Raw genomic sequence first — 144,179 nt, forward strand, 5'->3', positions numbered from 1 at the left:
TATGTATTTTTTTATCATGTGTAACGAGTAATAAATGTGAACGTCTAAAAAACAATATGGGCGAGAATCCGACTAGGTGTTTTTACGGGGGAGGTCAGTTTCGTCGTGACCTCATCGATCTTCTAGAGAACTGGTGCTCTTACTTAGATGTCTTCTCATGGGTGTGTTTTGAGCTGTGACCAGAACAAAATTTCCCCTTAAGTTTTTTTCCGATGGGTTGGTGATCTAGACAATGACACACACCCCACCTCCCCAACAGTCAAACTGATTCATGTTTAGAATTTAGTTAAATGGACATCGCCAAAACATCAGATACAGGTCCAGCTATATTTATGGCCATTACTACCAAAATTCATCAAAATTCACTTTAATTCCTAAAACTTAAGAAAATTTGTATACTTTACTCGAAACTTAAGGATAAACAGCCTCAAACATATCGGTGATTCATGCACAAAACTGTTATGTGTGGTTACATATCCTTTAAGAATATTTCTGCTAAGTTTTAAAGGTTCTGCTTGAGTGCAACCACTATTTCTAAAAATGCCGTTTTAGTAAACGAGTCAAAATCTAGTACTGGAATGAACTTTAGATCATACCTTCTTGTACGAGTTACAATTCACCTCATTTTGAATTGTCTTTTTTATTTTCCCCAATGTGTTCCATTAACATGAATGTATAATATTAACAATTACAAGATATTTACCTAATCATGCGTTAGACAGGCAATGAGTTATTGATTGACTTTATTATTATTATTATTATTGTTATTATTAATATTATTATTATTATTGTTATAGACGATTTGAAAGCAAGAGAAAGTTCACGGTATTCTTGCGATAGAAGCAGGTGTGTCAACTGGGCAGGAGTATAAGCAGTTCCTGTTGTTTGAAAACTCGCTTTAATTAATGCTTCATAATGCTTACGAAATGTGCGACTTGTGAAAGGTTCTCCGACTGTAATGTCCAATGGTACGTAATTATTTTTGTTGGTTCAAAATATTTGAATACTGTGAGCAAATCACGATAATGACAAGTATTTTCTCCCAAGCACATATATGTCAAATTGGTACACAACTCATTCTTGTCATGTCTAAAACTTGGAATGGAATTATAAGATTAGTTTTGGGGTATCAGCAATTTGTTCGGTTAGGTATGTTTGCTTTACTAAAAAAATTATAACCTTGCGTTTTCCTAAGTTTTGCGTAACAAGCTCCAACTGAAATTAAAATCCCCAGAATCTAATATACTTGGAAATTAAACAAGTCGGTGGAGCTAGCGGTGTAAATCTTTAAATGTCTGTTATAACTGAATTAAACTTGCAAACTATCAGACTATATTGACTAATGGCTTTAGATTGAGTTTCGTGCTTAGAACGTCTAAAGAATATGGGACATGGCCTCGTAGTCCCGAAAGAAGCACAAAGATCGAACTCGTGCTCAAATTTCAAACATTGTGATATTTTCGAACGTTAATGGTAGTAAAGTTGCAATTATAAATAATTCAGAGTAATCTTCCAGTCTGAAACTTGAAATACCCGCTTAACATTTAGACTGTAAGAGGTCATTCTAATATGATCGTTAATTTGGAGTGTCAAGTCTGGCGTTTTGTGCTCTGTCAATTTCATGCTTACGGAGCATGGTGTAACCATCACATCCTCGAAATCCGGTAATATGTAACAACATGTTTGACACCGGGAAGCAATTGGGTCTTTTTGGTTAGCAATTGCAGGAGGTGGTATGGAAATCAATGATGGAGGATGGAACACAATATGTTGATGAACTTGTATTTTGCATTGTTTTAGTCAAAAAGATTAATTATACGGGAGTTCACTCTATTTTTGTTGTCAATGACTACCAAGCTCATTACGTAGTGGTGATGTTAGACGCATGCATAGATTATCATGGTCTCGATACTAAGTGTGGTCACAGCCTGCTTGGCCCTCTTTCACGTAACAACACATTTTTGCCAAATCTACACAAAATTCAAGGTGAATTGTCAATACTTCAGATGTCATTTACTAGTTTTATCCCTATTAGTATATATATCTTCTTATGGATCTGTACTTAAGCATTTTCACCGTAAAGTAACTCTAATCAATTATACTAGGTTCAAAGCTTAAAAAGATAGATTTTAAAACACTTCTGATTCACTGTGAGAGCAAAACATTTTAGCGAGAAAAATGATTTAAAAATGAACATAGCAACTAGTTTTCACTGAATCGAAGCAGTCTTTTGTCAAAATCGGTCTTAAAATGTTGCTTGTCTTGCATATGAATGAATCAATGAGTTCAATCAATGAAAGTATTCGAATCTGAGCTAAAATGAAGAACTATCCCAAAGGTAAAACATGGATTACAAATTTATTAGGTTGAGAAAAAAAAAGTGACTTGAGATCTGAAAACCGAACTCAAATCACAGCCATTATATAAAAACAATAATAATAATGCAGATTAAAAAAAAACCACTGCTTAGAATAAAATACTGTCGTACAATTGGTTACGATTTCTCGCTCAAATCAGCAATTTGTTATTTAGCTCAAATAAATCAGAATTTCGCTCATACATTTGGCATGGTTAGCAACAGCCTTGATGATTTATTTAGGCTAATGCGTCGGGTGTTGATGGTAATGATTGTCATTAATATTTCGTGTTTCATTCTAAATGTTCTGGAGAATGAAGTCTTCAAGTTGTCTTGCTGAAATATGTAGAGGGCGCTAAATAAAAACTTAGGTTTGTACTTTTTATGTTGCAAGTTCGGTTTTCCCCAGTCAGATGGAACTGTAAGGACTTTTGTGCAAGATCCTGACCATTGTTAAACTAACTTTTTTTTTTCAATTTAGAGTGACCATTTAATTAGACTGGTGGAGATAGGACGTGGCCTTTTCTTAACTTTTTCAAACTTATTTAATTGATTCATGCTGCATACTAATTGGTATAACATTAGAAAAGTTTTAAAAAGCAAGCAGAACATTGTAATAAATAGAATCTTCTCCCCACCTCCCTCTAAATTAGTCTATTCCTTTAACAGGAGCTCATTATTCATAAGAATATTTAAAGCGGTGTTGCCTGTTATAGAGTGAGTTATAAAACTGTCATATGTACAAGACTGATGGACTAAACTAAAATAAACCTCATTTTAAAATTTAAAAAATGGCTCTCGTCGTTTTTTCTTTATAAAATCAAAGGTTTTACAATAAGATCAACATTAAAATATAGGCAGGACTTTCTCTGATAATAACATTATGGTTTCTCAATTTCAAATGTCCATCTATGCACAAATTGCAGATAGTAAGTGTGTGTGTGTGTGTGTGTGTGGAGGAGTTAGTGAGATGGAGGGCCAGTAAAATATATAGCCCACCGATATCTGCAGATTTTTGGAGGGAAAATACACTGGCATGTCTTTTTCAGGTGACGTGACATCCCTCTAGACTTGCTTATTAAATATCAATATGATTTCTTAATGCTGAGATTGTAAAAAAAATCCTAATAGAGATTGTATTCACAACTAATGCTGACATTATTAATGAATATAACTTTGGAATGTAAAGATCTGTGATACGTCAATACAATTTTGAAAATTTTCTATATATAAAAATAAAAATGGAGCAATATTTATCAACGATCTATTATTCCCAATGTCAACAGCTAAATGGGAGACAATCTTTTTTAAAAACTTTTTCAAGCTTAGAGCTAGTAAACTGTACATTTTCGTCTCTAATAAATTGTCTGAAACCTCTCAAAAGCAATTCACATGAATGTATTATAATGAAAAATCCCAAAATAATAACCTCAAGTCATCATGGTAACCATTTACACCTTTTTTTAAGTAAGAAATGATGTATCTATGAAATATGTTTTTGTCTGTGTGTGGTCAACATGTTATTCTGTCAGAATCATTGAACTTGGCATGTGGAAGCTAAACTGCTTTGCTTTAGAATAGTACAGCATAAAAACTTATCGCCTGTACTCACTTAAAAAAGTCGATTCCAACTGCAAACTGCACAGACTCAGATCTGCTGTCACAAAAGGTGCTGGCAGATCTGCATCCATGAAGTTTGTTATAAGTAATCAGCAGAACAAACAACACAGACCCAGATTTGCTGGCATATTATGCAACAGCAGATCAGAGTCTATGTTGTTTGCAACTGGACTCGTCTTATAAGCAATTACTACTCAGTAACTTTTTTTAAGGAGGAGCTTCTGGAATGTGAGCAAAATTAGCCTATTAAAACAGGTAGCTATTTAATATATGTTAATTTCTTTACTAACCATGTGGTAGACAAATAAAATAATGAATGATAAAGTTTTGACGACCTTTCAGGCAGGTTTGACCTTTATAGCTGTAGTTGAATACAAAGCTGTAGTATCAGCAGTATGTAAATCAAATGAAAACAAACCCTTTTCCAGGAAATATCTAATTACACAAGGCACTCACCATTATGAATTACCTTCTTGATATTTCCTGGATACATCAACCAACTAGGTATGAAAATAGCAAAATGATTCAAACAATTGGTAGATTGTGGAAAACACCTGAAATACTCCTGGCATGTTGTTAATAAACATTTTCCTTTTATAAGAAATATGGCGTGCTGGTCATGTGCACTCATTTTAATGTCTTGCAATGGAAATGCTTTTGTTGGAAGGTGAGTATAAAGGTTGGGTGGGTGGGAGCTGTGGGGATTATTTTGAATCAGATGGTCATAGATCAAAGTCATTGGGACTGTTGGAAAGTTCAATTGTACCCTTCTTAAGAATTTCCATCTAGGTAAGAATAATATATTGCTGCATGCTATGAAAGGGGTTAAGAAGGTGCAGATTTGATCAAAGTCATAAAAAAGCAAGATTTCCTAAAATTGACTGGTGCTCTACTGGATGAAAAGAATTTCCTGGAATTCAAATTAAGACCATTTCTTCATTTTAACTGCTTACTGCTCAAACCATCTTTGATATTCTTTAGCTGACTGTCAGCTTGGCACCAATTTCATTTAGGACCAACAAAGATTCATAAGAAGCATTCTGGTGAAAATGCTAAATGTCAGCTTGGCACCAATTTCATTTAGGACCAACAAAGCTTTATAAGAAGCATTCTGGTGGAAATGCTAAATGTCAGCTTGGCACCAATTTCATTTAGGACCAACAAAGCTTCATAAGAAGTATTCTGGTGGAAATCACATGATGATACGACTTTCCATTTGGGAGAAGTAATGATAATAAGATTTTCAAGATGGATGCCACTGCGAAAATTTTCCATATCAGATCAGCACTATTTCTACTAAGTACCTACTAGACATTGTACAAAGCCTTTGCTGAAAGCACAATGTCGATATGATCAGCCAGTTAAGTGAAGCAGTGTGGCAGTCATATTAGAAGTCGGATCTGCACCCTTTTCATTTATGACTAATTAGACTAACTAGACATCATAAGACTATACATCATCAAAATAATCTTTCAGTGAAAACCCTATGTTGATATGACCCTGCATTCATATGGAATAGTGATGACAAGATTTTCAAGATGGCCATATTAGATGTCTAAGTGGCAAAATTTTCATTTAGGACCAATTAAACCATGGGATGAATGTAAGCTTCCAGTTTCAAGGCAATCCTCCAAGTGTTTTAGAAAGAGTAGTGATAACAAACTTGTGCTAATGGCCAGATGGATCATGGAGTACAGATGTCAGACAGTGGACATCACCTTACCATAAGCTATTTCAGTCTATCACCAGTAGAGCTAAAAATAGACTTATATGGCCTCGAAGGAACCCGATGCTTTCTGCATGAATTATTTGTCACATGCAACCAAGCAGCAAAATGACAAAGGTTTGTTCTCCCTATTATTGATGTGGTCTTTGCAACTCAGTTTTTCACTAAGACTTTAAAAGCAAACCAATGATGTTACACTGTATGGGGATGTAATTTTGTTCTATCATATATATATATATATATATATATATATATATATATATATATATATATATATATATATATATATATATATATATATATATAATGTGTTTGCAGGTGCTGCAATGTACTTGCTTTATACCCGATACACAGTACAACTTCGTAATACTTAAACTGGTGCATCATATGTGGGACAAAAAATCTATCAATTTCTTTTCATACACATACTTTTTCAGCAGGGTAAAATTAAAATCCTCATTTACATCCCTCAGTCCTTTCATCCGTCACACAATCTTGTGAACACAACCAGTCCCATAGGTTTTCATGGTCTGCAGTTAAATTTGGTACAGATTATCGTTATATCCTGGAATATGCACATGTCGACAAATCACATTTCTCTTGCAATTTTATTAAGAGTTATTGCCCTTCTTGACTTGCACCTGAATGCAGCGTATGACAAAATCTTGTGAAAGCAACTAGTTTCAGGTTTCAATGGATTATATGACAATGTGCACAGCCACACAATAATTTCCACATTGCTCTATTTGTCTTGCAGCTAAATGCAGTGCATGATAAAAATTCTGTGAATACAACCAGTCCTAGAGTTTTTGATGGAATGCTGTGAAGCTTGGTACACATTATGATCAGCATCTGAAAATGTGCATTCCACCACATCACTATTCTCCTGCAATTTTTGTTGGAGTAATTGCTCATTCTGACTTGAAACTGGATTTATTGCATGACAGATTAAGAATACAACAAGGCTCAAAGTTTTCAACTGACTGCCACAAAATGTTGTAGATGCTATGGTCATCTGAAGATGCCTACAGAACAAATCACTGAGATCTCCCAATTTTGTTGGAGTTATTGCCCTTTGTGCCCTGCAGCCGATTGCAATGCAATATACAATCTTGTAAATGTGTTGCATTTTCTTTTTACATATAACTGTAGATCTTCATACATATTATGATTATCATCTAAAGATACATACTGACAAATCTTACTGCAAGTTGCAACTACTCTCAATGGATTCTTGTGAAATCTGGTACAAAATCAACAAGGCTCATCCATACCTAAAGTGCAAGCCCTCCATAAACTTTGGTCAAATTAAGTGGCCTAAAACTTAAGTTATTCTACTAAACAATTTCTCATGTTCAGTCAGTGACCCAGACTTTTGATCATTTGACATCAAAATCAATATGCTTCTTCCTTATCCTATGTGTCAAGTCATACACAAACTCTGGTGAAGGTACATGCTCAATAACTGAACTTCTTCTGCAGAAACTATTTTTCATTCAGTAACAATGACCTTGACCTATGAATGTTTGGTCCCAAAATCAATAGGCTTCTTTCTTAGTCCAAGTGCAAACCTGCAAAAACCTGCAAAAAATGTTGGTCCAAGTAAGTGACAAAGAACTAATCAAATTGTGCTAAAACCATTGTTATTCTTTCAGTCATTGATTTTGCCCTTACACCTTTTGACCCCAAGAGCCATAGGCTCCCCCCTTACCCCTACTGCAAGTCATCCACAAAGTTTGGTAACTGTAGATGATGGATAACAAAAGTCATTATGCAGAAACTATTTTTCTTCTTCAGCCACAGTGACCATGACCTGTCACTTTTTAACCTAGAATTTAATTGGGTTCTTTCTTACCACCACCCCCCCAGTGCAAATCATGCAAAATGTTTGGTAACTGTAGATGGTGAATAATTTGAGTTACAGCACAGGAATACATTTTTTTCTTTCAACCAGTGACCTTGATCTTTAACCCTGAGCAAGCCATCCATAAAATATGGAAACTGTTGATGTAGGAGAAGTTGAGTGATTGTGCATAAACTATATTTGTTCTTTCTGCAAAAGTGACCACGAACATTGATCTTTTGACCCTTAAATCAACAGGGTTATTCACTGTCCTATGTTCAAGCCATTGAAAGTTTGGAAGCCACAAATGATGAAAAACTTGTTATTATGCTAAAACATAATAGGTAACAGCCAGATAGATGGACAACCTTATATAATCTGCTCTGTCTTATAGTAGGCACATCTAAAAAACATCTATTCATCTGTTTGATGACATAATCAGATCCTCAACAAACAATCCTAGCAAATTTGATTGATATAGGTCAAGAGGTTTCCACATTATCCCCCAAACAAGCTAGTCCCCAATGGACATAGAGACATATTGATAAGATGCACTTGCTACACTTGCATTGATGTGAGAGTGCAACAAACAAAAAAATGAACAACTAGCACATCTCGATTCTTAACTGAGTAGAAGACCAAATCAATCCTTATTGCAGTAACATGGTTGCCATGCCAATGACTATAGCCATACATTTTTATTTGATAACACTAAATTCAACCTTCAAAATTCTAAAATTTAAACAGTAATTTTGAGTTAAATGGGATGAAGGTGGCAGAAGGGAAGTTGGTATTTAATTTTTACAAGGAGACTTAACACAGTCCTGAATTTCATACACACTTCCCGATTTTACTCGTCTGGCAAACAATAATAATCTCCTTTACTTAGTGCATCTTTTCAATTTAAACAAAGAATTATGGTTTATACCAGACATTTTTACCACAAATTAAAGATGCAATATGCTGAGCAGAGGAAAGGTACATTGCTTAATGGTACTCAAAACAGGTGATTTCATATGAGGATCCAACTTCTGATTTACCATCTATGGGTTCCATATGTGACAATGTCACCCCATTTTAATAATTCTGAAAAAAGAATATTGAAGCTCGACACATTTAAAACTGGATTACAAAACTTCCTACAGCTTGCCCAACTAATTAATTGATTTTGTAATATTGAGATAACTGGTAGTTATAGATTTTTTCGTTTCTTATGAATAACAAACAGAAAAGGTGAGGTCACCTAAAATGTGAAAGGCAAAGTTGTGTGGGTTTATATTCTGCATCTGATATCTTTGATAAATCATAATTTTTTAACTGTATTACTTTCTTTAAGTATTATCAATTATATTGAAAATAATACCTACACATTACACAATAAGCACACCCCTTTTACTAGGCAAAAGTCACCAAAAATAATCAGTGCTGTGTGAATATATCAATCCCAACATGTCTAGCTTGCCCAGAATTTTCATCGAACTATTCATGACCATCTTGTTTATATTAGAGAGCGTTAATAATTTTAAGCAATGTTCAACGAGTCCTGAAAAGACGTTCACAGTAAAACTATTTTGGTACGAAACATTTGTTTATTCAAAGATCAACCAAACTAAAAACTTTGGTTGGCAGTGTGTGAAACATCTTGGAATTAGTACCTGGTTCCAACATCCCAATCTTAGTATACAACACATCTTTCTTTCAAGATGCTATCACATTGCTAATAAAATTACAGTCCACAGGGGAGGATGCATAGATGGCTGGAGAGACAGATGGATGCATAATGGAAGAAGTAAATTCTACATATTGGCTGTTTTCTTTGCAAGGATATGATATTAAATTCATGTATAGTCAGTTCACAGAAAATCAATTTAGTATGTTCAGCATTTAATTGAAAGGATAATAAATGCACATTGCATTTAAGAATAAATGAGAAATGAAATAAATCACACAGATGACAGTCTTCACGACAATTTCTTGGTTTTGTGGTACAGGGCATCCACCACCTTCCCCATACTGTCAATGGTATCCAGTGCTGTCTCATAGGTTTTATCTGCCTCCGTCTCATCAAACACTATCAAAACACCCACACCTTGGTCCAAGATTCCTGTGAGAAATACATTTTTGAGTAAATTATGTTTCTCCAATTATACTTACCAAATCACATAAATATCGTGAAATAAGGTCTACTATCAATCAAATCCAGCAGTTCCAAATAAAACAAAAATTGTCTTTCCCATCTATACATCATATTAACAAAGGGAAGAAACTCTTACCCATTACCTCCCCATCCCTATGCTGGCAGGTTATCAGCCAGTTCTTTATAAGATTAAGCTTTGTGATACTTTAACACATTAACCCCTGAAGGTTTTTGTCATTTTCGCCTGAAATTCAAGTAGGAAACTCATTCTGAAAGCTATTTCTCAATGCATCCAAAAACACCAAATCCCAGGTGATCTTTCAATAACATACTGCCTAGCTGTGTTAGAAACATCGTTTTTCATTGGCTATTTGGCTCGTGCATGAGCAGAAGGGTAAAATGTTAAGGGTTTTTTGTGTGGTTTTTTGTGTTTTTTTGCTAAACGGACCCATTATTTTTGTATCAAGACCACTCTTTATTCCAAATGCCCATCTTATCCTATTTTTTGCAAAGGTTCATCTGTCTGTCTGCAGTTCATACCGATTTGCCTTAGATCTGAGACCAAAATGCCTAAAATCCGGACACAAAATCGGATTCTGACCATGGGCCACTTTTGGAGAGAAAATAATTGATTCCAAAAATTGAGGTTTTTCCTTTGTATTTTGTAGTGCAACTAGAAATTCCAGATTATTTGGTATCATTGTAGAGCTACATCTGTCTACCTTTCTATAATACCACCCTCTTTAGTGTATCATGCATGACCATGATGCTACAGAGCTCAGCAGTAGGCTACTACCTCCTGCCACATTAACTCGTCGCTAGGTGTTAATGTGTTAACAAGGATGTTCACATTTGCAGGTTTGTGTGGAGGAGTTTAAGAGTAATGTGTTAGAGTAAGTTTGCCAGAGAAATATAATTTATTAAACAAATTCACTTTTTCTATGGAATACATTCCCTGATCACATTAACATTAGCAGAATAGGTATGAAGATGAGAAAGTGCATGAGCATCCAACTTCTACCATTGGCAGTGACTGAAAGAAGACTGGCTGAATTCCCTACAAGAAGGATAACTGCTATCCTAATACAAATGCAGCACAACCAATGGTCATGTAACATGTGACAACACTGAGAAGAGGAGAAACAAGTGACATTTCCTTACTGAGTGAAATAATTTGGGTAAATGCAACAAAAGTGCTAACCACATGATAATGAGGTTGTGTTGACATCAACCGTGTCTGGTATTCGTCTGGGTCACAGCTACCAGACTAGTCAGATTCAGTCAGACCAGACACAGCCATCAGACTAATCAGATTCAGTCAGACCAGACACAACCACCAGACCAGTCAGATTGTCAGACCAGACACAGCCACCAGACCAGTCAGATTCAGTCAGACCAGACACTGCCACCAGACTAATCAGATTCAGTCAGACCAGACACAACCACCAGACCAGTCAGATTGTCAGACCAGACACAGCCACCAGACCAGTCAGATTCAGTCAGACCAGACACAACCACCAGACCAGTCAGATTGTCAGACCAGACACAGCCACCAGACCAGTCAGATTCAATTCCTATCTCTACATCGCAAGTTTCTCAGATAAAAGCAGGCTGACAGCATAACAGCAAATGGCATCTAATATATCATGGATTGAAATGTTGTGTTCCAATGTGCAAGTTACCAAAAAAGTGAAATATGACCGTTCATTTCCTGCAGTAAAACAGTTTACCATATGCTTCTTAATGATGTCATCATGGTACACTGAAGTCACTATCAACAAGAAAGCCCTGAACAATGAGACAATGCAGTTGAGTCTTTATAAATACCATGTGTCAAAATTATGTAAAGGCACAAAATTAGTCAAATTGTTCCTTGGATGGCAAACTGAAGGAACTTGCAAGAAGTTGGATGGATAGGGGCATGAAAGCATGTGTTAAATTGAACTGATCGCCAACTCCTTCCTTTTGGTGGAAAAGTGAACTGATTGCAATGTCTCCATCTTGAACATTGGTGCTAATATGTATATGCATCTACTGAGGTGGTTGAGAGCTGTCATGGGTTTGAGTTTATCAAAGGCTTTTAATACCTGAAAAAGCCTTGAATAAAAAATAATGGAGAGTTCAGTTTGTGAACTCTCTGCACCACCCACTTTGAGTATAACAGTGACCTATCCATTAAAATCTCCACCATTACAGAATTTGTTATGATCTCTGTCATTGAAGGAGAACATGAAGAGGGAGGTGCTAGATAACCATCAAAAGACCTCCAAGTCTACTTTGATCATACACTGTTGTGGTAACAGGTTGATTCAAGCATAACAAAAATTGAGACATCTGGCACCAACTGAAAGAGGATATATGGGTGACTTGGTTAGTAAGTCATTTGCAGTTGTTGGGAGGCCTGGGGAAACAGAAACTTTATCTTTCCCTGTAATTAAATAGCTTCCAAGACTTATTAGTCTGCTGCCGACATCAGAAACAATGGGTTTGTATCTAAGCCTTCTGCTGTTCAGTTCAATGTGGTTGCCTATCCTTTTGCTTACACCATTTTAAATGACTGCTTCCACACTTCCTTTATACAGTCAGGATAATGTGACTGGGTGGGACATGATGCTACATGTCTGCGGTATGATGCCCTTGGCTAGACACCACTATAAACTGCTACACTGAAGAAAACATAGCGATATGAATGGAAAATTGTTAAAAGCTGCATTTTAAAAAAATCCAAATCATCAAATTATAGTCACTGAACAATGTAGTAAATCAAATGGCACAGAAAATAAAGTCAAAGAGTGATCAGGCTTAAGAGATGATGAACACAGAAACATGTCATATGTTATAAACTGTGATTAAAAGAAATCACAAAACACTGACCATAGAATGATGCACTGCCATATTTATGCCTCTGGCTATGATGGACTTCAATTCCAATGCATCCTGCTTTTTGGCCAGATCAAAATGAAGAAAATTCTGAAGAATTTATATGGGTGATACTGGCAACAAAAGCAGTTAATGGGTAGCCATCTGGTAAGCGCAGGTAATGGATAGAGCTTCTTCCTTCATCAATATGATATATAGATGGGAATGACAAATTTTTTGTCTTTCTGCGAGGACTGGACTTGAAGATTGACAAGCTTATTAATAATGATAATGTAATTAGGGAATCTATTCTATGGAGAATGAGACAGACAAATATATTCTTTTTCATCAGTATAGATATTTTGCAGGTGAAATCCTTATCCTAACTCTCACATGACACTATCCCACCCCATATGATATCACATTAGCATTATGACTGGTGCACTGCCATTCTGACCTATATATTACATGATCACCTACATAACTTCAAGTCTTCTGCTACTTTTATAATGGTTTCATTCCTGACCTTGTCTGTATTTTTACAATAGTTTTGAGTTTACTTTTAAATCTTAATTGTAAACAAAATCTTAATAGCTCTTCCTGAAGATTCAAATATTTTAAATGGATACCATGTACTTTAATTGTTTTCACTGTACTGAATGGACATAATTTCATTAGAAACCCACAATTTTTTACACTGGGATGGGAAAAATTGCTCAACTTGGCATACTGATGTGGGACATAAATCCAGCCATGCTCATAACTTGACTGCAGGTATCTGGAGAAACCTGATATCTGCTAATAAATTACATCCCCTCTGGAAGGATTTCTCTATCCCACCTCAGTAAATATAACAGGTTCAGCTGCTACATGTCTCTGATCTATATCTTGAGCATGGTCAATGGATCCCTTGCAATATCCCAGCCCTCTGTTGTATGGGATCACTTGTGTGTGTACAGGAATAATTTTTTATTCCTGATAAATTTTTCTATCCTATCTGCAGAGACTCCTTAACAAATTCATGCATTATTGTTTGGCACACCAATTTTGAGAAATAAAGTGTCTGAACAATTTGCATTGAGCAACATGTGGATCAATAACACTAGGTCAATGATATAAGTTTCCCCTGAACTTATCTACGCCCTAGCAAGATAAATTTATCTATATATAAGACAACAGAGCCCAATGGGTAAGAGAATCTGATTTATGTCAAAGTCTAAAAATTACCCACTGTTACGCATAGTACATGAACTCATTTTGAAACATTCTCATTACAACTTACGTCTAAATAGACCAATCATTACTCTTGTGGGAGATCAAATCTTGAAAAAATTTTTTATCTTGGTCATACGTCTTTTAAGCAGTCAAATCTATTTACGAGGCCAACAATATAATAATCACATGCTCAAAAATGTATTGTGATAAAAATGACCATTCACATATCAGCCACAGACATGTCTTTTGAACAGAAGTCAGAATTAAAAGACTTTCCTGGAAATTAAGCAAAACTGTACAAGAATAAACATACATAGCTGACACTTCTTACCATGAAATTTCTTATCTAAAATCATCTGTGATAGCTTCTTTTCCACAGATGCCTGAAAAAGAGAGGTTTGCTATGAAATATGTTTATTTTGATGCAATAACAATAAACACGAACACTTTGGTCAGGACAAAATGTTGCTCAAATGGCATTACACTGAAAGGAATATCTGTAAAGGGCATGACCTTTAAGGTATACCCAACAATATGTTCGGCTTTAATTTAAAAGAAACACAACAAGCTGAAAGTTTGTTTTATCTTAAAAGTAAAACATTGTTGGGATAAAGGATTTGACAAAGGACATATCTGTAAAAGCTGTGCATATCAAAGAAACTGAATCCAGAAATAAACTTTTTCTCTATGACTGCTTTTGTCACCAACATACAACACAATGAAACTTGCTCTTATTGTGACACAGGCAAACAGTCAAAACCCATTAATCAAGAAAATTTTGCTCCATTTACTTTTAAATAGGCAAATAAATAATTTGGAAACTATTTAAAATATACTAGAGGAAATCTCTGCCTAAACATTTCCTTCCAACAGTGAGATAACACAGCTGCATTAGTCAATGCTACTGCTCTGTAATAGTATGCATGGTATCACGCAAAATGAGATATGCAATTTTCATGATGTGACATGATGCATTAACAGGACTGCAATCTGTGATATGCAATTGTCATGATGTGACATGATGCATTAACAGGACTACAATCTGTGATATGCAATTTTCATGATGTGACATAATGCATTAACAAGATTACAATCTGTGATATGCAATTTTCATGATGTGACATGATGCATTAACAGGATTACAATCTGTGATATGCAATTTTCATGATGTGACATAATGCATTATCAAGATTACATTCTGTGATATGCAATTTTCATGATGTGACATGATGCATTATCAAGATTACATTCTGTGATATGCAATTTTCATGATGTGACATAATGCATTATCAAGATTACAATCTGTGATATGCAATTTTCATGATGTGACATAATGCATTATCAAGATTACAATCTGTGATATGCAATTTTCATAATGTGACATGATGCATTAACAAGATTACAATCTGTGATATGCAATTTTCATGATGTGACATAATGCATTAACAAGATTACAATCTGTGATATGCAATTTTCATGATGTGGCATAATGCATTAACAAGATTACAATCTGTGATATGCAATTTTCATGATGTGACATAATGCATTAACAAAATTACATTCTGTGATTATTTCTACTCACCATGGGGAGTTTGATGAGATTAGCCACATGCAGCACCTGTGAAAAAGGGAAAACATTACTTTAATATAAACACAGTGTATCGGCATTGTATAGATAGACTAATGAACAAATATAATTAAGATCAATTAAAAGTTGCATATATACTGAATGGGAAAAGCATCTATTTGACATTCTACTTAATTACATCTTGGATCACTTAATAAAAAAAGAAAGCCATTATGAATATATATATAAATATATAAATAAACACAACCTATCAAAAGCCAACAGAAATTGATCACTATTTTTCTATAGCAGTATGCATTTCAACTGATTTAAATGTTGTGTGCTTTGTTTTTTGGTTTTTTCCCCACTATGATTCTAAAAGAATATTTGAAACAACTGCATGTCAGAACTGAAATATAAACTGTATGAAAATATAAATTTTAGTTTCATAAGCCTAAGCAAGTAAACTTATATTTTTTCAGACGGTTTTATAAGTTTTCTATATGCATACAAATTAATCACATATCTGCTATGTTCATATAAGACTGCTCCGGTGGCCTGGTGGTTAGAGGGTACAACCCGGATGCAGGAGGTTGTGAGTTCGATCCCCAGCAGTCATACCAAAAACTTATAAAAATGGTACTATCAGCTGCCTCGCTTGGCACTCAGCATTAAGAGGTTAATGTTAGGACTGGTCGGCCTGGTGTCAGGATAATGTGACCGGGTGGGACATACTGCTATATGTCTGCGACATGATGCCCCAGTGCTAGACATCAGTATAAACTGCCACACTGCAGACATCGTAGTGATATGACTGAAAACTTGTTAATGCTATGTTACACACACACACACACTGCTTTTACAGGCAATCTGATTAAAATCAGATCTCTACTGTCCTACATGAAGATCTGACATTGACTGCTTCTGGTGTGCATGCATTCATGATATGATACTTCACATTCCTACCTGGTGTGCATGCATTCATGATATGATACTTCACACTCCTACCTGGTGTGCATGCATTCATGATATGATACTTCACACTCCTACCTGGTGTGCATGCATTCATGATATGATACTTCACATTCCTACCTGGTGTGCATGCATTCATGATATGATACTTCACACTCCTACCTGGTGTGCATGCATTCATGATATGATACTTCACACTCCTACCTGGTGTGCATGCATTCATGATACGATACTTCACACTCCTACCTGGTGTGCATGCATTCATGATACGATACTTCACACTCCTACCTGGTGTGCATGCATTCATGATAGGATACTTCACATTCCTACCTGGTGTGCATACATTCATGATATGATACTTCACACTCCTACCTGGTGTGCATGCATTCATGATATGATACTTCACATTCCTACCTGGTGTGCATGCATTCAAGATATGATACTTCACACTCCTACCTGGTGTGCATGCATTCATGATATGATACTTCACACTCCTACCTGGTGTGCATGCATTCATGATATGATACTTCACACTCCTACCTGGTGTGCATGCATTCATGATATGATACTTCACACTCCTACCTGGTGTGCATGCATTCATGATATGATACTTCACACTCCTACCTGGTGTGCATGCATTCATGATATGATACTTCACACTCCTACTTGTAGTGTTGTGGTCATGACACGATACTTTACATAAGTAATATGATATTTCACACTGTTGTGATGCTATGGTTATAAACTAAGTAAAAGAAAGAAACAAAACCAACAAGTTTATAAAACATAACAAAAAATAAGTTATAAAATCAAAATTTAAGAGGAACTTAAAGTATTAAGAATTAAGTAAAAAAAAATAATCCTAAAAAACTTCTACACAAGGCCAAAAGAAATGAATGTTCCAGATGAATTCCAGATCCCTGAATGCACTGGTCTGTTAATAGTATTGATGTATCATGAAGGCATTGTACAGAACTCCTTTCAATAAACTCGTCCCAGAATAATATTTTAGTCCAATGAGCACTATCTAGTTCCCATGAATATTTTTTAAAAATGTCTCTTCAATTATATCTAAACACAATATTAAACACATCTGCAGACTGATATTAACACAAGAACACATGAAATAAGAATCCTAATTAGGAATGAATTCAATGCTCAGTTCTCTCCCTATATACATTTCCAAGAGTCTATTATCACTATATGTCTCAATATACCCCATATAACTAACCTTACTACTCAATCTAATATCTGACTTTACCTACTCACACAATCTATGTCACAACACTCAACAACATGACTTTAACAAGCCAACCATAAATAGCTCTAAACTTGTCACTTTAACAAGCCAACCATAAATAGTTTTAAATTTGTAAATAGGTTTATTATTTGAAACTTGACAATGCCTATTTATAGATCCTACAAAATCGATGTGAAAAAATAAAACATAAAATATATAGTCATGTATCAAAAGTTACACAAAGGAAAGACATACATAACAACATGTGCATTATTTACATTTGTATTGGTATGATATAAGGCATCACATATGCATTATCAAAAACATGAAAAGCTTTATGTCATAACAACAATGTCAAGTAATAACTTAGATCAAAGAAGCCTTTCCAAAGCAGAGATTGTATTGCTGAGTAGTTAAAATATCTAGGATATCTGGTGGAAAATATAAATAATCAATATCTCCTCAACTACAAATTTATCCAGGCAACCCCACCCCCTTAATGTAGTCCCATGATGATCTAAATACATTTATTATGCAAACAGAAACTCTGACGGCTAGCTATCACATTTCCATTCAGTTTGCATATACTACTCAAAACACATAACTCCCAACCTCCTGTTCCGAGTCCTTCCCATTTTTATTCAACAGCATGCATCTTCTTGCTTTAACTTCACATATAATGTTTGGTCTCGAACAAATAATATACAAACACAACAAAATCTAAGTATCTCTAACCTGCTGACATACTGCCTAATAACAACAAGGGAAAGGAGTCCAAAATTCTAGCATTCTTAAACATGAACGATATTTGGAAAAGAGGCAAGTTCAGGAATTTCCAGTGTTTTAGGAGGTGATAGGGTCATGAACAAAATGATGGCTGGACACACAGGTTATTGCAATATCTCATACTGCTTCCTACAAAAGTATGGAGACAATATACATCCAAAGGACCTACCTGCACCCTAGAAAATGGTTCAATTATTCTACAGAGGTTCTGCTCCATCAAGTTGTCATATAGGGTCTTAAGATGAGCTGACACAATGAGGTCATCTTCAAGCTGGGCTTTGTATGTCACCAGAGTCTGTAAATTTGTGAGATAATGTAGAGTACACCTTATGTTACATTAAAAGATCCAAGATTTGTAAAGTACAAATTCGACTAATCAAGTTTTTAAATCAGTAAATCTTAACCTGAACCTGTCTGGAGGATAAGCTGTGTATTCTTGTTGCACCAAACATGTATCACTTTGGACACAGAAACAGTAACCATAACTGAGGTGGCCAAAGCATCAACAATATTACATACTCTATCATGGTTTTTGAGAGAAATATCTCTGCAAAATCAGTTGCTGTATTAAAATAAAACATGTCTAAAATATAAATAATTTTGTTTCCAGTTTGACAAGTGACCATACTTTTTTCACCTGACCCAAGAAATTTTTCCACCCACCCCCAAATTCCAGATTTACTGAATGTTGTGACCTGTCTGGATTTCATTTTTTTTCAAAGGTAACAATATTAGACATCATGCTCATTAAGATGCTTACTATTTCTCCAAATATTTGTGTGCTGTTTGTCATGGTCAACTTCACATTTACAGCACGTTATCTCTATCACAAAATGCATAATATTTAAGTAACTACACAGATTACCTTACCTTAACATCTGAAGCAAAATTATTCTTACTGTCGTGTTCAGTTTTATTTACTTAAATTATTCACTGTAAATACAAAGTGCTCAATGATATTCCTGACTGGAATGCTACTTTGTAATTACAGTTAATTCAGACAAGAACATTTTGGATTATATTACTGTGATTCATCAAGAGACTTAGTACATCATCACACTCCAGACCACTGGCACATTAGCATGTTCAAGAGTACAGGCACATCAACAAATTCAATATCAGAATTTATTTGGAATACCACTGGAAAATAAATTGGAACCTCATACATTTGGTCTTGTGATGGAACTTTTTTATTACTGTTTGGGATTTAATTCAAAATACTGTAAGTTTTAAAATTTTCACTTTGTTTTCTAGCTAAATAGATTATTTGTTGAATTAATTATTTAAGACCAAAGAGTCATAACATCTGTTTAAGCAGAGAGCATGGTAAGACACCTGGGTACACATATTTTACCTAATTTTACTTTCTTCTAATAGTCGAGTCATACCAAAGACTTATGAAATGGTACTAACAGCTGCCTCACTAGGTGAGCTTAGTGTTGGACTGATCAGCCTGGCGTCAGGGTAATGGGACTGAGTGGGACATCATGCTACATGTCTACAGCATGATGACCCAGTGCTATAAATCACTATAAAATGCCACACTGCAGATATTGTAGCGATATGACTGAAAAATTGTTAAATCTACATTAAAAATCCAAATCACACACACATTCTTCTAATATAACAACAGATGAATACACACACACATACCCTTCTCTCTTCCACATGCAACCTTCTGTGTACTCCCTTTGAATCTAAATATATGTAATAAAGAGCTGTCATTAGTGCACTATATTCACTTGCCACTGTTGGTGAGACCATGTCATTTGACCATTTGATCTCAAAATCAAGAGATTCTTTCTGGACATCATAATCAAACCATCCAAAAGAAGTTGCCAAATATGCAAGCTTCTAATGAACTTTGGATGTGACACTTTTTGCAGTCATTGTGACATTTATCTTTGAAATTCTGAATCAAAATCAATATGTGTCTTCTGTTGCTTTAATGCAATCCATCCACAAAATGTGATTAAGGCAAAAGACACAGACTTTCAGTTATTTTTCAGAAACCATTTTCATCCTTCTGGCTCTCTGATCTTGATCTTTGACTTATGTATCTATAATCAATATGTGTCTCACTTGTCTCAAATGCAAGTCTTGGACAAACTTTGGTCCTAGTTTGTTACATAGACATGGAGGTTTGGAAGGATTTTACAGTAATTTGATCATGTATGCATTATCAGAAAAACATAATTTGCTATATAAAAAAATACTTTTACCATTGAATAAGTTCCACGATTACATTAGTACTGGAAGAACAGGAGGACTAAAAACAAAGCATCCAATCTCTACCATGGTTACATTTTAAATGAGATGTGACTGGAGTCCCTATATGAAGGGTAAACTATTCCTCAGGCAACACAGCATGAGGTCAATATAATAGTAATGAGAAAAAAATGATAATTTCTTACCCCCCAAAACTCTGGCCAAATCCAGCTCAAATGATAATTTCTTAAGCGCCCCCCTCCCCCATCAGGCCAAATCCAGCTCAATCCATAAACCCACATCTGTGAGGAAGCTGTGCTGTTAATAACTTGATGTGGTGCTTGTCAGTACCTCTCAGGCTCAATTCCGTTCTGCCATACTAACTTTCTGACATAAAAGCTTTAAAAGGTTGACCGTGCACACCAGCCAATAGTTTCAATTATGTCTCAGACTGAAATATTGTAATTTAATCTTGAGGCTCTCATATAGTGCTTGGATCTCATGTGATGTAATTTTCATGAAATTTATCTGGACCTGAGAGACTCTAAAGATCATTGATGGATTATATCATGTTTTAGAGCCTTAACCAAAAGAAAAAGACGTTTTTGGGCCCCATAACTGTTTTCCACGTGTTTCAGGTAGTGCCTGTACTTGACCTTAATATTCTCTCTCTCTTGACTGACTGATTGTGGACATTGAATAACCACCTTCTAATGGTAACCATACAGAAACCATATTTCTTCTTAAAGTCACAGTGATCTTGATTTCAGACCTTTTGATCTCAAAATCAAAAGATGTCTTGCTTTTCTCAAATGCAGGCAATTTACAAAGTTTACTTAAGATATCTGGTATAAAATTCAAATTACTGCGTTGAAACAGTTTACCTTCTTCCAGTCCCTGTGACTAGTACCTTTGACATGTTGAGCCTGAAATCAACAGGTTTCTTCCTTGTCCCAAATGCAAGCTACTTACAAAGTCTGGTAACAGTAAATAATGAAGAACTCAGTGAAAATGAACTAGGGAACAGATGGCTGGATGGAAAGATGGATAGATAATATTACACCATAATATACTTCACCTTAAATACCTTATAATAAACCTCCAAGCTCCATTCATATGGTCATATGGTCAAACAACTTTTGAGGTTATCTATGTATGCATGTAATTATGCCAAGCAAAGTTCATTGTCTATGTTGAGTGTTTATGCATAATCAGGCAAATCAGCCAGCACTGGGTAGATGGATTGAACAGAGCAAATCAGCTAGCACAGGGAAGATGGACTAACTGGTGCAAATCAGCTAACACAGGGTAGAGGGATTGACTGGTGAAAATCAACTAGTGCATATAGATAGATTGACTGGTGCAGATCAGCTAGCACAGGATAGATGAATTGACCATTGCAAATCATCCCAGGATAGATGGATTGATTGGATAAAATCAGTTAGCACTGGGAACATGGATTGACCACTGCAAATCAGCTAACACAGCGTAGATTGATTAGCTGGTGAAAATCAAGATGCTGCTGCTACACTTGCATTTGTGCAATATAAATTTTTGAAAGGAAAATACATACATTACTTTTGTCCAAATATATGTTAAGTTTTACCTTCTGAAAATCAGCCAGGGATCTCTTGTGACTGGCCTGAGCTATGCTTTTCATGGCATCAATATCTGGACCAGATAACTTCAGTGCTAACTTGCCACTCACTATTGCCTGAACCTCATCAGCTCTGGAACAGAGAACAGTTCATACATATCTCAAATTATATCACTCATTCCAAACACATCAAATAAAATCATGTTTAACCTATAGCTTCTTGGTGCAATAAGGAGTTCTTTTAAATCACTGATTTATGCTTTGCTGTCGACACCTGTTCTAAACTTACATGTAGATGCATTCCCTGTGGCTGACTTAATGTATATATGACGACTGTAAATCTGTAACATGGGATTAATCTCGATATATTGGCATCATCTAGTTTCAGCTAATCTTGAATTTCAGCATACATAATCCAGATGGAGATCAGCATTTGTAACTATACATTATTTTCTTTCTGGCGGGAATAAAACTTTAACAAAAATTAGTTAGCTTCCTAAATTTACTAACATTTTGTGCTCCCTATAAACATCTCATAAGTTGCAATTTTTTTTCTTCAAATGAAAGGAAGATATTCATAATTTAGTGCCAAGAGAATACTATCATTTGAAATCAAAAAGTTTAATAAAATTGTATATATCCTAAAAATAGTTTGGTTGAAATTAATTAGAGGGTCTATACATGTTCACAACCTGTTTTTATTCCTGTAGGTTTAAAGGAAAAACGTGATCCCACTCATGCATAAGAAACAATTAATGGACACAACCCAGTTGCCTTGAGAACAGTTTGGTGATAATGTTCCAACTGAGAAGATAACGTTTTGTAAAAGAGTACAGTTTACATAGAAAAATTATGAGCTTGTTATTTAAGGATTTTACCCTCTTATGCCTATATCTTTCTTTATATGCCTTTATGTTGTTGAGTTTTCACAACAGATTTACCATTTGTCTTTTATTTTATGGTATATATTAACTTTTGGTTGTTGGGGATTGTCTTGCAAGAACTTTATCAAGGATTTTATATTTACCACTTTGTTTTCTGCATTTTGTTTGGCATTATAAAGAAAAGATTGTGCTGGTGTGCTGTTAAACCCCATACACACATGCTGATATATACACACAACCTATTTTGAAATTTTACCTTATATACTTATGCATCCAAATAAGGTCACAGAAACCCAGTTGTGGTGCTTGAATTACTCAATAGCCCATCAACCTTTCGTGTTGGCTGTTATAAAACCTCAAAATCTGAGTCTCATGAAGATATATGATATTACAATATTTGGAGTTGTTTCACAAGCCGGATAGTATGGAAGTCAACAACCAACTGTTTAATGGAGTCATATATTCTTAGTAGATCTGAAACATGGAATCAGGGATTACCATGTCTGTGTCAGCAATTAGTGACAGGACTTTCTGTATTACTCTGGTTTCATTTTAAAAAAGGTAACATTAATAAAATTAAATGATCTGGAAAAATTAAAAGTTATTCTGAAATATTACCAAGTGTGTGAAGAAATGCTATGAATTTGCCATGACAGAATATGCCTGGCTATTAATCCAAGCATTTAATATATGATGAACCCCTTTGGTATCTAAATTGACACTTACGTATTGAGCATGATTTTGCAAAGCAACATGTATTTAAGGGCTATCACAGCCTTGGGATTATCAATAGAATCATATCCCTCAAAAGCTTCATAAAAATAGGAGTATGCAGTCTTGAAATCCCTCTCATCTGCAGCATGTAGAATACCTGTAATGAAATGTTTAAGCTTTATGAAAAGAAGTTACACATATCCCTTTTTCAAAGTACCACAGTTCTTATCATCAACTGAGAAACTTTTAGGTGAAATATTTACCTAGTATTTTGCAAGTAAAACCAAAATCATAAAACTGAATCAATGAACATGTCTTGACTAGGTCATAAGCCCTTAATCTGTAAATTTGAATAATGTAATGTTGTGAAGGGAATAAATTTATGCAACTGTTATAACGTCTAGTTTACCTTATGTCAGGGTAATTTAAATTTGTTTAATAGGAACCCATTTCATGGGATTGACACTACAACCAGTAAGCTCTGGCTTACTGACTGAACTGTAAACATATCTGACCTCTAGAGCATGTATATGCCCATAAGTATCTCTTTCAAGAGCATGTCTAAGCCATACTTATCCTTCTCTAGAGCATGTCTATACTACATGTATCCTCTTCAAGAGCATGTCTAAGCCATAATTATCCCTTTCAAGAGCAAGTCTATGTCACAAGTATCCCCTTCAGGGGCAAGTATCCTTTTCTAGAGCAAGTCTATGTCACAAGTATCCCCTTCAGGGGTGAGTATCCTTTTCTAGAGCAAGTCTATGTCACAAGTATCCCCTTCAGGGGCAAGTATCCTTTTCTAGAGCAAGTCTATGTCACAAGTATCCCCTTCAGGGGCGAGTATCCTTTCTAGAGCAAGTCTATGCCACAAGTATCCCTTTCAAGAGCATGCCTATGTCACAAGTATCCACTTCAGGGGCAAGTATCCTTTTCTAGAGCAAGTCTATGCCACAAGTATCCCTTTCAAGAGCATGTCTGTCACAAGTATCCCGTTTCAAGAGCAAGTCTATGCCACAAGTAACCCTTTCAAGCACATGTCTATGCAACAAATATCCCTCTCATCATGATGTCTGTGACACAAATATCACTTTCAAGAGCATATCTATTCTACAAGCATTCCTTTAGTTAACATACACATGTCTATTCAGCAAACAAGCATTCTGAGGACATATCTACTACCCTGCCTGATACAGATATGGCTTCTTTTTCACAGTAATGACAGGGCTGAGAGGATATGAAAGAGCTTATCTCCCTGACTCTTCAGGCTAAGTATGTCATCCATACTCTCAAAGTTTTAGACTCTTGACCATAAAAAAAAACTTTACTGAAAACTCTTAATCACGATTCTCAGATCACGCCTGAGGTCAGAGTAGGGTAGGGATGTTTGGATATAAAAGGGAAGAGCTTATTGATTCTACAGTTTAACTATAATCAGTTATTCTTCTTGTGGGTTGGGATTTTTTACTATATGGACAAACTCAACTCAAATTGTAACTAAGAATTTTAAATGACTTTGACTTTGTTTGAGGGTTGATGGTAGGGTATGGATGGATATGAAATGGAATTGCTAAATGATTCTATATTTTGGGTATGATAATTATTCCTCATGGGGTCTGGGGTTAGTGAGCATGTGGGAAAAAAATTAAACTTTAACCAAGAATTTAAAATGACCGACCTAGTGTCAGTGACGGAGCTAGGGCAAGAGTATGTAAATATGAAAGAAAAGTATTTAATGATTCTATAGTTTAAGTATAATATAAGGAAACAGAAAAATTCAAACTGAAAACTCCAGAAGGAAGTTCAAATAACAATGAACCTACCAGACAGTGAGAGAAAGGGTATGGGTGCATATTATACCTTTTCCCCTCCGGGTTTGTGACTTGTGACCATAAAGAAAAACTTCAAGTGAGAGGATTTTTAAATCACCTTAACCTTGCCAGAAGGTGTCTTGTGATGAGATTTGGATTTTAACATAGCTTTAACAATTTTTCAGTCATATCACTATGATGTCTACAATGTGGCAGTTTATAGTGACGTCTAGCACTGGAGCATCATGAAACAGACGCTCAGCATGATGTCCCACCCAGTCACATTATCATGACACCAGGCCGACTAGTCATAATACTAACATCTTAATGCTGAATGCCAAGCGAGGCAGCCGTTAGTACCATTTTTATAAGTCTTTGGTACAAGTGTGCCGGGGATCGAACTCACAACCTCGTGCATCCGAGGGTGACACTCTAACCACATGGCCACTGGAACAGTCTGCCGGAAGGTAGGGCGGTGGTAAGGAGGTGCATGAATATGAAAGAGCAGAACTTCATGATTCTATTATTTTTCACTTTCTGTGAATGGAACCAATGAACATAGAGATAAAGTTGAACCAATGAACACAGAGATAAAGTTGAACCAATGAACACAGAGATAAAGCTGAACCAAAACCATAACAATTGCTAACATCTCTGCCTGGTTGTTATACTCATTTCAAACCCTTGTAAAAGCACCTGAGATAACAAACCAGAATCCTAAAGATGCTGACTGCAAAAACAATTTAATTCAAATTTTACAAATCCCAAGCAGAACAAGTTGCATCCATTTTAATAGTGGGAAGTATGTTTCCCTAAGCTTTATCTTCAGTCCCACCAATAAACACATGAGTAAGTAAAATAAACTTTTTCCATAACAGTGTACTGGACATTATCTCCAAAAATGTCCAAACTCTTCTCACATTCTGGCATCAAGGTTTATAAGATTGTTCCACAAAATCATATTTGCTCTTTTGTTCAAGCTTTATTCCATGTAAAACTGCAGAATATCAGGACTAGGAGCTTCAGTTTGAGATATTTCATTAAATCATTTTTTTAGAATTCATGGCCTTAGATTTGGCCTATCACCATTATCAACCATTTATTTTTTACATTCCCTGCTGCAAAGTGATTTACTGAGACTAAATCACTGTGACTTAGGCACTATGAAGTGATTTTGAATGCTGGACATGACATCAAACTTCTGTCATAAAAAGACTAGGTTCCAATTTCACTAAATTTCTAAAATCAAATTGACATGTTGCATTAACTTGCTGATGATCTTGTAGAAATTAAATTTTGGCAATAATGGGATTTCTGTGAAAAGTATATAAAATACAAGAAAAAAATTGGACATTTGGGAAGCTAATTGTTCTTGACAAGCAAGTTAAGGAATTTCCCAAATTTGAGGAAAACCTCACTTTTTCCTTCTAGATAAAACTAATAAGACTAATTTTGGGAAAATACATGATACTATGACTGTATTTTCATCCCTAATGCCTGCCTAATGTTCCACAAAATACTCAAAATTCTAAACCAAGCAATAAATATGATATTCAAAAATAACACTCTGAGAAAGAAGAGATGTTTTAATAGTGAAACTGCAGCAAAACCAAAATGATGTTTGCAGCGGAAGATGAGCATTTAAATGATTCAGAGCAGACTGAAGGCTTAACTAAACAAAAGTTTTCAGGAAAGAAGTTTTCGTGTTTTTTGAACAGCAATGTGTCTGAAAAGCTGTCTTAGAAAATGTAAATGCAAAAGAATGTATTTGTAAATGACTGTGTTTACCCGACTGCAAATCCAGTGCTGCCTGAAGTTTTGGAGGGCAGTAGATTCCATTGGCTGTTGTTCTACCTGATGTCAGTGCAGCTCTATGCACCAACAAATAAAAAAAGTAAATGAATTTGAAAGATAGATTTGATGTCTTAACGACAGATTTTACAAATACAGAATTTTATCTAACTTCAATTTGCAAGTAAATAGATTTTGTTTGTGATTGGTGAAAATAATATTGTGCTTAGAGCTGTTTTAGTGACTGGTTAAAATATTAATGTCCTGAGAGATTTTGTTGGTGATTAGTTGAAATAATGTCCTGAACAATTTTGTTGGTGATTAGGTGAAATAATGTCCTGAACAATTTTGTTGGTGATTAGGTGAAATAATGTCCTGAACAATTTTGTTGGTGATTAGTTTAAATAATGTCCTGAACAATTTTGTTGGTGATTAGGTGAAATAATGTCCTGAACAATTTTGTTGGTGATTAGTTGAAATAATGTCCTGAGAGATTTTGTTGGTGATTAGTTGAAATAATGTCCTGAGAGATTTTGTTGGTGATTAGTTGAAATAATGTCCTGACAGATTTTGTTGGTGATTAGTTGAAATGTCCTGACAGATTTTGTTGGTGATTAGTTGAAATAATGTCCTGACAGATTTTGTTGGTGATTAGGTGAAATAATGTCCTGACAGATTTTGTTGGTGATTAGTTGAAATAATGTCCTGAGAGATTTTGTTGGTGATTAGATGAAATAATGTCCTGACAGATTTTGTCAGCAATTAGTTGAAATAATGTCCTGAGAGACTGTGTTGATGATTAGTTGAAATAATGTCCTGGGAGATTGTGTTGGTGATTAGTTGAAATAATGTCATGAGAGATTTTGTTGGTGATTAGTTGAAATAATGTCCTGAGAGATTTTGTTGGTGATAGTTGAAATAATGTCCTGACAGATTTTGTTGGTGATTAGTTGAAATAATATCCTGACAGATTTTGTTGGTGAATATAACAGAAATTAAATAAAACATATATTTATGTGCAAGCAAGTATAAAATTTGGATCAGTAACCCACCTAGCTTTTGGTAAGTTACTGAGAGCATGGTACACTTTACTCTCCAACAGCTGAACCTCCACTAGCAGAGCTTTGTCATCAAGTTTCTTCAACTCTCTTAACAGGGAGGAGCCTGTTGATAGATTGAAATATAAACAATGAAATAATATTCACATTGTAACGTGCTTGGCTGCTAAAATATTACAAAAGTAAAACCATCATTGTCATCCTAAAACCCTCATATCATAAACTCTTATTCACATTTTAAGAAACCTTGTAATATTTTGTCAAATTGGGGTGGGTGGGTGGGTGTAAATTATGAATCACTGTGAATAGTTAATCATAATAATATTAGGGAAATTAACTATTGCTACCTGCCTAATTCAGTCCATCATGTAGACTATAATGGTACTATCAACAGGAAAAAAACTCCTCTGAAATAAAAGTATAATTATCTTCCCAGGCTTTCACTAGGTGACTACCCATATCCCCAACTGTTTATCTGTTTAAATGTGAGTGATACAACAACAAGAATGCTCACAATAGCCAGGAGGTATAAGAGGGTTTGTTTGCAATGTTACTTGATATGAATTGGAGAAACACCACTTATAAAAATGTTCTTTCCCTGTCAAATATATTACCCAATCACAGTAACATTCGGAGAATAGATAAGACTAGAGAAAATGTAACAGTTCCAACCGCAACCCTGGTAACAAACAGGAAGACATGATCCTTATAATCATCATATGAAAGGTAAGACAACACTCCTAAGTGAGAGGCAGCAGAAATGAGGGACAATTATATATCAAACAACACATAACTGCCATGAAGCTTGAATCAGAGGGCAAGGAAGAATGTAGTTTCCCTATTTAAAAAAAATCTGCAGTGAAAGTGTTAAACCAATTATTATGAACTGGCATTAACAAGGTCTGGTAGGCATCTGGGCAACAGCCACCAATAGCATTAGATTCTCTTTTCTGCACAGTAAAAGCTTAAGAAAGCTGACTGTGCATGACAGCCGCAATAAATATCAAAGATAGCTATAATCTCATGCTAATGTATCTAGCAGGTTATCTAGCATTGTGAGATCTCTGACACTGGCAAAGAATCCCCCATTTCAGCCAAAAGATAGAAGCTAGGAGGTGACGTCCTGCTTTCCCTCCTTAACAAAGGAGAAAACGTCTCCTTTAAATCTAACAAATGCTTTCAATGCATTTATGATAGCACTTCACAGCACAAACTGAGTCTTGCAGAATCATCTCTCTAAAAAGATCAGTTACAAAGAAAGTCAATGACAACCTTCAGATTGTCCACAGACAGCAACTGACTAACATCAACACAAACGACCAAAATGGCATCCAATTCATCCTGCAAGCCATTTCTTTGGAGGCTTGGAGACAAGATATTGGGCTTCCTCTCCCCTTAACAGACAGCTTCCTGTGCTGTAATAACTACTGCCATTAATATTACTGCTGTTGTCTTATGAAAGAAGGATTGTTGTTGTAGGGTTTAATGCCATTTCTCAGCACAAGATAGACTATACATGGCGGCCAGTATAACTGGTGGAGGAAGAACCCTGGAAAACCCAGGGAAGAACCACCGACCCACGAGAAGCTACTGGCAGGCTTTCCCACTAACCCACGCTAGCCGAGCCTTGGACTTGAACCCACGCAGACAGAGGTGAGATGGCAGTGACCCGGAACGGTGAACGCTTTAGACCACTCGGCCACTCGGGGCCCCATGAAAGAAGGAAGGACAAGGTAAGATGAGTCAGACAGGCAATTTCTGTATTGTGTACTTCTTAACATTTTAAATATTGCCTCTGAATATTAGTGTAGTTTCAAAAGGCAATGTGTGTGTGCAAAGTGTGGTGAGATGCACAATTAACAATTTTGGCAATGATGCAAGAAGATGCCCATCCATATTCATTACCTGCTTTCTCTTCAAATCTGAAGACAGCATTTCTAATTAACTTTTGAGGTTGCCTGAACACTCTATGCACTCTGAGGTTGCCTTAACACTTGGTGATCTGTCTTGTAGGACAGATATGACAACTACTTCTCTGACCTTAGTTTGGAACTTTTACATGATAGGTATCTGAATGTGTCTTCTATTATTGGATTGAAAATGATGACAGCAGCTAGCTTTACATGAAATGGTCGACAACCATCTTATGGGACTGAGTCAGTAAACAAAAGGTGGAGACTAGATGATGGCATGAGAGGACATCCGATGATAGCAAATAGAACACAGACCTCATAAATCAAGGTTTAACTTTGTCCTTTCATGGTAGCATTGGGGTTTTACACCTTGCTGAGGTTATCTTTATATGCAAGTAATGTTGGGAAGAGTTGAAGAATTGTAATTTATAGACAAGGATAACTATGTGTGAGTATGTGTGTTTTGTATTTGTAACATAGCTTTAACATTTTTTCAGACATATTGCTATGTCTGCAGTGTGGCAGTTCATAGTAATGTCTAGCACTGGGGCATCATGTCACAGACACGTAGTATCATGTCCCACCCAATCACATTATCCTGACACTAGGTGTTATGTGTTTAGGCTCTCATAAACAGTAACAAGAAAAAAGTGAAGACAACAAGCTTTATAAAATTTAACAAATAATTTATTTCCCTAGAACAAAGTAAAAATGAGGAAAAGAACTCATAGTTTTAACAATCAAAACGAAAAATAATCCATGAATTAAAAATTGGAAGTCCTATTTAAAAAATGTTCTAATGAATTTGAGTTTGAGTCCCAATTAAAATCCAAAATGTAAGGCAATGACATATATTGTAGCCAGTATAATAATGATGTGTCTACAGTTCTTTGTTGTACTATGGAAAATATCATTCCAGTTTTGAATTCCAAATAAAATTTCAATAAATGTCTTTGTCCACAAATTCTGTATGAGCACTTAAATATTCCCAGGGATAAGAATTAATCTCTTAGAATCCAAATAATCAGAAGAAAAATTTAAAATTTAACTCCATCTGGTCATAACAGAAAAAATACCACCTTGACGTCAAAGTGTTTAAAAGCCCAACTCCAATTATTTCTCAATACATCACTATATCTGACTACTGCGCAATTCCAGTAAAACCAGAATTTCGAAATAGAGGCTATTCACATGTGTAAAGTCACATGCACCAAGCAAATCCAATTTAATTTGAAAATGAAAAATGCAGAAAATGCTATTTAGGCAGCAAATCCAACATTTGTATAAAGAATACTGCATTTTATGTACCAAAGGCACACAGGAGTAATTAGCGTATATGCCAAAGAAAATTTTCAAACATTTCAAATTGATTTGTTTCAACAGATTACTATATACTTGCTTCCAACTGCATAATGCATAGACCCAGAGCTGCCACTGTATATTGCTCCAACAGATGTATCTATGCAGTTTGTTTGGAGTAATCAAAAGCACAGCTCCTGATCTGCCAGTGCATTCTGTTTGCAGTTGGACCAAAAATCTTAAGCGAGTATATATGGTAGGTAAACAATACAGTGGTCCCCATCATTTATAGCCACCAATTCTGCACTGGGAAAGTGGCCTTATAAGACAGATGGCCTTTCCAGAGGAGGTCTATATTTCTGAGATGTGTATGTATATATGTATATAGTCGGAAAGCTACATATAACTTAAAGTAGTTAATATCTTCATTTAAAGGTAGCATTAATTATCAAAACATTCTTGTCTTAAAAACAGATGTATTTCAAGGTAAAATAAATCAATAGCTCGTATTCTTAGGCATGAAATGTCTGTGGTATTGTTGGCATGTGCATTACAAAATCATTCAAAAATGTTATCCGAGTCTTGGTACATACATTGTTTTGTATTTAAAATAATTCTCTTTCCGTTTACTCCATTTTCCCACTGCTACAGAATGTTCTTTTTATTTTACACCCTTGTTTATTTGAGTCTTCCAACATAAACTTTTGGGCATGTGAACTCTCCCCATGTTGAATAACATTTATTTTTCTTCTAAAGTATTATTTCTTCATTTATGTGATGACATGTTAAAGTTCTGTAATGATTTATTATTATGTGGCTAATTGTACAATACTGCGATTTAATTTTGTAGACGAAACATTTGTAAACGAAGGAAGTGATACTGTCACATGATTTTTCAGTCTTTGTCTTGTACCCTGTTTTTTTTAACGTTAATTGTTTCTCTGTGTGTGTTTGTGTGTGTGTTTTAATCCACAAAATCTATTTTTAGCCTATCTTTCCATGTTATCATCTTGACAATTACGTTGGTCGTAATCATCAATTTAGCTAAGCTATAATTATGAAAATGTATGACTTACAAAGTGAAAATGTTCAATAACTGATAAAAAAAAGTTATACATCTGCTATCAGTTTTGAAATCAAACTTTTTTTTTGCCATGACTGCAAATATTTCAAGACTTCATATAAACAATACAGGAAATCATTCTACTTAAATCTTTCTTTTCTTTGTATCCTAAAAACTATATTACAAATTGCAAGAAACTTACCCAACTGTAGAGCATCCTGGTATCTCTTTGTGTCATAATATAGGGCAACTAAACGGGCCTGAAAATAAATCAACACGTGGAAAAGAACTGAAAAGACAAATACTTTAACTCTATGGCAACTAAAAATCTATCTCTCCAATAACTGCCATCTCTTGAATAACCCTCTCCTCCCATGACCTTTAAATGTTTGAAATGATCAAAGAAGAGAACCAATTTAAGTAGGTTCCAGCTTTGCTTTGTCTTACTTTATCTCCTGGACAAATAAAGGGAAAAAATATTTTTGTATATGAAAGATTAACATGTACAAAACTTTCCATATCAATTACATCACTGAGGTGATTGTGGCTTAATGCTGAAACTGTTATGTTTCTATGTTGGTTAGCTGGGAATGACAATTGACTCTAATCTTAAGATCAAAAAAAAAAACATTGGGATTTTGCCTTGATCTTAGAATATAAAAATAAAACATATGGATTTTGCTTTGATCTTCAGATAACGTAAATGAATTTTTAAGATCCTCCAATTAAAATATGTCATTGAAATAATCATCATATTAACCATTTTAATAAGAAACTTTGAAAAAATATTAACATTTCATTTCATGCACAATAAAACAATCAGGGAACAAATCTATAGAGTATTCACTGTAGCATTTTTAATGAATAAACATTTTTTTTGTTCATTTTTGAAAAAAGAGAGATGGTGACCTACTGATGAACGCATTCAGTTGTGAACCTGTGTCGGCAAGAAGTTTTCTTAACATATGGTAGGCAACACTGACAGGTAAGATGGGCAACAGTATCCCAGTCAATGAATGGAAATGATAAATGGCCATAACTTGTGCAGGATGTGGTACTACACATCAAGGCAGACCTGCCAAACCTAGCAAGACCGTCTCAGTAAGGTAGTTCTTTTTTCCATAGGTTTGCCCAGTTTTCAGTAAGGTGTAAAAAAATATCATACAATGCTATTATAAAGCTGGAAAACATGTATTTAGAAAGTCAGGTATTCAAACTGATGCAGCGATGGTAAACATTATGTTCAGCTAAAAAGTTTGTAAAGTACAAGTAGACCTTATTTACCACTAGTACAGTTGCACAAACTTCAGTTCCAAACCTACTGGAGCTCAATGGCTAGTAGCTATCTCTTAAGTTGATGTAATTCTTGGAATTTTTTCGATATTACATGACGACAATATATCTCCTGCATGAGACATAATCTATTCGACAGGTAATGTCCAATGAATTTAACTGTTGCCCTTCCTGGTTTTAATTCACAAGAATCTGAATATTCCTTTTTATTCTTCTGTACTGACAAATTAATACTTTTCAAGATTCTTATTTTCCCTTTTGTTTTGAACATGTATCGCTTGATGGATGCGATGTTTTGAAAATTCTATAATCAACAGTTTGATTATGCAGACATTTTTCACGAAAAAAATATGTGCAGTTTAAAGTGTCTACTGTAAAGGTAGTCTGGTTCCCTAACAAACTACACTATATCTAATATGAAACCCATTTTCAAAACAAACACAGATGAGACAATTATCCGCATCTAACCACATCAATAATATTTGCATAGTTTTAAATTATAAGGATTGACAGGTGTTTCAAGATTTAAGATTGCTCACAAAACAAGTAAATACTTCTTGCCACTATGAATGTTCTCCCTGAAACAACAGTGTGCATAAGCACATACGGCTTTTCATTTCAATAATCCATTGTGTGGCAGTACAATAGGTAGACCAACATACAGATGGACAGATAAAAGAAAAAACAAGACACACTGATCTAAAGAATATGACCCTGACCCCAAGGTCAAAAGGATGAGCAAGCTTATCAATGAATGGATTGTGTAAGCTTCATAATGATTCATCCTGAGCATGAAGAAAATGGGGTTTAGAAAAAATATAAGCAAATAAAAGAATTTTAACCTAAATCTAATAAAAATTGTCTATTACTGTGACTATGATCCAGTAGTACTAAGGGTCAATGAGCACATTACAGAATAAATTGCCACAGTTTCATATATAATTTATTCCAATTATGAAGAAAACTGATCAAGGGGTTTAAGAAATATAAGCAAATGAAACAAACCTTTAACCAAAACCATAATAAAAATTTTCTCTGACTGAACTCTTGACCCCAATATGGTAGGGATAAATGAGGGTGTCACTTTAGTTTTATATTGATTCATGCCAAGTGCCAAATATGAGAATTGATCAAAAGGTTTGAAAAGAAAATCCATTCTAGATCAAATATGAATTGAGGACTATATCCTTCATTTCTGTCTGTCTTGTTTAATCTTAGAGACAAGAGTGGGTTTTATTATTTGACCAGTTCACATTGTGCAAACTATCTGTAGCACCCAATGCGATGCAGGCTAATGTCATTACCTCAATAGCAGTTTCAACCAATGTTCTTTGAATGCTGATATGTTTTTAAAGTTTGTAAATCTAAATTTTTACGCTCTATCATAAGTTCAGGAAATTTTCATTCGGTATTTTACTGTATGAAAGTTACGGAATTCACTATACGCCAATTTGACTTCAACCCTCACTTTTCATTCAGGAATTTGATTTCTTTTCAACAAATCCTTCATTATACATTGCTGTTGGATAAGCAAATTCCACCCTGTAGATTTCTATTAGAATCAATCCCCACTAACGTGGGCTCAAAGAACAAAATCATTAAAATATATTTTCAATCATCTAAATCTCAAATATTCAAATGACATTGCAAAATACAGATGTATCTTATAATATCATTTAAGAGTAAAACAAATTCAATATTCATATATTTTGCAATTTACGGGTCAAAGAAACATCTTTCAAAATAAACTTTACCTCTAAAGCCTGTCTCAAGAAAGTCCTTTTCTCATCTTTTGCCCATTCTATACACTCCTGACATAATTCAACCTATAATGAAAAATTACCATTTTCAATAATGATGACAACAGTCATAGACATACATATTCCCACATGGCAGGCATGATATTCCAAACATGTGTTTCTTATATGGTAAACAAGATAAATTACCCTTTTTTCTCAAGACCTCTAGAAAGCTCAGACTTGTTTCCCAGCAGTATATGATAAGAAGCAATGACCAATTGAATTCCCCAAACTACCATTATTTTTTGAAACTTTTTCAAGAAATGTCCCCAAAAATGAGACAATGGAAACACAAGTCCCTCAAAAAACTGATACTCTACTGTCTGAAAAGAATTTCCAGGAATTCAAGATAAGACCACTTCTTCCATTTAACTGTGAGTGCTGAAACAATCTATGATATTCTTGGGAAGCAAGATTTCAAATTATCCACTATGGCATCCATGTTGGATGTAAGCTTGGCACCATGTTTATTTAGGATAAACTAAAACAACATTAGATGACTTTTGCAGAAAACCCAATGCTGATATAATCGTCCATTCAGGAGAATTAGGGAGAAGATTTTCAATATGTTAATTGCAGCAGCCATGATGGATGTCTGCATTGCACCATCTCCATTCAGGACCAACTAAATACCATAATTAATCTTCTGGTAAACACTCCATGTTAATATTACTTTCTATTTAGCTGGAATAACAATAAGATTTTCAAGATGGCTGCCATGGTGGCCATATTGGATGTCAGATCAGCAAATTTACATTTAGTACAACTAGACACCATCTTAAGTCTTCTGGTGAAAACTCAAAAACTGACATGACTATCGATCTAGGAGGAGTAGTTGTAAGATTTTCAAGATGGTTACTGTGTGTGAGTGTGATTCTAATTTTTAACGTATCTTTAAAAATTTTCTAGTCATATCTCTATGATGTCTGCAGTGTGGTAGTTTATAGTAATGTCTAGCACTGAGGCATCATGCCACAGACATGTAGCATGATGTCCCACCCAGTCACATTATCCTGACACCGGGCTGACCAGTCCTAACACTAACCTCTTAATGCTGAGCGCCAAGCGAGGGAGCTGTTAGTACCATTTTTGTAAGTCTTTGGTATGACTCGGCCGGGGATCAAACACACAACCTCCCGCATCTGAGGCAGACATTCTAACCACTAGGCCACCAGAGCAGTTCCAAGATGGTTACTGTGGCTACCATACTGAATATCAGATCAACTAGACCAACTAGACATGGATATAGTGATGTCTAATACTGGGGCATGATGCTGCAGACATGTAGCATCATGTCCCTCCCAGTCCAATTATCCTGACACCAGTCCAACCAGTCCTAACACTAACATCTTAATGCTGAATGCCAAGCGAGGCAGCTGTTAGGACCATTTTTATTAGTCTTTGATATGACTTGCCTGGGGTTTGAACCTGTGACCTCACACATTTGAGGTGTACATTCTAACCACTTTGCCACCAGAGCAGTCCAATTGGAAATAAGAAGTCTTCTGGCCAAAAAAAACCCCATGCTGACATTACTTTCCTTTCATAAGTAACAATAACATGATTTTCAAGATAGCTGTTGTTGTGGCCACATTGGATGTCAGATTGGCACCAATGTCATTTAGGAACAATTAGATATTATAATTAGTCTTACAGTGAAAATCCCATACTGATATTACCACCCATTCAGGTGAAGTGAAAATATTTTCAAAATGGTCATTGTGGTGGCTTTATTGGACATCTGAATGGAAGCGTTTTCCTACAGAACCAACTAGACAGCATAAGAAGTCTTCTAGTGAAAACCCATTGTCAATGTAACTTTCCATTCAGGATCAGAAGCATTAACAAAAATTGGCTGCCATCGCAAAAATAGTGGACATCATATTAGCACCATTTTCATTTAGGACCAATTAGACAATAGTAGAATCCTTTCAGTGAAACTCCCATCTTGATATGACCATCCATTCAGAAGTAGTAGTGAAAACAAGATTTTCAAAACAGTTGCTGTGGTGGCCATATTGGATGTTCAAGCAGAAACATTTACTTTCCATTCAGGAGATATTCAAGGTGTCTACCACACTGCACATTTATTCACCAATTAGACATCATAAGAAGTTTTTCCGTGAAACTTCCATGTTGATATAAGCAACCATTCAGAAGGAGTAGTGACAACAAAATTTACAAAATGGCTTTGGAGGCCTTATAGGATTTCTGAGCAGCACCAATTTCATTTAGGACCAAGTATAACCTGGGATTAACGTGTGTGTACAAAAAGTTCCATGGCAATTCTCTAAGTTGTTAGTAACAGTACTGATAGCAAACTTATGCTTATGGAACGACATCAGATCAGGCAACAGGCCATCCCATAATCTCTGCTGGAATATGACCAATGGAGCTAAATAAAACTAAACCCTTATTGTGTAATTTAACTGACCACATTTATAGCCTACAAAATTTCAATTAAATCCTCCAAATGGTGTTGGAGAAGACGTATTCTCAAAATACCTTTTTTAAAACAATTTTTTCAAGTTATGTCACCAAAAATGGTTCAGAGTGTAAATTTAAACCTCACTGCACATTTATACCAACCACATACTAAGCCTACAAAGTTTCATTAAAATCTCCAATCAGTGTGGGAGGAGAAGCAATGATTTTATAAAGATGGACAGAGACACATGGGCAATGACATCTATGCTCTTTCCTGAAGTGCAGGGATGGAAAGGATATTCTGGATGACACAAAATACACATACAGACATGTCTTTTTAAAAAGCTGCACACCTTTACATGTAAAACATCAGATCTGGGTCTAGCTGTTTTTAACTATCACTATACTACTGACTGACTGACCTCTTTGCCTGTACCCGCTTCCATATCTAGAAACAAGTCGACCAGTGCCCTGACCAGTTTGGCTGCCTTGGCTTTGCTCACTAGATTTAGGAAGGGACGTGTGAACTTGATTAGAAGTGCCAATTCTGAAAAACAAATACAGTAATGCGTACAGAACCAGAGATAAGGAAAGTAATTATCATAATATCCTCATGTCCAATTAACTGAACATTTTTGATGTAAACATTTAGTAAAATAAATACAGAAAAAAAAAAAACTGAACTTAAGGACTCTGGTCTTGCAAGACCACCTGTCATGTAAAACAGATTGGTCATCCATGTATCAAACGTGTTACACAGCTTTATGATCTCCAACAAGAAACCACCTGTCTTGAGAGACAACTTTTGTCAGCAGGTGTGGTCACTCAAGGTAGCTTTCACTGTGCTTTACTACCATAATTCATAAATTCTAAGGAATGATTAGGATTTCAATGTTAAATTCTTAAAAGTAGCTGTTTGGTAAAATTTCTTCATGGTAAACATACATGTGATAATTCCCAATTTTATTGAAAATTCCTGGGTTTTAAACACAATTCCATATCAATACAGTATATAAAAAAATTCCCATCTTTCAGCCTACAAAACTGGGTTTTTTTAAAATAAAAAATGTCCCACCCAACAGTATATGTAGAAAGCCACTGTGTCCTATTATTTAGCATGTCTTAAGTCTTAAAACTAACTCAAATGCTACTAATTATATAATACAATCAAAAACCCATCCTTGCAAACTTCTCTAAGGTTATTTGCTTTGATTTCTGGAGGTCATTGATTTATCCATGAATTTCAGAGAGAATGGGAGTTGCCCCTCCTGCATTTTTATAAGCAATTTTACATTTTTTTAACTGAAGGTGTGGAGGTCTTTATATGAGAACTGTATCAATGACAGACCACTTATAGTATGTTTCAACAACTGTATATATAATAAATAAAAAGGAAAAACTGAGTTGTTTGCTTTTTGCAGTTTTGGCATAGCTACAGTGGTCATGTGTTATAACAATGGCACTACTGTGTGTCCATTAGAACTGCATGTCACAATAGAGACATGGTTCATTACAGTCCATAACAACACATGTTACTGGCATCCTGGAAAAAACACTGATGGTGCATTCTTTCATAGATAATCCAATCATGTCATGGAATACATCAAGTGTAATGATGATACAAGTTGCTCCAGTGCTTCATTCAAAGTGAGATTTTGTTAATATGCTCTGGCAAGATAATATCTTGGACATCCATTACCTTACCTCATTCCTGCAGTGAATTCATAAGACCACAGTCAATGCATAAGAACAACCATTTTCTTCCCATATGCAAAACACTGCTCATGTTGAGTTAACTTCCTTTAGAAGTAGATATGAATATTCAAAATCATTCTTTGTGAAACTCTGATTGAATTTATTCTTAAAAAAATAAACTACCTGGAATTATAATTATCCTAATTATAATGTCTTGTATAGAAAACCACATGAAATAACTGTAGAAACATGAAATAATGGGTACATTCAAATACACCTCTTGCTCAATATTTAAAAACAATTCTCCTAATAATTTTTTGTTGTCGTTTCAAAGGTTTCTTTCCTTTGTCAATACAAATGCCTGTAAAATATTATGGAATTTATGGTGTAATCATGTACCTGAAGGAGCAGAATGAAACATCCATGTCATCACACCCCATGACATGAACATCAATGCATCATAAATCTGACACAAATCAACATTAAAACAATGGTCACTGTTGAGCCTCCCTATATACACTTTATAGGGAGGTGTTTCCATGCACTGAGCACTAGCTGATCTTTGTTGAATAAGCTTTTTTCTAAATATTTTATTTGATTTCCAAAACCATTATCACATTTGACAATATTTCCTTCTTTACTATTACCATGTTACTTTTTGTTTCATTATTCTCTATTATCTCTCCTGTTCTTCCCTTAACTTTTGTTTTTCACCATTATTTCTCTTCTCCACTATACCTAATTTCTTTTTCTTCTCATCTTTTTTTTTACCAACATATTGTTATATTTTGTTGCATTCTCTATCTTTACTCATCCTTCTTCCAATTTAAAGCTTCCTCTCTGCCTTAAGTTTGCACACTTCACATATGAGGGAGGTGTTATATATATATTCACATATGAGGGAGGTGTTATATATATATATATATATATATATATATATATATATATATATATATATATATATATATATATATATATATATGCACAGAACACTGAAATTCTATGAAGATATAACAAGTGGCAAATTAATATCAATGCCATAAAGTGAGTGCATGATAAATTAAATTTTCTTTTTAATACCAAATAATAATGAGAATTTGGAAACAAAAAAGGAAATAACGAATATATGTCTAATTCAAAAGCTACTAGCTTTGATGGTGTGTAGGTGAAGTCCTTAAAAGTGTCAGTGAATTACATTGTTGAACTACAGACTTATACAATGCCTACAGCCACAATCACTTCTGTTGACAATTGAAAACTATTGTTATGTCCATTTTTAAACCAGAAGAACCAAGTGTCAATAATTATAGACCTGTATCAATTCTACCCATTGCTAACCATGTTTTATATTTCATTAAATGATTTTTTTTATTGTCCAAAACAAATTGATTACACTGTGTCAATCAGGCTACCTTCAAAATAATTTCTTTGAGAGAATACTGACTGATTTGACTCATCACTGGTTAAATAATAATGATGACATACATGTATATAATTTTGCAAAGCCCTCACTGTAATGGTTTTCATCCTATCTCATAGCAGATTGCAAACTGTGAAAGGGACTATCTCAGATTTAAGAAAATTTCCATTGGAATACCACAGAGACCAATTATACCCCATCTCTTTTTCATATTATACATAGATGATTTTCCAAAGTGCTTTAGTGTTTATGTATTCTTGTTATCATTGTCAGTAAAACTAGTGTTGAATATCTCAAGCTTCTTCTCATTTCTCTCCATCGTTACTTATCTCACAACATATCTATTTAAGGCAGTGAGTGGAAATTATAGCTACCTGATTCCACATAAAATTTATTTTCATTCTTTTTTTTAATAGGGTTAAAAAAAACCACATGCAAACTATAATTTTTATTACCAGATTCCGGAAATGAAGTTGATTAATCACACTGCTTTGCTGGTCCCTAGGAATGAAACACTGTGAAAAAGTGGTGGTGTGTGTGTGTGTGTGTGTGTGTGTGTCTGCACATGTTTGGTTCCATCTTTATCATATATGGCTAACTTTTGGGTGGGTTTTTAAATCTGTGGTTTGGAGCAATAACAAAATCCATGGAAACTGATATCACATTATACAGTAGTCTCCCTCTTATAAGGCCACCCCTATTGCAGCAAGGAAGTGGCCTTATAATGAGGGTGGCCTTTCAAGAGGGGGGATGACAAAGTCACAAGTGCATTTAATTCTAAAACATTTAATATTTTCATTTAAAAATCACATGCATGTTGTGAAATAAATGTAAAACAAACTTTCATCATTTTCAAAAGAATGTTATGAATAACCATTTATATAGTTTTAAAACTGTCTTTATAATTATGTTACAGATCACATCATCTGCCACTTTGTTGGTAACAGTCTAAAAAAACAAACCAGTCTCGTCACAATTAAAAATATCCTTGCTGTCATATCCCCTGCATATATCGTATTGTCCTTTGTTCCAATCTTCGACAACTTCATTATTATCATCAGCTGATTCTCCACTAAGGACAGAACACTTAATATTGTGTCGGACTTGAAATCTGTGCTACCATCCATTATTTGAGGTAAAGTCGTCATATCCCATTTCAACTGACAAAATTGTTGCTTTTTCTTGGATTATTCGACTGGTATGTGGAATTTTCTTAGCACACACAGTGCAAAACCATTCAAAAACCTTGTCATTCAAATCAGGATACAAACATCTCCTGGCTCAAACAATTTTCCTTTAACCGTCCATTCCACCGTCCCACTTCTGCAGAATTGTTTTCTGAGTCTTTCCAACATCACAGTTTTCTGCAAGGATCCTCGACCCCCCCCCCCCATTTCGGTCAGTTGAATTACTTTCTTTTCTATACTGACCATATTTTTTTTCTTCAGTGAAATGTTGATCTATTGCAGTAAGTTATTCAAGTTGCCAACTACAAGACTGATAAAACAATTTTGTATGCGTCTAAACAAATTGCCATGTTTTTAAAGGAAGTGACCTTGTTACATGATTCGTTAGTCGTAGTCTGGTACCCTATTGTTTTTATACATTTCTTTACACGAAGCGAGAGAAGCCAAAACAGCTTCGTTATGTACCATTAACAACATGCAGATTTGACCTCGCGGCTGTTAGGATTTGTAATCTTGATAATTATTGGCAGTAGTATTAGCCACTAATTATCAAAGTGAACAAGCTCAACATCTTACTAAGGGAAGTCATAAAGGCTATCAAACCATTTTCCTGTTGACCTGTGTATTGTACATTGATGCTTCCACTTCTCAGCTGTTACTGCTGTTCAATAATTGTAATCTTAACAATTATCAGAGTGACTAAACCGGACATCTCATTTTAACACAGCAGTAAGGCTAATCGGATTACATGTACTTATCCTTTTGTATGGGTTAAAATTTGAGTCTTTCTCGGCTTTATGGAATAAATGTGGCTTCTCGTAAGGCATAAATGATATAATATTAACCTTAGTGGTACATGTACTTTAGTCAACACTTCTTTCAGTAACGAAAACCTGACATCAGGAAACAGAAAGCAGATTACTTAACACAAGTTATAAATAAAATACATGTTCTGGATACATAATAAAATAAAATGCGGCCACTTGTGAGGGGTAAATTTTATATTATTACACTAATATGCTGGCCGCTGTCACATTAGCCAGGTGGCCTTTTGTGAGAGGTACATTTGAACACAAACTCATCGGTGCCAATGGATTCTGGCTGTAAGGAGTGGGCGGCCGTTGGTCAGGGGGGCCATTCAAGAGGGGGACTACTGTATTATAATGAACATACAAACATCAAAACGGGATTAAATTATAGGCAGCTTATTATGAATATGATAAATTATTATTAATATAACAGCTTAGCATTGGATTGATGATGTAGTTATACACATTGGCAAATATATCAGAATCATTCTCTAATCAAGTAACTAGAATTTAAAAACCTTCTGCTTGTGCTGTTTCTGCCAAGAGGGATCCCAGCTCCAAGATAACCTGCTCTTTGATCTTGATCTGTTCTTCGTCATTGGTGTCTACGTTCCTCTTCACTATTAAAAAATACAAAAGAATTACAAAAATAATAAAATAAAGAGCCCCAAGTTCAGGAATTTTCTAAAAATTTAACATATACCTTGTTATGTTGATTCTAAAACAGGCTTTTAACTTATTATTTATGAAAATAACTATAGGGTAATAAAATCTATAATTTAATGTAACTTTTATTTTCTCTAAATCTATGTCATCACCAATATACAGTTGTCAGACATAATCCTGACTGACTTCTTGCCGAATCGGTCCTTCTAAAACTGAAAGGCATTTATGACAGACTACATATGGAGGTTTATGTGATGAAGCAGTTCCCCTGGTCCCCATTTGCTGTTGACCATATTCAAATTCTGGCAACAAGTTGACTCCACGTCCATATATACTGAAATCTGTACATACCCTCACTTCTGGCTTGGACTTATCCTGAGGAATTCCTGTCATGAGTCAACTATAACCGTAACACTGACATAGGAATGATCATACTATGTTCATGATATTGACATTCTGATTGACTGGACTGGAAAAGGCTGTCATTGAGCCAGCAGTCAATTGTAACTGGTGCACACAAAAGTAACCCAGCAGGATCAATTCTGCTGCTGCATTGAATAACCAGAGGAGTTGCATAAACTCTGTCACAGAAATTCATGTCCTGCTGGAAATGACTGCAGACTGGATAATCTGCATGACACAGACATGAGGGTGACATACATTATTGAAATTAGTTATGTTATAACCTCCATACCCAGGTGGAAGAAACACTGGGATGGGTGAAGGTTAGATTTTTTCCCAATTCATGATAAGAATAGAACTTACAATATGTTTTAAGAGGAGGCTGCCCAGACAGACTAACACTGCTGTAGAGGAAGTCGACCAGAATAGGATAATGATGTAATCCATATAATTTGACAACGATGTAGGAGTTGATATTTAGACTAAATAGACGACTCAAAACTGGTATTCTCGTGGTAGGAAAACCAAACAAAGTTTTGCAAAACTAGGTGAATTGGGACATGAAAGTAGGCATATGTGAGATCAAAACTCATGGCATACTTACCCCTTCAGATGATTTACAATATAGTTGGCTGGAATGGGATGGAAGCCAGAATACCAAAATCAGATTAAGTTGAAGTTTCTTTAACAAATGAATAAAAATATACTAATACTGAATAAAGTGTTTAGATAGCTTTGTTTCATTCAAAATACTTATCATCCTTTTAACTGATTTTTGCATTCCAGCCAACTGAATAGAAGGCCATTGAACTCAAAAACAAGTTTTGTTGCTTCTGTCTGAATTTGAATTTATTACACAAAAAGACATCAGAGAAAGTAAAGTCCGACAAAAGCAATATGGCTTTAGTTTGTAGAAAATCATCAATATGGGCTGCCAAGTGTGTGATATATTCCTGAAAATTTTACTTCTCATTTTGATGTTCATTAACCTCGGAATACGTTACACAACATCGTTATTTAGGCACTAAGAGGGCGATCTAAAAAAACAAATATATGGGGCAGCATCTTACATCGTAGGACTAAGGGGGTGAATAGAAACAGACACCAGAATGCAATAAAAACACCAAAATGCACTTCATTTGTATCACATATACCATAGTGTATACTGGTTGTGTATATATAATTCATATCTGAAATTTAATATAAGTTATATTATAAATTAAGATGTATTTTCTTTACTGCAAGTGATGCAACTCAAATTAACAAGAAGCTGGAAATTGTGCATTTTGGCAATAGTTCTGAAAGTAAATGTGTGTGTGTGTGTGTGTGTGTGTGATTAGCATTTTTAACGTAGCTTTAACAATTTTTCAGTCATATCACTACGATGTCTGCAGTGTGGCAGTTTATAGTGACGTCTAGCACTGGAGCATCATACCGCAGACATGTAGCATGATGTCCCACCTAGTCACATTATCCTGACACCAGGCCGACCAGTCCTAACACTAACCTCTTAATGCTGAGCTCATAGCGAGGCAGCTGTTAGTAAGTCTTTGGTATGACCCGGCTGGGGTTCAAATCCATGACCACACACTTCTGAGGTGGACACTCTAACCACTAGGCCACCAAAGCGGTCTTGAAAATAAATAAATTTAATATTAACAATGTGTATTGCAATGTATACACAAGTTTAATGCTTAAGCTATTAATAGGGCCTAACCGAGTAGATAATTTTCACCAAGTACCGAATCCGAGTATTTGGATGTACTATTTGCCAGATCCAGGCACGAACTGAGTAGTAGGTGCGACTCCGGAGAGTACCGTTTGTTTCATTATTGTATGCAAAGCTTAAACTTTAAATGTTAACTGTTTGTGTAATTATAATTTACTTTTAACTAAATTATTATGTATCAAAATACTTTTTCTTTAAAAGTTCGATATTTATTGAATTATTTTACTTGAAACCATCTGTGCGCGTATTACTTGCCGAGGCGAATACTTCCAAGTAGTACCGAAAAAAGGATGTTCGGCTGAGGCGAATGTCTGAGGCGATTTCCGGTTAGGCCCTAGCTATTAATAATATATACATATTAACAATGATTTATTAAACTGATTATCATGTTGTGGTTATTAATAATTAATATCTAATAAAATCATCGGTTCTTTCTGATAGTCACATATGTAATCATGTGTTGTAACACTTTGTTTAAACATTCTTGTCTACCCAGCTATTTTGTCATGTGATCTACACAAGAAAAACAAAGGCATGGAAATTATGAATAAATGTGTGCTGTTATTCTAGGAATGCAGCCTAAATTATACTGATAATTTTGTGCAATTTTCTTGTTTCATAAGGTTTCTTGTTGAAATGTGAATATTTATATATGCATGTTCTTATAGCATGGTTTTATAGTTCAGTGTTTATCCGCTGCTGATATTCTAGGATTGTATCATATATGGTACCACTAACTTTGATAGACACTGTGTGCAATTTTGTTGTGGTGTAAGGTTTCTTGTTGAACAGTGAATATCTATTGACGAATAGTTTGGTGCCTTTTTGAGGCTGTTATTTTAGAATTGTATATTATATTGTACTGATACCTTTTTTTGACAGCCACTGTGTGTAATTTTGTTGTGGTGTAAGGTTTCTTGTTGAAAAGTGAATACCAAATAATGAATGTTTGTATAGTTTGGTGCTTATCTACAGCTGTTATTTTAGAATTGCATACTATATTGTACTATTAAATTTATTTTACAGCTATTATGTTCAATATTGAATTAGTGTAATGTATATGTGTAGAATTTTATATTACAATTTAATATTCATGTATTATCACTAATTGTTGTTATTATTAATAGATATATAAATCTGAAATTGTGTTAGTGTTATTTTGTCTTTTGTTGCTAATGCTAGTTAAGACATTTTACCTTTTCTTCTTGTTGATCTATCCCACTGTCGCAATTAATTTCATGATCACTCATGAACGATTATGACATACTGCACAATGTTACTTTACTTTTAGGATACATAATATTAGTAATTGATACATAAATGGGCCTTTTGGGGTCAGGCTTCTTTGGACTGTGCCTTTTCAACAATAATCCGTTTTGGTCATGGGCTCTTTTGGTACCAGTCCGTTTTGACTATGATAAGTATATATGATATTGCGATTCTGTGCTTTCAATGCGTTCCGGTGTTTCGGTGTTTCTATGCACTGGGACTAGGACCTTAAAGAGTGTATGAAGGACTCGCAAAGGTTTTTCAAGTTCAGTAGAGATATCACCAGAGAACCACCAAATATATAAAACTTTCAAATAATAAGTCACAAATCCTTATAAACTCGGTTACAATGGGACTTAGGCTCATTACAAAAGGAAGGGGGTGGGGGTGCATGAATAAGCTAAATTGTAGCACTGCGTGCAAGTAACGAAGAAACTTCAATTCGCTACAACAAATATATCCTTACACGCCTTTTTTAAAAATACGATTTTGTATTTACCAAGGCTATACAAAATTTCAATGGCATTTGTTTTGTTGGTTATCTTTAACGTCTGAGCCTTCTCTAACTCTTCTGCAGTTACGGTCATGGTTGTTGACTTGCCGTCCAATCACTGTGATTTAGGGGCATGAATAATTGTGATCGACTTTATTTTTTAGCACTTTATTGACTTGATAATAAGACAGATCTGCATCTATATTTCGTAGAATATATTGCTTTTATTATTATCAAATTTGGTAACCAGTCAGGAACCAAAATATATTTTGTTTCAACTGAAACATTCTCATGAAATATCTACCTGTACATTTATATTAAAACACTAAATCTCAGACTAAATGCAATTCTGAAGTAATTCTAATATACTTTTATGGAAATTTTGTTAATTTAATCATGTGTAAATTAGAAAAGAAACAGAAACAGGATTATAATTTGAAATGTCCGAGGAGTGAATAAATTGAAATAGAAGTTACTCAGGGTTCAAAGGGCATCAACTTGTTGGGAGGATGCAGCGTATACGGCTATCCGGCACAGACTTAAATGTGCCTAGAATTTGTATAGGATGTTGGCAGATGAATAACAACCAAGCACACACATGGGAAGCCCAAACATTAGAGGCAAGTAACCGAATTATTTTTTTAACTACACATGTTCACAAAGCTGTAAATTTTTGCTGGACACCCAGTTTTCGTTAATTGGAGATAATATTGAGTCGAGTAGGGTTCTCAGTTTTCATGTCAGTTGCGTTACCAATTGTTACGAGTGTTTTGAAGTAATGCTTGAAGAAGTTTAATATTTTTATTATTATTGAATATTAAAAGCATTTTTAAATGAAGTGACGGGGAATAGCGTTATCTAAAAGTTGTGCCATGTGGGTGTATAGTTATCTCACTGATGTCGGACAAGGACAGTTCTTATCTGCTCCATAGGGGTCAATGTTCGCCAAGGCCAGAAATTTGATATATGGCAGAGAATGGCGGCTGTCGTTTATGGAAAAGTCTTAATCAAGTGGCTTTTAAATTTAAATTGCAGTTGTATACTGTAATACCAAAGCAGAAGAAAAGTTGTAAACATTGGATCACATGTTATTTTTGGTCAAAAATACATTTTGTATCAAGAAAGAACGATCGTACGTTAATTAAGGAAAGTAATATTAATAGAGTGTACGAAAATATCCCACATTTTGACTCAAAATGCATATGAAAATGTGATTTCTAAATGTTGAAATGAAGACCCACTCCAAGACCTTCTTGAACCTGTAAACCAGAAAATCATATTTACTATGTATCTTTTAGTATCATACAGATAACACCATTATATAAAAGATGGAAATTTATACCTTCAAACGATTATGCGTCTTAGTCCAAGTTTCCAATTTTGCAAGAAGTTGTCCTACACATACAAAATCTTCTGCTACCCAATGTGTCAACTTGCCACTAGAATGGGATTCTCAAGAAATTCACTGGCATATAGTCTGTTTCTAAATTCTTGAGTAATTTTTCTCCATAAACAAGATGTTGTAAACACATTACATCCTATTAATTGTTGTTTCTCTTCCACATGATGGCTTATTTTTTATAAAATATTGAACTGTACTATTCTTTTACATGATCGGTTTAGTTTTCCTAATATGTCTTGCCGTTTATTGGCATTGTTACATTGAATTTTGTAAAACAAGCTATAAACATGACCTACTTACTCAAATGAACTTCCGACAGAAACAGTCCAAAGTAATGTATTTTATTTGTATAGCCCAATGGATAAACATTACCTCTTTTCAAAGCTGTGAGCAGAATAAGCCGACATATCACGAGTCATGAAACCACGGGGGTGGTATCCCGTGTGTCCATCAGTAATATTATTTTGAACTGAATATTCTGGTGACAATTGCCTCTTTCAGTCAGTCAAATTAGGTATGCGTTTTGCTTCATTGTTTCATTATTGGAGACAGAAACCTTACATGTGCAGAAATGCCCAACAGCATTATATATATATATATATATATATATATATATATATATATATATATATATATATATATATATATATATATATATATGTTACTTTAATACCTATCTTCCATAGTTCCACTCTATTTACCACTGAACAAAATGAACAATATTTTCTAATAAAGCATATATTTTTATTTTACTGGCATGAAAACATACCTTGTAGCAGGTAAGAGATAGCCTGAGTGCAGGGTAATAAATGCAACTTATAGGCATGAAACAGTTTTGTCAGCACATGTTACTTGGAACAAATATTTAAATAACAGGGTATGTGGGAGTATACTCAGTTTGACATGCTACTGGCAAATTGAATAAACTCTCACAGCACTTAAGAGAAATAAGGGCTAGAACTTATTCTATAACAATATATATATATATATATATATATATATATATATATATATATATATATATATATATATATATATATATATATATATATATTACATTTTGATAAGTCACAAAAATACATAACAAGAACTAATTATAAACTAATATTTCTCATATGTACCCAAAAGAGTTAACCTTTTTGTTATTATGTATACTTAATTTAATTGTTTGTTTGTTTTAGAAAAAAATTGTTTATTTCATTACATGTTATTGTAATCCAAAATTGTTTGCTGGACTTGACCTTGTCCAAAATTGGGTTCATTTCTGCTTGATCTGATTGGCCTTTTTTATTTCATTTATGTAAACAACTAATAAAAACTTTGTTATTCTCTGTGTGTATGAATTTATTATTAGGATTATTATTCAGGTAAGCAAAGAAGGAGTAAATATGTTGCTCAGGGTCATGGTTTTGGATATTCCTAAGTGAATTTTATAGGATATTGTGTTGTAAATAAACAAGGCTCATTAGATCATTTTAGAAGGTTATTTTCCATTATGTAATGGTTGTTTTTAGAAATTTTTTAGATGCTTCAGACATCATAGTGATATGACTGAAATTTTTAAAGCTAAAAATCCAAATCACACACACTCAGGTAGTAAGCATTATTAGGTCTGTGCAAGAAAACGTAAGACTGACCTTGACACTAACTTCAGTATGGAAGTGTAAGATTCAACAGCATATGGGGGGTGGGGATTTTTGTGCATATATGTAACAGAAGTCTGTGGTACATGTAAACATGGAATCAATACAAAGTGAGTTTGCACAGTACAAAACAAAATATAAAATATTACAAACTGAACATGATACTCCCAATTTTTTATTTGCCCACAGGCAAGCACTTTGCAAACTTTATCTTGTCCAAACCAAACTTGAGCTTGCCTTGTGCATCAGGCAAGTGAATTTGTCAAGCCTGGTTTTGAGAAATGATCTAGTTTTTATTTATTGCACCAGTCATCATTATCCTTTTTGCTTGTTTCTTAATCTAGTGTTTCCTGTACATTCATATTATTCTCAAATATAGTCCATAGAAGATGTTCATTAAGTTAACTAAACAAAAGAAGAAAAAATTGTTTTTTCTAGTGGCCATTGTATAACTAATTTATCTATTTTTAGTTACCATAATATAATCTGGGTACAACCAGCAGTTGAAATTAAGTGTAATGAATTGTATCCACTGTGCTCATTATAAAATGGTAAAATGAATAACATGCTTTGATGAACTTAAGTTGACATTGAGCTCTGTCAAGAGTGCAGCTGGTTAGTTGGAGCCAATCAGTACACTACAGTCATTTCCTGCATGTTTAATGGTTTAAAAATAAAAATAAAATTGTTTTAGATATTATTTGTACTTGACCTGCCAGTGTGGTCCTGCAATTCCGCTTCTTACTTACATTTTGGATGTGGTCCTTTAATTTTGCTTCTTACTTCCATTTTGAGTGCTGATGTGTACTCTCACAAGAAATTCAGGATAGGGAGTCAGGGGTCACCCACCCTCCACCTCCGGTCTAAATTTGCTGACTCAAACGCAGAATCTGAAGTAAAACTTAAAATTTCAAGATTTAAACACATGCTAAATAGTATCACATTATAGAATAGCCTGTATTGAAAGACCTCATACTTTGTGCATGAATATATTAGCTAGATACAGAAATGACCAGTCATAAGAAATCAGCTGTCTTAAGAGACCGTGTTTCATTGTCAGAAAGGGTGGTCTCTCAAATTAGTTTAGCTGTGCAGTACTTATTAAAGAAGAAAAGCAGTCAGGATGAATGACCTGCTAAATACCAGATAAATCTAGTATTCAAACTAGAATTTAAAAAAAATTAGAAGAAGTTAGTATTTATTAATTTAAAATAACTGTGCCAATTTCTTTAGTCTGGTCAGCATGATCCACAACACAATGCTCTATTCATGTTTTAAAATTAAAATTGCAGTGCAGCACATTTATTTTATAATGTATTGTTAAAAGAATGATGGTCATTTGCTTGTGATCATTAAGATATATATTGTGAAGAATTTTTGTGGCACCATTTTTGTAAGAACTTTTGAAAACTTGAAAGTTAACCCAGACTTATATGATAGCTGCATTTGCAAGAGTGGTCATGTAATTCTAAATCAAGTAAGCTGAAATTGTTGGTTTCTCTTCCTTTAATTTTCATTGAAAAATACATGATTTAGTTAACTTCAATGCCATTCATTTTAACCATTTATGAATCCAGATTCTTTTGTTTTAGACAAATAATTTCAATTTTTTTTAAAATTTTGCTAAACAAATGAGATTTTTAACAATTTGTATGAAATCACATTAACATAAAATTTGCACAAGTCAAAATCACGCAGGTCAACTGGTACCTGTAATTTAGGCTGTAAACTCACTTTTTTCTTCATGCACATTTCTGGAACTGTTCATACCATTAATTCTAATCAAGAAATAAAATTGACCTCTTTGGAATACCTTTTATGTTACTGTACAGACAACTTGGCACTTGCCTTGCTGCAGTAATCACATGGAAATTGCACATGGATTAAAAGAGTACTAACCTTTTCAGACTAATCCTATTTCATCAAGACACCTTCATTCATGAAACAATTCATATGCAGCAGGCAATGGGCAACAATGGTAATTGTACTCCCCCAGTTTTAGATGGTAATGATGTACACTGCCATAGTTGCAGATGGTAATTATGTACATTCCCCAAGTTTCAGATAATTATGTACACTACTACATTTTCAGATGGTATTTAATTACACTTCCAGTTTCAGATGGTACTTATGTATAGTTCCAGTTTCAGGTGGTAATTTGTACATATCCAGTTTCAGGTGGTAATTATGTACACTACCAGTTTCAGGTGGTAATTATGTACACTACCAGTTTCAGATGGTAATTATGTACAATCCCCAGTTTCAGATGGTAATTATGTACACTACCAGTTTCAGATGGTAATTATGTACACTACCAGTTTCAGATAGTAATTATGTACAATCCCCAGTTTCAGATGGTAATATTGTACACTCTAACATTGTCAGATGGCAGTTATGTATACTCCCACATTTTCAGATGGTAATTATGTATACTACCACAGTTTCAGATGGTAATTATGTACACTACCACAGTTTCAGATGGTAATTATGCCCAAGAGATATTCAGATTTGGTCCAGTCAAGCTCAGGTTTGCAAGGTCCCAAAAAATTAAGATGTGTCATATTAAGTTTGTGATGTTAATGTTCTGCAAGTTTTATACTCTTTATACTCTATCACCACACCACAAACAGCACTTTTATTTTGTACCACATTCTTCAAACATGTACATGCTTGCAGCTTCTTTAATCTATCAATCCATTTTTCAGAAGATTTTCTTTCGAAGTCAATTATTTCCATCTTGTCATCAGTGCTGAGGCTAGTCTCACATTTTTTTCATGCAGACATGATAATGTGAATATACTATTTAAAGCAAGTTTTGACAAGTAGGAAATGAATATTTATTTTGTAACTTTTAAGTTGTATTTTTAATCTTAGGATTGGTACATATACCGAATTCGCAGACTTTCAGATCCTGAGTTTCAGTCTGTGAGCACTGAATGTGCCTACGTTGTTGAATTTGAAGAGTCGGATTGTCAGAGATTGTTTTGATGCATGTGACTCTATGTTAATGTAGTATTAAATGATCAAGGTTGGGTATTTATCGCTGTGTTAATTTTACCTAATCACTCACAAAGTAAATAAAGTGCAAAGGAAAATTTAATCCTTATAATTCCATTTTACTTCCTTTCTGTCATCAGATCAGCAGATTTCAGCAGTAAAACATTCACTTTGATGTAGACTGAAGTTTTCTTTCATTAGCCTAGTAACTGCAACAGAATACATGGCCTGATCTTCACTAACCAAGAGTCATCGATTCTTTACAGTAATATAGAGTGGAGTGTCATAGCAGGCCATGCCAGTGACAAATTGTTATGATCATTATTTTAATATATATATAAAAAATGGTTGATTCTGTTTAAACCTGGATATTACTTTTTTTCCCTAAAATTACACTTGTTTGTGTATGGCATGTATTATAGCTTTCATTGTTCTTTCCTTCTGTGCATTTTGATCTTTCAACAGCAAAATCGTGTCCATTGTTAGTGAGATCCCTTGCCTGACATATGACCCTGGCCTTTAATAACAGTACCTGCAACACATTGTCAAGGTGAAATGCAATAATTTACAAAGATTGACTTCTAAAGCCTGCCATATGCAGGAAGGTCTGTGCATTTATATTGTTTTAGCTTCTAGTGGTCAATTTTAATCTGGGGTTTGTAAATTTTGATCAGAAATCAAATCACAGTGGGGTTTGTTGTTGTTATGATTAGGGTGTAAGGGCGTTTATATCGATAAAACTTCACATCAGATGACCTGGAAACAGTGCATCAAAAGTAGTCCACAGAATTTATTGATGTGTAAAAAATCCCAGATCAGGTGACCATTTACATCTAATCAGAATATAGAAACCATGGTCAAGTCATAAAAATTGGAACTATTGTTTGATCCTATAAACTTGTGAGATTTCTTTGAAAGGTGTTTATGGAAATAAAAAGCACTCGTCGCTAATATTAGCCAGCTGGAAATCTAGAACCCACTAATGGTGTTTATCATCAGTTTACATGACCAATTCATTCATATTTTTTGGCAAATAATTAAATGGATCATGTGTTCTCAAATCATTCTCAAAAATTGGCCTGAGAATGATTGTTTAGTGGCATGTTGCCAATTTTTGCAAGATGAAAATTGGATGATGTGGGACCGGAAACAGACATGTGAGTAGACATACGGTAACACTTAACAGGAAAAGAAAAATAAAGAGTGTGTGTGATTTGGATTTTAATGAGCTTTAACAATTTTTCAGTCATATCGCTACAGTATCTGCAGTGTGGCAGTTTATAGTGATGGCTAGCACTTGGGCATCATGCCACAGACATGTAGCATCATGTCCCACCCAGTTGCATTATCCTGACACCAGGCCGACCAGTCCTAACTCTAGCGTCTTAATTCTGAGCCCCTAGCAAGGCAGTTGTTAGTACCATTTTTATAAGTCTTTGGTATGACTCAGCCAGGGCTCAAACCCACAACCTCATGCATCCACCTCGGATGCTGTAATCATTAGGCCACTGGAACAGTCAAGTAAAGAGGGAATTCATCAATATCGGAAATATTTCAGTGAGGGACTTAGTTTTCTCTCTCTCTCTCTCTCTCTCTTAGCCAGTTCCTAAAGCCTTATCTACCTAGTCATTTATCTCTCAGCTTTTATAAGTGTACATGGCTAACTTTGTTATTTTAACTACTGTATATCTGCATTCTAATGGTTCCTTTTTTGCTATCTATTTATCTCTACTGTGTACATATATTTTTTAGGATCACTTAAATTATTAAGATATTGTTTTAAGGTACAAACAAAAATAAAAATAAAATGAAAGTTCTATATCCATACAATAAATATAATGTGATTTTCATAAAATATCCTACCGATATATTCTATTTTGCCATACTTTTTACTTTAGTTGGGATATTTTATTTTCATATTTTGGGGCAAGCTGAAATCAGCCAGGAGAAAGTTCAGTTTTTTAATCAGCCTGCCCTTAGCAAATTGACTTTTATAAAATTTAGAAAGCCATACATACAGCTCTACCTTATTATAATGCATTAGTTGGGGTTTGTAGTCCAGTTCAGGTAGTGTTTTAATTTTGGTCATGGAGTCCATACTGGTACTGTATTGTATCGCATTGCATAGATCAAGGAAGAGCTTTACTTACTTGACAAGAAAAGGCATAGATGCAACTGACATAAATTTCAGGGTTTCCTTTTATCCCTAACCAAGAAGCTGAGCTTTGGGGTAGAGGTTTGAGAATATGTGAGCAGAGGTTGAGGATATGTGGGTGGAGGTTGAGGATATGTGGGTGGAGGTTAAGGGTAAGTGTTTTACAAAAACAGAACTCAAGGTTATAGTCAGACAATTACAGTTTTGAGTGTCATAATGTAATATAGGTACATTTATTTGTATATCATTAATCTTGCTTGCTTGTTGTTTTTATTTTCTTCTCCTTTTTTAGGAATCAAAGGCTATTGTGGACAAAGCCTTAGAATGTGGAATCAATTTCTTCGACACTGCAGAGGTACAGTGAGAAATTTATATTTTGATAATTCCTTTGCTTGTTCTTAATGTTTCATTGAGCCGGTGCCCATTATCGTTTAGAATGTATAAAAGGTTTATTTGCTTTATTGATGTTTTCTTCTTGGTGGAATAAAAACAAAAATATGTAAAGAAATATGCCAACCAGTGAGTATGATACTAATAATTAATGTTTGATCACCCCGTAACAGTGCAAGAGAATATAGCAGTTTTTCTCTTGTACAATTTCAAAATGGAATCATTTGTGGATTCTGGTGTAGTTGATCAAGGCATGCTAGAATCACATTGAGGAGCTTTCGTGACTTAGCTCTCTCACAAGTAACAGCAAACAGAATCTATGAAGGTGCAGTCCCCCTGTCAGTTGACTCAAACTACAGTTCTTCCACATTGGTTTGATTTTTCTAATGTCTTAATAGCATGATCTTCTTTGGACCTACATTCTACGGGCATCTCGAGTACATTGCCAGGAATCAAAATGAATAATACTGCAATGTTTACCAAAATTTCTACACAGTTTACAAAACCCAAACAATGCTGTTTAATTGAAATTATCTGAAACTCAACCTTTCCCACCTTCTACATCTTAGGCTCACTGAACAGCTGATTGATTCACTCAGCTTGTATTTATTTGCTTTTGCCTCTTATTATGACAGGATTCAGTATATAAGATATGACGCAGAAAATATATCCAACAGTCTAGGTAAAATATCACTAAAATGATTGTGATTTTTTTTTCCTACTGACTCATCCAAGTATAAAAAGAAAAAAGCAGACAAAGCAATTAGATGCATTGTGTGGACATGCTCCTGGGATGTTTTTGTTAGATTTGCAATGACTAAAAAGCCATATGATTATTTAAAAGCTTGAAACGGATGAAACATAAATCAAAGGTTTTGTTAACAAATGTTTCTCAAAGGTGAATAACGCAGTCTGAATACAATTTTATCAGTAATGTTAGTAAACCAACCTGATGTGTAATGAGTGCTATAACTGGTTCTTGTAAACTTTACATTTTCCTTGAGATGTCACATTTGATATGAAAATTTTATTTTTATCAACAAAACTTTTTGTCAGAAAAGCCTAGAAATGAACCTCTTAAGCAAAAATATAGAAATCAGACACCCAAGTCCATGCTTATTGATATGTTTACCAATTTTGTAAAGATTTACAAGAGGTAAATTAAACTAAGCCATTTACACATGTAAATGTTGTAGCTTTATACGTCAAGTGAGGTAAATTGGTCCCAGGTGGCCAGGTGGTCTAAACTACCTATCTTGCTTTTACTGTCTGTCTGTCTGTCTGTCTGTCTCTCTCTCTCTCCTTGATATCATCTCAGAGTAAAGGTGATGCCAAACATTTTGCAGAAATCTAATTTTGTTTTTAAGTTTTAAAAAAATTAATATTGATTTTGTTGCATTAAATATGCTCAGAAAAATATATAGAATTATTTTGTTGTAATTATCACAAGTTGTAGCAAACAGAATTATTTTCATTTGAAATGACTGTACTGTCAGTACTTTGACAGTTTTGCATGTTTGGTTCATTTTAGAATGATGTCAAACATAAGATGACTATGACAAGGGAGGTAATGCATTGGTACTTTTTCAGTCAGACTTGTCACTAATTTTAGTACTTAATATCTGGAATTCTATCAAAGAACAGTGTATGTATGTTTGTGAACTTATTTAGTATGACACAGTTACTGAGATCACATTTTTTAGCAGCAAAAAGCCAAAGCTGCTAATTTATGGAAGGGTATAAATCATTAAGGATATACAATGGTTAGATATACTTTTTGATTGATTTCATCATTTTCATTTGCAAAACTGTGTTCTTAAAATTCTATATTAAATGTACATTTTAATTTTTTTAAATTATTTCATAGGAGACAAAGGTAGCAGTCACATCAACTTGTATCTAATCACTTCTAGAGTTGATAGTGCCTTGCCATACTATGTTACGTGTGACATCATATGAATAACATAATGATGTATGCTGGACAGTAAACGTTGATTTTACATGGTAAAAATTGATGTTACAAAAGCAGATATCGTGATGTGTTGTGTTGGTGTTATTAAAATGTACCATCTGTGTTGCAGGGTTATGCTGGGTCAGAGGAAGTTCTGGGAAAATGTCTTGAAGGAAGGAGGAGAGATGCCATTATTGCAACCAAATTTGGATTCCGGGATGGCATCACCACTCCTCCATATTCGGCAGTCCAAATTGATGAGGCAGTAACAAAAAGTTTGCAAAAGCTGCAGACAGATTATATTGATTTGCTACAGGTATTTTCATAGTTTAAGCAGACTCAGCTCACTGCCACTATTGGTATTATTTCTCATATTTGTACTGAGTATGATTACACACTAAACACAGATTTAAAATACTGTCATTTCATTTATACTTCTTGGTTTACATTTTTGTGGTTTTGGAAAAATATATACTTTTTAATTTATACTTGAATGTGTGAATTATATAAAGGATTTGATGTCTCCAAAGATGGATCATTCTTTATTGGGTTCTTAAATCTGTTAAGAAAATTTCATATCCCAATTAATAACGTCATGGTAAACACTCTCCTAAATATGAAATTTAACTGGTACACCAGTAATCAAACTATGTGATTTAACTGGTATATCAGTAATTGGAATATAAAATTTAACATGTATACCAGTAATCAAAATAGAAATTTAACTGGTGTACCAGTAATTGGAAGGTGAAATTTAACTGGTATACCTGTAATCAGAATATGAAATTTAACTAGTGTACCAGTAATCAGAACATGAAATTTAACTGGTATACCTGTAATCAGAATATGAAATTTAACTGGTGTACTAGTAATTAGAACATGAAATTTAACTGGTATACCAGTAATCAGAATATGAAATTTAACTGGTATACCTGTAATCAGAACATGAAATTTAACTGATATACCAGTAATCAGAACATGAAATTTAACTGATATACCAGTAATTGGAATATGAAATTTAACTGGTATACCTGTAATCAGAATATGAAATTTAACTGGTGTACCAGTAATTGGAAGATGAAATTTAGTAGGTATACCAGTAATTGGAATATGAAATTTAACTGGTATACCAGCAATCAAAATAGAAATTTAACTGATATACCAGTAATCAGAATATGAAATTTAACTGGTATACCAGCAGTCAAAATAGAAATTTAACTGGTGTACCAGTAATGGGAATATGAAATTTAACTGGTATAACAGTAATCGGAATATGAAATTTAACTGGTATACCAGTAATCAGAACATGAAATTTAACTTATATACCAGTAATCAGAATATGAAATTTAACTGGTATACCTGTAATCAGAACATGAAATTTAACTGGTGTACCAGTAATCAGAATATGAAATTTAACTGGTATACCTGTAATCAGAACATGAAATTTAACTGGTGTACCAGTAATCAGAATATGAAATTTAGTAGGTATACCAGTAATTGGAATATGAAATTTAACTGGTATACCAGTAATCAAAATATGAAATTTAACTGGTGTACCAGTAATTGGAATATGAAATTTAGTAGGTATACCAGTAATTGGAATATGAAATTTAACTGCTATACCAGCAATCAAAATAGAAATTTAACTGATATACCAGTAATCAGAATATGAAATTTAACTGGTATACCTGTAATCAGAATATGAAATTTAACTGGTGTACCAGTAATTGGAATATGAAATTTAGTAGGTATACCAGTAATTGGAATATGAAATTTAACTGCTATACCAGCAATCAAAATAGAAATTTAACTGGTATACCAGTAATCAGAATATGAAATTTAACTGGTATACCAGTAATCAGAATATCACTTTCCTTTATGGATTAATCATGGATTTAGATTGTTTATCAAATAGCAAATTTGCTGCTGAAATTTTTAATTTGCTACTAGAGTTAAATATATATATTTTTTTAATGGTTACCCTGGCTTTTATGGTGTTAGACTCAATGTCTTTGGTGAATGAATGGTGATTACTCAGGAATAGGGAAATATTGCCAAATCCCTTGCCATAAATTCTGGACAATATTTTGAGAAACTTTATGAATTTACATGAATGCAGAAAATGTAAGAGGTTTTGAATCATATCTGTAATTCTTAAGATTACTATTTTTTTCCTTTTGAAGTGACTGCCTGCATCCAGCAAGTAAAAGTTGATTTCTGACTTTATGTAATGTATATTAACAAACACTGTCCCAAGAGCCTGTAAAATATTCTTACTCCCATAACCTTATTTTAGACCCACTTCCCAAGTTTCATCGCCAATATGGATGAGGCATTGGAAGAACTCAAGAGGCAGCAAGCCAGGGGCAGAATCCGCCACTTTGGGGTGTGCAACTTTGGGCCCAAAAACTTGAATGACATCATGGCCAAGGGAGTCAAACCAGTTTCATGTCAGGTTTGTAAGTGGCAATACGTGTGTCCTTCATTATAGCATTTCTTTATAATGCTTTCAAATTATAACATAGTTATGCCATGAACTGCTTTTGTGTGTGCATGTGTGTGTTTGAGAGAGAATATACTTGTTATGTAGCTGAAGATGCCTTGGCTTTGGCCATTTGTTGTTTTGGATGCTTGATATTCGTGCTACAGTCCATAACGCAAAATTTTATTGGAGTCTTTCCAGTCTAGTTCACTTTGATCTGGAAGTGTCCGTAAGAGTCATTCAAATGAAACTTTATCATGATGCACCACAACTAAATGTGATTTCAAACTTTAATAATGTTCATAAAAGCTACTTCTCTTTCTCCTTGACAGATGGCACTGCTTATATTTTTTGTATTTAAAAAATGCCACTTTATTGCAGTATATAGTTGTATTAAAATGATGCTGATACAACATCCTAAATGGCTGTTTTGATGACCATCCTGAAAATCATGATATGGCTACTTGTCCTAACAGATGGGGTTTACACTAAAACAATAGCATAATGTAGCAGGTGTGGAATGAACATGGTACTCTTTGACCACACCATATTGGTCAGCTTGATATCTTGTTTTCGTCACTCCTTGCATATGAATGGTGGCATTAATATAGGATATAGTCTGCTACCTCAAGGCTAGTAGTTTTCATAATTTCACTAGTCATATTGCTAGTAGACTGGTAGTTTTCATAATTTCACTAGTCTTATTTCTAGTAGATTTCCTTTTAGACGGGTAGTTTTCATAATTTCAATAGTCATATTGGCTAGTTAATCTCAGTATGTGTATGACATTATTTTGTCAAAAGGGGCTAGTGAAGATTCAACAGGACTTGTAAATTTCTGCCTACTAATCCTTCTGGCAGCAAAGAATCTATGTTAATTCTTGGCCTAGCAATATGCAGTTGGTTGTCAGTGAAAACTTTTGTAGTTCTAAACACCAGCATCTTTGCTCTGAAGGAAGTTTGAAAACCAGACCTAAGTTACTTTGGGCTGAAGTCAAAGGTGATTGCTTGGATTTTTGTACTTCACTGAGCTTATGAACACTGTGACTTGTACATGTACAAGAGAATTTTGGCCAGACTTTATATATAGTTGCAGTCCAATGAACAAGGATTAAGGTAAACACTCCAACATTGATTTAAAGGTCAAAGGTGTTGACTTAGAGTAACACAAACAAGTTTGAATTGATCTTTATCAAACCCAGTTTGTGGATGTATCTGATGAAATATTTAATTGATACTGCATACTGACAAGACTGCGATGTAGTGAAAGAAACTATAAAGTTTCCTTCAAATAACATTGTTTTGTTCTTTTTTCCCCTAAAATTATTTAACTATAGATTTAACCAAACATAGCATGTATAGATACCTTGACATTGTCAGAAACATGTTCAGGGATTTTCCATCCATGATATCAGGTACATGGTAAGAGGCCATGGTAAATAAAATTGTACTGTATTTACAGGTTCTTGTGAATACATTAATTTTGGTATGTTTGAGTTTCTTAAGAATCTCAAAGATAGTTTCAATTTTCAGCAGTTAAGAAGACTAAATGGACAGAAGAAATAATAGCATGACAGATTCCTGGAAATTCTTGTCAGTGAGTAGAGCATCAGTCCCTTCAAATCTGGGCCCCCTTCTGAACCTGTTTCTGACTCCCTTTTGATGCAAATGAGGCTGCCAGTCACTGCTTTAGTGCTTTAAATCTGGGCCCCCTTATGAACCTGTTTCTGACTCTCTTTTGACGTGCAAGTGAGGTTGCCAGTCATTGCTTTAGTACTTTAAATCTGGGCCCCCTTCTGAACCTGTTTCTGACTCCCTTTTGATGCAAATGAGGCTGCCAGTCACTGCTTTAGTGCTTTAAATCTGGGCCCCCTTATGAACCTGTTTCTGACTCCCTTTTGATGCAAGTGAGGCTGCCAGTCACTGCTTTAGCGCTTTAAATCTGGGCCCCCCTTCTGAACCTGTTTCTGACTCCCTTTTGATGTACAAGTGAGGTTGCCAGTCGTTTCTTTAGTGCTTTAAATCTGGCCCCCCTTATGAACCTGTTTCTGACTCCTTTTTGATGTGCAAGTGAGGCTGCCAGTCACTGCTTTAGTGCTTTAAATCTGGGCCCCCTTATGAACCTGTTTCTGACTCCCTTTTGACGTGCAAGTGAGGTTGCCAATCATAGCTTTAGTGCTTTAAATCTGGGCCCCCTTCTGAACCTGTTTCTGACTCTCTTTTGATGTGCAAGTGAGGCTGCCAGACATTGCTTTAGTGCTTTAAATCTGGGCCCCCTTCTGAACCTGTTTCTGACTCCCTTTTGATGTGTAAGTCAGGCTGCCAAGTCACTGCTTTAGTGCTTTAAATCAAAAGACAAAAAAACAGCAGGGTACAACAAGATAAAATACAAAACATAAAGATGTATAAAAAAAATCTGTAGAATGTACGTACTTGGCCGAGATCGTGGGTCCCAAAAATATTACAAATATGCCAAAATTTGAATAAATGTAAACAACTTGTTCTGGTTGCATGCTCTTGAGCTTATCTTTAACGAATATTTATAAAACTAACCTCAGAGGTTCATATTTGAGTTTAACATGAGAAAAACAACACATTGAAAAAGATGCACATATAACTTGGTGTCTTATTTTTGCACAGATTACAAGTGGATATAGGCAAAAACAAGAATAATTATACATGATTATTCATTTAACAGCATTTTTAACGGAAACTTTTCTGTGAAACTTGACATAAGGGAGTAATTTGACATATAATGAACATACATAATTGGACACCATTATCTTTAGAACATACACAAGATTAACTTTTTCCTACTTAAAAGATCAGATTTTTTTTAAAAAAAATTAATCTGATTTGTGCTATTTGCCAGTATTCATTAGTCAGGTATACACATGTGGGGAAAAAAAAACATGTTAATTAACCATATTTTATTTAAAAAGTACATTTATTATGCGTATAACTTGGACACAGAATACCAATTAAGATGGCAATGATCTATAAATATTCCAATAAATTAAAACATGTGATGCTGGAAATTCCATAACATCATAAAAAATATAAATAGAAGCAAAATAAAGTGGAGAGAAAATATGTAGTTAGTCAAACAGTTCTGCATATAACTAGAGATAACAGAGATAATGAACTTAGTATTAGTTATTAGCATTACCAAAAACTATAGCCCAGAAGATATAGTCAAAGCACATAGTACTTGCTGCACATGGACAGATTTTGCTGCTGCATTAAGTATAAGTACAAAAGCGTTTAGTAAATCCTAAGTTAAATGCAGCTCTTATAATGCAAAAACACTAATATGGTATGTTGTTCAAGAAACACAGCCTGCCACATAACCACCATTTTTGCAAATTGAACCAACCTACATAAATCTACAGTGAAAGAACATCCCTTCTTCCGAAACACCAATTCTAACATTAAAGTTACTTCAACCAACTATCTAATTTAACTATGTTACCTTTGATTCAGATGAAACTTGTGCTACCTGAACAAAATTGGTGTGGCCGAGTGGTCTAAAGTGCTCTCCATTACGGATCACTGCCATCTCACCTCAGTCTGCGTGGGTTCGAGTCTCGGATTTGGCCAATGTGGCTATGTGAGAAAGCTTGCCAGTAGCTTCTCGAGGGTCGGTGGTTCTTTCCGGGAATTTCCCGGGTTCTTCCTCCACGAATAATACTGGCCCCCGTGTATAGCCTATCATGTGCTGAAAAATGGCGTTAAACCCAACAACAACAAAAACAAAATTGGTGCTCCTCTGATTGTAGTCACATTTGGTTCCACATAAAACAATTTTGGAACTATGCGCACACAAACAATGTGCAGGTGTTTGTAGACAAATGGTAATGTCTGTGCATGTTTTAATAATGAATGGTAGATTCATGCAGTAGCTGCAGTCTTTATGTTTAGAGAACAATATGAGCGCCACAATAAAAGGTCTCCATGCAAACAGATGGATTACATATATAATGTTGCAGACCCAAAATTCAGTACATTGAAATTACTTGTAATTTCAAAATATGAACCTTTATTATGGGCAGTATCTGTGTAATGAAATGGTTTTAGCATGTTTTATTATCTGTGGGCTATTATTTTCTTCTTGTTGTCTTTGTTGTAATTATACAGGACAATAAATAGTATACGGTCTGGTGGACATGACGAGTTATTTGTGTGACTAATATTTCTGGGTCTTAAAGTTTGCAAAATTTTAAAGGTATGTTTTTGTGGCCTCTGATTATATAATATTTTGTCTTTAGTAAGTTCATAATAATGCATTTTGTTGCTCTTTGATAAAATTACATAGAGCTGCTTCAACGAAAGTGATGATGATGTAACAAGATGGCAGTAAAATAATAACCCAAATTTTCTATAAAAAATTGCTCTCATCAAAAGATGCCAAAATTATGATAGCTGGATGTTTTTGCTGGAGGTATTTTAATTATTACTGCAATTATGTATCTACATCTGGTTGCTCTAAGATAAACTTTTATCATATTATATTTACTCTAAAGTCAATCAATAGCAGAGGTACCCATGATCTTGGCCAAGCACATATTTAAAATAACAAATTATGGTAACATGTCTAAAATTCTTAAAACCTGACTAAAGTTTCTTGTATCAACTGCATTCCCTTAAAAATTCCAATATTTTCTTCGGTGATATAGTTTTATAAAGTTTCTTCAAGTAGTTCATATCAAAATTACTTAGTTTCACAAGGTGGAAATGACACTGAACAAAAATGTGCTTCTCTGGCAGGGTACATAACTCTCAAGGTTCACCCTTCAGTAGGTAAGCACGAGTCACATGCATGTGTCCAAGTGCACACCACCACCTCATCTCTCGTTTTGTTCAATACAGTGGATGCCACTAACCTATAACAGGTTTGGTGTTCTGAAGTTTATGGAGTTTTCCTTTCACATATTTTGCCAAGTTTGTTGAACATGCTAATTTAAACAGTATTTCAAATCTGCATATGGAATCTTTCATTCAGAAATGGGTGACTACAGGATATGGAATCTTCCTTTCAGAAATGGGTGACTACAGGGCAGCTTTGTCTCCCGTTTCATTTCTTTTTATGCCAGTGTGACTTCAGAACACTTTTCCCAGATTGTATGAGAACATCATGTTTCTCTAATATCTGTGATATTAACAGGTTGTCATATTTAATATTCTGCAAGGCATTCAATTTCATTATGTTAGTGTGGGCATATGTGTTGTATTAATCAACACATATTTTGCTTTTTCATAATTTGCAGCTTGGTTACAGTTTGCTGTGGCGTTCAGCAGAGCATGAGGTGATTCCAATCTGCAGAGAGAATGACATTAACCTCCTGGCCTATTCCCCACTACAACAGGGGCTTCTCAGTGGCAAATACATGAAGCTTGAAGATCTACCTGAGGGGCGACGCAGGGGGAAGCTTTTCTCAGCTGAAAGGTATTCTTGATCTTGATCTTTTTCATCTCCATATAGCAGATATGAGACATAAATATTATTTTTTTCATGGCAGCGTCACAACTTTAGATGATATTCCTTGAACCAAAGATTAAACCATTTCTTCTGTATTTTTATTCTTTTTAACTTTGATTATTGAAACTACCTCTGATGGTCTTCAAAACTCAACTCACCAAATTTTTTAAAGAAATATACTGATAATTACAACGAATACATTTAAACATTAGGAGAGAAATGCATTAAATTAATCAGTGTCAGAAGAGAAAATGTGGCAACATTGGTATATTTTAATAAACTAAATTTATTAAGCAGTCATTTGCAGATTTGAAACAAGTGAAGAAAAAGAAAAAGAACTGCATAGCCTAGAGTATATTAAAGGAATACATGATATTGCATTTACATTGAATTATCTGCTTCCAAGAATGTTGAGCTAAAATTACAAAGAAAGCTTCTGTATTTAAATGTACCAGTTAGAATCAAAGTATCCATACAAATCCATATATATATATATATATATATATATATATATATATATATATATATATATATATATATATATAGTGATATTGTTTTATTCTTTGCTTTAATATTCAGAATATTTAGCATCATCTGAAAATTTCTTCTCAAATCCTGTGGCCATATTCATTTTTGTCCATTGAAACAAGTCAGTTTTGGCATAGTAACTATCATGAATATGAAATACATCATCACAGGAAGTAACTCATCGACATAGTGAAAGACTGACCATGTGAGAGAAGACTGGAGCCTCAGTGGCCCATAATTCATGCCAAAAGGTCAGCTGGTGGATTTAGTGGATACCATTATGACATTTATTTACATAACTTAAAGGAGATGAAGTATGAAAATTGCACTGACCTATCATACAGGTTATATAGAACATGGCACATACATTATCCAAATGAACTTGACTTGTGGGCTATACCCTCTTGTAGGGTTAAATTGTATATGTATAATGTGGTGCTGTGCTGTAACGAGACTAAAACCAAAACTAAAGCTGTACTTGTAACAAGATGACAAATTCTCCTTTGTAAGCTTAGGCTTTATAATGCGTATGAGAGAGAGAGAGAGAGAGAAAGAGAGAGAGAAGCTACAGTTAATAACAATGTCTTTTAAAATGCTTAAGAAAATGTATTTTTTCAATTGGACATCAGTTTTATATGGTCTTTTGCAGTTAGTCTCTTGAGAAAAATTCTCACCCTTGCTTTCATCATTTTCAGCACAAAACTGTCTCGACATGGACAAACTGGTGCTGAAGCAGAAATGTTTGAGGTTTGAATTTCATCTCTAGCATTCATTACACAGTGATGAATAGTTAACATCTTTTTCTCTCTTTTCTTCCCATGATCTATAATGCTAATTAAATTATCTGATGTATCATGGTATCATTTAGCATGTAAACTCCATCACAGATATTGCTACATTGCAAGTGCTTTCTGTTTGTGCTTCCTTTCTTTAACAGAAAAATAGTCCTTCATTAAAAATTTTTGTTAAGGTTTTTTTTTTGCGAATTAGTTCATGGCAATGAAAACAAGAATGACAGTTGGACATTTAAGATATGTTAAAACATTCTAAGATCATTAAGCAAAAAAACGTTAACAGGGGATGACGAGGTAGACTTGAATATTTGGGAGAAGTGACTTCTCCTTTTGGACAGAACAGGGAGACGTGAGAGCTGAACAGGGAGAAGTGGGAACAAAGCAAGACATGCAAAAAATATATATATATATATATATATATATATATATATATATATATATATATATATATATATATAATAAACAACATCAACACACGTGCGTCACTTTATTCAATTCAATGTCATTGCTTAAGTCATTAAATATATTATGTTTCTAAGCAATCAATGATATAAACAATATGACATAAACAAGATGACATCATAGCTTACAATTTTAACCTTGTTTCTAAGCGATCAATGATATAAACAATATGACATAAACAAGATGACATCATAGCTTACAATTTTAACCTAATTGTCTTATACTTTAACAAATAATTGACATGGAGATATGCATATACAGCACAGATTAATGATATCTTAAAGATACATATTGATATCTAAACATTATGAATGAATAGAGATAAACAGTTTTATTAATATTTTTATTATGTATAATGCAGTTTTTAAAAAGATATATAAAAAAAATATGAAAATAAAAAATAATATATTATATCTTGATATATTATTGACAAATGTTCAATATTTCATCAGAACTCAATTTATATAATGAAAAATTGTGGTGTACATAATACTTATAATCAAGTATTTTATAAATAATTAATCATAATGTATAGAGAATTAATTTTAACCCTTTACCTCATAAAGCATAGTGACAAAGTGCAGCGCACTATAAATAGAACACCTGTTACCTAGTCGACAGCATATGCATAGGTCTGCCTGTGAACTGTTAAGCAATGTAGTGTATGTTATGTTTAACAGCAGTTTTAACCATTTTACATTTTTGGTACACATCTATTATATGTGGAAAAATTTAAGAGTAAAGTCCGATTGTTATAGCTGTATAATTATTTTTCATGGAAGAATTTTTTATGTGCTTCAAAATTGAGAGAGAACTCGTTCACCGTCATGTCAGTGAAGCCACTTGACCAACCGTAGCTGCCATTTCTGATACTCTAAATTTACAAGGTTTTCATCTGTGTCTACATCACAAAGTCATCTGAATTTGATAATTTATAAAAACTAATTGCTGCCTACGTCAATATCAGAGCCTTTACCTAAGTTATTGAATCTTTCATAGTTGTTATTCTAATCTTGAAAACTTCGTACATACTGAATGAAATCCGCAACCGCCATTTTGGAGAGTGGAGATTACAACTCAGTTACTTTAAATAGCAGATATCGACCAGTGCATACATAGCGACCATGTGATCTGTTGTAATTGTCATTCGCAGAAATGAATGTAGTATCTAATAGGGGGGGTTTTCCCGAAGGTGGCGCTATGAAAACCAGCTCAAAATGGCTGATGTTTACAGCAGGTGTTTACAGCAGGCATCAAAAGGTGCTTCCATGCGAATTGAGTAAAGGCGTCAAAAGGCGCTTCCATGTGAATGGAGTAAAGGCGTCCAAAGACGCTTGCATGAGGTAAAGGGTTAAAATGTTCTTTCATTTTTAAAGAATTAGTAAACTTATTTTTATGATATGAGTTTATACTTGTACTGGTTAAGTTATTCTGTAAATTAGAATAATATAAAAATAGTCTTGACTAATTGTAAACAGTGGACATAATTTAAAATAAAGATTAAGGAATGTCGTATAGTGTTTTGGAATTTAGACCTTTTGGATATACTGTATTAAGACAGTGAATCCAGTAGGTTTCCTTTTGCAGATGTTCAATCTCAGAATCAGTTATAACAATAGGTTAAAAGGAAAAATCTTACAAAATATGGGAACTCTTGTTATATATGCGGCGATATACACATATGTATGTGTGGGTTATTTTCATTCTCTTAATTTGAATTATGCCATCTAATTCCCAGTATGCATATTTGCATTTAACATTGGTTTTCAGCAATAATTTATTTCAAGTAATGTTCTATTATCTTATAAACACATTTGGTGCATGTTTAAAAACTATCTTATTGATATGCAGTGTATTTTGGCAATATGACCTAAAATGAGAACAAAAGAAGCTATACATTGTAATGAATTTTAACGGAGTAACTAGATTACAGTATCATAATTGCAAGTTAGTACATATGCTTAACCAACTACCCTTAATCAAGAATTTGTCTTTTTACTTTCTAAAACTTCACTATAAAATTAAAATATTTCTAAACTTGTTTGAAATAACCCTTTTACTATGTACATGAGAGCATTTGCACGTCTCTCAGGTCATACTGTTCATCCTAATTTCTTTGTTGCCGATGAAACTTTACTGTAACTGTTCATAGACAACACATTGAAGAATTAAGGTCATATTTTATGAATAAACTAAACCCGTTTTTTCAAACGAATCGATGCAGCCAACATGTAAGTGCATCTGTTTTTATAAAGAGGGGTATTCTTAATGTAACCACTCACTTTATTGCTTCATTAAAACAGTCTATTGATAGGATTGCAAATATTAAGGTTTTATTATTTATCTAGGTACCTGTTGTAATATTAGACATTGGTTAAAAAGTATTTGCTTTGCTGTTTTTTTTTTCTTTCTACGTATTGTCACAAAAATGAGTGAACTCAGAATACAACCTTGACCTTACAGCATTTCTTGAATTCCACAACATAGCATTGACCCGTATGTTTCTGACCTACATAATAGCATTTAAAGCTAAATCTTCAATAATGTAATATTTAGACTCTGCCTTCTATCAATTGTATATTTTCCTGAATTTATAATTTGCCCAATGGTTTTCTCGAAGAGACAGTTTAATAAACTAGTACTTCTCAGATGCTGCGATATATTCCATTATTTCCTCACGACAATTTCACTTACGGTTCCAAGCTGATTTGTATGAAGAAAATAATGTACACTTGTCATTTAAAACATTCATGTTACCGATCCTATTCTTAAAACACAAACTGCTATTTACATAAATTTAAGTTTCAAAGCACAAGTTTCTATGTTTTTATCATCAAAGAATAACTTGCAGAAATCAGGCAGTAATGGTTGCTAACTTACTCAGGAAAGGGTTAATGGTCAGTCGGCTATCAAAATACATGCCTGTGAATGTGCAAGAGTTTGTCAGCACAAATGATGTCAACACCAATTATTTGATTGCTTGAAGCCTACATTTCGATTTGAGCTATAACACTTAAACTAACCTGGCCAAGGCAAAGGAGCATCTAAAAAAAATGTTCCTCTAAAAAATCACAGGGCTAAGTCTTTTTTCGCTTTGTTAACTGAAGAAGGCGAAGTTTCCATTTCTTAGGCGACTTAGTTGCCACTTTGCCTGGTAGTGTGACCCCTGGTAAAGATTATACCCAAGTAAGTAGTTTGCAGTTTTGGAATGGCAGCATATTTTGTTTCTGGGAGACCAGACTGTATAATTACCTTTCTTGAAAACTTTATCACATCTAAATACAAGATCTTTATGTTTCATGTTGTTTTTCTTAAATCTTTTTATGTAACAGTTCCTGCAGAAGATGAGGGATATATGCGCCAAAGCTGATGTGCCTATGTCCAAGGCAGCCATATCGTGGATTATGCAGAAGGAACCAAACAGTGTTGTCATTGTTGGCTGTCGTACACCTGAGCAAGTTGTGGAAAACAGTAAAATTATCAGAATTCCAGATGTAAGTCTGAAACTTAGAATTTATTTTTGTTGATTGTATATGTTCAAACAGCTTTTACCATGAACTCTTGAGAACTGATATGTTAGTGTGTTGAAGTCTTTGAGGTGGATGAAATCCGCAAAACAAACCATGAACTTTAGGAGAACAACTAGTTGCATTGGCAAGCCCATCTATCTGTAAAAACATCGCTCTGTCTAAGAATTTTGTCAGATGTATGTATTGAGTTGAACAGTAAATCAGTTTTTATGATAGTACATCTTAATGGTGGAGGATCAGTTCAGAAACCTAGAAAGCAATAATTCAAATGAACTCATTATACACATTCCCCCACCCCATCCCAGATTGTAAATATTGCTAATTATACTTTGAATATATTCCAGAGTGCATGAAAAATGAATAATTACATTTATATGTGGTTTTTATATCACAGAATGATCTTTATTAGCCTTTAGGCTTCTTGTTGACTCGAGGTTGATATAATATACGACTCCAAAGATCAGTGCAGAAAGGTTTCATTGTTTGAAATGAATATAGTTCATTTTGTAAGTAATTTTCTTCAGTGTAAAATCATCATTTAATTTGTTTTCCATGCAATGTCTGTATGTGGTGGAGCTCTTTCAGTGGTAGTAAATTTCTTGTAACACCACACAAGGCATTTAACTTCCATGCCCATGGCAGATTTGTTGATGTTGTGCACCATTCTTGAGACATTACATTTTTTATTTTGCCCCCACCCGTCCTCATGTCAGTTTGAAATATATAAATTCAGGGTAGATGTGCTTCATTATTATGACACTGCATTGTAGTTAGATCTGTAGTTACAAGAAAATATTGCAAATCATATGCAAATGGTACAGTTTATGTTATTGGGAGTAATGGAGGTGAAGGAACGATGAACATGAAATTACCATAACCATCTGAATCAAATCAGTCTAATAATCTAATTATCAATCATGATAATTGTTTCCTGGTCATCCGATCCCAAGATGGGTGGGCAAGAGGGGAAACTTGTACAATAGGGGCACTTTTTTGACCCTTTTTAATAAAGGGGCATTAAATGGGACCAAAGGACTTTCTGGTGATGAAATTTAGGATGTCGTCATTTTTTAAAATGAAAATCTATGTATGTATCAGCAAATGAAAAGAAGTAGCAGAGGTGGAAGGAATTGTTTTAGTGATCATTACATAGGCAAATGTGAAAGGAGGACATAAACAGCAGAAGGGTTTAGCATCCCTCTATTTATATCCAGCTGGAGCACTTAATTTTAACAGGACAAGGACATCTTTCCTAGGATTCTCATCTATTCTGATTTGTAGCACAGTAGTGCCATAGGTCTGAAGAGCTTATGGGATGGTCTGTTATCAAAGCCCTTGGCACAAAATTTATTGCCATTCCACAGAAACAACATGGAAAATAATCATGAAACATCACACATTTTTATCCCAAGGCCTGGTTGTTCTTAAATAAAAATGGAGCTGCTTATACTTCCAATATGGAGTGGCCGAGTGGTCTAAAGTGCTCACCATTACAGATCACTGCCATCTCACCTCTGTCTGCGTGGGTTCGAGTCTCAGGTACAGCTAATGTGGGTACTTGAGAAAGCCTGCCAGTAGCTTCTCATGGGTTGGTGGTTCTTCCCAGGGTTTTCCCGGGTTCTTCCTCCACCAGTTATAATGGCCGCCATGCATAGCCTATCTTGTGCTGAAAAATGGCGTTAACCCTACAACAACAACAACTTCCAATATGACTGTCACAACAGCATCTTGAAAATCTTGTTAATGCTACATCTTCTGAATGGATTTTGGTGAATATTGAGTTTTCACCAAAGGACTTCTTGGCTAGGTGATCCTGTATGAAAAAGGTGCGGATCTGGCATCCAATATGGTGACCGTGATGGCCATTTTGATAGTTTTGTTATCACCAGACCACCACAGACCTGCCAAACCCTATGATTTTGCCCAAAGTCTTACGAAAATTACCCATAAGTATTTTACAGAATAAAAGCAAAAACTATGAAAATGTGATTGTTGCTGTAAAATCTAAATAATTGGCTCATCCATGTTTGAGTTGATCCAAATTTCATATTAAATATGGTGGAGTTTGTCAAGGAACCAGACTAAATTTACAATAGTACCTCATGTTTTAAACTGCACATATTTTATCATGCAAAGCATCAGCATGATCAAACTGTTGACTCAATAATTTATGTTTAAAAAAAGGCATCCAGCAGGCAATACATTTTGAAGACAAAAAGGAAAATAAGCCTTTTAAAAAGTGTTAATAAATCATTACAGAAAAATGAAAAGGAATATTCAGATTCTTGTGAATTAAAGTAGGGTAGACAGTTACATTTATTGGGCGTCATGTGGCAAATCAAATATGTATCGTGCTGGGAGATATGATTGCTGTTTTCATGTGAAGTGAAAAAAAAAAATTCCAAGAATTATGTCAGGTTGAGAGATGGCAACAAGCCATTGAACTGCATAGGGTTTGGAACTAAAGTTTGTACAACCGTACTAGTGGTAAATAAGGTCTACATGTACTTTTAAAACTTTTCAGTTGAATATAATGTTTACCGTTGCTGCATGTGTTTTGGATACCAAACTTTTAAAATACACATTTTAAAACTTTACAATAGAAGTATGTGATATTTTGTTATTGAAAACTGGTCCAACTTACAGAAAAAAAATCAACTGCCTTACTGAGACATTTATTGTTAGGGTTGGCTGGTCTGCCACCATTGAAGAAAGTCCTATCTACCATAGTGGTCATCTAACAGAATGTACCATAGTGGCCATCATGAAAAATGCACCATAGTGGTCATCTAACAAAATGTACTATGGTGGCCATCATGAAAAATGTACCATAGTGGCCACTATGAAAAAATGTATGACAATGGCCATCATAAAAAAAATGTGTCATAGTAGCAGTCTTCAACATCTTCTTACGACTTGCATGAATGAATGCACTGACTACCACTGACATTGGGTTTTCAGTGAAATGCTTGCAACAAAAACAAGAAGAAACTGTTGCTGACCTGATAACATATCGATATCTTAGCAAAGGAATTTCGAAAACTAGACTTTATTAACATTAAAGTTAAGTTCAGAGGTCATTGCTTGTATTTTGTACTTTATTAATTTTATAAATGCAGCCACTTGATCATATACAAGCATATTTCAATAGACTTTGTATTTAATTGCATTCTACCCCTCTACATATATAAGGTGACCTTTTGCTATTACTGCATTCCAAAAAATAATCATTTAAAATGTCACTTTCTCGTATGAATACATTCCCTGGTAAAATTAATGATAGAAAAAGCTCTGCTACCTCTTGAATCAGCAATCTTGAAAACATGAAAAATGAATCTTTCCAGTCAATACAACATATGGACAGGGGGAAGAAACCCTTGCCCATTACCTCACCTGACTACCACTAGGTGGCAATGGTTGTTTACTAAGTTTTAGCTTTATCTTGTAAATAGGAGGGTTTTCAATCAGCCATTGCCAAAATTTGTATTGAATGTAAAGGCATTTACTTCATGTTGCAATCATTCATTTTTTTTAACTTTCTTTTAGTTATGAATTTTTTTTTTCTGACCTTGTGCACTAACACAGTATTGATGTTACAATGCCTGTATTTTCTTGCTTAAGTAACAAGGATTATTTGCAAATGTGAACACAATTTTGGGTTTTAATTGCAGAGTTTTTTTTTTTTTGTTGTTAATGTCATTTCATAAAGTAATGATGGTGGTGTCCTTTTATTTGACAGCCTAGTAAGTGCACCCCCACCCCCTACCTGTCTGAACCAGGTCCTAGGGCCTGTAAGTTTCCAACTTTGACAATTTGTTATGTCATCTGGAAGAGCAACACACCACCATTCCAACTATTGGCCAATCCAACCATAACAATTTGCAAACCAATTCTATAGTGCGAGGGCCTCATTAGACATCACAGATGATGATCAGACCTCATTCTGTTGACTTAGTCAGCAAAAGTCTAAAAAAAATATGACCACTAATCAACTCCAGGCCTTTCTTTTCTTGACACTATTGTGCTGAGGTGCCATAAAGTGCAACTAAATTCATATATACATGTACTATGTTAGACCAGGCAGTTCAAGCAGTTTTATTTTTCTACTGGCCAGAAAAACAGTATTTATTATTGATTGATCGTGTGTAGTACATGCCCAGCCATTTAACAGCACCATCATCAGTGAGGTGCATAGCCTACAGTCCACCAGGGAACTTTGTCAGTGGGAAGTTGTTAAAAATGTGTGACGTGTGACAGTAGTTATCATTAATTAGAGGCCATGGCTAGGATTGCTAAGGTTAATAACAGGGGCGCACCCATGATGTCCAAGACCCGGACATCGTCAGCAATCGAATTTGGGAAAATAAGATGCCTTTCTGTGCTCCAACTGCATTATTCCTTGTCTCTTTGATCAGAACTGTACAGCATGCTATTAGTGTTTGTTTGGTAATAGAGTAGGTGTGGAATCACAAGAACAGTGTCTCCAATTTGCCTTGCCACTTGTACAATCCTTTTTGCCAAATCAGTCTCAACTGCCCTTTGTTGGCAAAAAGGTAAGAGCCTCGTGACAAACACCGCGCCAAGGGATTAACTTAACCTCTGTCCAACTTCAGGTGGCAACAATTTAATAAACGAGAAAAAGATTTCACTACAAGCCTTCTAACAGACATCATTGACTGGCCTCTTCAACTAACTACAGACAGTCTGATTTTTGCATTTTCTTGGGGCATAGATACATCTGCTTCCAGAAAATTTATGGCTGATCCAAGTTTTTAGATGGGGCTACAGATTTAATTTATCCAACCCTATCCCCCCTCGTGACAGACAAGCCATTTTATCAGGTGGCAGATATTGCTTCTTAAAAAGTGGGCAGTGAAGATAGATTGCAAAATGAACTCTCTGGGGATGTACTCTAGGCTGGTCCTAGATTCCAGGGTCAACAGAAACCTCGGGCCAGTTATGAACCTCAATGGGCTCAGCAGGTATGTAGCTGTGCCGAGGTTCAAAAACAAGGCAACATGGCCAATCAGACTTGTAAAAATGGGATGAATTTGCAATCAGTTTAAACCCGACATATTTTCACATCCCAGTGTTATCAATCTCATCCAGTTGGCCTTGTCAACAGTTGCTGTGGCATGTCACAGCAAAATTGTCCAAAAACCTCCTTTTATGGTTTTCTTTTATGAAGGGCATATTTGATCTTCTGTCCATGCTGAGACAAGTCAGACTTTGGTCCATCCCAGCATTTTGTCCAAGTGGGCATGGAGGGGCCCCGAGTGGCCGAGTGGTCTAAAGTGTTCGCCGTTACGGATCACTGCCATCTCACCTCTGTCTGTGCCGGTTCGAGTCTCAGATTCAGCCAATGTAGATATGTGAGAAAGCATGCCAGTAGCTTCTCGTGGGTCGGTGGTTCTTTCCGGGGTTTTCCCGGGTTCTTCCTCCACCATTAATACTGGCCGCCATATATGGCCTATCGTGTGCTGAAAAATGGCGTTAAACCCCACAACAACAACAACAACAACCAAGTGGGCATGGAACTTCCACTAGCCTCAACTGTGTTCAACCTCCCTTAAGTCAGTGGAACAAAAAATTATCAAGCTTATGGAGTTGATTTCTATAAAGGAGTGGATTTCTGCAAGAGTTATCTGCAACTTGGCGATCCTCTCGGTCCACCTGTTCATGCATCCTTTACATATGACCTTGTTAGCCCAGTGGTGCCCATTTACATTTGACTGTATCAACAAATCATGATCTTGAATGAAATACTCTATTTCCTGTGCCAGTGGCAAATCAAATGATGGTTCATGACAGAAAATTCTCTCAAAGTTCCCCAACCAGAACGTAAAAGTTTGCATTGATGCCAGTTCATGGAGCCAACGAGCGTGCCTGTTGCCTAGCTTCACCTCAGTCAGTGGCAAATGGGATTTACCTCTTCATACACCCATTGCCTAGCTTCACCTCAGTCAGTGGCAAATGGGATTTACTTCTTCACACCAACATTCTACAATGAAGGCCCAAGTACAGAAGTCATTTATATGGATGGTAGTCCTTGATGCAATGGATAACTCAGTAGGTGGCAGAAGTGTGCACAAATGAATAAAATGGTCTAATCATTTGTTCCTGGCATTGTCAAGAATTGGTCAGACCCTTCACAAAAAATGGTCCATCCATTAGCCAATTATTTATCAGATTTGTGATGATACATCTGTTTGCAATGTGGTAGAATTACAAACTGCCCACTGTCATTTCTCCAGGCCTGGAACCAGAAGCCTAGGTCATGGGATTCAATTTTAAGTCAGTTGGGAGGGGTTATGAAGCTGTGGCTAACACACCCAACCACACTGGTTGCTTAAGTGGTTAGAACATCCACCTCACATGCATCAAAGATTTATAAAAGTTGTACTAGCATCTGTCTTACTTGGCGCTTAGCAATTAGAGGTTAATGTTCAGACTGGTTGGCCTGGTGTCAGACTGGGTGGGACATGATGACATATGTCTGCTAAACATCACTATAAACTGCCACACAGCCAACATCTTAGTGATAAGACTAAAATTGTTAAAGCTATGTTAAATTCTAAATCACACATGCTAACCCACCCCATTTCTTGTACCCGAAACAATTTTGGAAACTGAGGGGTAGCACATGTAAATTTGTTCTGACTCCCCCTGTAAGGTGGGACAAATCAAGGATAAACAGAAAGCTCAATCTAAAAATAAACATTCCCACCATCCACTCACCTGCAACACTGTTTAAATAACCACTATCATGTTTCATTGCTGCTGGCACAGGCTACTTATTCATGCCCGTCTTGTCGGAAGATAAAACTTCTGCCTTTTGTCGTGTAGAGACACTCACAAGCTAGAAGACCCTTCAGGGACTGGTGCAATGCATACAGCATCATCCCACTGAGTAGTGAATCCAGCAATTGGTTAACTTTTTTTCTCTAGCTTTTTGAGGAGAAAAGTTGACCTTAGCTAAGATAGGGTACTGCTCCATGATTTCATGCATCATGGCAGAGCAGATATTCAGTACAATAAGGACCCAGTCCATGCTCTCAAATACTTTAAGTGCCATGGAGCCCATCTATGCCACTTTATTAATTTAATACCATGGAAAGAGATGTAACCTCTCAAACCCTTGCATTGTGGCTTTGGTGAGAGGGTAGTGCATTCAGATTTCTCTGAAATCGCAAAAGTTACGATGCCTTATGAAGATCCCTGCTCATGAAATCAGCTATCAGCAAGCCATTTGTTTGAGCAGAACGTTTAAAGTGGAGACATAATAGAAATCATTGGATGGCAGCTGCAAGTCAATCTTGCAAAGCTTTCACGTTATTGATCTAGCATTGCAGAGACAAGAATTGAATCTAGTAAGTTTGGTGGCTGCAGCCCAGACCATCACCAGGCCAGTTTAAAGTCAGCACAACCATGCCATCAGAATAGAATAATACTTTCATTGGATTTGCCTAAAATGTTTACTCAGCAAGGAAATCCTTTTAGCTTCTTTTCCTTATCAGGGTTTACATGATCATCAGTTGTGCTGGGAGTGAGGTTAATCCTCATCAACAGCCGTTTTCCATGCAAGGGTGAGCAATGTAGACATTGGATGTTTAGCATTGCCTTCTTTTATTAGCTATTCTCCTATTGTTAATGTGATCATGAAATGTATTTAAAGGACAAGGCAAATTATTTCCCCAAGAATACTAGCCTGATCACTATTAAATTCTTCCACACCTCCCCACAAATGTGAGCATCCTGTTTGATGTAGTACTCAGACTAAAACGGAGTAAGCAATAGTAACCACCTTGTGGTGTTCAGGAGTAGTAATGAGCAAGGGTTTCATCTCATCATCTCTGTGTCATATAGATGGCAAAGATGAAAATTTAGCAAGGATGCAAAGAAGCATGGCTTTTATTTACTAACATTAATGTGATCTTTTGAGTATTCTTGAGAAAATGGCCAAAAAATGGTGGCGGCTAAATATTATTCAACCCATCTCACACGGGCAGTCAAATTTCCACCACACTCTTGAGGAGGAACTAAAGCTGGATAAATGATGCATAGACACCGGACATAAAAAATATCTGGCTCAAATGTTTGGATAATTAAAGGAAGACAAAAGTCAGATAACATCTAATAAGTGAATGAGTCATTATTTTATTACATCTAAAGCAATTAGATTAATACTGAAACATTTGATTAAGTTTTAATTATAAATTAAACTTTTTTCAATTATTTGTCTCAGTAATAAACATTACCTTCTTTGTTGTTTTTACAGTCGGTGGTTGAGCAGCTTACAGAAGTATCAGAGCCCGTAAAGGCTAAAATAGGGAAACAACTGGACCAGTGGGCGTCGCCTGACAGGTGTGAATGATGAACAGGTGTTCATTTATACAGTAGGGTTGCAGATGGTATTATTCAATAGGGTCAATGTTTCTGAAAGCAAGGGACAAAGGCCATGTTAAAAAAGTTGATCATTTGTTCTCCTTGGAAGTCTTTATTGTGATGGGGAAATGCTGCAATACACAATTCTTCAAGAGGTTTTGATGTACACAACAAAGGTTTGACGACTATATGGTTTGATCATGGATTGGAGAATGCAGTATTAGGTACTGTCTTTTGCACACCCAGAAATGTATCTGTACTGGAAGGGAAATAAACAACTTTTTTTAAAATGGCCTTTTATGTTATAATTACAGTAGTCCTCTTCATGAACGGATCCCGTGACCACACACTTTTTATGGCCAGAATCCCTTGGCATTGACGAGCTGGTATTCAAAGGTACCTCTAAAGAAGGGCCACCCTTCTACTGCAACCAGGGGCCAGCATATTAGTGCAAAAATGTAAAATGTGCCCTTCACAAGCAGCCACATTTTATTGTGTGCAAAACCAATATTTAATTCATACGGTAAGGTAAGTGATCAGATTATCTTTGCTGACATCTGTTTCCCAATGTAAGATTTTCTTTATTGAAAGAAGTGTTGGCTAAAGTATGTGTACCAACCACTTAGGTTATTATATTTGTCTGCATAATTAAATTTTGTACTGAACAATTACCAACATAGAAATAAATAATTACAAAACATTAACATGTTATCACATACATGGAGAATTAATTCTTTAGAAGAAAAAGCACAAGTTATCTGACTTGACAACAATGGGGAGAGTTCAAGATTTCTTGCCAAAGATTGTATGTTGTCCAACAAACAGCATTGTGACAGATAAGCAGAATATTATGCAGCAGTGGGACTCCGGAGTAATGGAAGGAGAATTATTTTAAATGACAAGCAATGTATGTACCAAGATTTAAATGACTCTTTTGAATGGTTTTGCAGTGTGCATGCCAACAATACCCCACTTCTATTTTGCTCTTTAAGAACTATTATGTTGACTTGGAATAAGTCTTTTCTCAAGTCAAGAAGAACCTTTTAAAAATTAATGCTGCTTTTAAATGAAGATATTAAATGCTTTGAAGTCAGTTGTAGCTTTCCTTCACATACTTGTCACAAATATGGAACTCCTCTGGCAAGGCCACCTGTCTTTCCCAGTGCAGAAGGGGTTGTCATATAAGAGGGGTATCTCTGTACATGCCGGATCCTGTGATATTCAATAGCTTTGAATCACGTTCAGAGATTTCCAGTGAAAGATATTTTATCTACTGAATTGAATTTCAAAATTTGTCTCCAGTTATTCGTTGCATAAATCGAATACGTGTAAAAAAATTAATGCACTGAAACCATATTTCTTGACTAGCATTTGTGTGATGTGGGACAATATCACACAAATACTAGTCAAAACTAAAAATGTTTCAGTAGAAGGGGGGACGTGTTATTTCCCCTTATCAAATGTCTTTCCTACTGAATGTGACACATGTATTTATAGATACAATAGATTATAAGATACATAAAAGGATTTTAAGAGCAATCAACATTTTATATTTAACAGTTCATTAGGCATCTTTAAATTTTAGTGGTGGATACACATTCTGAAAATTCTAAACATTTCCAAATCTTTACAAAATAAATGTCAGATGTATATTCTTTACAAAACATTATTTTGAATCAACATTTGAGAATCGGCTTTATATATTCAGCAGCTTCAAAGACCGCTATGGTGGCCTAGTGGTTTGAGTGTCCACCTCGGATGCGGGAGGTTGCAGATGCAAGTCATATCAAAGACTTATAAAAATGGTACTAACAGCTGCCTCATTAGGCACTCAGCACTAAGAGGTTAGTGTTTGGACTGGTCGGCCTGGTGTCAGGATAATGTGACTGGGTGGGACATGATGCTACATGTCTGTAGCATGATGCCTCAGTACTAGACATCACTATAAACTGTCACACTGCAGACACTGTAGTGATACGACTGAAAAATTGTTAAAGCTACGTTAAAACTCCAAAACAAACACGCAACAGTTTTAAATTGCCTTGGATATTTTTCATTTCTAACTTGCATATTTGCATGTCAGAATTATTTATCACAAATAGAATTCAGTGTCTTTTATTAGTCTAAATGTCGGAATTTTAAAATTTTTACCTGATCGTCACTTTACTGTGAAATTGTTAAATCAAGTATTTGATGTGGGACTTTAGTAAAGATTTAGGTTATTGAAATAATTATATTTTGTGAGGTGATGTGGGACTTTAGTAAAGATTTAGGTTATTGAAATAATTCTATGGGCAAGGTGGAAAAAAAAACATACTAGCTTACATTGTTGTTGTAGGGTTTAATGCCATTTTTCAGCACACAATAGGCTATACATGGTGGCCAGTATTTATGGTGGAGGAAGAACATGGGAAAAGCCCAAAAAGAACCACCGACCCACGAGAAGCTACTGGCAAGCTTTCTCACATACCCACATTGTCCAAATCCGAGACTCGAACCCATGCAGAGTACTAGCTTATAAATATTTTTACTTCTAAATTAGTTTTCTTCTTTGAAATGGAGTATTGTATACATCAGACTGAACTGCATAGATCCAGATCTGTCATTGCTTATTGCACTAGCAGATCTGGGTCTATGTTGTTTGCAGTTGGATAGACTTGTACATTGTTTATATTACATATAGATAAATATGTATAATGTGTGTGTGTGTATAGGTATGTATGCATAAAGAATACAAATCATATGGTGAATAACAATAACTTGTTGCTGATACTGGAAAATATTTTTAGTGACCTAGAAATCGATGGGCCATAACGACGTTATTTTACGTAAATTTTTGTAAGCTATCCTGAATATTTCATTGTTATAGTAGTCATAGGCTATTAAGCAAATTTAGAGAATCATTTAAAAGAAAATGTATTGGCTGCAAAATTTAATTTTATTTGTGCATGGTTGTCTTTTTCTAGTCTTTTTGGTTTAAACCGCTTAGTTTCAATGTTCTAAGGCGGCGTATCCAGTAAGATTCCTTTTCTTTCCTGGTTTGGGAACTCCACTTGGGGTTGTGAGCAATTGCAATAAGTGTTATATCACTGAAAGTGTGGCCAGGGGAGGAGAAGCGTTCTGCGACCAGGCTTCTGTACAGCTTCTTTGTCATCCAATCAGATCTATAAAGGTTGATCCTTTTGTGTAACTTTTTCAGTTTCTCTGACATACTGAAGGTTACGATCTTACATGTGAGGAGATAAATCAAAGTGTTTTGCACGTTTTGTTTGGACCATGTATGTTTAGTTTTTCTCCAGTCATTGTATTAGAAAATGCCCTGGTCTCTATCATATGTTGACAGGTTTTGCACCTTTTATCACCACAGGGGCCAGATCGACTAGGGTGGTCTTGATTAGTGATTGGCATTAGTTTTGCCCTGACTAGGATGTCCTTGAGGTTTTTTTGGTCTCCAGTAGGCTACTACAGGTTTGTTAGAGAGGATTAACTTTAGTTTCCTTTAAATTGTCCTACATGTGTTTCATTTCTGTTAATAAGACATTTTTAGCAACTATATTAAAGTTAAAAAAGGGCACTTTTGTTTTGATGTCAGTCTGCTGGACACTGATTGTCTGGTTTTTTTCAGCAGACTTCTGCCCTCGTTCCTCAATCAGGAATGGACCCTTGGGTCATGGTATTCATGGTCTGTTGCAAACACAAAAATTAGATCTTCACGCATGAAAGAGAATTCACAGTAAAAACAGAAGACAGCACAGCTTGCTACACCAATGCAAACTGGAAACATTTTACCAGAAACAAACTGTTCCAACTACCCAACTTGTGATGCAATTACTTTCAGCTCCTTTTGGTAATAAAGGCTGAGCATCATAAACCCCTGTTGAGAGCATAGCTTACCTTTTGGGGCACAGTTAAAAAGTAATTTTGTGTTTGAATTTCAGGAAATAGTAGATGTAAGTGAATCAGGTCATATAAATGCAGCACTCGGTAATTTAGTCACTGCATGATTACTACTTGCCTTGATCAAAAGACAGACGTACATCTAGTCAGTAGTGCACAAGATTTGGTATGCATAAAACACTGATCCAATAAAAACAACGCTACAGATAAGACTGAAATGTCTAATAAAGTCACAATATACAGTATTCAAACAAAGGTACATAACCCTACAAGACTGCTCAAGAAGCAGACTTAAAAGTGTTGCTTAAACTCATTGATGGATCATGTAGGTCAAGTAACCGGCTTTTGATGTGACGATGTAACTGAAGCTTCAAATATAAGTTGTGATGATCCAAGATGGATCCATAAACTAATATTAATGATAACTGAACCAATGAAGAGATGGACATGCAGCAGATTAGGTCAACACTATATGCCCCGTTAAAGCTATGCAGAGATGGACATACACTTGGACAGATTATGGTAATATATGCCCATTTCAAGATGTGATGGAGAGATGGACATACACCATGACAAATTAGGTCAACATTATATGCCCCTTTAAAGGTATGATGCAGAGATAGACATACACCTGGACCAATTAGGTCAACAGTCTATGCCCCTTTAAAGGTATGATGGAGAAATGTACATATGCCTGGACCAATTAGGTCAACACAATATGCCACTTTAAAGGTATGATGCAGAGATGGACATACACCTGCACAAATTAGGTCAACAGTCTATGCCCCTTTAAAGGTATGATGGAGAAATGTACATATGCCCGGACCAATTAGGTCAACACAATATGCCCCTTTAAAGGTATGATGCAGAGATGGACATACACCTGCACAAATTAGGTCAACAGTCTATGCCCCTTTAAAGGTATGATAGAGAAATGTACATATGCCTCGACCAATTAGGTCAACACAATATGCCCCTTTAAAGGTATGATGCAGAGATGGACATAGACCTGCACAAATTAGGTCAACACTACATGCCCCTTTAAAGGTATGATGGAGAGATGGATATACACCTGGACCAATTAGGTCAACACTATATGCCCCTTTAAAGGTATGATGGAGAGATGGATATACACCTGGACCAATTAGGTCAACACTTTATGCCTCTTTGAGGGTATGATGGAGAGATGGACATATGCCTGGACAAATTAGGTCAACAATATCTGCCCCTCTGAAGGTATGATAGAGTGATGGACATGCACCTGGACAGACTGGCAACAGATTAGAACAACACTATATGCCCCTTTAAAGGTATGATGGAGAGATGGACATACACCTGGACAAATTAGGTCAACACTACATGCCCCCTGGAAAAGATGATGGAGAGAAGGACAGATTTACAAAAGGTTAGGTCAGCATCATTTGCACCTTTAATGTGGATTATAACCAAATGTTTTGAGTCTTCTGAAAGCAAAACAAGAAATTGATCTTGAGGTAACATGAAAAAGGATTATAAAATTACGACCTGATAGAGCTCACATAAATTTGAATCTTGTACTTTTCATTATACATTTTAAAAAATACATATGATACATATAATTTAAATTTAAATGCGAAGATCCTGCATATACACTGATAAAAAAACTGAAACACAAACTTTCATCTGTTAGACATATAGCAAGCTTTATATGAAAACTTTTAACTCAAATCTTTCCATGTTTATCTGAAAAGGTTAATCTTCCTATCAAGTTGTATTGCCCCAAAAAATAAAATTTTAAGCAATAAAGCAAACATTACAACTTTAACATGTTGTCTACATAGAGCAAACCTTAAATGCAAACTTTAACATCAAACCTTCCCCCATAAATTCGTCTTTGCCTGTCAAGGTTCTGATAACCCTATCTACACCTTGGCAGATGAGCTATATTGGTGCTTTGTCCATAAGACATCTATTGGATTTCATGTGTTGCCTCCCTTAGTTTGTAATGCCAACTAACCAACAGCTTGGTGCATTGTACGTCTGCCAAAATGGTAGCTGCAATTGACCTAAAATGATTTCTAAGTTTATGTTGCACTGAATGATTTGTCTTGTTTACTAAAGCAGATTGTAATTTCTATATATCTCATGATTCCTTTAAAGGTCAGTTTCCTGTATTTTCCTGCCTACTGTATTTATGTGACACACTTTTCATTAATTTTGTAGTTGCTACAAACCTCAATCCGAAAGACACAACAAAAACTGTTCCTAAATAATGCCCCGTTCAAATGAGACAGAACTATGAATCTCAGTTAAGGACTGAAAATGACATCTCCCACAAAGTGCTACCCTAAAAATTAATTCATTCAGTTTTAAAGGATTGTCGCTGGTCTTGATTGGAAAGGCTGTTTACAAACTTTCATCCTTAAATATCAATGCCTACCAAACTCGGAATATTTTTAACCTTCTCTAGATACCCATTAGTACAGCCCATAATGTATCAACCTTGGCAAGAGGTTTTTAAAATCTAATTTTACCTATAAAGTACATCACTAAGAAGGTTTGTAGTGTTAAATATATTTATAGTTGATTGGATAATTTAACATCAATTTGAATATCTTATTAGCTATAATGCCAGGAAATGGGATCAAGGTGATTGTCTGCAAAAGACAAGGAAGTCAACCCAGGCCAGTCTAGGCAAGTATTCAGGGTCCAACAAATCCCAAATCCAATAAATCCTGTGCCTGTAATGCTGTAGATGTTCTGATTATATGCCTCGTGCATTTTTTCCATGTTTTCATTTGCCCATGATAGTTAAAATTAGCTACAGATTAGTTATCATTTGTAATTTTATGTTGTAAAACCGTGCCTATTCAACATTAAAACTATTATATATTTTTAGAGTTAGCAGAGATGTGTGAAAGAAAGTATTTTATTATATGCCAACAATAATATTTCATAATATATCTGATGCAAATGTTCAATAAAATAACAACATTTAGAGAAATATCATTTCAATCATAAAATAATACTGCAAGAAGACATAATGCAAACATGACTATTGCATACTGCCTTGAATCCTTTTTGTAATGTGTTTACTTTCAAGTACAACTTGACTCAAACTCTAGTATATATATGAAATTTCCACAAATACAATTCATAAAGAATTCCTCAAATTTCAGCTTCAGAAATCATTGATTTGAAGATTCTAGTACCAAAAACGAACCAACATTCTGAAGAAGTAACTGAGTATGATAAAAAGATTTTAAAGAGAGCTGCCATGGTGGCCATATTAAACATCTGATCAGAATCATAAATAAGTCTTCTAATGACAATTCCATGTGACTATGATGTTCCGTTCATTATTAGCTACAAGGCTTTCAGCATGGTGGCCATATTGGACATGACATTTTATGGCAATGCAATCTTGTGCTAGCAGGTGGACATCATACAAAAGACTACAGATGACGGGCGACTGACAACAAGAAGCCATCCCAAGAGATCTTCTGGTTCTGGTTTATGACCAGTAGAGCCAAAAATATTTTAAAATCTAACTTATGCAAAAACAATCCATTGAATGAATTTTTAAAATCCCAGTGAACTACATTGTATATAATGATTACCTGAAATGAATTAATATGCATATAAATCTAAAATATATGACAGGAAAAATCTGTTTGAAAAGATTCTCTAGATATACTCCTAATGGAATGCTATTTCCTAAGAATTCAGGACATAGACAAAAAATATTATTTAGCTGTTCTACACAAACTACACGAGAGATCATTTGAAGCTAAAAAATACAAAACAACAAACTATAGACATGCAGTACAACAGGTTATTTTAGTTACAAAGCAGGTCTGGATATAGTACAACTGGTTATATTTAGTAACAGTCATTCTGGACATCAGTATAACATAATATGTTCGGTTCCAGAGCAACTCTGGATATATGGTATAACATTATGTTTAGTTACAATGCTACTCTGGACATACAGTATAACATGTTTACAGAGCCACTCTGGACATACAGTACATGTTATATTTAGTGGAAGCCACTCTGGACATACAGTACATGTTATATTTAGTGGAAGCTACTCTGGACATACAGTACGTGTTATATTTAGTGGAAGCCACTCTGGACATACAGTAGCATATTATGATTAGTTATAGAGTCACTCCAACATACAGTATAACGTGTTTAGTTACCAAGCCACTTCAGGAATTACAGTTTAATATGTGTTTACAGAGCCAGTAGCATGTTATGTTTAGTTATAGAGCCACTCTGATATACAGTATAACATTATGTTTAGTTACAGAGCCACTCTGATATACAGTATAATATTATGTTTAGTTATAGAGCCACTCTGATATACAGTATAACATTATGTTTAGTTCCAAAGCCACTCTGATATACAGTATAATATTATGTTCAGTTCCAGAGCCACTCTGACATACAGTATAACATTATGTTTACAGAGCCACTCTTGCATACATCATGTGTTTAGTTACAATGCCACTCTAAACATGCAGTATAACATCTAATGTTTAGTTACAATGCCACTCTGATATACAGCATAATATTATGTTCAGTTACAGAGCCACTCTGATATACAGTATAATATTATGTTTAGTTACAGAGCCACTCTTACATACATCATGTGTTTAGTTACAATGCCACTCTAAACATACAGTATAGCATCTAATGTTTAGTTACAGAACCACTCTGATATACAGTATATTATGTTCAGTTACAGAACCACTCTGATATACAGTATATTATGTTTAGTTACACAGCCACTCTGATGTACAGTAAGACATTATGTTTAGTTATAGAGCCACTCTGATATACAGTATCACATGTTCAGTTACAGAGCCACTCTGATATACAGTATGACATTATGTTCAGTTACAGAGCCACTTTGATATACAGTATGACATTATGCTCAGTTACAGAGCCACTCTTGACATACATCTTAACATGTGTTTAGTTACAATGCCACTCTGGACATACAGCAGCATGTTATGCTTAGTTATAGATCACTCCAACATACATTATAACATGTTTAGTTACTGAGCCACTACAGGAATTACAGTTTAACATGCTGTGTTTACAGGGCCACTCTGGATATATAGTAGCATGTTATGTTTAGTTATGGAGTCACTCCAACATACATTATAACATGTTTAGTACTGAGCCACTTCAGGAATTAAAGTTTAACATGTTTTGTTTACAGAGCCACTCTAGATATATAGTAGTTGTTGTTGCTGGGTTTAATGCCATTTTTCAGCACACGATAGGCTATACATGGCAGCCAGTATTAATGGTGGAGGAAGAACCCGGGAAAACCCCAGAAAGAACCACCGACCCACAAGAAGCTACTGGCAAGCTTTCTCACATACCCACTTAAGCTAGATATATTGTAGCATGTTATGTTTAGTTACAGATCACTCCAAAATACAGTATAACATGTTTAATTACTGAGCCACTTCAGTAATTAAAGTTTAACATGTGTTTACAGAGCCATTGGATATACAGTAGCATGTTATATTTAGTTACAGATCACTCCAACATACATTATAACATGTTTAGTTACTGAGCCACTTAAGGAATTACAGTTTAACATGTTGTGTTTACAGGGCCACTCTGGATATATAGTAGCATGTTATGTTTAGTTATTGAGTCACTTCAACATACATTATAACATCTTTAGTTACCAAGCCACTTCAGGAATTACAGTTTAACATGTGTTTACAGAGCCAGTAGCATGTTATAATTAGTTATAGATCACTCCAACATACAGTATAACATGTTTACAGAGCCACTCTGATATACAGTATGACATTATACATTATGGATAAAACCTGTATACATTTCATCAGCTTTATAATTTTCTTTTAAACACTTGTTAATGTGACTATTAAAATTGTACAAGAAATTATCTTTATCATTATTTAATAAGAAACAGAAGTTGCAACAACATCATTGTATGTCAGATCTTGCCCATATCAATACCATACACACAGGTAAAAGGTCAAATCGATGATATCTAAACATAATGATGACAATCGTTTACAGTTGTGCAGTGAGTGTCGATTTTACAAATACTGGCTAGCTTAAATGTTTATCAATTAAAGAACCATGTAAACATCTGTAAAAATGCAAGTAAAAGTTTATGTATTTTGTTTGAAAGACTAGGGTGTAAATAATACACATGATACAGTAAATCCAAATGAATTTAGCTGAGATAACTGGTTGTCCAAGTAATTTATGGGTTTAAACAAAATAAATTTCACACGCCTGCCAACCCTCAAAAGACCTCAGTAAGACAGTCTATAATTTTCCATATATTAAACCAATTGTCAAGTAATTTCCCAAGCAGCTATGGGCACATGACAGTACACAGCCATCTGGAATACAACTCCCACGTAAAGTAATTTAATGAGCAGCTCTGGACACTGGACAGTGTGAGACAATCTTTAGAGAGTCAACTGAAATACTCCAACTACCAATGAATGTGCCAAGCTGCTCTGAAAATGAGACCATATAAGTTGCCATTTACAGAATAACCTGGCATGCAACAGCAAAGTAATTTACTGAGCAAGTCTGGACCCAAGACAGGAAAGAGTCCTTATTTACAGAGATACTCTGGACATAAATCCAAATGTGGTGTCACACATGGCAAATGCTTAGTATATAACCAGTGATAATAAAGGCATTTGGTGGAAAGGGGATTCCATTTACAAATTCAAGGCAAAAGAGTGGAAGAAAAAAGAAAAATAAAGGTGCAGATTTAGTGCTTATTAGTGCTGACAAGTGAAAATGAATTATTTGTATGAGCTTGATCAAAAGAAATGGAAAACAAACTGGCAGAAAATGTGAACTTTCAATTAGGAGAGTGTTGTTAACAAATTTTCACTTGCCATTTTGAATTAGGTGTGTGAATGTATAATAGTAGAAACAGGGATTCAACTGTCAACCTAAACAGCATAGACCCCATTCTACTGTTGAGTTGGTGACAGCAGCTTGGATTCTATACCATTTGCAGCTAGGTGAATAATATTTCAAAGAAATACAGTACAGTGGTCCCCCCCCCCATAATGCTGCTCACATCATATTTAGCTTAAATAATGAGACTAAATAATGAGACTAAAACGATCCCAAAAATGGGATACACGACCATACCTGTGTTATATGAGAACCTTGTAGTGAGGACTATAGTATTTAGGGTGCATCATTTTCATTAAGAAGCAAACACGTATTACAAGAGTTCTGTGGAATGTGACATCTCCATTGTGGAGAGTGTTGTTGATGACACACGTGAGATGACTGAATTTCTGGGTACAAACTCTAAGCATATAGTAATATTGTATGAAAGTTTCAGTTGCATAAAGCAACTGATGCAGAAGATGAGTTTCATTTTCCTTGAATACAGAACTACAACGACTGATGTCATCATCATTGTCAGAAGAAAATTAATATCGACAATGACAGTAATGCCATCACCATCATCGGAAGAAATATTGAAAATGATAGTGATGTCATCAACACTGTCGAAGAAATATCGACAATGATAGCGATGCCATCACCATTGTCAATGCCATCACCATTGTCAGAAGACAATCTCAACAATGAGTGATGTCATCAGAAGAAGAAAATTAATACAATGACAATGATGTAATCACCACAATAAGAAAAAAAACGACAATAACACTGATGTCATCATGATCAGAAGAAGAAAATTATACTGACAATTACACTGATGCCATGTAAAAGAAAACAGGCAAGTAGCAATGGCACAACAGATGTCTGAAGCTAAAAGCCAGACAATACAGAATACTAAAAAAACAATGCTGGCATTCTGAAAGTGCGTGTGTGTGTGAGATTGTGTCTAATATGCTTCAAATGCAATCTCCATGCAGGAACAAAAAAACAAATTAGTCATAAAAGCATGGAAAGAAGGGTACAATGACTTATTTGTAACTGAAGTGAATTGTATTCCTTAAAATCAATATTCCACAAGGCTTCCACACTTTACTTTACATGCCACACTGCTCAAGATTTTATAAAAAATATAACCTGAATGCAAAATCTTATCAACACTGTAAAGGATTAAAAAAAAAAACTAAATTGTTATCACCCCTGTAATTGCCACCAAAAACATTAAATACAGGTCTTGCTACCTGCATATATACTTGTTTATAAGTTGAGTCAACTGCAAAAAGATTATCCCCGTCTACTTTAGCATACTGTGCTTTCATATCAGGGTCTATCTTGTTTGTTTTACTGACTACTCCTAAGCATTATGGGATGGAAGATCAGGGTCTGCACAGTTTACAGTTGGATTCATCTTATAAGTGAGTATACACTGTAGGACTGGTTTCTATACAGTAATCGGATTAGCCAGGTCCTCTATTAATGACAGACTGCTCAAGATCTACAGACTATAACAAAAATAATTTATTGTTCCCAAATATACTATTTTCATTAATGAAAAGAAAGGAATTTGACTGCTTTTCTTCTTTGTAATTATCAATTGACTGGTTCAGACATGGTGAAACATCCGTGACCTGACTGGCCCAGTCCCTCAAATGCTGCGTGGAATGATCATGTTGAGTTGGCATATTTCTGTTTCCCATGCTCATTTATGATGCATATGTGCTGAAAATATGAAAAAAAGTTCCTTTCTGACAACTACTAATACTGTTTTCATCACACATGCAATTCTTTCTCATGGTTAAACTAGTGTGATGTGAGCCATAATGAAATACTGGAGTTGGCCATGCTGCATGAGTATGGATTTTGAAGAAAATCATTAAAAAACTTACTGTAGAAACTTGGTACATAATTTATGTATTTAGGAACACATCGTGTGCAAGTACTGATAGTACTTGGTCTGCAGTGCATCAAGTATGCTGAAAAATCCCTTCAATCATAATCCAGCAAGCAACTGCACACAAAACCAAAGATTCCTATAAAACACGGGTCACCTCATTAGCTAATACAAGTATTTAGGAGAGAGAAAATAGATTATCTCCGATATAAAATGTGCTCTTCTGGTGACTGTTCTGTTCCTAATTGATTTATTATTTTAACTCTTTACCCACTTTTATGTACAAGTTGCCCCATTCCATCAATTCTTGTCTACTTGGATCTAGTTTTGAAAGAACACACTTCCAGTATGTCAGGCAGTAACTTCATATCTGATCAGTGGTAATTGTTTACCCTTGTATCGCATCGGATCAGTGGTGATTGTCTACCCTCGTATCATATCTAGTCAGTGGTGATTGTCTACCCTTGTATCATATCTGATCAGTTGTGATTGTCTACCCTTGTATCATATCCGATCAATTGTGATTGTCGAACCTTGACTAGAATAGATTAGTATCAACCCATACAACCAATCATAGTTGAATGTTGCCTATTTACTGCATGACACTGAAAATATCACATAGTTAACGGGTCATATGAAAATCAAAAAATCTTTTCAGCAACTTAATTACGTTAGGAATTCAGCACTAATGAATTAAACACATATTCTTGTAATTCAGTCTAATCTGAGTTATTTACATGTTAAATTAAGAAACAATTGAGTCAACAACTCTATATGATTGTCTCTTATTATTTACATTCTAACTGAATTACATCAAAAATCAATTTCACTGTGAAAAAAAACTGCTTCCTACAGTTTATTTTTAGAACAGTCCATACATTTAACTGAACAAGTTATTGCCCTTTGTACCTATCTTCAGTGCTAGATGAGAATTTTAGGCTTACAAAGTTTGAAAATAAGCAGTGAAAACAGCACCAACATTAATCTGATTCCAAAAATTTTTGCTACAAAATAAAGTTTACTCCAGATCCTCAATAACAGCATTTAATTACAATTAGATCAACAAGTTCAAGGGAGCATTCGGTCTTGTACCATGACTTCATTTTTTTTAACAACGCTGATCTCCTAGAAAGCAAATGGGTTTATTGTTGCAACCAATTATTTTCATTCTGGCTCAAGAAGCAGTAAAGCAAAGCAATTCATGGAATTTGTGATAACACTGTTCACTTTCATCATTTAGCAAACAGTAATGAAACTGGTGAATGGGATGAAACAAACACAGCATGTTTTAATTGGGGAACTGCCTTGTTATTACTCACCATGATCAATAAACAGATATATACATGTACCAGTAGAGTCAGTTTTGCACAATACACTGATACAAACATACAATTTTGAAAAAAGTCAATGAGGCATAAAATATAGATCACAGTGATCTACTTTTGGAATGATGGTTGTCACATACACCACTAAGGATCAACACAAAGCTACATCACTAGTGGTCACAATGCTTTAGAAAATGACCAACAAACATATTCAGTAAGGCCAGACACCTGCTATTTAACATGCACAAGTTAAATTTAGATGCATGTTCCCTTCCTACAAACCATAATAAAACCCTTAAACACAAACTTTAATACCTTGTCTGTACAGAGAAAACCAATAACACCGGCTTTAGTCTCAAATCTACACAGAGCAAACCATAAACACAATCTTTAACCTACTGTCTATACAGATCAAACCATAAACACAAAACGAGAGCCTGCTGTCTACAGAGAGCAACTACATAAAAAAACTTGAGCCATCTGTCTGCACAAAGCAACCATAAACACAAACTTTAGCCTGCATTCTACAGAGAGCAACCATAAACACAATCTTTAACCTACTGTCCATACAGAGCAAACCATAAACACAAAACGTGAGCCTGCTGTCAACACAGCACAACCATAAACACAAACTTTAGCCTGCTGTCTATACAGAGCCACCATAAACACAAACTGTAGCCTGCTGTCTACACTGAGCAACCATAAATACAAACTCTAACCAGCTGTCTACACAGAGCAAACCTTAAATGCAAACTTTTGGTCATAAATTTCACAAAATCAGTAAAATTGGGTAAAAAGGCATTAATTAAAGCCTGGTATATGCTAATGAACACACAACAATGAAATTTAAAGGCATAGTTCTATCTTACAAACAATGACCAAACCCTACACAGAGACTTTAACCTGCTGTGTATACCCTCTGATGCTAACACAAATGATGCTGGAGTCACAGCACAAGCTCTCCTCAACTTCATATAGGCAAGCTGTGTGTGTGTGATTTGGATTTTTAATGTAGCTCTAAAAAAAAATATCAGTCATATTGCTACATTGTCTGCAGTGCAAGTTTATGCCACAGATATGAAGCATCATTTCCCACCCAGTCACATTATCCTGACACCAGGCCTACCAGTCCTAACACTAACCTCTTAATTCTGAGTGCCAAGTATGGCAGCTGTTAGTACAATTATTATAAGTCTTTGGTATGACTCAGCCATGGTTTCGAACTCACAACCTCCTGCATCTGAGGTGGACGCTCTAACAACTAGGCCACAATGCAGTGTTTTTGTTTGGTAGAAAATTTATGAACCACAAATCTCTACTGTAACAAAGAACCCAAAAATTTAAACCAATAAAGATAACCCTAAACACCCTCACCAGAAGTTCTGTAACATTATGAGAGGAAAACATTTTGCAGATTGTCATGGAACAATTTTGCAGATTGTCATGGAAACAATCTCAATTTTGCTGCCCTACTGGTAATTCTTTTAAGGGTAAATGTCTTTGTTATAAATGTACTTATTTTCCCAGCTGTCAATTTTGTGGTTCTATGAAAGATGTTTTCAGTGGTAGTTAAAATGTATCAACAGAAAAATCATCATGAAGAGAGTATGTAAATCTGTGGTTTTCTAGCAAAAATGAAACCCTTTATGAAACTGAAACTCCATTTACAAACAGTTCTTATTTAGCTTACTGTTTAGAATTTCTTTGAAATAATGGTGAGATACATTCAAATATTGTGTTGTTCTTACATTAAGGTCTCTGAAGTACTCATTGTAATCCAATGCATATCCAACAACAAATGCATCTGGTATCTCAAATCCAACATCTGCAAAGATACAAAATAACATTGGCATGAAATATACTGTGATATAAAAGAACAAGAGTCCACTTTTTGGACTGAGGCATTCCTGGCTAACTAGAATCTCTCAAGCATCAAGTCCCTTTCTTTTGTCCTTGTCTTTTAACTACAGAGTATTTAACCATCTCAGAAATTCTTAAGAAACACCAATATACCAGGTTTTTCTTACATGTCTTTGTATTTATGCTCTTCCACATATATGTCAGTACAGCTTAAAAATATGTCATGAACTTTGACCTCAAACTTTTTACTGTCCTGTCCTTGCCCCATTCACTGTCTTGAATCACTTACATGCTAAGCTTCCTCTTGCAGGCAAGAAGGTGTAAACCTTGGCGTGATGTCATATGAGGTAACTACTATAGACAACCATTTTGCCAAGGATGCAGCCCATGATAATGTACCAGTTAACAGGATTGTGGACTTTTTAAAAGAGTGCATGTACAAATTGTAAATTGCATTTTAAGGATTCTGCCCTTGTTTCAATTGTGTTTGATTAGCATGCCCTGTTTTTGATACCTAACCTTCCAGCGATGTGCCATTAAATCCCACCTACACCACTGTGGACCAACTACACCTCATAAGACACCTGAAGCTTGACAACCAATAAACATCATTTTCATTTTGGACCAATTACAAATGATAAGACATTTTGCAGCTAAAACATTGTGTCAATATGACCATCCATTCAGGTGAAATAGTGATAAGATTTACAATATGGTTACCATGGTGCCCATACTGTATGTCAGTTCAGCACCATTTTTATTTTGGGACAAGAAACCATTAGCAGAAAACCCCATATCTTCAGGAGAATTAACAGTTACATCATACTGGATATCAAATTGGTCCCATTTTCATTTCAGACCAACTATATACCACAGGAAGTCCATTGGTGAAAAACCAACATCAGTAAAACCATTTTTTCAAGAGTATAGACACAATTTTCAAAAGTGATTGCCATTGTAACCATAATGGATGTCCATGAAGCAACATTTTTATTTAGATGCCAACATACCCTAGAATAATTATGCAAATGCAAAATTTCTTAGTGGTAGATTAGGATGGAGCAACAACTGCAAACTTGTTCTAATGGAAGGATGGATGATGGACAGTAGGCCATCGGATAAGAATGGTCTCAAAGCTTTCTGTTCATTTCTGTTGCCTTTTTCTGACAAAGCTGTTTATTTGTTATTCTATTTTTAGTAATGTGGCCATATTTGATCAAATTTGAAAAGCAGGATGCTTTCACTTGGTCAAATTATGCTGAGCAGTTTTGGAGAAGTTATTACAGGATTTTCCAATTTTAGTAATAGCGTCCATATATGATAATGGGTTGCCCTTTTAGTAGTACAACCTGAAAAGCCTTTAAAGTCAAGATCCTTTCTGTCAATTTTGATCTGTGTCATTTGAGCAGTATTTAAAGTTTTACTTAGTTTTAACAATTGTGGCCTCAGCATCATTTGTCAAAAAATATGTAAAGCAGTCTAGGCCAGGATGTTTTCCATAAAATTTTGTCAAATGATTTTTGAGAAGTCATTTTATCTATTTTTAGCAACAGTGGTCATCTTTGGTGACAGATCACCAACATTTGTTTAGAGGCATACCAATTGTTAATGAATGAACAGTGCACTGTACAAAACAGATATGTAAAATCCATATTCCAAGGTGGACCTTAATCCTTTCACACTCTTTCCATCATAGATTGGATGTCGTGGTCATTGTGGACTGTTCATGCCGTAACTCAAAGTGGATGGATTAAGTATCACTGTCCCAATTCAAAAGTCACAGCAATGTAATTATGCAAGAGTGGACTGGACAGCTACTACACTGTGCAAGTTACAGCACATACTCACGTATAAGCCCGTTCGTGTATAAGCCAACCCCCTAAACTGAACAGGTATAAACATTAAAAAGTGCATGACCCGTGTATAAGCCGACCTTTAATTCCAAGACATCTCAAGATGCACAAGGTAAGTTCTAAATGCATTTATTTAGGCAAAGTTATAGTTAAAAAAATTACTTGTATACTTATCTCAAGGTTGACACGCACGATTACTAAAAAGAAATGGTGTAAACTTGTTTGAAAAGAAATTTATTAATTTTCCGGGTTTTTTTATATTGCTTCTGCCTAATTTAGATTTGTGTATAATTTGACCGAATGATGACAAGTATTTAGCATTCGCGAGTTGAGATAACACTTCCTCTCCCTTTGGACTCGATTATTGTTTTGTTTATGCAATACTGAATTGGACATTTTATATCAGTGAACCGGTAATTATGTTTTTACTTTGCTTTGAAATATTGTAAATACCTAACTCATTAAAATGTAATCCCTGTATGACAACACAACAAACTATACGGTTTGATGCTAATACCGTAAAAGGTGAGTTGTATCTTGTTTTGATGTAAGCGACCTTACACCATACCTGTCAACTTTCACAATGGGAGGGGAAAAAAACCTGATTTTTGTGGTCGCTCCATGCCTACCTCCCAATTTCATATCTTCCGATTTTTGCAGAGAACTCCTGATTATTATATTATGTCTTCGATTTTCATTTCTTCTAAACAAAAAAAGTCCTACATGTTCTGCTGTTATCACCTGTTAATTATTGTTGTGACAAAATAATTACTTTACTATAAAGAATTCTCTTCTTTACTAAATAGAATGTTAAGTTTAAACATTATTCAGAAAAATTATTGACTTTTTTAACCTCTATAATAATACAAAAATTAAAAAAATAAACAAGCACAAAAAAGTAAACTACAACAATAAAATTGTCCACAATTAATTTCAATCCCAAGAATGATCACTATAAATGCTTAACTCTATCTGCTATAGCGCCAATCCCACAAAAGAATCTTACACAAGTGAACACCTGGCATTTTTATACCGTATATATCAATGTTAATTACCATCATTAAATTAAAAGGAATGAAAATACATACCACGCAGGAAATGTGTCCTTAAAAAACTAATTCAGAATACATGTTTTATAATAAACAATACTAAATACTTTACAAGTTGACAATAAGGGAATATGGTCAGACATACAAAGAGGGGAAAATATGTATGGTACCATGAAACTGGCTATTTTGGTACATTCAGTTCAACAAAATTGGGAATCCTTTATTTGCCAATCAATTGCTGGTGCTTGCATAACACACAATAGTGTAGCACGTGGTTTCTTTGAATTACGACAGCGGGCCAATCGTTTTAACAAAATAGTTGCATGGATAAGAATTAACTTTTAATTAGTTGCGCTGGCTTTCTTGCTTGTTTATTTAAGACTAATCTTTAGCTATTGTGCAGTTTGGCCACAGCTGACCAAAATATGAAAATAGGGCATGTCCTGAGGGAAAATAGGGCACGTCACAGGAAGAAATGGCAAGTCTTTTTGCGAATTTCATGCATATTGGATTAGGAAGATCAATCAATATTTAGTGAAAACAAGACTTTAAAAATGCCACGAAAAACATCTCAGTTTTAGGTCCCAATCTCTAATTTTTCTATTCAGTCTCCCTACTTGGCTTTTGAAAAGTTCATAGGTATGCCTTTGACCTCGTTTTACAAAACAGCGGTAATCGTGCTAATATTATAGAATAAAAGGCAATTACACGTCAATGTACTTGTATAATTACCAGTCAAAATTCCCTCCTATCACAAGCCAGTTTCAGGGTTTTAATGATTAACTGGCCTGTACTTCTGTCACAAAATGAAAGAAATTCACCAACTATCAACATAGGAGATGCTGAACCATCAAGCTTTCCATTGTGTGGAAAGATACGTTTGTTCAGCTAAAACACAAAACAAAAATTATTTGATGTTGATCTTAGTTGTGAACTATATGAGAATTTTAGCCTTTATTATTACCACTCTTTCTGACATGTAAATTATGATGGTTATGTGCCTTGTACAATTAAACATTCGTACCTTTTTAAAAATATTACCTCAATTTGTAGGATAGCTTATATCACTGAAAATGACTAGCTGAAATGTTATCTGGAAGAATGCAATTTGGTCGAAACAATGAATAAAGCAAAGTCTGCATCTATGTTCGGGAATAAGTAAGGATTTAAATGATGTTATGCTCGCTTTGCACTGTGTAAGTACTGTACATTATCGTTCAGCATGGTCTTCCTGGTAAACTCAGACTGCGAATTATGAAGTCTGTATTATCTTTATTTAATTTCATGTTAGAGAAATCAGAAAATATGCACATGCAAAACAATAACAAAATCAATCATAGTACTTTATAATAGTTTAAAGTTACTCTGTTTTTTTACATGCCTATGTCTTAGGACACGGATAAAATTATCGTTTCGTGTCCCAAGATTTACAGCCATTATAGCAGTCAACAAAAAGACCTAAAATTGTAAAGTTTAGACATTGGCCCGCAGATAAGCCGACCCCCCCTCCGCTTCTTCCAGGCCTTTATTTTTTCCTAAATTATTCGTTTTATATGTGAGTATATATGGCATGTTTCAGCTCAGCCACACTGCACAGTTCAGAATGCTCTAAGTTGTACACAATGCTGTTTAAAATTCAAAGTCTTTCCCACTAAAATGCATATGTATACAAGAATTTCATGAGATGAAAATAAAGTTCCAAGCAAAGAATCCTGGGACCATGAATGTACTTTACAAATATATAAAGTTTAGTAACAGCAATTTTAATGAGAGAGATATTTTGCTTTTAGGCAAACAAAAGGAAATAGAAATCACATGCTGTAAGTATAAGTTATTAAAATATAAAATGTGAGAAATTCTGTCATTTATTTTTTCCTTCCCCAAGTAACTCTGAAAGTGTTTGCTTAACATGTTCTCCAGAGTGAAACATGCACTGCGCTACCCAAAATATAACCTCTACTAGTCCAGCCTCTGTTTAGTACTTGTGGCACAATTATAAATCTATATGACACATTTCCTCAGGAATTAGACACGTTTTAACTTGTACCATAGACCTACTGTTTTTACGCTGACTCTGCAATGAATATGATGCTGTATTCTTTAACATCTTAAAAAATAAACTTAGGATCACTGGATTGGTCTTCTGATGAGTTTAATACAACCAAAATTATCATACTCTTAAATAATCAGTTTTTCTTAAGTATGGTGGGAACATACCCAAGAACGTTTTTTTTCTACATTATGTACATTCATTATCATGTATCCCTAGGTAGGTCACTGATAAATACCACAAAAAATGTTACCGCATTATAGTTTGTACAGGTAAAGGTATGAAATTGACACCTGCCATTGTCAGGTTTGCAGTATTAGGGTTTATCCCATTTGTTTGTGTCGAAATCACAACAGAGGTGAGATCTCTGTGATTTGTAAAGGTGAGCACCTTACACCACTCACCCATCTGGGGCCCCTAAGTGCAAGTAATCCACAAAACTTGGCCAGCTTACTCTAGAAAAAAGTTAGTCCGCAAAATCTGTTTTTTTCTTTCCACAATGACCCTGACCATTAACAGACCAAATTCATACCTTAAGTGCTAGACTCCAACACATTCTTGTCATGACAAATGGTCAATAACTGCAATTTCTGTGCAGAAACCACTGTCTTTCTTCAATCAATGCCCTTGACCTTTTTAAAATCCCCAAACCAAGTACAAGCCATCCATAAAGTTTGGTCTGATTTGGATTTCTAACGTAGATTTAAAAAATTTTCAGTCATATCGCTACAATGACTGCAGTGTAACAGTTTATAGTGATGTCTAGCACTGGGGCATCATGGCGTAGACATGTAGCATGATGTCCCACCCAGTCACACTATCCTGACACTAGGCTGACCAGTCCTAACACTAACCTCTTAATGCTGAGCACCAAGCGAGGCAGCTGTTAGTACCATTTTTGCAAGTCTTTGGTATGACTCAGCCGGAGATTGAACCCACAACCTCCCACATCCCAGGCGGACACTCTAACCACTAGGCCACCGGAGCAGCGAACAAAGTTTAGTAACTGCAGATGCTAGAAACACATGGATGGACAGATATTATCGCATAAAACGCTCTGCCTTATAGCAGGTATATAAAAACCAGAAACCACTTTTCTAGTAAAATTCATTTTTGCAACGTTGTTAAATCAATAAAATATAATAGCACCATATCATATTTGTAATTTTAGTAAATATATCATATTAGTAAATGGAAGATACAATTCCCATGAATTAATTATGCATTCATTTAAATAAACCCTATTTTGCATGATATTTATTGATCTGAAAAACAGCTTTGTAAACGCAATTTATTATTCATAAATTTTTAAAAAAAATAAGTTTCTGAAATTTTGTTTTGATCAGTAATTAATAAATTGATCATCAATCTTGGTACATTAATAAGGAACTACACAGTTATTCAATTAAAATGTCTAAATTTCTTTTAATTCTTTCTGGGACAGTATTCTAATGAGGTCATCATTGGTTGACCTAGATCAAAGGCACAGTTGGAAATAATTTACCATCATGCTAGTGAAAACCCGGGTCAAAGTGACTTACAATTGATACATTCAAATTGCTCTTGTCAAGATGATCCATATGACCATTGTCATGTGTGTAAGTGAAATAGGGTCCAAAATAACGAGGAACAAAAAATGAAACTGGCTGATAAGCATTTTTACCAGTAAAATTTGGCCCCGTACCAACTTTTTCCGTCCATGCTGGTACAAAGTACCGGAAGGTGCGCAACCCATTCAGAATCTCTGGTATAGTGGAAAACTGGTTCAAGAAACTGAGGGTATGAGAAATTGATGAAATTACAAAAGTAACTTAGTGTAAAAATTTGGTCACCGCACCCTGGTTTTCATATGGCTGAAATACCCTGAGATGCATCCACATACCAATTACCATATGTGTGGGTGACAAAGGGTCTAAGAGAGTGAATGGCTGCTAATACAAACTGACCTTGTCTGGATAGTCAGCTACAGATACATTTCATGACTGAGTGCATAACAAACAAATGAACATACAATGAACGTATAAACAAACAAACATGGATGTATGGGTGGAAGTGCAAAACGGCACATTCATTCCCAATTTGTTTACATAAAATACTTTGCAAAATGCATACAAATTTCATGCACATTTGAACCAAAGTGTTGGGACACAAACCTGTGACAGATTTGTTGCCTGATATGCATATTGTATGTATCAGCAGCAAATATGACAGCTGTGAAAAGACACCAAGATACATAGGCATTATTCGGCATCAAGAGCAAATGCAACAGCAATGAAAAGATACCAAGAAACACAGGCATTATTCGGCATCAACAGTAAATGTAACAGCTGTGAATAGACACCAAGATACACAGGCATTATTCGGCATCAACAGCAAATGTAACAGACGTGAAAAGACACCAAGATACACGGGCATTATTCAGCATCAACAGCAAATGTAACAGCTGTGAAAAGACACCAAGATACACAGATTTTATTCAGCATCAACAGCAAATGTAACAGCCATAAAAAGACACCAAGATACACAGGCATTATTTGGCATCAACAGCAAATGTAACAGCCATGAAAAGACATCAAGATACACGGGAAATTTTCGGCATCAACAGCAAATGTAACAGCTGTGAAAAGACACCAAGATACACAGGCATTATTCGGCATCAACAGCAAATGTAACAGCTGTGAAAAGACACCAAGATACACAGGCATTATTCTGCATCAACAGCAAATGTAACAGCTGTGAAAAGACACCAAGATACACAGGCATTATTCGGCATCAACAGCAAATGTAACAGCCGTGAAAAGACACCAAGATACACGGGCATTATTCAGCATCAACAGCAAATGTAACAGCTGTGAAAAGACACCAAGATACACAGGCATTATTTGGCATCAACAGCAAATGTAACAGCTGTGAAAAGACACCAAGATACACAGGCATTATTTGGCATCAACAGCAAATGTAACAGCCATGAAAAGACATCAAGATACACGGGCATTATTCGGCATCAACAGCAAATGTAACAGCTGTGAAAAGACACCAAGATACACGGGCATTATTCGGCATCAACAGCAAATGTAACAGCTGTGAAAAGACACCAAGATACACAGGCATTATTCGGCATCAACAGCAAATGTAACAGCTGTGAAAAGACATCAAGATACACAGGCATTATTCGGCATCAACAGCAAATGTAACAGCTGTGAAAAGACACCAAGATACACAGGCATTATTCGGCATCAACAGCAAATGTAACAGCTGTGAAAAGACACCAAGATACACAGGCATTATTCGGCATCAACAGCAAATGTAACAGCCATGAAAAGACACCATGACACAGGCATTATTCGGCATCAACAGCAAATGTAACAGCCATGAAAAGACACCAAGATACACAGGCATTATTCAGCATCAACAGCAAATGTAACAGCCGTGAAAAGACACCATGACACACAGGTACTCTTGTCTGCATTAACAGCTATGATACACTTCTATTTCTGTCTTCTATGTTGATGGATTACATTAAAAAGATGAACTTGTCATCATTATTTTCCACTCTTTAAATCTGCTCAAATCAGAGCTGATGTTCACAGAATGGGAATTCACCAGGGTTAGATTCTGAAAATGGAGACAAGTTTGTTAAAGTTGCTGGTTATTCACAAGTGTGTTGATATTGTGCCATGGTTGGATGGTTCATGGCATATTAAAGCTAAATTCTGACAAGGCATCAACAGGTTCTACAAGAGGGACACTTTATATATGTGACTAGAAGAAAATAGAAAACTTACAATCTGGTCTGTAGCCAACACTATTTGGTGTTCTTTTCACCAGCAAACTGAAAAAAAAAGAATTAATTAACATTTAAGACTTTATTTTCATGGTCTACAGACAGAAGAAAGGTAACTTTACCAGCGAAGCAAAACAAAATGCAGAATGGATGGAACGCTCAATGAGCACAAATGAAATGCTGGATGAACATAAATGAAATTATAAATGTACACAAATAAAATAAGAATGAACATAAATGAAATTAAGAATGCAATTTGAATGAAACAGAATGCAAATGAAAATGCAGAACAATGAATGAATATGAAGAAATGAAACATAAATGCATTTCAAAAATGATTTTTTGAAAATCTTTTTTACCTGTATTTTGGGCTGCCACTGAGTTTCCAATGGAAAGCATTTTGCAAGATGAGCTGGGACAAGATCCTTTGCATTGACAGCCAATTTTTCACTACTCAGAAAATTTTAAATTGTTCTAACTATAACAAATGATAATTTATTAAATTTTAGTTTATGCACAACTTGAGTGTTGCAATGTTGTTTGTCTGATAATGACCATTGAGGGAGAGGAATTGGTGGTGTGTTAAGATGATGCAACATCTAATTATATGGGGTGTTGTACATGTACCTTGAAATTGAGAGGCAGACAGGAAATTATGCAAGAGACTGTTATTAGCCTCTTACTTGCTGTCTTCATGGTGCTTGTTGGAGGATCACATGGGGGGGGGGGCATGATAGAACTATTCCTATTGGTTGGCATTGGGAGCAGAATTCAAAGAGCCAACCAAATTATATAATACTGTCAACGAAGAGCTGACATATTCACTTGTACTTGTAAGTGGAATTACATCACAATTAATACTTCCAGTTCAGTACCCACGAATGTAGTTCTAGTCTATTTTTAGAACATTTTTTCCTCTCTCATTTTGGTGGTGATAGAAGAGTTTTATTTATGCATTTTTGGTAGGGATTTAAAGGTAACTGTTTATTCTTGATAATATGAGCTCAGGGTGTTGTTGTCTGTATGTATTTTGGCGACAGTGCACAGTGAGTAATAAGGCCTTGGTGATGATCCGGAAGTGAAATTTGTGTTCTGGTTACATGCTGTTATGTTGACAGTCAATAATCTAAAGAAAGAGCAGGTCAACCTTTGACAAGAACTTCACCGTGAAGCCATCTTTGAAGGTATTTTAGATTAACATATGATTTGCATTGATTGTCACACAGTGGAAAGGTCAGTACTGAGAAACAAATGTAGAGAACATATAGTAAAATTAATTGTGTACTATGTCCAAGTGTACAACATTTCACTGAAAATAATCCACCATGAAATAAAATCTGCTAATAAATACTCAACAATTTGTTATACTTATTGCAGCTGGTTTTATATTTCTATTTATTTTTAAAATAAGTAAGAAACAAGACAATAGCAGAATTGATCATATTCAGTGAACGAATATATCTGTATTGCCATAATGGAAAAAACTCTCAGGTCAAGCTGACAGAATCCATGTAGTAGTGACAACCAGGGCAAGGGGATGGTCTCAGTCAGCAAAGGGGATAGTCTCAGTCAGCAAAGGAGACAGTCTCAGTCAGCAAAGGAGACAGTCTCAGTCAGCAAAGGGGATAGTCTCAGTCAGCAAAGGGGGTAGTCTCAGTCAGCAAAGAAAATAGTTTCAGTCAGCAAAGAGGATAGTCTCAGTCAGCAAAGGAGACAGTCTCAGTCAGCAAAGGGGATAGTCTCAATCAGCAAAGGAAATAGTTTCAGTCAGCAAAGAGGTGCTTCTCAGTGAAGTCAGGAATATACCAGTACAGCTAGATCAACTTGCAGGTATTTGAGCAAAGGTTGTCAACAACTGGGATACCTGTGCAGATCCATTAAGAATAATGATACAATTTAGAACAGACATAGTAAAACTGTCATCTATCCAGCTTCTTGGTAGATACATTCTTCTCATTATAGGCTGGCTAAATTCCTGTCTACTTTTCCAACTGCTGGTGTGTCTACTTTTACAAAACTAACATTTTGGTTATATTCTTGCACCTTGATTTTAAGCCAGCTATTTCAAACAATAATGAAATGAAAAGGCAGGAGGTAAATGAATTCTCAACAATTTTCAGATGTGAATGCAGTTGAAATCTCCAAGAAAATGTAATAAATTAATTCAGCTCTCACTGTATCTAATGATTGATATAGTTATAAAAGCACACAAAATGAAAATGGTACATGGAATAAAGAGTATTCATTCTTTATGTATGAACTACTGTTGTATACCATGTAACACCCATGGTTAATTACCATAATTAATAATTCTTATATGTAGTAGATGTATTCTGATAAATCTGCATAGGAATAGGAGTAATTTTGCAAGGAAGAGAAACAGGAAATTCAAAATGCAAGAAATTCTTTAAAAGTATTTTCAATAAAAAATTTTGAGTCTGTTTAAGTTTTAACTTAGGTCCAACAAAGAAGAAAATTCTCCAGGAATTATTAAACAAAAAATAAATCACAGTTAGTTCTAAAATTAAGTGGAAGTCATTCTCTCAGAAAGGGTGTTTTAGATAAAATACATAATGATCATGTAAGTCTATAACCAATTCCATGAGAAAACAAACATACTGTAAGAATCATTACACAGAAGGCTGTGGTAAACTATTCATTAGACTGGTCACAACATGAATCTGGGTTATCTTTCTTGCATTTTTTCCCCATGTGGACTGATGGTTTCACCTTTTATAGTTACCTATCTTGCAGCCATTTGTATCAAAATCTGTTGGACACCAGTGACCCATTTATGCCATAACTGAATGCTTAAGAGGGACAGAAGTCTGGCTGGTGTACAAATGAACCACAAATATTGCATAAATTGCTTTTATACATCCAACACCCCACCCCCTGCCAAATGATCAGCTGCAGTAGAAATGAATTTCCAGAAGACCAGTCAACCTTGATTCACATCTGAATTGCTGCAGCCACCTTTCTTGAGCAAATATTACAGTATTCATCAATTTGGAACCACAGAACTTGTGGATTTCACAAAAGTATGCCTCCTGAAGGTCAAATTAAGGTCATAAATTAATTACTTCTTTCTGAGCAAAAAACCTGGCACAATACCCACTTAATCTTACTCAGTGCAAGAATGAACTTGTCAAATGAAAGTGACTTATTCAATATGTTGCCTATATTGGTCCCAATTCCCTCTATATCAGCTGTGTTAGTAATGTGAATATTGCAATCAGTTATTGAGGTTAGACAAATTCACATGTTTGCCTTTTATGGTTAATTTTCTGATAACACTGATCAGAGGCAATTTGTTTGTAGCATGCCATTCATTAATTCTGATAATAGTTGCATGTTGTTCTCATATCCTATGACTGTGGAGTTCACATATCTGCCCTGGTATTTGTACAAGTAGTGCAAATGGTTTCTTATCACTGTTGAGTTCACATATCTGCTCATGTGTTTGTACAAGTAGTACAAATGGTTTCTTATCAATGCTGAGTTCACATATCTGCTCATGTGTTTGTATAAGTAGTGCAAATGGTTTCATATCACTGTGGAGTTCACATATCTGCCCAGGTGTTTGTACAAGTAGTGCAAATGGTTTCCCATCACTGTGGGGTTCACATATCTGCCCTGGTATTTGTACAAGTAGTGCAAATGGTTTCCCATCACTGTGGAGTTCACATATCTGCCCAGGTGTTTGTACAAATAGTGCAAATGGTTTCCATCACTGTGGAGTTCACATATCTGCCCAGGTGTTTGTACAAATAGTGCAAATGGTTTCCCATCACTGTGGAGTTCACATATCTGCCCAGGTGTTTGTACAAGTAGTGCAAATGGTTTCTTATCACTGTGGAGTTCACATATCTGCCCAGGTGTTTGTACAAGTAGTGCAAATGGTTTATTTCTCAAGAGTCTTCTCTAGTTTTTTCCATCAGCATGTTTATGGATGCTTGTAAAGTACTCATGGTGGCTTGCCCATTACCAGCATTACCACACTGACATAATTTCTGTCATTCCCATGGAAGCAGTTTCAGTGGTCAGATACAGAATAACAATAGCATTGATCCATCATGTTTCAGGGGACCCGAGTGGTCTAAAGCACTCTCCGTTATGGATCACTGCCATCTCTGTATAGCCTATTTTGTGCTGAAAAATGGCGTCAAACCATACAACAACAACAATCATGTTTCATTAAGTGTTTCCCAAAGACTACTGATACTGGTTTTGGAATTTCTTACTGTTCAGTAATTCACTGTTTCCATTGTTCTGCTGATTGGATGTCTTATTAACAGTGTCATAATTATTTGTGTTAGTTACTATCTTTTTGTTAGTCTTAGTTGTTGCTTTGACACCATTTCTGAGCACAAGACTATACATGACTGCAAGAATAACTCAGAATCTAGGATAAACCCTGGCAAGAGCCACTGACCCATGGGAAGCTACTGGCAGGCTTTCTCACCTACAAACAGAATAAAGCCTCATCTGCTGTAACATAATGTGAGAACAAATCTGGGTATCCTCAGCACGCTGGGAACAATCAGTAGTACAAACAACACATACCCTGATTTACTAGTGCATTATTCAATGGCAGATCAGGGTCCATGTTATTTGCAGTCGAACTCATCTTATAAGAAAGTATATATCACAGTTCTTCAGAATGCTAAGTGATATACAAAAATATCAGTTTTCACAGAAATGTGAAGCATTTAACGGGAGTGTGAAAATCACATGATGCTGGTCTCAAAACAATCTGTCTTGCCATAGCACAATAAGCAAATATTGTAAAACATTCAAAGAATGCATGCCACAAAGGCGGATTAACAAATAGCTTTCTCAAACCCAACTCATGATATGCTATCCAACAGCTGCACCACATTAACACTCAAATAAATAATGGACACAACTCATGATATGTTATCCAACAGCTGCACCACATTAACACTCAAATAAGTAATGGACACAACTCATATGTTATCCAGCAGCTGCACCACATTAACACTCAAATAAATAATGAACACAACTCATATGTTATCCAACAGCTGCACCACATTAACACTCAAATAAATAATGGACACAACTCATGATATGCTATCCAACAGCTGCACCACATTAACACTCAAATCGATAATGGACACAACTCATGATATGCTATCCAACAGCTGCACCACATTAACACTATAATCAATAATGGACACAACTGATATGTTATCCAGCAGCTGCACCACATTAACACTCAAATAATGAACACAACTCATGATATGTTATCCAACAGCTGCACCACATTAACACTCAAATCGATAATGGACACAACTCATGATATGCTATCCAACAGCTGCACCACATTAACACTATAATCAATAATGGACACAACTGATATGTTATCCAGCAGCTGCACCACATTAACACTCAAATCGATAATGGACACAACTCATGATATGCTATCCAACAGCTGCACCACATTAACACTATAATCAATAATGGACACAACTGATATGTTATTCAGCAGCTGCACCACATTAACACTCAAATAATGAACACAACTCATGATATGTTATCCAACAGCTGCACCAAATTAACACTCCAATAAATAATGGACACAACTCATGATATGCTATCCAACAGCTGCACCACATTAACACTCAAATAAATAATGGACACAACTCATGACATGCTATCCAACAGCTGCACCACATTAACTCAAATCGATAATGGACACAACTCATGATACGCTATCCAACAGCTGCACCACATTAACACTCAAATAAATAATGGACACAACTCATGATATGCTATCCAACAGCTGCACCACATTAACACTCAAATAAATAATGGACACAACTCATGATATGTTATCCAACAGCTGCACCACCTTAACACTCAAATAAATAATGGACACAACTCATGATATGTTATCCAACAGCTGCACCACCTTAACACTCAAATAAATAATGGACACAACTCATGATATGTTATCCAACAGCTGCACCACATTAACACTCAAATAAATAATGGACACAACTCATGATATGTTATCCAACAGCTGCACCACATTAACACTCAAATAAATAATGAACACAACTGATATGTTATCCAACAGCTGCACCACATTAACACTCAAATAAATAATGGACACAACTCATGATATGTTATCCAACAGCTGCACCACATTAACACTCAAATAAATAATGGACACAACTCATGATATGTTATCCAACAGCTGCACCACAGTAACACTCAAATAAATAATGGACACAACTTATCATAAATGAGCAAGTTCATTGTAAAAACAGAAGTAAACTTCCAAATCACAGAAATTAATTGCATGACCTACATGTACTGTTAATAAGAAAGTCAGCCTCATCATGGAATAAGGCCTCCTATGGGTGACTTATTACTTGGGAAGTGTCAAAAGTAGTGACCAGTTTACAGATGATCCATTTTCCATGAGACAAGATAGGACAGCAATATTTGTCCACATTTAATGCTAATGACAATGGAATCCTACCGTTATCAAAGCATTTTAAATGAAAAAATAAAAATTGAAGCAATAAATGCATTTCTGATACTATAAATAAAAAAACAGGTGAGATGATAGCTGAAATGCAAACATGAATGGAATGCAAGCAAAATGCAAATTAAATACAGAATGAACATAATGAAGCATAAAGTACAAACAAAATGCAGATTTCATAAAATTACCTGTTTCAGGATCTCTGCTGTAACTATACACTATTAGCGTGTAAGGCTGCAATGCTTACCAAAATGTCTAAAGATGTACTGTGAACAATAATCAAAATGATGCCATTTATAAATTTCACTTTTCTCCTCATCTACCCACTTAATGAATAGATCAATGACATAAACAGCTGAATGGCATAATTCGTTTCATTTTTTTCCACATATCTTTTGCCTCTTATTATGACAGAATTTCGTTTCTAAGACATGTATGTCTTTCTTGAATGTATCTGACAGTTTGTAAGACCTTTTTGTTGAATGTATCTGAAAGTTTGCAAGAAATCACTGCTCAATGTATCTGACTGTTTGTAAAACATGTCTTTCATGAATGTATATGACAGTAAGACATGTCTTTGTTGAAAGTTTGACAGTTTGCAAGACATATTTGTTCAATGTATCTGACAGTAAGACCTGTCTTTGTTGAATGTATCTGACAGTCCAATATGTTGATGTTGTTTAACATGTACTATAACCAGCTCTCACCAAATTCTGCATTCTTCCTAGCAAAGCCCTATTCAAGGAGTGTGTGTGTGTGCAGACCTGCCAACCCTGACGAGTCCATCTCAGTAAGGCAGTTAATTTTTTCCGTGAGATTGACCAGTTTTCAGTAAGGTGTAACAAAATATCAGTAACTGCTATTGTAAAGCTGGAAAACATAATTAAAAGTTTGACACACTGACGATAAACATTATGCTTAACTGAAAAGTGTGTAAAGTACGCATACTTTATTTACCACTAGTACAGTTACACAAACTCTAGTTCCAAGCCCTATGCAGCTCAATGGCTTGTTGCTATCTCTCAACTTTACATAATTCTTGGAAATTCTTTTCCATTTCACATGACGACAGCAATCATATTTCCACGAGACATACTCAAATTGGCATGTGATGTCCAATAAGAATAACTGTCCTTTCCAGCTTTTATTCACAAGGATCTAAATACTCCTTTTTATTCTTCTGTGCTGATTATTAACACTTTTCTAGAAGCTTATTTTCCCTTTCGTCTTAACAACACATCACTTCTGGATGCCATTTTTAAACATTCTACAATCAACAGTGTGATCATGCAGACACTTCGTATAAACAAATATGTGCAGTTTCAAGCATCTGGGGTGCTGCTGTAAAAGTTATTCGGGTTACATGCTTTCACTAATTCTAAGATGAAACCCGGATGAACAAATTATCCGGATTTTTCAACAACGACCATTTTTCCATAATTTTTGCTAGCATGCCATAAGTCCGTATTTTAAGGGTAATTTTCGTTAAGACTTGTGGCAAAATCGAAGAGTTGTCAGGTCTGTGTGTGTGTGTTATTTACATTTTTAATGTAGCTTTAATAATTTGTCAGTCCTATGGCTGTTGTCCTTAGTGTGACAGTTTAGTGTTGTCTAGCACTGGGGCATCATGCTAGATGTGGCACCCAAACACATTATCCTGACACCAGGCCGACCAGTCCTAACACTAACCTCTTAATGCTTAGTGCCTAGCGAGGTGTCTGTTAGAACCATTTTTATTATTCTTTGGTATAACTTGGCAGGGGTTCAAACCCGTGACCTCCTGCATCTGAGGTGGCCACTCTAACCACCAGACCACTGGAGTGGTCCCCCATTCAAAGAGAAAATCACAGATAACACCTTAAGAAAACAATTAACATAAAAATCATACAAGACAATTCTCTCAAACAAAGATGTGGAAATAAATCATTTGATCTCCTGAAGGACTTCCAACATACCAAATTTGGCATTTTTGAACATGCTCAAGTTAACATTTTTCTAATATACATGTAAGAGCAGTAAATTTTATTATCTGTCCTTAACTTTGACCCTGAACCTATATATGGATATCAAGATCAGTCAACCTATGAAACATCTTGATGTTCCCAAGCACCAAGTTTGGTTAAATCTATGCAATGTCTAGATATTCCCAACAACCGAGTTTGGTTAAATCTATAGCAATCATTTTCTAGAGAAAAGAAAATTAAGTTACTCAAGGTATTCATCAGACACATCTACAAACTGGGTTCCATAAAAATCCATTACTTTTTCTTTGTGTTGTCATGCCAATAAACCAATAAAGCTAAACCCCCAAGTTAAGAACTCTGACCATGAAATCAATGTCTGACTGCTGACTATTAACTTGTTTATTCAAATACAACTAAATATAAAGGTTTTTAAAATTCTTTAATATATGTATAAGTCACTGTGTTCATCAGCTGAATGAAATACAACACTGCAAACAATGACCTCTAATAGTTTTATACAGCCAGCCCCACCCCCTGCCAAATGATCAGCTGCAGTAGAAATGAATTTCCAGAAGACCAGTCTACCTTGACTTGCATCTGAATTGCTGCAGACACCTTTCTTGAGCATGGATTATGGTATTCATCAATTTGGAACCACAGAAATTGTGGATTTCACAAAAGTATGCCTCCTAGAGATCAAATTAAGGTCATAAATTAACGATAAATGTTTTTTTAAAAACCCATCCCGAACCATGCCAGCATGACAAGCTGTTCAAAATGAGAATTTTCATATGTTTTGAAGGATACATAAGTATCGTTTTTATGTATGATAAACTACCCATAATGTGGTGCATTTTAGTGAAAAAAAAATTTTTTCATTTTGTACAAACAAGATACTATATGAAGACGTTTCGTTAAACTCCATAACAATATGACCAGGAAGTAACATTAACAAGATTTTCTTACAGATCACCATTCAGGAAGCAACACTCACAATGGACACCATTCTTCACTGAACTAGATCTTGTGAGGAATAACAAACCTGTGCAAAAAGACAGGCGACAGGCCACAACATCACCTCTTTTTGTTTATGACCAATGAGCTAATATTGGTATGCAAATAGAGAGATGAGAGACCATTACATAAGTTCTTTTTGTTTATGACCATTAGAGCTAAGGCTGATATGCAAAGAAAGAAGTGTACATACCTGGCCACTTTAACACATTTGGGTTTGACAGTATTCAGTAGGGACAACAATGTTCTTATGGTTTTTCCAGTGTCTATAATATCTTCCACCACAAGGACATTCTGCAATACAGAAAATAATATATAGACCTTTTTAACGAACATGACAAGTTTATTATCTTTAGTTTCCACCATACTGGATGTAGATTTTTGGTCTATTACATCTGCAGCAAGGTGAGCATTATACAATGATGTGCTTTGCAAAACAGATCTTACCACGCTTCCCTGCTTTGTCCCACCTACCACACTTACTCACTTGTAAGTTCAGTCCAAATGCATTATGTTACGGCTGATCAGGATCTTTGGTGTTTGCAGTTCGACTTGACTTACAAAAGTATGCATGGTAATCCTAACATCTGTGCCTGTAGAGAGATGTCCCGAGGGATAAGAACACACAGAGGGACCATTTTATGCATATCTGTGCCTGTAGAGAGATGTCCCATGGGATAAGAACACACAGAGGGACCATTTTATGCATATCTGTGCCTGTAGAGAGATGTCCTAAGGGATAAGAACACAGAGGGGCCAGTTTATGCATTTCTGTGCCTGTAGAAAGATGTCCCAAGGGATAAGAACATGCAGAGGGGCCATTTTATGCATATCTGTGCCTGCAGAGAGATGTCGCAAGGGATAAGAACACAAAGTGGGGCCAGTTTATGCATATGTGTGCCTGTAGAGAGATGTCCCAAGGGATACGAACACACAGAGGGGCCAGTTTATGCATATCTGTGCCTGTAGAGATGTCCCAAGGGATAAGAACAAAGAAGGGCCAGCTTATGCATATCTGTGCCTGTAGAGAGATGTCCTAAGGGATAAGAACACACAGAGGGGCCAGTTTATGCATATATGTGCCTGTAGAGAGATGTCCCAAGGGATAAGAACACACAGAGGGGCCAGTTTATGCATATCTGCATTTGTCTTTCTATATCCAGTATAAGTGAATGTGGCTATACGTGAAGATCTGAAGATTCCTGGTTGTTACCTGTTCCTAGTTTTGGAGGGGTCGGTGGGTAAGAAATAGATGGCAGAGCCTTGGTCAGCAGCATTAAGAAATTTGTCTTTTCTTGGAATACTTATATGACAATAGGGTGGGAATCTAAAAAACAGTGTTAAAAACCAATGACTAATTCCCAGGGAGTTAGCAAAAAGATCCCAAAGGCAGGATCCAGGGCCACTGACACCTATTAACTCTTGGTAATTGACCCTTCTCTGACATATGAGACAAACTAATATAGAGTTATGTGAAATAGCTCCTCCTACCACCCACCCCAACGATAACAAATCTTTAATGTGCTGGCCAAGTCTACACCCATAAGACTACCAATTCTCTGAGGTTAATGACCCTTTCCTATCCATTTTGAAGGATCTCAACCGAAATATACATGTATACACTGATGGACAGACAGACAGATGGTCAAACAGGCTCATTCACAATTATCTCCACACACAAGGATAACAGGCAAATGTGGCAATAGACTTTATAGGTGACAGATTTTATTATATACATTTACTGTCTTTCCAACGCTAAGAACACTTACAGCCTCTAGATTTCAAGATAATGCAAAGAACATTATTAAAGCCCTTGGGTGGAAGTTGTGTCTTTGCTACCATTCCCTGAAAATACTGACCTTTGTTCCCCAAATTTAAAAAAAAAAAAAAAATCTCCAGAATGTTCAAAACAATCTGCATCTTGCTGCCCAAGATAACTTAAATTCTTAAGAATGCTTTGATACAATTTTAATACAGCAAATGATTTTAACAGTAGAAGGAGTGAATGGCAAATAAGATTAACAGTACCATATGCACTCATTTATAAGTTGAGTCAAACTGCAAACAACAAAGAACCTGATCCACTGTAGCATAATGTGTCTGCAGATCAGGGTCAACCGGATACTCTTAGCAAATTGCAAAGACCCAGATCTGCCAGTGCATTATGCGACAGCAGATCTTGGTCTGTACATTTTGCAGCTGGAATCATCAAATACACACAGTAATCCTAGAGTACCATGAACACTACATGCACGGTTAGTAGCAAATTTCTGTCAAAATTTTAAAGGTGTATTATTACATTAATTTTAAAGGATACATAAATGAAACTGTATGTAAACATAAGTAAATACTTACTATTACTCCATATGAGGAACATTTCTTGCAAACTTATTTTTTTAAAAACAAAAGTAAAACATTAGGTCAGTAGTATGATCATTGATATATTTCCCATTAATATTAAACAGCCTACATCTGGGCATTATAATAATGTAGTCACTGAACAAAGTTCATGTTACTCTGCCTACACAACACTATTTACAAAGTCCAAAATATTTTAGAGTGAATTTTTCAGTTCTTGTAGCTTGTTATCAAACTGTTTTTCAAGAGCTCTAAGTATAGTGATTTTGTCTTTTAAACTTTTCCACAAATTATTTTTATGTTGTGATAAAGGAAATTTTCCTATGGTTCTTTGCTTTCAATGCATAATCAGCAACAGCTGTCATTGTCTCAACATCTTTATCAGTACCTTCCTTTCTTCTTCACTCATCCCCATAAACAAACAAAATAAAGATATTTGTTTTTTATATTATTGCTTATTTAAAAACAGCGTATGAATATTTATACTATTTCATATTTGATATATCAATATTTCTCTCAGCTTAGCTGTATTCTACATTTTTATATATATCGTGTTCATTGCAATTTTTTTTTCGTCTATCCTATTTCCACTCCCAAATTAAGACTATATATATTTTCTTTTTTAAAAGTTGAATTTATGTGTTCACAAACATACCTCATTTGTCAAAAATTATTTCATGCTGAAGGCATCTTGTTTTGCCTGTATTAGGCACCATTACAATAGCTTGGGGTTTTTTTCCAGCTGCATGTGACATTGGAGCACTCTCTCCCATTGCACACAAATCACATTTGCGTTTTGAAAAGCTCCCCATTTCTTGTTATTTAATTATGTAAAATGAAAATTATTTATGAATTCCTTTTGGTTTCAAGAAAATCAAGGCTTTTCAAGGTACCCAGAAAATATTTTAAATTTTCAAGGGGTTTTCAAGGCTTTGAGGGAACAATTCATTTTTCAAGGCTTTTCAAGGTCCCCTACGGACAATGTACATGCTTGCTTCGTGTGTACTACTTCTGTATCTAAGCACTACTTCGGTATGGCTGACTCTAAAATTGTTTAACCTGTAGATATTTATAACTTTCACCTTTACCAGAGTCAAGGCATGTGGTCTATAATTAAACAATAAGCAGAAACCAATCATCGAATCAGGCAGAAGTTGAGGAACCGAAGTGATTATAAAGCTGCTCAACAATCCCAGGTGGTAACCAGGTTCTCCCCCCCCCCAGTAAAAATAAGCTCTTTGGTGTCGAAGGTCAATGAGGTCAATTCCAACTTTCCCATGGCTTTGATATCACTTAGAAAGCAGTTGATTCAAATGTTATGCTAGTGGCAACAAGCATAACCTCACAAACATGCAAGAATCCCATCTGGTCCTGGTTAAGTTCTTTACAAGCTAAGTGAACAGGTCATTATATCCAAAAGCCCAAACTAAATATCATCCCTTCCTTCTTAGAGTGGTAAGAAAATATGAGACCTTCCACTTCAAAAAAGCTTAGTTCACCTAAGGCAGTGCTGTCCAACCCACAGTCCACTAGCTGATTTTAAATGGCCTGCCAGAGCTTGAGCAGCTATATAGTCGTTGCTTTTCAGTTTTCTGCTGTGGCCCTCGGCTTCAAGAAAAACATTTATCAGTAAAAAAGGTTGGACAGCACTGACCTAAGGTATTCCTTCAGAACCCTTACCCCTTATGTAGTCCTGTAGATACCCTTTTATTGCTTTCCTTTTCTAGGACTCTAATCCCCAGTCAAAGCAACTGATTCCCTCATCCAATTTGTAATGGAGGGCCATAAATTAAAAGAACATGATATCAGTTCAACTCTTTAGTCACAGCCAACATACATAATACCAGCCTCCTCTAACTTGGATTTAGAGCACATGATATGTGAGGTGGGAATAAAGAATCTTTGCAATTGTATCTGTTAAGTATTACATTAGTTTTACCCCCACAAAAAACTACATTTCAACAGCAGTAATCCAAGGGGTACCACTTTAATTTAGGACAAACTAGCCATCATAAGTTTACTAGTGAAAATCCCCATGTCAATATGACCATCAAAGATTTTCAAGATGGCTACCAAGATGGCCATACTGGATGTGAATTCAGCAACAATTTCATTAAGAATCAACCAGACATTATAAGCAGTCTTCTGATGAAAACCCCATGTTCATCCATCAGGCAGAAAAGAAGAGAGAAGTTTTTCAAGATGGCCATAGTGATGACTTTGTTGGATCATCATAGCAGGACCATTTTCATTTAGGGCATAAAAGACATTATAATGGTCAATATGACCATTTCAAGACTGCCACCATGGTGGCCATATAACTAGACTACCCTTGTAGTGAAAACATAATGTCAATATGACCATCCATACAAATGAACAGAAATAAGATTTTTGAGATGGCATCCAGCCACCATTACATGTCAGATTGGTAGGATCACCATGACATTGTAAATAGACTTTTAAGAAAAACCCTAAGCCAATACAACTATCAGTTTTAGAGGAGAAATAATAGCAAGAGTTTGATGACTGCCACTGTGACAGTCATATTGGATATCAGAGCAACTACATTTTCAACCACACCTTGAAATGAATGCATTTGTAAAGTTTTGTAGCAATAACAAACTTTTGCTAATGGTGTCTTGATGCTGGACAATAGAAGATGAATGAAAAGCCTTGTAGTGAAAACGTAATGCCAATATGACCATCAATTCAAATGAACAGAAATAAGATTTTGAGATGGCATAAGCTCTTCTGATCCATTACCAGAAAAACCAATAAAGTCAAAAATCAAGACTTTTCCTCCATATTCTAAACAAAATACTGGGCATGAAACTGAACATTTGGCTTGCTCAATAACATTTTAATTGTGCAAATGAAGCATATATCCTTAGGATATAGTTAAATTAGGTACCTGTTTTAGGTACCACATCTCACCTTGCCCTTAAGATTATCAAGGTTGTCTCCCCCTATTACTTCCACTTTGTCTAAGGATTGATCATTCTGAAAGCAGAAATATCTTCAAATTAGTTATGACTAGTTTCTCATGGGACATAAAAATGTTTCTCTTGTATCCCTAATGTGTTACCATAGCTGCCAACTTTCCAGGCTTAAAATTTGTGAAAATAGAATAAAAAGTAGTGAATTTGGATATGAATTACCATGACAATAACTCCATCCACTCTGACTGTCAATTCTACACTATATCAAGATCGCAATATAAAACTAAAACACTACATATATGCAGAAATATATCTGCGTTTCTATTTATTATGGTAATCATAAACTTCACTTGTTCTTGTGGTTATTTATCAAGACATGATACTGTGGCAGACTTGAACTTCCTCAACTGCTTGATCATAAATTTGTTTTCAAAACAGTTCAGACTCCTTGCCTGTTGGTTGATCTTGGTGACTAAAATTGCTGACAAATTTTCTGCAGCTAAGGAGGCCCTAAAGTCTGTCTTATTTTTCCTCACTAGAGAAAATACTCTTTTGCTGTAACTGTTGCTGTGAGGAATGCACAGGAGCTGCAGCACTTTTGGTTTTTCCACAGGAAAATTTGGAAGCGATTTTCGAGTCCGGGAACATTTGTCGGAACAAATGTTTAGCATGGTCTCCAGCTGATAAATGTAGATTGTGTTCAACAAGAAAACTCACAATTAATGCTTTAGCATTGGTAGCTTGCAGGTCTTCCGCCGATGGCTTAAAATATTCCAGAGCTGAAATCTGCGAATTCTTAATTTACCCAACTTCTAAGTGTTTTTTGCAACCGATGTGATTCCTCACATAGTCTCTGCCACCATTCCCAATACTACAATTTGTGGCACACTGTGTGCAAAAAGCATGATGTATATCAATGTTTAATGGCAGAATGCACGGCCAATTTTTGATATATTCCAAATTAAACTTCATTTTTTACATGTATTGCTGAACGGTAACTCAAATCAGTGTTGGTGACGCATGCGCAGAGCAAAATTTCGGTTAGGCCCCAGTTTCTCTCAAAAGCATTTGTAAAACTACTCTTATACATATAGATTAAAATAGGCTAAAATGCTTGCTACCAGACCAACTGTACTAATCGGCTGTAGTTCTACTAATATTGCGACCAGCAGTAGTGGACCGTTTTGGCAACTGTCAATATCACGACAAGCATTTAATGGGAAATCGGTTATTCTATTAAAGATATAAAATAATTGAGAATTGGAGAATTCATGAATGTTTGGCTTACGGCGTGAATCCGCGAATCGCTGAAAAAGTCGTGAAACTCACACCAAATTCGTGAGGGTTGGCAGCTATGTGTAACTCGCGCTAGATTTAATATTATATGCTCAATAATGATCAAGCTGAAAAATTAACACAAAGTCGAAGTAGACAAAAGATCACTCTGACACCATGCATTTTAATACATGAGCACGATGCTCTGCATAGATATTTGATGTTGACTGCATATGTTATGAAACAAAGTCTTACGGTTTCTCTCCACTTTTTGGGGGGCAGAGCATCATCATAGATAAAATTCGTCAAATTCTGTTGAACAATATTTTTATACAAAGTGGAGCACATATTTTCTACTTTGAGTAACAGCAGCTGTATTTGATGGTCAATTATAATCTCCTGAATGAATCCGATGACACTGCATACTAGGTCATTTTCAGTTAAGCCTGTCAAATCACATTAAGAGGCTAAAAGGTTTTATCAATTTAGTAACAGTGACCATTTTGAAAGGTAGACTGTCAAGATCTGAATGGTCTCTATGCCAACAAGCTATCAAATTTGGTCTAATTCTGCTGGGTAGATATTAACAAGTAGTTAAAGGTTTTCCTATTTATAGTCATGCTGGGCATATCTGATAGTAGATCAAGTATCATATGCACAAATCACCCTCTATGTCCGATTTTTTTTAAACGTCAAAGTTGCTCCAATTCTGATGAGCAATTATTGCAAAGTCATTTGAAGCTTTTTTCTACTTTTCATAATGGTGTCCATATTTAAGAACATATAATTTGCACAAATTGTAAACATCCTTGTGCCAAATTCTGCTGAGTAATTTTTGAGAAGTTGTCTCAAGATCGTTCTATTTTTAGTAACTGTGGCAACGTTGGATGATGAATCAGCATCCATTGAGGTAAATCAGACAATGCACTATATGGATAATTAACATCGTGTTGCACAACATACCATATTCATTATTCTTACCATAAAATTACCAATTAAAACAAACCATACATTCATTCAAATTGGATTCAGGTAAGAACCATCAAGTTCAATAAAATATCTTGCTTCAAGGACTAAGGATAGCGTGAAATACACTTTAAATCATACAAATGATTTCCTATATTTGTTTTATTATTAAGTTTAGACCAAAACTCTGAATGTTATAATTTTATATTTTGGAACATGCAACTGTATATCTAAGGATGTGTTGTTTACTGTTCAGCTAAATAAGCAGATATGTATTTCAAAATACAATAAAGTGTAATTTTAAAAGTATTTCAAAATGCAATAAAGTATCATTTTTAATGTATTTCAAAAGGTAATAATGTAAAAATATAAGAAGATATACTTTGATCTGGTTCTGAATGCAGTGTCCTTTTAAGATGCCAGGTGCACATCCTGTCATGCAAAATGACACGAATCGCTTAAATAATTAAATAACAGTCTGGTCATAGCAATGAAGTGCTTGTTCCATCATCATTTTTACCGGACATGTTATAATGGGTATGCACACATTGCTTGGTTTGCCAAAGAAACAGGAATGACAAATTCTTTTGTGGGAGTAGGGCATTTGTTGCAGTTCAAAAATATCAAAAAGAAAAGATAATCAACTTTGAGAATAATACAGTGCTTACATTTTGTTTCTCTAAGCAATCTTTATATACATGTTTAAATGTTGGATCTAAATGCAAACTGCATAGACTCCAATCTGCTGTCACATAATGTGCTGGCAAATCAGGCTATCATAGACTCCAATCTACTGTCACATAAGGTGCTGGCAAATCAGGTTATCATAGACTCCGATCTACTGTCACATAACGTGCTGGCAAATCAGGTTATCATTGACTCCCATCTGCTGTCACATAATGTGCTGGCAAATCAGGCTATCATAGACTTCCATCTGCTGTCACATAATGTGCTGGCAAATCAGGCTATCATAGACTCCGATCTACTGTCACATAATGTGCTGGCAAATCAGGCTATCATCGACTCCAATCTGCTGTCACATAATGTGCTGGCTAATCAGGTTATCATCGACTCCCATCTGCTGTCATATCAGGTTAACATAGACTCCAATCTGCTATCACATAATGTGCTGGCAAATCTGGTTAACATCGACTCCGATCTAATGTCACATAATGTGCTGGCAAATCAGGTTATCATAGACTCTGATCTACTGTCACATAACGTGCTGGCAAATCAGGTTATCATAGACTCTGATCTACTGTCACATAATGTGCTGGCAAATCAGGTTATCATAGACTTCGATCTACCGTCACATAATGTGCTGGCAAATCAGGTTATCACAGACTGATATACTGTCACATAATGTGCTTGCAAATCAGGTTATGATAGTCTCCGATATACTATCACATAATGTGCTGGCAAATCAGGTTATGATAGACTCCGATCTACTACTGTCACATAATGTACTGGCAAATCAGGTTATACATGGTTTGCATTTTGACTAGACTTGTATGGGAGTATATATAAGGAAATTTGGTACATCTGTTAACTTCAAGTTTTAACTTAAAATGTTAGAAAAGGTTAGGAACTTAATTGCTTTTGTACTCTGTAGAAGGCGAAACTTCCCCATTACAAAGTTAGAATACCAGTATAAGTCCTATTAACTCCTCAGAAATGAGTACAAGTGCAGGTAGGAGTACTTGGATTTTCTGGACTCAGAGTACAAAGTAACTGAACACAGTGTACTCAGCCCCCTGTATGCACTAGTAATGACAACGATATGTACTGTAACTTTTAAATTTAACAAAAAACATTTAGCATAAATTGCAGGATATGATGACCAAGTTGAGAGGTAACAGCGCTGTTTACACTTTATATACATTCCTTCCATAGTTTTATAATGGGCCTTAACAGTAATGCAGTTATAATTAACAAAAAGCTGTTAATCAGTTCAACACCTCAATAGATAATACACAATTACATATTTGCATGCATGCATGCATCAGACCAAACAGTATCCAGGCAAAAAGGCTAAGTATACAAATATCAGGTAGATTCTTTATTTATAAGTATTATTGATATATATTTTAAACATTATATTTTACAGATTTTAAAAATGATGCTTTACCTATTTCAATCTCAATTTGGTATGCATATGAAACAATGCAATTTTCAAAAGTACAAAGAAAACTTTCATTAAAATTGCATAAAAACATAATTTTTTCCATTGCAATGTAAAGGAAAAGCAAGCATAATCAAAATCCTTGTATAATGGTAATTTCTTTTTAAATAAATTAGTTGTTTTTTTTCTCTAGTAAAAATCTGTTCATGGAACATGGATTCATCACCACAATGCCAGACTGTATCAAAATGCAGAACTTAAGGTTCAACAGACAGACCTAATGACTGACAAGGGTAATACTATAGGTGTTACCACTGTCTGATGAGGACAGACCTAATGACTGACAAGGTAATACTATAGGTGTTACCACTGTCTGATGTGGACAGACCCAATGACTGACAAGGTAATACTATAGGTGTTACCACTGTCTGATGAGGACAGACCTAATGACTGACAAGGTAATACTACAGGTGTTACCACTGTCTGATGTGGACAGACCCAATGACTGACAAGGTAATACTATAGGTGTCACCACTGTCTGATGAGGGCATATAAAGCAATAGCTCTATTTTTTTTCTTTCATAGTTTTCTACTGAATAATGATAATAATAATATAAAGCAATAGAAACAAAATTAACATTCTTGCCTGATGAACTATTGGTATTATAATATGGGTGCACTTACTATACAGAACACATTTTTCCTATTAAAATTTGCCAAAAAATAAGTAATGAGCACATTGTTGGAGAAATATGTGCTTTAAAAAATCATTAACTAAAACTCAATACAAAGGAGCTTACCTTTTTGCTTTTTTCCCCAGCATTCCCACTATGCAGATGAGTGGTACCTGAATTCTAGAACCATGGAACACATAGGCATATATCAAATATTAACATTTGAAGTCTTTTCTCTCATTCCAATATTTCTGGCAAAGTTTATCCAAGTCAGACAGTTGGAAATGAAACGAGGAACCCCAGTTGAGGGGACACAACTCTGTCTGCAATTTTTTATACTGATCATTTTGGGTATACCATACACCATCAAACAATATAAACTATAATAATTTTTTAGCTTTAATCTTTTATACAAAGAACTTTGCTTACTTATTTAAACTACCATTGAACCTGTCTTTAAGGTTACCTGTATTAGGCAAATAAATGTCCTAAAGAGATAGTTTTCCAAAGTCCCTAAAAAATATTGAGGAAATAATCTTTAATTAGCAACCACCTCTCTGCAAACAACACTTCTTAGTTCTGCTCTGGTGGCCTATTGGTTGGAGCATCCACCTCAGAAGCGGGAGGTCATGGGTTCAATCCCCGGTCAAGTCATACCAAAAACTTATAAAAATGTTACTAACAACTGCCTTGCTTGGCACTCAGCATTAAGAGGTTAGTGTTAGGACTGGTTGGCCTGGTGTCAGGATAATGTGACATCATGCTACATGTCTGCGGCATGATACCCCAGTGCTAGACATCACTAAAAACTGCCACACTGCAGCCATCGTAGCGACATGACTGAAAAATTGTTAAAGATATGTTAAAAAAAAAAATAAAAAATGTTTCTTCCAGTGGAATCTACTGTTAAGTCTGGTAATGAAACAAGAGCACTCTGACTTTGCACTTTTCGTTGTCAAAGTCTCTTGCACAGACTGGGTACAACTTTTTGTCATAATCACTACTCCTGTCTGCTGCAATACTAAACGGACCAATTTTCATGGCTTCTGCAATTTTAAGTGAAGTATCATCTGCTAAACACCTAACAATATAGATGATTTTGTTCTTGCACATGCCTATTTTCTGCAATTTTGGAATCAGGAACATCTGTTTGAACAAAGGACCAATGTAGTCTTCTTCTGCTAGGGGTGGTCCGTGTTCTATTAAGAACTCAGTAGATAACACCTGCGCATTTATAAAATTTGTGTTCACAATTTAGTTCTGCTGTAAAAAAGAAGTTACCTTAGTATTGGAGTTAGAAAAACGAGCTAATTAAAGGTTTCACCATGACCAATATTGAAATCCTTTCCACGCAGCCTGCAAGGGGTGTGAAGTTGCCCTAGAATGGAATGCTGTATTGTGTAATACATGTATTCATCTCTGAATTGGTTTTTTCATCTTTTCCTAATACATCTGTGAAATTATTTGAAAAATATTTTTGCTCTAACACGCGCATCGACTAGAATAAATCTGACTTGACTTAGCGCCAAATACATACAGACTGGTTATGTATCAGACTGAATTAGAACAAAGAATCTGCGATCAAAGATTAAAAGTTAGAAAACCAGTCTGTTCTCTCCTAACTAAGCCATACATCTGCTATAAATAGAAACCGAGGTCAAAAGTTGAAAGTAGAAACCAGCATGTTTCTTGGAAATAGGGCAACTGCTATAAATAGAACAGAATACTGTTGAGAAAGTGCATGCAAGTTCTTTGGACAAGAGTACTCTTGTGTCATAGTTACATAGAAGCTGTCTGTTCCAGAATACAGTCTGTTGGATTAATGGGATGTTAACAATAATGAGAAAACAAGTTATTAATTTTTTTGAGGGGGATATACCGAAAAAACATAATCCGAATACAGTTGTGTGTAAGGCGTAATTTAGTGAAGAAAAGCATAATGATTACGCCAAAAGCATAATGGTTGGCATGTATGCATCTTAACCAGAAGGACATTGGTCAAAATTATTTAAATAAAACTGTTAGTGCATGCTTCTCAAGGGAAGCTCAATCAAACAAGGAAGAGAAAGAACAGCAATTCTGATTGATTTCTCTGCTACATTGGTGAAAAAGATTTTGTGATTTCATCTGACATCTTTCACATATGTCTTGCAGGATGTCACTTAAATTTTTAAGTTACTGATAAAACATTTTAATTAGGACAGATATATTTTAATTATGGAATGAGAGAACAAGATTTATTATACAGGGGATGACATTTCCAATTTTCATTTACATGCCCGGCAAGATATTATAAGGGAAATGGTCATCAAATTCAAATATTTGGTTCACATTTCTGCATGAACTTTGGGCGGGCTTTCAACATGAAATTATATGTGCCCTACAATAATATTCTGTTGACTGGGCTAGTTGGTTTCAGGAACTGCCATCCCCTGAATTACATTGTTGTGAGATAAAGGTATCTCACCCATAGTGTGATAGAGAAATATCACCCAAGGAGACAAACTTTGTAGACAAGAGTAAGGGTTCGACAAGGGTTGCCCACAAACTCTGATCTTGGAGGACATTTCTCTATCCCAACAGAATTATTAACACTACTGAAGCTGCATTTCCAATGAAGTTCACACAGGAAGCTACCAAGTTTCAATGGCTAGAATGCTAAGACAAGATGCCATGACACATTTCTGGGTCAGGAACTTTAATTATATTGCCTAGCACTGAATCTTCTTTCATGTGATGATGTGTTGACAAGCATCACTACAACATTTTGATCAATCAAACTATCACAAAATCAGTATAAAACAGGCCGTGTTCTACATAGTTTGACTAGTATAATGTCTTACATGGATAGCATTGGGAGAAATGTATTTCAATGTATCACAAACATGTACAAGTTGGAAGTCAGCAATTATTAATATTCTTTAATCAAATTACATCTTTTTGGGACAATAAATCTATGTAATTATTTATCCTCGATTAGAAGAGTTTAGATATTAATTTGTGACATTTTCTGAGTTTCTAAAACACGCAGAAATGCAGCTTTAGTATTATATTGTTTAAAAGATTTGAAAAAATGTTTGCATCATGCTCATACATACATATACACATGCATTTAATAATGCAATTAGGATATCAAGCATCAAACAACTGCTTTTCTTTCAACACGAAGTTATGTCTCACTCACTCCCATTATGAAGTAATCCTTTATGCATGAAAAGTGTGTAATTACGTCATATATTTAAATTGATAAGTCATCCAGATTTTTCTCTGGGGATGCAAAAAAATGTATCATAAATAAGAGTTTAGAATAACAAGTCTGCTTTTACCGAATATATGCATTCTGGAAATATACATATGGTTCAAATAAACACACGATAAGGACAAGTGAAGCTGAGACAAACTGGATTCTACTGTATTACCTAAGCATTGTTCACGCTTCATGGGAAAGAGAGAAGTGGCAAAGAGAAAAATGACTACATTGGTTCCCCTCTTGCAAGACTACTCTCAAGACAAGCCACCATCTTGTGAAGGTAGAGCAACATTACCATTTTTCCCCTCTCACCTGCAACCACCCCTCTAATTAGGACATTCTCTCATTGCAGAAGGGGTGGTCTTACAATTGTTGCATCAGAATCATCACAAACATTCTTTTCAAAAGAATGTCATGGTTCATCAATGAAAATTTTCTTAAATAAAAAATGATGCACAATAACGTTTTAATTTCAAGATTCTGGTGATCTGTTGATATCATTCAAAATATTCAGCTGAGCTCAGCTAGGACCATTAATAAGTATTTTCAATCAATAAAATCAGCATATATTTGCAAATGAAAAAGTATATTTACTTCATTTCTTCCAAATTTCTCCCTTAGTTTCTCTCACTTTTCAATTTTTTTCTGAAATGAGAAATTACCTCAGAATTTCACATCCTAGAGTGAACACTGCATTGTGACCAACAAATCCTGTTAAATGCGTTTCAGGTTTCTACATGGAGAAAGTATTGCAAAGGCAGTCAGGGGCATGGTGTTAGCAAACAGAGAAAGTATCACAAAGACAGTCAGGGGCATGGAGTTTCCGCACAGAGAGAGTAACACAAAAGCAGACAGGAGTTTCGAGGCTTCTACACATAGAAAGTATTGCAAAGGTATACAGGAGTGTGGACTTGGACAGCTCAGTTAGTAGAAGACCCAGTTAGCATTTGGAAGCTCTTGGGTTTTAGCAATGGAGGGGGGCATGCTACCTCTGACAAGGGTTGCAGCAATGTTAGAATGGCATGTAACTTCCAACAAGGGGTTAGCATTTGGAGGGGGGAGGGGCAAGATGCCTCTGACAACGGTTTCAGCTCAGGAAGGGAGCACAAAATCTTTAACAAGCCCAACCTTACTAATATACATATGCAAGCACTTCATACTTTCCGCTACAGTGTCAGTGTTCACAATATTGAGTACCAGAAAGGTACATCATTCTATACTTTAGTTTGACAGTAGTAATAATAAATATTTTCAGGGCAGATCACTACAGCTAAGCAAACTTACAACATAGCTCTTCAAGCGAATAAAATCCACAGCTAATGGAATTGATTTCTCTGTAATCCTGTTGAGTTGTTTGATCCTGTCAAGCAAATCGGTGAAGAATTTGTAGCCTCCCTTCAATACACACAGACAAACTAAACCCTCATGTGAGAAATCATGCACAATCTCTCGGGCCAGTCTCTCGATTCTGTAAAAATATATAAATAATGGAAAGTTATAAGCAAAACCTGACAGTCAAAATGAAGGGTATTGCAGGTTCTGCTCTCGAGTTATGCATTTTTGCACAGGTTTTAAACTTTTAAGAAAAGGTAACCCCAATTTTCCCATTTCTATTCCTAGTAATGGAACAAAAAGATGTGCATGACCTATGGAAGGTTTTAAAAAGCCATAATTTTCTTCATTTTGATACATGAATGGTGGGGTTGGTTTGCGTTGGAGAATACACAGTTGTAATTTACAATGTAAATAATGGGACTTAATTTGGTTTTGAGAGTACACAGCTGATGTGTATATTATTGAAGACAAGGGCTGCTTCAACTTCCTGAACTTCAATAGCAAACTATAAAAAAGAGCTGCAAACATTCTTTACCTTTTTTTTATTTTACAATTTCAGAAGTGCACTTTCAGTATAGAGTGATTAGTAATGCATATCCTGTGAAAACTCATTTTTGCATTTTTTTTGGGACATGCAACATTACTGTACTTTACACTATTTCAAATACATTTCCCCTGCACAAAGAAGCAGTTGGACCCAACTGAATCATAATATGCCACAGAGTGCATGTCATATGGGCATGAATTCAATGACTGGCCTCATGGACTGTCATGTGAGCATGAATTCAATGACTGGCCTCTTGAACTGTCATATGAGCATGAAGTCAATGACTGGCCTCATGGGCTATCATATGGGCATGAATTCAATGACTGGCCTCATGGGCTATCAGACGGGCATGAATTTAATGACTGGCCTCTTGGACTGTCATATGGGCATGAATTCAATGACTGGCCTCTTGGGATGTCATATGGCATGAATGGCTTGTTAGGTAATTTTGATTTGAAAACTTTCTGAGCTACATGTTAATAAGTTGGATCCAAGTGTAAACTTCATAGACACAGATCTGCAGTAGCATAAAGCTGATCAGGGCCTATGCTGCTTGCAGTTGCACCAAATTTATAACAAGTATACAGTAAGATTGTTGATAATACAGAACTATGTTTGATTCATGTTTGTAAAATTTTCTTGTAGTTTCTGACTCATTCTGTGTAAAGAAACTGAAAGAAACTAAACACTTTAAAATAATCCAGGAATTACATTAATAAATTATATCAACTGCTAGAAATCATTCAATTTCAGAAAATTAAGTACAACTCAAGTGATTTTTGAAACCCCATGTGTCACATTGGTGGTGGAGAGGATTAAGAAAGAAACTGCACCATCTCAGTGTGTTCTGACAGCTGCCACGGTAAATCATGGAAAGCAGAATTGCACACAACCCTTTCTCACAGAGTTGCTGCAAATGACCACCATGGAATGGATGTGGCCTTGATAAAATGGGCAAGGATCCTGTTTAGGACTCCTGTACGCATTCTTAACCGAGATCAACTAATCAATCAATCGAGAGGGAGGCACTGATTTATATGCATCCTTGTCTCTTTAAGCAGCAATCTGCTGTCTAATACTGAAAAATGTGAAAATTCAGTTAATTATAAATATTAACTAGTTCTAATGAAGATAATGTAATACACATAATTCCAAATCAAAGTTCATACCTGAATGAAGTGAAACAAACCAGTACAAGTTCCAATAAATGTAGTTACTGTATGCACAAGTTCACATTAACATAATATGTGACATCCAATCACAGGATTATAAAGGGGTAATTATGTATTTGTGTTTGATTCAGATTTTTAACATAGCTATACAAAAAATTCAGTCATATCGGTATGTCTGCTGTGTGGCAGTTTATACTGATGTCTAGGATTGGGGCATCATGCCACAGACATCATCATGTCCCACCCACGGCATCCTAACACCAGGCTGACCAGTCCTAACACTAGCCTCTTAATGCTAAGCGCCAAGCAAGGTAGCCATTAGTACCATTTTTACAAGTCTTTGGTATGATTCTGCTGGGGTTCAAACCCGTGGCCTCCAACATCCGAGGCAGACGCTCTAACCACTTAGGCCCCTGGTCCTGACTAAATGGGTAATTAAAACTTGAGAAAGCACAGTTCTGGTGGTTGCTGCATGAACTTACAAAAACAACAATGATTCCTAAAAGCCAACTGACCATTTAATTTTCCCGCAATATAAAAATGATGATGAATTTAAGATCATTCTCACACTACAAGACAAGAAGAAGCATTCAAGAACTTAATAGATCTATGAGCAGGGACAGTATTAAAATGTATGTTAGTCTCAGATACATATGTGTCTGTGTCTGTGCGAGCATTATATGATTTTGCATCTACTTTTAATTCAACTCTCTTTCAGAACTGGTAACAAAAAGTCATCCAAGATACATGCACGGTCTGAAGATAGATGATGATGTGCAAACATAGAACAACATAAGCCATTTGCAAATGACACGACAATTTCACGAGCAAACTGATAATCTACAAGCACGCTAGCAGCTCTTCTACAGGGAGGTTTCTTTTGTCATTAGGTTGACAATAAACAACGTACTCAGGTTATTTGTCTCATGCTATACTATTTGTAAAAGAAAAATCAGTGTTTGTTTGTGTGTTTGTGATCTGGATTTTTAAAATATCTCTAAAAAAAATTCAGTCATATCGCCACGATGTCTGCAGTGTGGCAGTTTATAGTGATGTCTAGCTGTGGGGCATCATTCCACAGACATGTAGCATGATGTCCCACCCAGTCACATTATCCTGACACCAGGCCAACCAGTCCTAACACTAACCTCTTAATGCTGAATGCCAAGCGAGCCAGCTGTAAGTACCATTTTTGTAAGTCTTTGGTATGACAAAGCCGGGAATCAATCCCACAAACTCCCGCATCTGATACGGATGCTTTAACCACTAGGCCACCAGAAAATCAGTAACAGAAAGAAGAACTTGCGTGAACAAAACAAAACAGCTAATATCAAATTTAAGTTTTGCACATATCTGTTCAATGTCTTCATTCTTTGTGTCTGTAAAGATTACCTGTTAATGAGGAGAGACAGAGCTATGCGCTCTGAAGGCAAGAAAAGAAAAAAAACGATTTGTGTGTGTGTGATTTGAACTTTTATTGCAGCTTAAACAATTTTTCAGTCATGTTGCTATAATGTATGTAATGTGGCAGTTTATAGTGATGTCTAGCACCGGAGCATCATTGCCACAGACATGTAGCATGATGTCCCACCCAGACACATTATCCTGACACCAGGCCAACCAGTCCTAACACTAACCTCTTAATGCTGACCACCAAGCAAGGCAGCTGTTAGTACCATTTCTGTAAGTTTTTGGCATGAGTCGGCTGAGGTTCAAACCAGCAACCTCCCAAATCTGAGGCTGACACTCAAACCAATAGGCCACCGGAGTGGTAAAAAATAAATGAAGATGAGGTAGTGAATCAGAAGATTGGTGAACAAACCTGTCTGTAATCAGTCCAGATGGAATAAGGATTTTCTCCAGGTCTTCCTCATAATGTTTGGGTACGCAGAACATGTTCAGAGGGTATCCATTGTTGCCATCTGTTACCTGAAACAAAAAAACTGCATGACTAAAAATGAGGTCTGTAAATTAGAGCAAGCATTTTTTTGTCTCAATTATACCTATTTTTTAAATAACATTCAATATATAACAAGAGTTACTCAAAGATACTGATGCCCTACTGACCAAAATAATTTGTGGGAATTCAAATAAGTTTCTTAATAAACTCCAACATACCTTATCAGGGGTCAGGCTACCAGGCAAAGTAGGTGACTAAGTCTTCGCCCTGTGATTTTTTTAAAAGAGGTACATTGACCATATCGTCTGAGAGGCCCCCTCGCCTTAGCCAGGTTAGATCTATAGTTCTAGTGTTGTGTTGCAGCGAAATGTATTCTTGAAGCCATCAGCAGCTAGGCCTAGTTTTGTTATCAAATATGTGACAAACTCTTGCACATTCACAGGCATGTGTTTAGATACCTGATTGACTATTAACCCTTTACCAAGTAAGTTAGCAACTATCACTGCCCGACTTCCACGTTATTCTTGGATCATAAAACATACAAACTTGTGTTTCGAAACTTTAAAAATAGTATATAAACAGCAATTTGTGTTTTAAGAACAGAATCGGTAATCTGGATATTTTAACTCCTCTTGTATACTATTTTATCTTAAAATTATTTCGAAACTGAAAGTGAACCAGTAACAGGGAAATACACCGCATTGTATGGGAAGTACCAGTTTATTAGATTGTCTGATTTTGCAAATCATCTTGCAAATATTTTCAAAAATATATACAATTCATAGAAAGCACAGGCTAGGTATTATGTTATTTTAGATTCAACTTTAAAATGCAAATATGTACATCAGAAACAATGGGACAATGCTATGTTATGTAATTCGCGAGAAGCACTGTAAGGTCAAAGTTGTTTTCTTATTTGTCTCATATTTGTGAAAATAAGGAAATAAAAGCAGTTACTATTTAACCAATGCATAAACTTACTACAAGTACGTAGACAAATAAATAAACAATAAATCTGCAATCCTATCAATGGACTGTTGAAATTAAGTTTTATAAAACGAGTGGTAACATTGCAAAAACCCGTTTTAAAAACAGATGCACTCAAATGTCTGTGTTGATTTGGGTGGAATGAAGGATTTAGCTCATATACTGACTAAAAAGGAGCCAAGTCTGTAATTTTATGCATTTTAGTGTGTTGTGTATGAACAGTTACAGTAATGTTTTATCCGCAACAAAGAAATTAGGACAAACTGTATAATCTGAAGATGCTTGTGCATTTGGCCTCATGTACAAAGTACAAGGGTTGTTTCAAACACTTACAGAAATCTTTTGAAGTGCATTTATTGTGAACTTTTAGAAAGTATTTTTAAAAATTGATTAAGGGTAGTTGATTAAGCATTTTTACTAACTTGCAATTAAATGATGTACTCTGGTTACTCAGTTAAAATTTATTACAATGTAGTTTCAATTATTCTATTTGAGAGTAATATGGCAAAAATAACTCGGAAAATTTTCTACTTGAAAAGTATTGCTTAAATCCGAAGTTAAAATGCAAATATAAATACTGGGAAATAGAGAGCATAATTCAAATAAGAGAACACTCACTTCTCCATGTTCCGTCCAAAAGGAGAAGTCACTGCTCTCCAAAATTCAAGTCTAGCTTGACCCCTGCCCTTTTTGGTAACAAAAATATTGCTTATGTGTCCAATTTCAAATGTTCACAATAGCATAACAAATGTTGCCACAGTATTTTACCATGAAACTTATATGTGCAGATAGGTGAACTCGTTTCAGATACTGTCGAGGCAAACCCACATGCAAAGTTTATGCTAAGCCTATTTTATCCATACATTCTATTATTTAAAAAAAAAAAGTTCTTAAACTGCAAGCATCATTCATTGTATTGATCAAAGATAAACACAAGTAGGTTGGATAAAAATAAGTCAATTTTTTTCTGGAATATCTCGCACACTCGGCAACCCATATCATTGCTTTTCTACAAATTAAAGTTACAATGTTTTAGTCAGACTTTACTTACTCAGATGTCTTTTTCCTGGTAAATTCAAATTCCCACACAAGCAAATGGACACGTTTTGAAGTTCTGTTGGCCAACATTTCAGTTGGCTGGAATGCAATGTAAGCCAGGATTACCGAAATCGAAGGATGATGATAACCTTGGCTGAAATGAAGCTATGTACCTAAATACTTTCTTCAGTATTAATATATTTTTTATTATTTCATTAAAAAAGTATTGTTAAACATAACCAGATTTCGGCATTCAACGCCTTCCAGCCAATTGAAATGTAGGCCAATAAAACTTGAAAACAGGTCCATTTGCTTGTGTGAGAATTTGAATTTATTAGAAAAAAGACATCAGAGAAGGTAAAGTCTGATAAAATATTACTTTAATTTGCAGCAAAGCATTGATATGGACTCCCAAGTGTGCGAGATATTCCTGAAAAACTGACTTTCATTACAATGTTAGCTGAATCAAAACACGTTACACGATGCTGTTATCCAGGCAGTAAGACATCGATGCCAAAAACATATATAGTCAGAGTTGACTTATATTGTAGGACTAGTTACAGAATGAGTCGTTCAAGTAGCATCCAATTTTCAAACTGATTTAAATATTTTGCAGCATATACAACAAGATCCTACCATTATGACAAGTATATGCCATCATAAAAATATTTCTTGGGTATTGCCGCGATACCGGAGTAATGCCCCTTGCAAAACCTGGAATCAACATTATGTCTGTTTATCAATCATTTCACACAATCATCTGATTTAAACTGTAAATTAAATGTATGTTCATATAGAGCAAAGAACACCAAATAGACATATAAAATAAATTTAAAGCCAGTGTCTATATTTACTTTCAAGACTTCAATATACTTTCGAAATGTGGACTTTAGTCTGGTGCTATAAATTAGTGCATACACCCAGTATTTAATTAGCAATTGTATTTTACAGTTTTGTCATTCCTTTTGTATTTAAATGGTCTGAAATGTTTGTATTACAAATGCACTAGATGTGGTCACCACTGCAACTTAGTCCTACATGTTAAGACCTCAACGCTGATATTTATGTTTTGGGCATCTGGGTTGAAATGAGACGGTAGTTGAGGCATGCTGAAGTATGTTCAGATAGGTTCATGTAGGATTATGTTTCTTGAACAAAACAAACACTGCTTACAGTTCCAATAAGCATAATACAATTTTATTCATTTTGTTAAAGACTTATATTTCAACGTAACCCTATTTCGGCATTCCCGGCTTTGATTGCTTTCCAGCCAACTGAAATGTAGGCCAACAAAACTTGAAAACATGTCTGTTTCTTTTGTGAGAACTTGAATTAGAGAAAAGATACGTCAGTAAAGTCTGACTAAAACATTATGACTTTACTTTCTTGAAAAGCGTTGTTATTGGTTGCCAGTTGTGTGAGATATTCCTGAAAATTTGACTAATGATTTTTGTTGACATCAAAACACGCTACACAGTACCGTTATAGTCCTACAATGTAAGACATAGCACATGTTGTTTTTGTTTTAGCGCTTGAAGCCCACAACATAAATATCAGCCTCAAGGTCTTACATGTACGACTATGTTAGGCATTAAGATCTTGACACCCACAACATAAATCTGCGTCGAGGTCTTACATGATGTAGGACTACGAGCTCCTGTGAACTGGCTGAGGTGACTGAAATTAAATCCATATAATTTAGTTTAATGTTTTCCATATCCATATAATCTATACTATACCACAATGCAATCTTTGCTAGCCATTCTGCTTTGTCGTTATTCAGAAGCACCCGCAGCTGAGAATCGCATGTGAAACACACGCACTTCTTGTGTGGCGGTCAGTTTGTCTTTCGATATCGCCTCACAAAGGACCGGTACGGAAAAGGCCACGTTCCCGAAAGACCGGCAATGGGTCAGACAGGACCACGACGGGAACGGAATGGGTTAAAAAGGACCACTTAAAAGACTCTGTAATAATAATAATAATAATTATTATTATTATTATTATTATTATTTCCCAATTTTACGTCTTTGTTTTTAAATAAGCCTCTAATCGCTTTTCTTCTGCTTTCTTTTTTAAAAATCTAACATGCAGTTTATACTGAGTGTTTGTGTGTGTGTGTGTGTGTGTGTGTGTGTGATTTGGATTTTTAACGTAGCTTTAACAATTTTTTAGTCATATCGCTACAACGTCTGCAGTGTGACAGTTTATAGTGATGCCTAGCACTGGGGCATCATGCCGCAGACATGTAGCATGATGTCCCACCCAGTCACATTATCCTGACACCAGGCCGATCAGTCCTAACACTAACCACCAAGCGAGGCAGCTGTTAGTACCATTTTTGTAAGTCTTTGGTATGACTCTGCCGGGGATCGATCCCACGACCTCCCGCATCTATTCACTTCTTAGTGACATTTTTTTTTAATACATAATTGCTAAATCGTTAAGCTGCAAAAATGAAGCACTGAACATCTTTGCCCTGTCTTTGTGCGTCTTTGTCATTCTTTTCGGTGTTTAGGAGGAACGATTTAGACGGATTAACATTGAAAGGGACCTCTACGACAGGGCAAAGATGGGCAAAGACATGGCAAAGACAGCACTAGGCCGATAAATCGGCCCTTCACCCGTGATGATACAACATCGTCCATCAGTATCAACACAGATTTGTGGGGTTGATTTATCGGTCTAAGACAGCATATATACATTTAAATTGCTAAGATAGGAAACTATTTTACTGATGATATCAAATTTTATTTGTAAAAAAATTATATCGATTTCACTACATTAACAAGGACAGATGCGTTTTTAAACTTGAAATACTGGAAAATATTAATTGCGGATATAAAATATAAGGTATATGGTAGTGGAGTACTACAGTAACGCGTGTTACAATCACAAGTAGCTAAGTAGACAGGCGCTACCTTTAACCTTTAGCGGCAGGATAAGGACAGTTTCAAGATGTCGATTATCCAACATATAAATGTATGAACCTGTTATTAGGATTTTTCTTCTACTGCGTTCCTAGATGTGTTTTTATAAAATTCAAATTTATAGTGTATTAGAACAGAGCACATCTTTTTTAAATGACTTACTATACTTCAAGACTATCCATACGTCAATATGATTTTAATCCGATTGATTCATACATATGCATGAAAAATTTAAAAACAAAAATGGTTATATATGGTAAAACTTCATTGTAAGAAGTGATTACTGTTTTTCGGGGGGGGGGGGGTTGGGGGTTGGATCCATATTCCTCGTTATACTGGCATAACACGAAGAACCGTATTGTAGGCTGCCGAAAACGGTTTTGACCACCTTGTTTACTACTTTTATGTTCAAAGTTTCTGTCACGTTATAAGTACGGAACAATAGCCAGATTGCAACATGTATATGCTAGACCCTGAGGCTAATTATTCGCTTCATAAATATTGCGAGTATGCGCCGACATAAAAAAGACGGGAGGAAGCCAGTTATATATAACATGGCCATAAGAACTTGTTACTGGCGCCTTATTCGGCGGCGTGCGATTCACAGGTAAGTGGCATAAATTGCCGGTGTTGGCTCAAAGGAAATAAAGTGGGGGTCGTAAATCCACCCTTGACAGACTGCCGGGGAGGTGGCAATGTCTGCTAATTATGTAGACCACGGGTGAATCAACATCAACTCGGAATTGAGCAAGGCGTGGCCACCATTGGAATCGCAAGTTAAATCTAGTGTCTTGAAACTAAACGTCAGTAGTCGCTAAACCATCTTGCGGGAATTACATAAGGAATTTCTAAGCTACTCCGACGTCATTCGAAATTGGCGGGAAATATTGTTATTCTGGGAATTACACAAGAGCTTCGGAAAGGTCAGTGACTTATTTGCTCGATTGTCGCATCTATTACGGCAAGGTAATTGTACTTTAATTATGTGCAATATGTATACTTCATTATTAGAGTCGTTAGTACGTAGAATTACCATTTGTAGGGTTTGATTCATTTGTAGTGTTTGATCTACATACATATTTTGAGATATGAGCAATGTTTATGTAAAGAATTAATATTGTAATTTGCTATTTGGTTAATTTGTAGTAACCTCGTGCATTTATTCATGTGATATTCTAGATTTGCAAATGTTGAGTTGAATTATAACTTCGTATAATGGTTGCAGTGTGCAATAATGGTTACTATGAGTATTTGACTATTTGTGTATACACTATAGGAGTATAATGTGTAAGGATGTATCAGCGCATGGATATGTGGATATCTGTGTACACTTTGTAGAAGTGTAATGTACAGAAATGCGTCTGATTATGTGACATTGTTCTGTATAATAAGATTGAGGATCTAGATATACCGATGTGATGAAATCTATTGATATATGCATGATAAGCAGTTGATAACGTGTATACCATACCAGAAAGTATGGGTATTTCGATGTGCACCAATGCGTGACCAAAGAAGGTAATGGCTTATCTGATGATAGATTGTTGTTTAGTGTGAGGCGAGATAGTAGAGGAATATACTAATGTCCTTGTGTGTGTTCAGACAGGAAGCTATTTAGGGACCGGAGGAAGTATAGGAGACAGAGAAGGGAAATACCCTGGTACAATTGGTCCCGAGTCTCTGGGAGACAAGAAAAGGACAGAACGGAAGTGGAGAAAGTGAAGGGTGAAGGACGTGGTTGTTGGACTGAAGGTGTACTGGATACCAGTCAAGAAATACTACAGATCAAGAGATGAGTAGAAACACAGGACAGGAGAAAATCTATCATACTAAAGTAGTGAAGGGGGTAGGATTAGCCTCAATGGGAATTAGCATTAAAAACACCCTTGGGTCAGATTAGCCTCAAGGGAAATTTAACATGGAGAAAAATCGTGGGTCAGATTAGCCTCAAGGGAAATTAACATGGAGAAAAATTGTGGGTCAGATTAGCCTCAAGGGAAATTTAACATGGAGAAAAATCGTGGGTCAGATTAGCCTCAATGGAAATTTAACATGGGAATAAATTGTGGGTTAATATACGTACAAGGGGAATTGAACATGGGATTTTTTTTTTTAAAAAAAGGTGTAGGCAATTGAAAGGCTATCGCTTTTCGAGATATATGGCTGGCCCTGAAAAGGGCCTTTGGGTTTTTCTTCTTCTTCTTCTTCTTTTATCTTCTTAACTTTTTCCAACATCTTCTTAATTTGTCCATCATTCCTTTCTTCTTCTTCTTTTCTGTTTCCGGCAGCCAGTCCGGGTGGCCCATGGCCCGGAACTTCTCTTGGATTTTCATCCAGTTTGTGTTCAGTTTTTCTAGTTCATCCTTTTTTCTTCTATTTTCTTCGTCTTTTCTTTCATTGGACCACTTTTCTTTGATCTTCTTGACCTCTTTGGTCAGCTCATTCCTCATTAGTTCTTCAGCTTTTTTAAGTTTTTCTAACCCCCACTTCGCGAAACACCAATCTGTCCATTCTACAATGTCTTCTAAAAAGCACCTTGCACTCTTCACATGATCTATTGCTTCTTTTAACTTACCCACTTTGACATACGGTGGGTTAATTAAACCTCTGATTCTCTTCTCCTCATCCTCTATCATTTCTTTCACGATGTTTACGGCTAAGTGCAGGCTGTTTACTTGTCTTTTGTCACTTCGTACCTCCATTCCTGTTCAACCCTTTCTGCTACACTCAATCCATCTACCATCCAATACCAACTTCCCATAAGATCGTTGTATAAAGCTGAAGCTGCTGGCATCTTCTTGTTTGCTTATTCCGTAGAATGAGCTCCAATGGCCAACACTGTTAGTTTTATACTGAAAGCGCGAACGTGATGGAAAACATCCCCCTAAAACATAAAATTAATCTTACCTAGATCATGACCCAACAACGCGCGGACGTGAAGGAAAACATCCCCTACTTTCTCATTTCATATAATACAACCCTAACTATACTCTTCACATACGCTAAGAAACCCATAATCTACTATTCACACAAACATACCTGAGCTCTTACAAACACAAACACACCAACACATACCCTCACACGATCTTAAAAAGAGTTAGTGTTTATATTCACACTACTCTACCTACACATTGGCAAATTAATAGTTATTTCTTTTCTAGAGTATTGGGTAGCCCTGAAAAGGGCTGTTTTTTTTTTCAACTCCAGATGCACCTATCTAATGGTTGCACCTTCCTGGCCTGGCGCCACACACACATCTTTGACTCCAGTCTCTTTTTACTTTTTGTCTTGAGAGTGCAGAGGCGGGATGATTCGCTTCAGCACCCCAATCCTCTGTCTCGGGAATATTGAACGACATCATCTCTACTCTTTTCTTTTCCTCTTCTTCCCTCTCTCTTCTCTCCTCCTCTTCCTTCTTTATTCTTGCTTCTTCTACTATAGCCTCCGCTGATAGTTCGTTTACTATGCGCCTGGCATATCCCAGGTGCATCTGGAGTTCTAGCAGCTTCACAATCCTTGTATTCATTCTCTTGCTGTTAACAGGTCGACGATGGGCCCAACTGACGATCAGTTTTTAATTTATAGTGAAAGCGCGGACGTGAAGGAAAACATCCCCTAAAAACATAAAATTCATCTTACCTAAATCATGACCAAAAAAAAACAACGCGCGGACCTAAAAGAAACACTCACTCACATTTTTATGCTACCCATCACTATTTTAAAATTTTTTATAAATCACTTCAATAGACTATTTACATACGCAAAGCAATCCAATCTAACCCCAAATATACACCTCAAACACCAAAAAATACATTATTTTAATCTACTATTGACCTAAACTTACGTGAACTGTTACTAACACAAACACACAAACACATACCCTCACATTTTTTTAAAAAAGAGTTAGTGTTTATTTTCACACTACTCTACCTACACACATTGGCAAATGGATGGTTATTTCTTTTCTAGAGTATTGGGTTGCCCTGAAAAGGGCTGGTTTTTTTTGTTTGCTATGGCATTCTTTTTTTAGTTTCTAAGAATGCGATGTCCTCTGAGGATAGACTTTCTGGCGATAGGTCTGCTTCTTCGGAAAGAGAAGAAGAACTCTTTGGTGTCGATACGACAATCGACAAAGCCTCTGTCAGCTTCAGGTTGCTGCTGCTGTTGTTGTTGTTGTTGTTGCTGCTGTTGCTGCTGTCTCTGAAGTCTGTACTTCTCTGTCCATTCTTCTTTTTCCCGGTTCATTTCTTCTCTGAAGAGCTCTTCTATCAGGTCTTCAGTGATTTTTAACATTCTCACATTCTCTATTTCTTCTGGCTTCGGTATCAGACTGTGTCTGACCCTATGCAAATTCACGTAGGCTTCGTTGAGCTTAGCTAGTTTGGAGCACATCTTCTTAGGAGGATGAGTCGACAATGGATGGTTAGACTAGAAACAACCCCGGTTCTTAAAGTCAAAGCGCGGACGTGAAGGAAAACATCCCCCACACGGTTTTCGAGTCGCAACGTTCAGTGAGTGTCATGAGAGGGATAGTAAGAAATGAAAGAGCATCAATCCAACATTCTTATAGCTAAACAAAAGACAAAGGCATTTTTTTCAAAACACAACATTTTTTTTTATTCAAAAATCACTTAACATTAAACAACAACTCTAACATTTTTTAACAATAATCCAACACTATAACATCAAACAATTTTTTTTCAAAACACAACATTTTTTTCATCAAATACAAACTACTTTGAACAGGGCTGACAACGTTGTGAATGAAATTGTGATTTCCACTGTTGGAAATCATTAGGCCATTGATGGACACTACGTTTCCTAGCTTGAGACAAAAGATAAGCATAATGGTCACAAAACCATCGATCTACTTTCACATCGTTTCTAGAAGAAGAACGAGGATCAAAATGAGTTACTAAATGTTCTAAGGAATAGCCCAGGCTGCGATGATGCAGAAAATACACACAGTACTTTCCACACACCAAGGAATCTGTGCCTTGTAATTTCACATTATTGAATCGGGTGGTTTGAGCATTTCTTCTCATAAAGTCGATGATATCGTCTTCCAAAGGGGGTAATCCGTACGAATCGAAATATTCCACACATCCTTCTTGAGGAAAGTAGACGGCTACCCAGTGGGTTCCTGGGAGATGACTGTCGTCCGTGTTGATCACGTAAGCTTGATGGTCTTTAGGTTTGCGATGAGGGAGTTCATCTTTAGCACAGACGACAGGATTCCAAGAAGCTGTATACGAACTGTGGTTCAAAAGGTAATAAAGTTCCCAGGTATCCATTGATTTGTGTGTGGTTTTTTTTTCTTCTTCTTCACAGGTAATAATAAGTTGTCAATTCGATCCTGACTTTTTGCTTGAAAATGTCTGACGAATAAGCGGTTATTCGTTCTGTTTCCTCACTCTGATTCAGGAGAGCTTCGATACGATGGATCTCTTGAGTGGTTAATGGTGGACAAGAATGTTCACGCAAGTCTTTATACCATTGGTGCAACACGTCTTTGTCCGAGATGAGACTCCAAGCTTCGTCCAGATACTCGTCCAATTTTTCTTCTTGACTCAACATCAGGCATTTATCGTGTTGAATTTGACTGGGATGATCGTTTTGACATCCACAGCAATTTTTCTTGATCAATTCCGTCATTTTATCGACCAAGTGTTTGGCAAAACAGCAGACTAAATGGGCTTCTTGTTCTGGCCATCTCGACTTCATCATGACAACTTCTTCGTCTTTGTCTTGAGATTCTTCTCCTTCCACGGTCTCCTCACATTTCATCTCCAAAGCTTCTCTACTAGGTAAAGAGGGATAACAGTCTTCCATGGTTTCTAGATATCTAGAATGACTTCTCTCAAACTGTTGATTTCTATGGTATTATCGAATTCTGCATACAGGATGACGTTCACTGTCTGTTTCAGTTCTTCTGCAAACTGAAGTTCCACACGAATCTGGCCAGATTTTATAGGGTGGAAATGTCCCTCGTCGCTGCCTTGGTCTGGAGTGAAATCGAAAGCCCACAAAGCATAACCTCCTGCATAATCGTTGTACTCAATGCCGTGACTGGTGTTGGTTCCTAACTGACCGGTGGCTTCGTACAGGGACAAGTACGATCTCAAGTAATTGTTCTTGGTAATGTCAGGTTCGAAAGGTCGGGTACACAAGGTCTTGCCATCGCGACTGACTTCGATTTTCTTCACGTTGAAGTGTTGAAAGTTGAAAGGATTTTAAGCGAAGGCTCCGTTGAAGGCTGAATTCGAGACCATACGAAGGATTAAACGTTTGGGTAACTGTCCTTGGAACAGATGATCTTCGATCATAGAATGCTGTCCCTTGGGAATGGTGAACGTTTTCACTTCCACACGTCGGATGGGATACTTGGCGGTCGTTCTGCTCAACGTTTGACTGATGTCGTTACCCACTTTGGGTAACACTTCTACGCGTCGTACGTAGAGTTTGGCCTCTTCGATTTTGCTTTTAGGAGCCTTAGCAGCATCAGCCTGCAAATGGAAAGCG

General features: G+C 35.4%; 4 protein-coding genes across 5 annotated transcripts in view; 2 read left to right on the forward strand and 2 right to left on the reverse strand.

The window, feature by feature from the left end:
* Nucleotides 1-3,148, forward strand: part of LOC149776209 (uncharacterized) — a 5,673-nt gene extending 2,525 nt beyond the window's left edge. The window contains exon 1 of the mRNA XM_089942559.1: nt 1-3,148. This exon is cut by the window's left edge and continues 2,525 nt beyond it. The gene's annotated coding sequence lies outside the window, so the exon portion shown is untranslated.
* Nucleotides 3,149-9,412: 6,264 nt separating this feature from the next.
* LOC149776210 (26S proteasome non-ATPase regulatory subunit 11-like) lies at nt 9,413-48,007 on the reverse strand. Its single transcript, XM_089942560.1, has 13 exons — nt 47,852-48,007; nt 43,805-43,906; nt 38,598-38,722; nt 35,704-35,775; nt 32,859-32,916; nt 28,376-28,487; nt 27,321-27,403; nt 23,737-23,881; nt 22,136-22,259; nt 18,491-18,616; nt 15,339-15,374; nt 14,088-14,139; nt 9,413-9,649 (listed from the first exon to the last, which is right to left on the reverse strand). The coding sequence occupies exons 1-13, from the start codon at nt 47,937-47,939 to the stop codon at nt 9,507-9,509; spliced, it is 1,266 nt and encodes a 421-aa protein (XP_089798686.1). The 5' UTR covers nt 47,940-48,007; the 3' UTR covers nt 9,413-9,506.
* Nucleotides 48,008-48,307: 300 nt separating this feature from the next.
* On the forward strand, nt 48,308-80,332 carry LOC149776211 (uncharacterized). The gene is made up of 8 exons (XM_089942561.1): nt 48,308-48,465; nt 56,335-56,397; nt 58,514-58,699; nt 60,680-60,838; nt 66,132-66,310; nt 67,567-67,618; nt 71,460-71,621; nt 79,936-80,332. The coding sequence occupies exons 1-8, from the start codon at nt 48,355-48,357 to the stop codon at nt 80,029-80,031; spliced, it is 1,008 nt and encodes a 335-aa protein (XP_089798687.1). The 5' UTR covers nt 48,308-48,354; the 3' UTR covers nt 80,032-80,332.
* Nucleotides 80,333-85,350: 5,018 nt separating this feature from the next.
* Nucleotides 85,351-136,625, reverse strand: LOC149776212 (hypoxanthine-guanine phosphoribosyltransferase-like). 2 transcript variants are annotated; one of them, XM_089942564.1, is made up of 9 exons: nt 136,467-136,625; nt 132,625-132,731; nt 129,033-129,216; nt 124,625-124,678; nt 119,457-119,522; nt 114,358-114,458; nt 104,671-104,717; nt 95,822-95,898; nt 85,351-92,576 (listed from the first exon to the last, which is right to left on the reverse strand). In XM_089942564.1, the coding sequence occupies exons 1-9, from the start codon at nt 136,488-136,490 to the stop codon at nt 92,523-92,525; spliced, it is 714 nt and encodes a 237-aa protein (XP_089798690.1). In that variant the 5' UTR covers nt 136,491-136,625; the 3' UTR covers nt 85,351-92,522. The 2 variants fall into 2 exon arrangements, with proteins under 2 accessions (XP_089798690.1, XP_089798691.1); XM_089942565.1 differs by lacking the exon at nt 124,625-124,678 and having other exon boundaries at nt 136,467-136,624.
* Nucleotides 136,626-144,179: the final 7,554 nt, after the last annotated feature.

Source organism: Sinohyriopsis cumingii, chromosome 18 (assembly GCF_028554795.1).
Source record: "Sinohyriopsis cumingii isolate HCF-2022 chromosome 18, ASM2855479v2, whole genome shotgun sequence".
Classification (NCBI taxonomy): Eukaryota; Metazoa; Mollusca; class Bivalvia; order Unionida; family Unionidae; genus Sinohyriopsis; species Sinohyriopsis cumingii.

Coding starts and splice junctions, on each gene's coding strand:
- LOC149776210 (XM_089942560.1), bottom strand. CDS start 47,939: ATGACCGTAACTGCAGAAGAGTTAGAGAAGGCTCAGACGTTAAAGATA. Junction 35,776..38,597: donor AAGCGGGTACAGGCAAAGAG/GTCAGTCAGTCA, acceptor TTTTCATTATAG/GTTGAATTATGTCAGGAGTG. Junction 18,617..22,135: donor CCCTGGCTGATTTTCAGAAG/GTAAAACTTAAC, acceptor ACAAATTTACAG/ACTCTGGTGACATACAAAGC.
- LOC149776211 (XM_089942561.1), top strand. CDS start 48,355: ATGCAGCGTATACGGCTATCCGGCACAGACTTAAATGTGCCTAGAATT. Junction 56,398..58,513: donor ATTTCTTCGACACTGCAGAG/GTACAGTGAGAA, acceptor TCTGTGTTGCAG/GGTTATGCTGGGTCAGAGGA. Junction 66,311..67,566: donor AAGCTTTTCTCAGCTGAAAG/GTATTCTTGATC, acceptor CATCATTTTCAG/CACAAAACTGTCTCGACATG.
- LOC149776212 (XM_089942564.1), bottom strand. CDS start 136,490: ATGGCTAGCAAAGATTGCATTGTG. Junction 124,679..129,032: donor TTCGCTTGAAGAGCTATGTT/GTAAGTTTGCTT, acceptor CCATGGTTCTAG/AATTCAGGTACCACTCATCT. Junction 95,899..104,670: donor TGTTGGCTACAGACCAGATT/GTAAGTTTTCTA, acceptor GTATCTTTGCAG/ATGTTGGATTTGAGATACCA.